This window comes from Ranitomeya variabilis, chromosome 2 (assembly GCF_051348905.1).
Source record: "Ranitomeya variabilis isolate aRanVar5 chromosome 2, aRanVar5.hap1, whole genome shotgun sequence".
Classification (NCBI taxonomy): Eukaryota; Metazoa; Chordata; class Amphibia; order Anura; family Dendrobatidae; genus Ranitomeya; species Ranitomeya variabilis.
Genome location: NC_135233.1, coordinates 191,841,252 through 191,985,430, shown reverse-complemented (window position 1 = coordinate 191,985,430; position 144,179 = coordinate 191,841,252). Strand labels below are relative to the sequence as shown.

General features: G+C 48.3%; 1 protein-coding gene across 1 annotated transcript; it reads right to left on the bottom strand.

The window, feature by feature from the left end:
- Positions 1 to 37,302: 37,302 nt before the first annotated feature.
- On the bottom strand, positions 37,303 to 126,848 carry LOC143804843 (moesin). The gene is made up of 13 exons (XM_077283343.1): positions 126,666 to 126,848; positions 78,158 to 78,241; positions 59,599 to 59,694; positions 54,807 to 55,081; positions 50,891 to 50,974; positions 49,042 to 49,188; positions 45,353 to 45,449; positions 44,901 to 45,064; positions 44,688 to 44,818; positions 43,095 to 43,255; positions 42,461 to 42,553; positions 38,838 to 39,071; positions 37,303 to 38,700 (listed from the first exon to the last, which is right to left on the bottom strand). The coding sequence occupies exons 1-13, from the start codon at positions 126,675 to 126,677 to the stop codon at positions 38,536 to 38,538; spliced, it is 1,743 nt and encodes a 580-aa protein (XP_077139458.1). The 5' UTR covers positions 126,678 to 126,848; the 3' UTR covers positions 37,303 to 38,535.
- Between the last annotated feature and the right edge of the window lie 17,331 nt (positions 126,849 to 144,179).

Genomic DNA, 144,179 nt, shown 5'->3' with positions numbered 1-144,179 from the left:
TTGTTTCTAAATGATTATGAGCTTGTTTTCTTTGCATTATTTCATGTCTGAAAGCACTGGTTTTTTTTTTAAATTTTGACCATTTCTCCTTTGCAGGAGAAAAATACAAAATGTATTGCTTGGAAATTTGGGAGATATGCTGTCATTGTCAGAAGTTTATAGAATAAAAGAATAATTTACATTTTACTCAAAAATATACCTATAAAGAGAAAAATCAAAGAAACTGAACATTTTGCAGTTGTCTCTTAATTTTTGCCAGAGCTGTATTACGTGCAAGTCTCTGCGGCTGCATCATTTGCGGCTCTTACCTAGCCTGAACACATGTGGGAATTCTGTAACTAACAGGCAATCCCCACATGAGTTCAGGCTGTCCAACAGCCGCAGGGACTCAAACATAATATACAAGCACTACAAGATACTCGGAGAACACCCAAGCGTAAGGCTATGTGCACACGTTACGGAATGGGGTGCAGAATTTTCTGCACAAAATCCGCATCTCCTGGCAGAATCCGCAGGTGCAGATTTGCCACGGATTTTATGCTGATTTTGTGCGGTTTTTATGCGGAATTGATGCGGATTTTACCACTGCTGACTTCTATAATGGAAGGGTGCAGAAACGCTGCAGATAAGCACAAAAGAAGTGACATGCACTTTTAAATCCGCAGTGTTTCCGAGCTGATTTTTCCGCACAGCTTTTTTTTTTTCACATTGATTTACATTGTACACAGTGCGGATCTGCAGCGTTTCTGCGCGGAAAAATCCGCTGCGGATCTGCACTAAATCCGCATCGTGTGCACATCGTGTGTCCGCATGTTCGCCCTTCACTAATTCTCAGCAATGTGTGGCCTCCACGTGCCTGTATGTCCTCCATACAATACCTACGTATGCTCCTGATTAGGTGGCGGATGGTCTCCAGAGGGATCTCCTGCCAGACCTAAAAACCTTAAACCATTAGTCAACTCTTGGTCAGTTTGTGGTGCGATGTGGCGTTGGTGGATGGAACGAGACATGATGTCCAAGATGTGCTCGATTGTTTTCAGGTCTGGGGAATGGGCAGGCCAGTCCATAACTTCAATGCCTTCATCATACAGGAACTGTGGGCACACTTCAGCCACATGAGAACTAGCATAGTAATGCATCAGAAGGAACTCAAGGCCCAGGGCACCAGCATATGGTCTCACAATGGCTCTGAGGATCTCATCCTGGTACTTTATGTTAGGCAGGGTACCTATCCACACCATTACTGACCCACTGCCAAACCGGTCATGCTGGAGGATAAGAACCAAAAAAAGGTGAACCTCCCAGCAATATATTTAAAGTAATAAATTTCTCCTTCGTCTCATTGGGGGACACAGGAGTGTGGGTGTATGCTACTGCCGCCAGTAGGCTGACACGAAGTAGACAAAAAAAATTAGCTCCTCCTCCGCAGTATACACCCTGACACTGACCCAGACAGATCCAGTTTATGCTTAGTGTCCGTAGGAGGCACATCTCTGGGATAATTATTTTTTTTGCCTTTATTTATGAAGATGAGACGGGCGACGGACCCTTTTGAAGGGGTCTGATCTTCTCAAACCAACAACGGGCGAGCAAGTGGAGTGTCGCCTCCATGTATCCTCTCCCGCGACGTGGGACCTTTTGCCGGACTAATCCCTGACCACCCTAAGGTAACGAAACCCTAGGTTGTACAGACATACATGGTCTGTCCGTGCAGCCTCCACTTCATCACCAATGCGCTGACAGCGGTGATTAACCCCCTGAAGGGCTGACGGAGTTAGGGTGCCTGCACCGTCTTTCCTAAATATATGTATATGTATAATATATATATATATCTGACCCAGGACCGGTTTTAGGCAAAGTGGGGCCCTAGGCAAAGTTTAAAATGGGGCCCCAAATGCTAAAATATTGCACATCATGCAGAAGCATTTTGGTTGTTTTTACATGCGCTGATCTGAGGCCGTAAATGAGTGTGATCGACAATACTGAAGTTGTTGGACGCTTGTCTCCCGGCCTCTTTCCACCATCTGAGAAAGAATGAAGGGGACATAACGATCACTAATAGATCACTAACAGATCATCATTTTATCAGCAGCACATCTACAGTTTACACCGGCGAGAATAATGATTTTTATTCCGGCAAAAACAATCCAATCACCCAATGAATATGCAGCATTTTGCTTGTTTAGTATAATTCACCCCATAGTCCTCCATATTTTATAATGTGCACCACAGTCCTCCATATTGTAAAATGCACACCCCATAGTCCTCCATATAATATAATGTGCCCCATAGTCCTCCCTATAGTATAATACACTCCTCATAGTCCTCCATATATTAAAATATACTCCTCAGTCCTCCATATAGCATAATACACTCCTCACAGTGCTCCATATAGTATAATGCACCGCCATAGTCATCCATGTAGTACAATTCACTTCCCATAGTATAATGCACCCCATAGTTCTTCATATAGTATAACGTATTCCCCATAGTCCTCGATACAGTATAATTCAGCCCACATGTAGTATAATGCATCCACCACCCCACAGAGTATAAGGCAGCCACCCCAGAGTATAATGTAACCTCCCCATAGAATATAATGCAGCCCCTCATATAGTATGATGCAATCACCCCTCATAGAATATAAATATAATACAGCCCCCCACCAGGGGCGGATTATCAGAGGGTCAATATGGGCGGTAGCCCAGGGCCCAGTGGTGTGGGGGGGCCCTGGGCTACCGCACAGATTGACCGGCCCTCTGATAATCCACCCGAGTGTGACTGTCACTGTGAATGCATTTATGTGCCCCCGTCCCCCGGACCCGGTGGGCAGAGAGAGGGGGCCCGCATCGGGCCCCTTCTCATCTGCTCACCGGGCCCTTACCGACGCTGCGGCGGTTTCCTATTGACGTGCGGGCGCGTGCCCGCACGTCAATAGTTAACAACAGCCGCCAGCAAACTGGAGGCTGGCAGCTAAAGTCGGCCGCAGCGCACACATCGCCGGCGTCTGACGTCATTGTCAGTCGCCGGCGAGTGTGTTCTGCTGGAGGGAGCTCGCCGCCTGGACCGCTGGTCAGGTGAGGAGACTTTTTTTTTTGTTTTGTTTTTTTTGATAACCTAACGGTGGACACACTGGGGGCAATGCTGGAGGACACACTGGGGCAATGCTGGAGACACTGGGGCAGATTGCTGGACACACTGGGGCAGATTGCTGGAGACACTGGGGCAGATTGCTGGACACACTGGGGGCCAATGCTGGAGACACTGGGGCAGATTGCTGGACACACTGGGGGCCAATGCTGGAGACACTGGGGCAGATTGCTGGACACACTGGGGGCAATGCTGGAGACACTGGGGCAGATTGCTGGACACACTGGGGGCAATGCTGGAGACACTGGGGCAGATTGCTGGACACACTGGGGGCAATGCTGGAGACACTGGGGCAGATTGCTGGACACACTGGGGGCAATGCTGGAGACACTGGGGGCAATGCTGGAGACACTGGGGAAGATTGCTGGACACACTGGGGGCAATGCTGGAGACACTGGGGAAGATTGCTGGACACACTGGGGGCAATGCTGGAGACACTGGGGCAGATTGCTGGAGACACTGGGGCAGATTGCTGGAGACACTGGGGCAGATTGCTGGAGACACTGGGGCAGATTGCTGGAGACACTGGGGCAGATTGCTGGAGACACTGGGGCAGATTGCTGGACACACTGGGGGCAATGCTGGAAACACTGGGGCAGATTGCAGGAGACACTGGGGCAATGCTGGAGATACTGGGGCAGATTGCTGGAGACATTGGGACAATGCTGGAGAGGCCCCCACAGAATATAATGTAGCCCCGAACAAGATATAATACAGCCCACCTCCCCATAGAATATAATGTAGCCCCATCAAAGGGTATGATGCAATCATCCCTCATAAAATCTAATAAAGCCCCCCACAGAATATAATGCAACCCCCCATAGTATATAACACAGCCTCCTCCATAAAATATAATGTATAATGTACCCCCCAAAATATATAACAGCCACATAGTATATAACACAGCCTCCCCCATAGAATATAATATACCCCCATAGTATATAGCACAGCCCACACAGTAGTATATAGCACAGCCCACACAGTAGTATACAGCACAGCCCACACAGTAGTGTACAGCACAGCCCACACCGTAGTGTACAGCACAGCCCACACCGTAGTGTACAGCACAGCCCACACAGTAGTGTACAGCACAGCCCACACCGTAGTGTACAGCACAGCCCACACAGTAGTGTACAGCACAGCCCACACAGTAGTGTACAGCACAGCCCACACAGTAGTGTACAGCACAGCCCACACAGTAGTGTACAGCACAGCCCACACAGTAGTGTACAGCACAGCCCACACAGTAGTGTACAGCACAGCCCACACAGTAGTGTACAGCACAGCCCACACAGTAGTGTACAGCACAGCCCACACAGTAGTGTACAGCACAGCCCACACAGTAGTGTACAGCACAGCCCACACAGTAGTGTACAGCACAGCCCACACAGTAGTGTACAGCACAGCCCACACAGTAGTGTACAGCACAGCCCACACAGTAGTGTACAGCACAGCCCACACAGTAGTGCACAGCACAGCCCACACAGTAGTGCACAGCACAGGCCACACAGTAGTGCACAGCACAGGCCACACAGTAGTGTACAGCACAGGCCACACAGTAGTGTACAGCACAGGCCACACAATAGTGTACAGCACAGGCCACACAGTAGTGTACAGCACAGGCCACACAGTAGTGTACAGCACAGGCCACACAGTAGTGTACAGCACAGGCCACACAGTAGTGTACAGCACAGGCCACACAGTAGTGTACAGCACAGGCCACACAGTAGTGTACAGCACAGGCCACACAGTAGTGTATAGCACAGGCCACACAGTAGTGTATAGCGCAGCACACACAGTAGTGTATAGCACTGCCCACACAGTAGTGTATAGCACTGCCCACACAGTAGTGTATAGCACTGCCCACACAGTAGTGTATAGCACTGCCCAGTGTATAGCACAGCCCACACAGTAGTGTATAGCACAGCCCACACAGTAGTATACAGTACTTCTCACACAGTAGTATACAGTACTGCTCACACAGTAGTATACAGCACTGCCCACACAGTAGTATACAGCACTGCCCACAGTAGTATACAGCACTGCCCACAGTAGTATACAGCACTGCCCACACAGTAGTATACAGCACTGCCCACACAGTAGTATACAGCACTGCCCCCACAGTAGTATACAGCACTGCCCCCACAGTAGTATACAGCACTGCCCCCACATTAGTATACAGCACTGCCCCCACATTAGTATACAGCTCTGCCCACACAGTAGTATACAGCACTGCCCACACAGTAGTATACAGCACTGCCCACAGTAGTATACAGCACTGCCCACACAGTAGTATACAGCACTGCCCACATCCCCCTTCCCTCCCCGCACAGTCCAGTATAAAAAAACAAAAAAAACACAAGCTCCTTACCTCTCCCCGAGCCCGTGCTGCTCCCGTGTCGGCGGCTGCCGCCGCACTGCCTGGCACGCAGTGAGTGCGCGATGACGTGCACCCGCTGTGTCAGAGGCAGAGCGGGGAATGATGGGAGAGGGAGCGTCAGGTGAGGCACTCTCCTCCATCATTGCTTTGAACTGTACCGGCAGACACCGGTATAGTTCAATGCAGACACCGGTATAGTTCAATGCGGCGGGGGAGTCAGCGCTGGCAGCAGGCAGGCCCCCCTGCCTCACAGGGGCCCCATAGCGGCTGCGTGACTTGCCGCTAGCTGGGGTCCCCTGGAGGAGCGGGGGCCCCAGGCAGTTGCCTGGTCTGCCTGCCCCTAACGCCGGCCCTGCTCTGACCTCAGGATTTGTCGAGAGGCTGGGGGGGCTCCTGCTTCATCGCGCGGCTCATTTCGGCTGGTGCAGCAGTGCCATACTGCAGGGAGACTCCGGGGCCGCTTTCTGGATACCTCCTTCCTCGGCGTGCGCTGCTTATTTTCAGCCCCGGCGTCCAAGGCCGCGGGCGGAAGTCCCGACCCTGTCGGCCACGTGTACTTCCGGGTTTAGACCCCGGCTTCGGCCTGTTGCAGGCTGGTTACTGTAGTCCTCGGTTTCTAAGGCCTTTTTCACACATCAGTGGCTCCGGTACGTGTGGTGACAGTTTTCTCAGGTACCGGAGACACTGACTCACATAGACACATTAAAATAAATGTGTCTCTGCACATGTCAGCGTGTTTTCATGGACCGTTGTCATGATTCTCAATGGCGAGAGAACATAGCCCAGCATATATGAAAACTAGCTCTTGGAAGATGGAAACTATACTGACCATGAACTAAACCTGCCGCACAACTAGAAGTGGCCGGGTAGCATGCCTACGTTTTTTTATCCCTAGATGCCCAGCGCCAGCCGGAGGACTACCTAATCCTAGCAGAGGAAAATACAGTCCTGGCTCACCTCTAGAGGAATTTTCCCAAAAGGCAGACAGAGGCCCCCACATATATTGGCGGTGATTTAAGATGAAATGACAAACGTAGTATGAAAATAGGTTTAGCAAAATCGAGGTCCGCTTACTAGATAGCAGGAAGACAGAAAGGGCACTTTCATGGTCAGCAGAAAACCCTATCAAAACACCATCCAGAAATTACTTTAAGACTCTAGCATTAACTCATAACACCAGAGTGGCAATTTCCGATCACAAGAGCTTTCCAGACACAGTAACGAAACAGCAGCTGTGAACAGGAACAAAATGCAAAAACACACAAGGACAAAAGTCCAACTTAGCTGGGAGTTGTCTGGTAGCAGGAACATGCACAGAAAGGCTTCTGATTACATTGTTGACCGGCATGAAACTGACAGAGGAGCAAGGTTATATAGCGACTCCCACATCCTGATAGGAGCAGGTGAACAGAGGGGATGATGCACACAAGTTCAATTCCACAAGTGGCCACCGGGGGAGCCCAGAATCCAATTTCACAACAGTACCCCCCCCTCAAGGAGGGGGCACCGAACCCTCACCAGAACCACCAGGGCGATCAGGATGAGCCCTATGAAAGGCACGGACAAGATCGGAGGCATGAACATCAGAGGCAGTGACCCAAGAATTATCCTCCTGACCGTATCCCTTCCATTTGACCAGATACTGGAGTTTCCGTCTGGAAACACGAGAGTCTAAGATCTTTTCCACAACGTACTCCAACTCACCCTCAACCAACACCGGAGCAGGAGGCTCAACGGAAGGCACAACCGGTACCTCATACCTGCGCAACAATGACCGATGAAAAACATTATGAATTGAAAAGGATGCAGGGAGGTCCAAACGGAAGGACACAGGGTTAAGAATCTCCAATATCTTGTACGGGCCGATGAACCGAGGCTTAAACTTAGGAGAAGAAACCCTCATAGGGACAAAACGAGAAGACAACCACACCAAGTCCCCAACACAAAGCCGAGGACCAACACGACGACGGCGGTTGGCAAAAAGCTGAGTCTTCTCCTGGGACAACTTCAAATTGTCCACCACCTGCCCCCAAATCTGATGCAACCTCTCCACCACAGCATCCACTCCAGGACAATCCGAAGATTCCACTTGACCGGAGGAAAATCGAGGATGAAACCCCGAATTACAGAAAAACGGGGACACCAAGGTGGCAGAGCTGGCCCGATTATTGAGGGCGAACTCCGCCAAAGGCAAAAAAGCAACCCAATCATCCTGATCCGCAGACACAAAACACCTCAAATATGTCTCCAAGGTCTGATTAGTCCGCTCGGTCTGGCCATTAGTCTGAGGATGGAAAGCAGACGAAAAAGACAAATCTATGCCCATCCTAGCACAGAATGCCCGCCAAAATCTAGACACGAATTGGGTCCCTCTGTCAGAAACGATATTCTCCGGAATACCATGCAAACGAACAACATTTTGAAAAAACAGAGGAACCAACTCGGAAGAAGAAGGCAACTTAGGCAAGGGAACCAGATGGACCATCTTAGAGAAACGGTCACACACCACCCAGATGACAGACATCTTCCGAGAAACAGGCAGATCCGAAATAAAATCCACCGAGATGTGCGTCCAAGGCCTCTTCGGGTTAGGCAAGGGTAACAACAATCCACTAGCCCGAGAACAACAAGGCTTGGCCCGAGCACAAACGTCACAAGACTGCACAAAGCCTCGCACATCTCGTGACAGGGAAGGCCACCAGAAGGACCTTGCCACCAAATCCCTGGTACCAAAGATTCCAGGATGACCTGCCAACGCAGAAGAATGAACCTCAGAGATGACTCTACTGGTCCAATCATCAGGAACAAACAGTCTACCAGGTGGGCAACGATCAGGTCTATCCGCCTGAAACTCCTGCAAAGCCCGCCGCAGGTCTGGAGAAACGGCAGACAATATCACTCCATCTTTAAGGATACCTGTGGGCTCAGAATTACCAGGGGAGTCAGGCTCAAAACTCCTAGAAAGGGCATCCGCCTTAACATTCTTAGAACCCGGTAGGTACGACACCACAAAATTAAACCGAGAGAAAAACAACGACCAGCGCGCCTGTCTAGGATTCAGGCGCCTGGCAGACTCAAGGTAAATTAAATTTTTGTGGTCAGTCAATACCACCACCTGATGTCTGGCCCCCTCAAGCCAGTGACGCGACTCCTCAAAAGCCCACTTCATGGCCAAAAGCTCCCGATTCCCAATATCATAATTCCGCTCGGCGGGCGAAAATTTACGGGAAAAAAAAGCACAAGGTCTCATCACGGAGCAGTCGGAACTTCTCTGCGACAACACCGCCCCAGCTCCGATTTCAGAAGCGTCGACCTCAACCTGAAAAGGAAGAGCAACATCAGGCTGACGCAACACTGGGGCGGAAGAAAAGCGACGCCTGAGCTCCCGAAAGGCCTCCACAGCATCAGGGGACCAATCAGCAACATCAGCACCCTTCTTAGTCAAATCAGTCAATGGTTTAACAACATCAGAAAAACCAGCAATAAATCGACGATAAAAGTTAGCAAAGCCCAAAAATTTCTGAAGACTCTTAAGAGAAGAGGGTTGCGTCCAATCACGAATAGCCTGAACCTTGACAGGATCCATCTCGATGGAAGAGGGGGAAAAAATGTATCCCAAGAAGGAAATCTTTTGAACCCCAAAAACACACTTAGAACCCTTCACAAACAAGGAATTAGACCGCAAAACCTGAAAAACCCTCCTGACCTGCTGGACATGAGAGTCCCAGTCATCCGAAAAAATCAGAATATCATCCAGATACACAATCATAAATTTATCCAAATAATCGCGGAAAATGTCATGCATAAAGGACTGGAAGACTGAAGGGGCATTTGAAAGACCAAAAGGCATCACCAAATACTCAAAATGGCCCTCGGGCGTATTAAATGCGGTTTTCCACTCATCCCCCTGCTTGATTCGCACCAAATTATACGCCCCACGGAGATCAATCTTAGAGAACCACTTGGCCCCCTTTATACGAGCAAACAAATCAGTAAGCAGTGGTAACGGATATTGATATTTAACCGTGATTTTATTCAAAAGTCGATAATCAATACACGGCCTCAAAGAGCCATCTTTCTTAGACACAAAGAAAAACCCGGCTCCTAAGGGAGATGACGAAGGACGAATATGTCCCTTTTCCAAGGACTCCTTTATATATTCTCGCATAGCAGCGTGTTCAGGCACAGACAGATTAAATAAACGACCCTTAGGGTATTTACTACCCGGAATCAAGTCTATGGCACAATCGCACTCCCGGTGCGGAGGTAGTGAACCAAGCTTGGGTTCTTCAAAAACGTCATGAAAGTCAGACAAGAAATCAGGAATCTCAGAGGGAATAGATGATGAAATGGAAACCAAAGGTACGTCCCCATGAGTTCCTTTACATCCCCAGCTTAACACAGACATAGCTTTCCAGTCGAGGACTGGGTTATGAGATTGCAGCCATGGCAATCCCAGCACCAAAACATCATGTAGATTATACAGCACCAGAAAGCGAATAACCTCCTGGTGATCCGGATTAACACGCATAGTCACTTGTGTCCAGTATTGTGGTTTATTACTAGCCAATGGGGTGGAGTCAATCCCTTTCAGAGGTATCGGAGCCTCCAATGGCTCCAAATCATACCCGCAGCGTTTGGCAAAGGACCAATCCATAAGACTCAAAGCAGCGCCAGAGTCGACATAGGCGTCCGCGGTAATAGATGACAAAGAACAAATCAGGGTCACAGATAGAATAAACTTAGACTGTAAAGTGCTAATTGAAACAGACTTGTCAGGCTTCTTAGTACGCTTAAAGCATGCTGATATAACATGAGTAGAATCACCACAATAGAAGCACAACCCATTTTTTCGTCTAAAATTCTGCCGCTCGCTTCTGGACAGAATTCTATCACATTGCATATTTTCTGGCGTTTTCTCAGTAGTCACCGCCAAATGGTGCACAGGTTTGCGCTCCCGCAGACGCCTATCGATCTGAATAGCCATCGTCATGGACTCATTCAGACCCGCAGGCACAGGGAACCCCACCATAACATCCTTAATGGCATCAGAGAGACCTTCTCTGAAAATCGCCGCCAGGGCGCACTCATTCCACTGAGTAAGCACAGACCATTTGCGGAATTTTTGGCAGTATATTTCAGCTTCATCTTGCCCCTGAGACAAGGACATCAAGGCCTTTTCCGCCTGAAGCTCTAAATGAGGTTCCTCATAAAGCAACCCCAAGGCCAGAAAAAACGCATCCACATTGAGCAACACAGGATCCCCTGGTGCCAATGCAAAAGCCCAGTCTTGAGGGTCGCCCCGGAGCAAGGAAATTACAATCCTGACCTGCTGTGCAGGGTCTCCGGCAGAGCGAGACTTCAGGGACAAAAACAATTTGCAATTATTTTTAAAATTTTGAAAGTGAGATCTATTCCCCGAGAAGAATTCAGGCAAAGGAATTCTAGGCTCAGACATAGGTGCATGAACAACAAAATCTTGCAAATTTTGTACCTTTGTGGCGAGATTATTCAAACCTGTAGCTACACTCTGAAGATCCATTTCAAACAGGTGAACACAGAGCCATTCAAGGATTAGAAGGAGAGAAAGAGAGGAAGGCTGCAGTATAGGCAGACTAGCAAGTGATTCAATTAAGAGCACACTCAGAACTAGAGAAAAAAAAAAAATTGTAGCAGACTTCTTTTTTCTCTCCTTTCTCAGCCAGTAATTTAACCCTTTTTTTGGCCGGTTAAACTGTCATGATTCTCAATGGCGAGAGAACATAGCCCAGCATATATGAGAACTAGCTCTTGGAAGATGGAAACTATACTGACCATGAACTAAACCTGCCGCACAACTAGAAGTGGCCGGGTAGCATGCCTACGTTTTTTTATCCCTAGATGCCCAGCGCCAGCCGGAGGACTACCTAATCCTAGCAGAGGAAAATACAGTCCTGGCTCACCTCTAGAGGAATTTTCCCAAAAGGCAGACAGAGGCCCCCACATATATTGGCGGTGATTTAAGATGAAATGACAAACGTAGTATGAAAATAGGTTTAGCAAAATCGAGGTCCGCTTACTAGATAGCAGGAAGACAGAAAGGGCACTTTCATGGTCAGCAGAAAACCCTATCAAAACACCATCCAGAAATTACTTTAAGACTCTAGCATTAACTCATAACACCAGAGTGGCAATTTCCGATCACAAGAGCTTTCCAGACACAGTAACGAAACAGCAGCTGTGAACAGGAACAAAATGCAAAAACACACAAGGACAAAAGTCCAACTTAGCTGGGAGTTGTCTGGTAGCAGGAACATGCACAGAAAGGCTTCTGATTACATTGTTGACCGGCATGAAACTGACAGAGGAGCAAGGTTATATAGCGACTCCCACATCCTGATAGGAGCAGGTGAACAGAGGGGATGATGCACACAAGTTAAATTCCACAAGTGGCCACCGGGGGAGCCCAGAATCCAATTTCACAACAGACCGTGTGTCCGTTTGAAAAACACGGAGACATGTCAGTGTTCGTGGGAGCGCACGGATCACACGGACCCATTAAAGTCAATGGGTGCGTGTCAACACATACCGCACACGGATGCCGTCCGTGTGCCGACTGAGGACTGCAGGAGACAGCGCTAGAGTTAAGCGCTGGTCCCCCCTGCGTGTGGTGCTGAAGCCGGTTTTCATTCCTTCTCCCCAGCAGCGTTCGCTGGAGAGAAGGAATGAAAAATCTAGTTTTTTTTATTTTTTTTGTGTTTAAAATAAAGTTCCTGGTCACCTCCCGCCTCCCACCCCCTGTGCGCCCGCCCGCTGGCATTAAAATACTCACCCAGCTCCCGCGATGCTTCCTCTCAGCGCCGCAGCTTGTCCTGTGTGAGCGGTCACGGGGTACCGCTCATTACAGTGATGAATATGCGGCTCCACCTCCCATAGGGGAACGCTGCTGGGCAGAACGAATGAATACCGGCTTCAGCACCACATGCAGGGGGGACAGCGCTTAACTCTAGCGCTGTCTCCTGCACGGACCGTGTGGTCCTCAGTCGGCACACGGGCGGCACACGGCTGCCGCACGTGTGCAACACTGATGTGCCACGTGAGCACACAGACACAGATAACTCCGGTACCAGAATTATCTGGACGTGTGAGACTGGCCTAAGGCTGCGGACGGAAGTCCCGCCCATGTCGGCCACGTCTACTTCCGGGTGCGCGTCCCTTCTCTCTGGATGAGATCAGGGAACAAAATATAGTTCCTGGCTTCGGCCTATAGCGGGCTGTAGGCTGGTAACTCCTCCCCCTTTTCGGGGACACATAAGGGGGATAGCACTGAAGCACGGTTCAGTGACAGGCTCCACGGGACGCACAGGGACACAGGACTGGAGTAAGTGCTACTCCTCCCAGCCTGACAGCGGCATTATTTTTGATCCAGTAACTTATTTAAGGGTGCGGATTATAGCAGCAGCAGAGTCATCATGTCCAGAAAGACTAAGACTCATACGGTTTTATATACCTCATGTGCTACCCGTCGGTCTACTTTTCCGCGTGCCCAGAGTAACCGTTTCTGTGAGGCCTGCGATTCCGAACGCGCTCAGGAGCACCCCCTGCGACCCTGTCCAGTGTGTCTGTACCTGAGACTGCAGTATCGCCCCTTGAATGGGTCACGTCCTTAACGCAATCTATGGAGTCCCTAACAAAGGCGATCGAGTCCCTTCAAACCCCAGCGGGGGTCAGGGACAGAGGTTCGTCTGTCTTGGAAAGGTCCTCCGGTTCTCAGGATCCTCTGGCCTGCAGGGGCCGTGCTCCCTCTAGGCAGACGCGGGGGAAACGAACCCACACAGCGTCTCCCGGTCTGTCGGGTGCATCAGCATCTTTGAGTTCCGTGTCTCATTCTCCCTCACCTGTGGAAACGAGTGAACATGGTTCGGACTATGACTCCGAAGGGTCTCTTGATTTAGAAGCCCCTGATTATCAGGAATCAGTAGACAGTCTCATTGAGGCCGTTAACCAAACTTTGGGAGTAGAGGACGTAGCCACCTTGTCTTCGGGTCATAAGCTGTCTTAAGAAATTCAAGCAACCTCATAAGGTGTTTTCTACTCATCCTGAGCTTGAGGATTTAGTCCAACGCCACATGGAGCGACAGGACAGACGTTTTTCAGGCCAGAAGGCTCTAGGTGCAAGGTACCCTTTCACACCTGAGCTACATAAAAGGTGGGCAGAATCCCCTTCTGTGGATCCCCGTGTCCCGCTTGGCCTCTAACACGTTATCTCTGCCCAATGGTTCCTCTATTAAAGATCTGACTGATCGGCTCATAGAAAGCCTAGCTCGTTCTGTGTTTGAGGCCTCAGGTTCAGCCCTCACGCCATCTTTTGCGGCGACCTGGGTAGCCAAAGCCATGATATCTTGGTCAGAATCTGTAACTAAGGCTCTTCAGGATAGGGATTTGCCAGTGGAGGTGACGGAGACGTCATATCAGATAGCTTTTGCCGGAACCTACCTGATTAATGCGTCCTTGGATGCGGCAAATTCTGCAGCATTGGCAGCCGCAAATGCTATTTCTATCAGAAGAGCTCTATGGTTTAGAACTTGGCAGGCGGACTCCACTTCAAAGAAATCCTTTACAACTCTGCCTTATCAGAGTGGCCGACTATTTGGCGCAAAATTGGATCAGCTTATATCTGATACCACAGGAGGAAAGAGCAATTTCCTTCCACAACAAAAGTTTAAACAGCCATTTCATCGCCAATTTCAGGGAAGGTTTAAATCCTTTCGTAACGCTAGGTGGACCGCAGTGTGAAGCTCAGTCGCTCCAAGTCGATCTAACCAAGACAGAGAGCATCAGGTCTAAGACAGAGCCAACCCATTGGCAAGGATGCGATCCCAACTACCAAGATCAAGGGGATCTAGGTACCATCGGTTTTCGGCCAAATGACTGGAGGCAGTCTCAGGTAATTTCCAACAGAGTAGGCAGTCGCCTGCTCCTGTTTCATCAGTCCTGGCTCTCTGTCGTTCACGACAGATGGGTAAGAGAACTGGTGGTCTCAGGGTACAAAATAGAGTTTATCACTCTTCCTCCAAGCCGGTTCTTTCCGTCCAGTCTTCCCAGTTCAAAATCCCGCTTACAAGCATTGTTCAAGGCTGTCGAATCTCTTCAGCTCAACGGGGTCATTGTTCCCGTTCTGAAGGAAGAAAGGTTTCAGGGGTTCTATTCCAATCTGTTCATAGTTCCCAAAAAGGATGGGGCTGTAAGACCCATTCTGGACCTAAAATGTTTAAACAAATTTGTCAGCATTCAACACTTCCAAATGGAGTCTCTCCGCTGAGTCATTGCGGCTATGGAAAAGAGAGAATTCCTAGCTTCCATAGATATTCAAGATGCTTATCTGCACGTCCCCATATTTCCTTCACATCAAAGATTTTTACGTTTTTCCATAGGCGAACTGCACTTCCAATTCACAGCTTTGCCTTTCGGGCTCGTCACCGCTCCCAGGGTGTTCACAAAGGTAATGGCAACAGTTGTATCCATCCTGCATTCTCGGGGCATAGTCATCCTGCCATATTTAGATGACCTTTTGGTCAAGGGATCGATTTTTTGGGTATGCAAAGAAAATGTCAGCATCACTCTGGATACTCTGTCCCGCTTAGGATGGCTGGTGAATCTGAAAAAGTCATCTCTAGTACCATCTTGGAAAATCTGTTTTCTAGGGATGCTTTTCGACACCTCTCGGGGTTTGACCGTCCTTCCCCAGGACAAGGTTCTGAGCCTCCGGCAAGAAGTGAAAGTTCTTCGGCAGCCAGGCCCCCACACAATCCGCTTTTGCATGAGTGTCTTAGGAAGGATGGTGGGTGCTATAGAAGCAGTGCCATTCGCACAACTCCATCTTCGTCCACTCCAACATGCACTTTTCACAGCCTGGCACAAGAGCCCATTTTCACTCAATCTCAAGTGTCATCTGTCACCCCGGGTCAGACAATCTCTAATATGGTGGACAATGAGTTCCTCTCTGCAGCAGGGGAAGGCTTTTCCTCCAGCCCATTGGCTGGTAGTCACTACAGACGCCAGTCTACTCGGTTGGGGAGCAGTGTTTTGCCAACACAGGCCAAGGACGCTGGTCCTCAAGGGAGTCATCTTTCCCGATCAATCTGTTGGAGATAAGGGAGATTTGGCTGGCACTGCAGCACTTTCATCACTTTCTGGCATGTCGCCCGGTCCAGATTCAATTGGACAATGCCACGGCTAACATCCATCTTCTCTCTTCACACAGGTATACACTCCCTCTGCTTGCTGTCTCCTGCAATACATTCAAACGGTGTAACTTCCTACCTCTGATAGCTGTCTCATCTGCTGCAATAGACTCTAATGGTATACACTCCCTGTCAGTCATCTGCCACTCTAGCATCTAGCAACATATTTTAATGTGCCTGCATAATGATTGGTATAATTCATTTGTTGCATTGTACGTTTTACTCACTGTTTGATGTATACCCATGACTGTGGTCATTCTACATATTATCTTGGTGAAGGTGTTATAGCATATAGATGTTGCCAGCCACAATGTGTTTGATCATTTAATCACCCCCTGGTGTGCTGGCCCCAGCTGCCAAATTATCCCCACCCTGGTGCCACAATCCATCTCTTCTGACCCAGCAGTCTGGAGTATAAATTTAGAAACATCCTAAAGGTACCTTCACACAGAACGATATCGTTAAGGATTTCGTTGTAACGTCACGCTTTTGGTGACGTAGCAACGATCCCGCTAACGATCTCGTTATAGTGTGACAGCGACCAACGATCAGGCCCCTGCTGGGAGATCGTTGGTCGTAGGGAATGATCAGGACCTTTATTTGGTCACTGATCACCCGCTGTCATCGCTGGATCGGCGTGTGTGACGCCGATCCAGCGATGTGTTCACTTGTAACCAGGGTAAATATCGGGTTACTAAGCGCAGGGCCGCACTTAGTAACCCGATATTTACCCTGGTTACCATTGTAAAAGTTAAAAAAAAACCAGTACATACTCACATTCCAATGTCTGTCACGTCCCCCGCCATCAGCTTCCCGCACTGACTGTCAGCGCCGGCCGTAAAGTAGAGCACAGCGGTGACGTCACCGCTGTGCTCTGCTTTACGGCCGGCGCCGACACAGTCAGTGCGGGAAGCTGACGGCGGGGGACGTGACAGACATCGGAATGTGAGTATGTAGTGTTTTTTTTTTTTTTTTTTTTTTTTTTAACTTTTACAATGGTAACCAGGGTAAATATCGGGTTACTAAGCGCGGCCCTGCGCTAAGTAACCCGATGTTTACCCTGGTTACCCGGGTGCTGCAGGGGGACTTCGGCATCGTTGAAGACAGTTTCAACTATGCCGAAGTCGTTCCCCTGATCGTTGGTCGCTGGAGAGAGCTGTCTGTGACAGCTCCCCAGCGACCACACAATGACTTACCAACGATCACGGCCAGGTCGTATCGCTGGTCGTGATCGTTGGTAATTCGTTTAGTGTAACGGTACCTTTAGGGGTGCACGCAAGCGTCCCAGAAGGAAAGCGTCATGAAGATCAGCGTCGTGATACAGCAGTTATTTCATGGCAGTTAGTCAGGGCAGGAGTCAGGTAACCTACACTTTGTTCTCCCTTTTATCCATGTGTTTTATTCCGATCCTCCTATGTTCTCTTGCAATCCACATTCACCGCCCAATCCCCCCTCCACCACGACTCATATACATCAGCTCCTCTCTCCTTCCCTCTCCCATGCACTTCTCACCTTCCTGAAAAACCTCAGCCCATCTTGCCCAAACACACTGGACAAAAAAAACTTCATACACTTCCAAAACCTACTTGCTTTTTATCTTCCTACTCCTACTGATTTCGGGGGACATCTCCCCCAACCCTGGTCCCCCATACCCAACCGCTACCCTACCTCATATCAAAACCGTACTAACCTTATTAATATTACTTGCACTCCCTCATCTCTCTCTTTCAATTGTGCCCTTTGGAATCCACGGTCTGTATGTAACAAGCTTCCTTTCCTGCACAACTACTTTCTGAACAACTCTCTGAATCTGTTGGCCATCACTGAAACCTGGATCCAGGACTCTGACACTGTCTCCCCTGCTGTCATTTTCCATGGTGGCTTACAATTCTCCCATTCCCCAAGACCCACAAACAGTCCTGGTGGTGGAGTCGGCATACTCTTGTCCCCACAATGCAATTCCAGGTTATACCCCCAGTACCATCACTCTCATTCCCTTCTTTTGAGGTCCACACCATCAGGCTCTTTCGTCCCCTCTCCCTCAGAGTAGCGGTCATATACCGGCCCCCAGGCTCACCCACCCACTTCCTGGACCATTTCTCTGCCAGGCTGCCGCACTTCATGTTCTCAGAACTCCCAACCCTTATCCTGGGAGACTTCAACATTCCCATTAACAGCCCCACTTCCACAACTGCATCCCAGCTTCTATCACTAACCACTTCTCTAGGCCTCTCACAGCTCTCAACCTCTGAAACACACAAAGACGGTAACACCCTGCTCTAACCCTCATACACTTTCAGACTCCCTACACTCATCGTTGTCCCCAATCTCTTCTTTTTCCTGTCCTGATCTGGCTGTACATCACTACAACAACACTATTAGAAGCACCCTTGACCAACTAGCCCCTCTCACCCTCAGAACCTCCAAACACAGAGTGAAACAGCCCTGGCTCACATCGCAAACCCGATTCCTCCAGCGATGCTCTAGGCGTGCTGAACGTTTATGGAGGAAAACACGCACACCAGAAGACTTCATACACTTCAAATTTATGTTAAGGACCTATAACTCTGCCCTTCACCTCGCCAAACAGTCCTACTACACCACCCTGATCTTCTCACTATCCAACAACGCCAAGAAACTTTTTAACACCTTTCACTCCCTCCTCAGGCCAAAAGCACAAGAACCTATCAGACATTTGTGCTGATGATCTGGCTTCCCACTTTATAGAGAAAATAGACAATATCTGTCAGGAAATCCACTCCCAGACACCAAGTGCAATGACTCCCATCCCTCCCTGCATCTCCCCTGGCTCTCCACATTCGATCCCATCACAGAAGTCTCCAAGCTCCTCTCTTCTTCTCGTCCGACTACATGCACTACCGACCCCATTCCCTCATCTCCTCCAATCTCTCTCTCCAGTAGTCACAACTCACCTAACTACAATCTTTAATCTCTCCCTCTCCTCTGGCATTTTCCCCTCCTCCTTCAAACACTATCATTACTCCATTACTAAAAAAACCACCCTCGACCCATCGTTGCACAAACAACTACAGACCGGTCTCCAATCTCCCCTTCATCTCAAAACTCTTGGAGCGCCTGATCTACTCCCGCCTTACCCGTTACCTCTCCACTCATTCCCTCCTAGACCCTTCACAGTCCGGTTTCCGCCACCTACATTCGACAGAAACTGCAATCATCAAGGTGACCAATGACCTTCTGACAGCAAAATGTAACGGTGACCACTTTCTGCTCATTCTCCTCGACCTTTCTGCAGCTTTTGACACTGTTGACCACCCTCTCCTACTCTCTAGGCTCCAGTCTCTAGGCATTAAGGCCACTGCTCTCTCCTGGTTCTCCTCCTACCTTTCTGACCGCTCCTTCAGTGTTCTGTTCTCTGGCTCCACTTCATCTCCTCTTCCTCTCACTGTTGGGGTACCTCAGGGCTCAGTCCTTAGCCCCCTTCTCTTCTCCCTCTACACAGCCCCAATTGGACAGACCATCAGCAGATTTGGCTTTCAGTACCATCTTTATGCTGATGACAACTATACACGTCATTCCCTGACCTTACCCCCGCTGTACTACAGAACGCCACTGTCTGTATGCAGTCTCCAACATCATGTCTGCTCTCTATCTGAAACTCAACCTCTCCAAAACTGAACTTCTTCTGCTCCCGCCTTCTACTAACCTCCCTAAATCTGACATTTCCCTCTCCGTGGGTGGCACCATAACACCCCAGCAGCAGGCACGCTGTCTGGGTGTTATGTTTGACTCCGATCTCTCCACCTCCCACATACATTCTCTTGCCCGCTCGTGCCGCTTACACCTAAAGAACATCTCTAGAATCCGCCCTTTTCTCACCATGGAGACAAAAAAAACCCCTCACTGTCACCCTAATCCACTCCCGCCTGGACTACTGCAATGCTCTATTAATTGGCCTCCCCCTTACTCGACTTTCCCCTGTCCAGTCTATCCTTAATGCAGCAGCCAGGGTTGTCTATCTAGCTAATCGTTACTCAGATGCATCCGCTCTTCGCCAGTCATTACACTGGCTGCCCATTCATTACAGGATACAATTCAAAGCACTTGTTCTCACCCACAAAGCTCTCCACAGTGCGGCACCCCCTTACATCTCCTCCCTCATTTCTGTCCATCGGCCTAGCCGACCGCTGCGATCTGCAATGACTTTTGACTAACCTCTGCACTAATCCGTACCTCCCACTCCCGACTCCAAGACTTCTCCCGTGCTGCGCCAATCCTCTGGAATGCTCTACCCCAAGATATTAGGACCATCTACAACTTGCATAGTTTTAGGCGCTCGCTCAAAACACGTTTGTTCATAGCGGCCTACCACGTTAACTAATCAAAGTCATTTTATGTTTGAGTGTGTGTAGCTCATTCACTATCTCCATCCACCCCCCACCCCCTGAAAATGGCTGGACCATCATTGTAAATACATACCGTATATACTCGAGTATAAGCCGAGATTTTCAGCCCAAATTGTTGGGCTGAAAGTGCCCCTCGGCTTATACTCGAGTCACTGTCGGCGGTGGGGTCGGCGGGTGAGGGGGAGAGAGCGTGTCGCAAACTCACCTAGTCCCGGCGCTCCCCCTAAGTTACCTGTCCGCGTTCCACCCGCCGGGCGCCGCTCTGTCTTCGCGTCCTCTTGTTCTGACTGTTCAGGTCAGAGGGCGCGATGACGCATATAGTGTGCGCGCCGCCCTCTGCCTGATCAGTCAGTGCTGAGAGACGCCGGGACGAGACGCTGAGAAGCTGCAAGCAAGAGAGGTGAGTATGTGTTTTTTTTTTTTTTATTGCAGCAGCAGCAGCAATGGCACAGCTTTATGTGGAGTATCTATGGGGCAAAGGTGCAGAGCATTGTATATGGCACAGCTATCTATGGGGCCATAATCAAAGGTGCAGAGCATTGTATATGGCACAGCTATCTATGGGGCCATAATCAAAGGTGCAGAGCATTGTATATGGCACAGCTATCTATGGGGCCATAATCAAAGGTGCAGAGCATTGTATATGGCACAGCTATCTATGGTGCCATAACCAAAGGTGCAGAGCATTGTATATGGCACAGCTATCTATGGGGCCATAATCAAAGGTGCAGAGCATTGTATATGGCACAGATATCTATGGGGCCATAATCAAAGGTACAGAGCATTGTATATGGCACAGCTTTCTATGGGGCCATAATCAAAGGTGCAGAGCATTGTATATGGCACAGCTTTCTATGGGGCCATAATCAAAGGTGCAGAGCATTTTATATGGCACAGCTTTCTATGGAGCATCTATGGGGCCATAATCAAAGGTGCAGAGCATTGTATATGGCACAGCTTTCTATGGAGCAACTATGGGGCCATAATGAACTGTGCAGAGCATTATATATGGGGCAGCTTTATGTGGAGCATCTATGGGGCCATAATGAACAGTATGGAGCATCTATTTTTAATTTTGAAATTAACTGGTAGCTGCTGCATTTTCCACCCTAGGCTTATACTCGAGTTAATACGTTTTCCCAGTTTTTTGTGGCAAAATTAGGGGGGTCGGCTTATACTCGGGTCAGCTTATACTCGAGTATATACGGTAATTGTAAATACACACCTGTACTTTGTATCTCCCCCACCTCATTGTAGATTGTAAGCTCTCACGAGCAGGGTCATCTTATTTTGCTTTATTATTGTATTGTTAACGTTGTTACCCATGACTGTTGTGTTTGAAACTGTTAAACTGTAAAGCGCTGCAGAATATGTTGGCGCTATATAAATAAAGATTATTATTATTACACTATATTGCAAAATCACAATTGTCATTCAAAAGTAAAAATCGTCCCCAAAAACAAAAAAAAAAACAAGCCTCAGGGTTAACTGGACTGAAAACTAAAAAAAAAAAAGTTATGTCTTTTGGAAGAAGGAAAAAAAAACGGCCCTGGGGTGGAGGAATAAATGAATAATTGTAGTACTGCAGCGTAAACTTACTGCGCTTGTAAAGAGCTCAGGGAGCTTGAGCGCGTTGTTTTGATAGGATGTCACTAGAACCACAAGACAGATCTCTACCCTCCTACATGAGAATTTCTTCCTACAACCAGCTATGACTGGGATATAATGAAGGGGAAGGATCTAAGAACCACAGCAGCTCAGCCACAAAGCACAGACCAGGTAGTTATAGAGCACAGTCCCCGAGTGCTGAGGTGCGTAAATGACGATGCTCTGCAAACTCAATAACTACAGCATTTAAATCCTTCCCTGGGACAGGGAACATCAGCATAAAAGCTGATGGGAGGGAGCTTCAGGGCATGGTTTTTCATTGCAGAGCAGCTGCATGCAGCCTTCCATCACCAAGCACAATCCTGAGCATCAGATAGAGTAGTGTAAAACCACCACTGGACTCTGATGAAGTGGAAACTTGTCTGAATGCTGGGTCTGGATTTGGCAAATGCCAGGAGAACGTCACCTGCATGACTGCATTGTGCCAACTTGTAATATTTGGTGGAGAAGGGCTAATGCCAGGGGGTTGTGTTTCAGGGGTCGACCTGGGCCCTGTGTAAGGAAAAATGATAATTACTTACTGGTAATTTGATTTTCCAGAACCATGACAGCACCGTACGTGAGAGATAGCATCCGCCCCCAGGAACAGGAAACCTGCAGCAGAGATAAAAGAATAGGGCGACCCCTCTCTCCTCAGTTTTTTTCAGAGTATGGAAGATGACCGCTTTGTTAGTACACACTTGTATATTATATTCATTTTGTATAGCTCCTTTATTAGTTTCTATATACAGTTGTGGCTAAAAGTATTGACACCCCTGCAATTCTGTCATATAATACTCAGTTTCTTCCTGAAAATGATTGCAATCACAAATTCTTTGGTATTATCTTCATTTAATTTGTCTTAAATGAAAAAACACAAAAGAGAATGAGGCCAAAAGCAAAACATTGATCATTTCACACAAAACTCCAAAAATGGGCCAGACAAAAGTATTGGCACCCTCAGCCTAATACTTGGTTGCACAACCTTTAGCCAAAATAACTGCGACCAACCGCTTCCTGTAACCATCAATGAGTTTCTTACAATGCTCTGCTGGAATTTTAGACCATTCTTCTTTGGCAAACTGCTCCAGGTCCCTGATATTTGAAGGGTGCCTTCTCCAAACTGCCATTTTTAGATCTCTCCACAGGTGTTCTATGGGATTCAGGTCTGGACTCATTGCTGGCCACCTTAGAAGTCTCCAGTGCTTTCTCTCAAACCATTTTCTAGTGCTTTTTTGAAGTGTGTTTTGGGTCATTGTCCTGCTGGAAGACCCATGACCTCTGAGGGAGACCCAGCTTTCTCACACTGGGCCCTACATTATGCTGCAAAATTTGTTGGTAGTCTTCAGACTTCATAATGCCATGCACACGGTCAAGCAGTCCAGTGCCAGAGGCAGCAAAGCAACCCCAAAACATCAGGGAACCTCCGCCATGTTTGACTGTAGAGACCGTGTTCTTTTCTTTGAATGCCTCTTTTTTTCTCCTGTAAACTCTATGTTGATGCCTTTGCCCAAAAAGCTCTACTTTAGTCTCATCTGACCAGAGAACATTATTCTAAAACGTTTTAGGCTTTTTCAGGTAAGTTTTGGCAAACTCCAGCCTAGCTTTTTTATGTCTCAGGGTAAGAAGTGGGGTCTTCCTGAGTCTCATACCATACAGTCCCTTTTCATTCAGACGCCGACGGATAGTACGGGTTGACACTGTTGTACCCTCGGACTGCAGGGCAGCTTGAACTTGTTTGGATGTTAGTCGAGGTTCTTTATCCAACATCCGCACAATTTTGCGTTGTAATCTCTTGTCAATTTTTCTTTTCTGTCCACATCTAGGCAGGTTAGCCACAGTGCGATGGGCTTTAAACTTCTTGATGACACTGCGCACGGTAGACACAGGAACATTCAGGTCTTTGGAGATGGATTTGTAGCCTTGAGATTGCTCATGCTTCCTCACAATTTGGTTTCTCAAGTCCTCAGACAGTTCTTTGGTCTTCTTTCTTTTCTCCATGCTCAATGTGGTACACACAAGGACACAGGACAGAGGTTGAGTCAACTTTAATCCATGTCAACTGGCTGCAAGTGTGATTTAGTTATTGCCAACACCTGTTAGGTGCCACAGGTAAGTTACAGGTGCTGTTAATTACCGTATATACTCGAGTATAAGCCGAGATTTTCAGCCCAAATTTTTGGGCTGAAAGTGCCCCTCTCGGCTTATACTCGAGTCACGGTCGGCGGGTGAGGGGGAGAGGGCGCTGAGGCATACTTACCTGCTTCCGGGGCTCCTGGCGCTCCCCCTGCCCGTCCCACGGTCTCCGGGTGCCGCAGCTCTTCCCCTGTTCAGCGGTCACGTGGGACCGCTCATCAGAGAAATGAATATGGACTCCACTCCCATAGGGGTGGAGCCGCCTATTCATTTCTCTAATCAGCGGTGCTGGTGACCGCTGACAGAGGAAGAGGCTGCGGCACCGAAGACCAGCTGTCCGGGGGAAGGAGCGGGACGCCGGGAGCAGGTAAGTATGTCATATTTACCTGTCCGCGTTCCCCACGCCGGGCGCCGCTCTGTCTTCCCAGCGTCTCTCTCTCCGCACTGACTGTGCAGGTCAGAGGGCGCGATGACGCATATAGTGTGCGCGCGCCGCCCTCTGCCTGATCAGTCAGTGCAAAGAGACGCCGGGACGGGACGCTGAGGAGCTGCAAGCAAGAGAGGTGAGTATGTGTTTTATTATTTTTATTGCAGCAGCAGCAGCACAGCTTTCTATGGCACATCCTATGGGGCAATAATGAACGGTGCAGAGCACTATATGGTACAGCTATCGGGCAATAATAAACGGTGCAGAGCACTCTATGGCACAGCTTTCTATGGCACATCCTATGGGGCAATAATGAACGGTGCAGAGCACTATATGGCACAGCTATGGGGACAATTATGAACGGTGCAGAGCACTATATGGCACAGCTATCGGGCAATAATGAACGGTGCGGAGCACTATATGGCACACCTATGGGGGCAATAATGAACGGTGCAGAGCCCTATATGGCACAGCTATGGGGAAATAATGAACGGCGCAGAGCACTATATGGCACAGCTATGGGGAAATAATGAACGGTGCAGAGCACTATATGGCACAGCTTTCTATGGTACAGCTATGGGGCAATAATGAATGGTGCAGAGCACTATATGGCACAGCTATGGGGCCATAATGAACGGTATGGAGCATCTATTTTTATTTTTGAAATTCACCGGTAGCTGCTGCATTTTCCACCCTAGGCTTATACTCGAGTCAATAAGTTTTCCCAGTTTTTTGTGGCAAAATTAGGGGGGTCGGCTTATACTCGAGTATATACGGTACACAAATTAGAGAAGCATCACATGATTTTTCGAACAGTGCCAATACTTTTGTCCACCCCCTTATTTAGGTTTGGTGTGGAATTATATCCAATTTGGCTTTAGGACAATTCTTTTTGTGTTTTTTTCATTTTAAGACAAATTAAATGAAGATAATAGCAAATAATTTGTGTTTGCAATCATTTTAAGGAAGAAACTGAGTATTATCTGACAGAATTGCAGGGGTGTCAATACTTTTGGCCACAACGGTACATATATACACATATATCCTTTATATATATTTTGACTCATGTATTAAAGGTTTTTTTTTTTTTTGTGAATCACACATCCATCATCAAGATAGGGCGGGAATTAATGCGGTGCGGTCATGGTTCTGGAAAATCAAATTACCAGTAAGTAATTTTTTCCCTTCACCATGACAGCACCGTACGTGAGAGGAAGAAATAGAAGGATTCCTAGGGTGGGACAACAGCAGATAGAACCTTTCTCCCGAAAGACAAGTTTGATAGACCTAAGTCTAGCCTATAATGTCGGAAGAAGGTGGAGGGTGAAGACCATACTGCCGCTCTACAAATCTGTTTCACCGAAGGGTTTGCCCTTTCCGCCCAGGATGTGGCAACAGCACGCGTGGAATTTGGCCAGAAGAGGAATATGAAAGTGAAATAGCCGTACGCAACCACCGTGCAATAGTTGCTTTTGAGGCCTTTTTTCCCATTTGTCCCCTGGAAGGCGACAAAAAGGGCTGATGACTGACGCCAAGATTTTGTAGCTTCTATGTATTGAAGCAGGCAGCGTCTGACATCAAGACAATGGAAGGTTTGTTTTCCCTGGGATTTTGGTTGAGGACAAAATGAGGGCAAAATTATTTCCTGGTCTCTATGAAATTTTGAGTTGACCTTTGGAAGGAAGGCCGGGTCAGTTTTAATAACCACTTTATCATCCTGAAAGGTAGGCTTTTATTGAAATGGAAGCAAGAGGCTCAAAGGGGGAAACAGGGCATTTAAAACTAAATTTAGATCCCAGGGAGCCACCTTAGGTAATAATTTTGAGGGTCTGGATGTAAAAGGAGGCTTGGATGAACCTATAGACCCAAGGGTGATCAGCAAGTTTTTGATCAAACCGCGCACCCAGGGCGGAGACTTGCACCTTTAAAGGTGCTAGTAGTAAGCCCCCTCTCTAACCCTTTTTGAAGAAATTCTAGAATTTCTTTTACCGGAATTTCTTGGCTCGATTCAGACAATTGTCGCCCCGAGAATTCCAGGAATTTCTGCCAGATTTTCTGGTATTTTTCTAATGTGACCTTTTTTCTCCTAGCGATGTGGTTACTAAAGGGTTTGAGAATCCTTTTGCTAACAGGAGCCCCCTCAAGTTCCAGGTGGTGAGATGTAGCCTGTGTACTTGGGCCAAAAGGGCGCTACAAGGATTACTCGTGCCTTGTCTTCCCGAATTTTCTTGAGGACTGTCGGGATTAACAGTATCGGGGGAAATGCATATGCTATATGAAAGTTCCATCGGTACATAAGCGCTTCCACCCCCTCCGGGTTTTCCCTTGGGTTCAGAGAATAGAACTTTTTCACCTTCCGATTTTCTTTTGTGGCAAATAAGTTTATTTCTGGAATGCCCCAGCTGGCACAGATTTTTCCAAATATTCCCTGTTTCAGGGACCACTCTCCTTGGTGTAATATGTGACGGCTTAAGAATTCGGCTATTTGATTCTCTGACCCTCTTAAGTATGTTCCTGCTAAGGAAAGAAGGTTGTTCTCGGCCCGTATGAACAGTTGGCCTTTGCCATAAGGGATGCTGATCTTGTGCCCCCTTGCCGATTTATGAAAGCTATCGCTGTGTTGTTGTCGGACAACAATACCACATGTCTTCCTCATATCCTTTCTCCTATGTGTGGAAGTGCTTCCCTCACCGCCGTCAGTTCTTTTAGATTTGAAGATGCTGCTCTCATTGAGGCCTCCCATTGACCTTGTAGGACCTGATCCTCCAGGTGTGCTCCCCACCTCCATGGGCTCGCATCGGTAGTTAGGATTAATGGATTCCACACTGACCAAGGCACTGCTTTGCTTAAATTTTCCACTCTCAGCCACCATCCTAATGAGTTTTGAATTCTTGAAGATAGAAAAATTTTCCGATTCAGGTTGTATGGATTCTTCGTTTGCTCGGCTTGTATCCGCCATTGTAATTCTCTCGTGTGGCTTTGTGCCCACCGGGTCGCCGGAATTGTTGCCGTTAGGACACCTAAGAGCGACATTGCATTCCGCAGTGAAATGGGCTGTCCTAGTTGGAACAGTTGCATCTTCTGTTGAATAGCTTGGATTTTCCTCTGTGGGAGGATACACTCCTGTAGTTTGAGCTGGGATCAGTTTTGATTTCTTTAGGTTTATAATCCAGCCTAGTTTGGTCAGTACCTCCAGTACTCTTGCGACTGCTTTTTCGCCATTTTCTTTGCTGTTTGCTACTACCAAAAAATCGTCCACATAGGGTACTAGTATTAGGTCTTCCTTTCTGATGAAAGATGCTACTTCGGAAATGATTTTTGTAAATATACGGGGAGCTATAGTTACCCCGAAGGGAAGGCATTGATATTGCAGATGGGTGGGAACTTTTGCAATGTTTACCACTAGTCTTAGGTATTGTTGGTGTTGGCCAGCAATTGGCACATGGTAGTAAGCATCTGTTAGATCTATTACTGCCATGTAACAGTCCGGGTCGAGAACTTTTATTGCCGTTCTTAGAGTCTCAATTTTGAAACTCTCCACCTGAATATAGCGGTTTAGTGCTTTCAAGTTGAAAATTGTTCTTAGCGAGCCGTCTGGCTTTGGCGTAAGGAACACGGTGCTGTAGAAACCTTTCCCTAAGTCCTGGTGGGGTACCCTTATCAGGACTCCTTTTTGCATGAGGAGATGAATATCTCTCTAGTGTGGCCTGATTTTTTCCCGCCACCTGGGTCATTATCATGCGATTCGGTGGGGGGCTGGAGAATTTGAACCTTAGGCCTTCCGATACTAAGCTGATTACCCAATGAGACGCTGGTAATGCTGCCCAGTGACGGACAAACCATCGGAGTCTTCCCCCAACTGGGATCCTGGCGTCATTGATGTTTGGGGTCAGGTTTGGGGAGAGGCTTATTAAAGAGGAATCCTCTCTCTTTCCAAGGTCTGCCCCGTACCGACCTATCGTCTGAACGGCCACGGCCTCCTCTGTATCCGTACCCACAAAAGGATGAACGAGAGGTCTCCCATCGGCGCCTAGGAAAGGAAGGAGGAGGGAAAACGTTTTTTTCTTATCCGATGCTTTTTCTAGAATCTCATCCAAGGTTTTACCAAACAGATATTGTCCTTCACAGGGTACTCCACAGAGTTTAACTTTAGATTGGAAGTCAGCCGTCCAATTTTTCAGCCATAATGCTCTACGTCCTGAATTGGATAAAGCACATATACGGGCAGCACCTCTGACAGAATCAAAGCATCCACTAGGAATCTTGCTGCGCCCTGTAGAGAGGGTAATGCTTCAAGTAGTCTCTCTCTCGGGCATTTGTTTTTAATCTGGACACTCAGTTCCTCCAACCACTTAACCATAGCACGTGCTGTGCAAGTGGCGGCCACCCCGGGTTTAAACGACCATGTCGCTGCCTCCCAAGCAGACTTCAGGAAAGCATCCGCTTTCTTGTCAAGGGGATCTTTTAGGGCTCCCATATCCTCAAATGGTAACGCTACTCCCTTAGGGTATGTGCACACGTTGCGGATTTCTTGCAGAAAATTCCTGAAGAAAACCGGAAATTTTCTGCAAGAAATCCGCATTTTTTTTTTTGCGTTTTTTTCGCGTTTTTTTAGCATTCTGCAAGCGTAATTAGCTTGCAGAATGCTAAAGTTTTCCCTGCGATCTGTTTTCTGTAGCATCGCTTGGAAAACTGACTGACAGGTTGGTCACACTTGTCAAACATAGCGTTTGACAAGTGTGACCAACTTTTTACTATAGATGCAGCTTATGCAGCATCTATAGTAAAAGATAGAATGTTTAAAAATAATAAAAAAAATAAAAAAATGCTTATACTCACCCAGACATCTCACCGGCGTCCGTTCCGTATAGCTGGTCTGTGCGCACAGGACCTCCCGTGACGTCACGGTCACGTGAGCGGTCACATGACCGCTCACGACCAATCACAGGACAGTGACGTCATTCGGCGAGGTCCTTCAGCGCACACCAGGTACAGAAACCGAACGGCAGCGTGCGAGGAGGCGGCAAGACATCGAGGGTGAGTATAGGACTGTTTATTTTATTTCTTATTTTTTGACCACTTATATGGTGCCCAGTGCGTGGAGGAGAGTCTCCTCTCCTCCACCCTGGGTACCAACCGCATATAATCTGCTTACTTCCCGCATGGTGTGCACAGCCCCGTGCGGGAAGTAAGCAGATCAATGGACCCCTAGGTGTGCGGAATCCCCGCAATTCCGCATTTTTAATGAACATGTTGCTTTTTTTCCGCTATGCGATTTTTTCGCGGAAAAAATCGCAACATTTGCACCAAAAATGCGGAATACCCTGTAAATAATAGGAGGCTTATGTAAGCGTTTTTATCACGTTTTTATAGCGAAAAAACGCGAAAAAAACGCTAACAATCCTGAACGTGTGCACATGGCCTTAGAGGTACTAGCAATGGCTGCATCCAATTTAGGAGCCTTTTCCCACTTTTCACAGACCTCTTCATCAAAGGGATATTTGCGCTTCAATGCCTGAGGGATAGATATCTTTTTATTGGGTTTTTTCCATTCCCTTTTGATTAAATTTAAGATATCATGGAAAGGAAAAAAAAATATGCTTTTTCCCCTCCAAATTGCTCAACATAGTGTCCTGGATTGACCGCGGCTCTTTAGGGGTTTCTACCCCCATGGTCGCCCTAACAAGTTTAAGCAGTTTCCCGATATCTTCAGATTGAAAATAGAATTATTCTTACCGTTAATTCGGTTTCTAGGAACCTTCCACGACGGCATATGGAGGTTGCCTCTTTGCCCTAATGGGGAACAGGAAATGGAGAGGTTAAAAGGCCCTCCCACCTCCCTCTCACCAGTGACTTATAACTGAAAACCATAGCACCGGTTTACCTTGAATCCCAGATTTAAATCCAGGAGTATAGGGAGGGAACTAGCGCCGTCGTGGAAGGTTCCTAGAAACCGAATTAACGGTAAGAATAATTCTATTTTCTCTAGTCACCTTCCACGACGGCATATGGAGGAATACCAACTGATTGGCGCTAGGGAGGGACAACGGCCTGGAGTACTTTCCGGCCGAAGGCTAAATCCTTGTTGGGCATTACATCCAATCTGTAATGCCTGGAGAAAGTATGCAATGAAGACCATGTGGCTGCCCTGCAGATTTGCTCTGCTGATGCACCTGCTCTTTCTGCCCAGGAGACTGAGGTTGATCTAGTCGAATGAGCCTTGATTCCCACTGGAGGAGTTTTGTCTTGAGCAAGGTATGCCTCTGCTATTGCTTTCTTTATCCAGTTGGCAATAGTACTTTTGGCTACCTTTTTTCCCTTATTTTGTCCTGATGGATGGATAAATAGATTGTGGTCAATTCTGTAAGAACTGGTTTGTTCTAAGTAAAACAATACAGTGCGCCTGACATCCAGCATATGGAATCTCTCTTCTTTGGAATTTGCAGGATTTTGGCAAAAAGAAGGTAGAATAATTTCCTGGGAGCGGTGGAAGTCCGATACGACCTTTGGAAGAAAGGAAGGGTCTAGGCGCAGTACTATAGAGTCATCTCGAATGGTTAGGTATGGTTCTCTTATTGAGAGAGCTTGTAATTCTCCCACTCTCCTTGCTGATGTAATAGCCACTAGAAAAATTGTTTTGTAGATTAGGTTTTTCTGGGAGCAGGAGGATAATGGTTCGAAGGGGGGACCTGTGAGCCCCTGTAATACTAGGTTGAGATCCCACAGTGGTACTGTTATTTGCTTCTTAGGGTTCATTCTAGAAGCCGATATCATGAATCTCTTGATCCAGCGATGATTTGCCAGATCTTGATCAAATATTGAACTGAGGGCGGACACCTGGACTTTTAAGGTGCTAGGCCTGAGGCCTATTTCTAAGCCCTTTTGCAAAAAGTCTAGAATTTTTGAAATATTCGGGTTGAAGGGATCCGGCACCTCAGGGAGACAAAAGGATGAGAATTTCTTCCAGATTTTATTATATATTGCAATGGTTACAGGTTTCCTAGATTTTTGAAGTGTGGAAACCACTGCTTCTGATAGTCCTCTGGCTCTTAATATTTGGGCTTCAGTAGCCATGCCGCCAGATTCCACTTGTGGGCATCTAGGAGATGGATTGGTCCTTGAGAAAGAAGGTCTTCTTCTATCGGAAAGTGGAGCGGCCCATCCACCTGAAGGTCCACTATCAGGTTGTACCAACTCCTCTTGGGCCACAGCGGAGCTACCAATATGGTAGGCGTTTGTTCTTCTCGCACTTTCTGTAAGACTTTCGCCAGTATTGGGATTGGTGGAAACGCATAAGCCAGCCGGAAATTCCACTTCTGGACCAGTGCATCCACTCCTTTGGAGCCGTCCCTGGGGTTCAGAGAGAAGAATGCTTCGACTTTCGCATTTCGGCTGGATGCAAAGAGGTCGATTTCTGGGAGACCCCATTTGTTCACCAGCATCTCGAAGCTTCGGTTGCTCAGGCACCATTCCCCCGGATGTATGTCTTGGCGACTTAGATAGTCTGCCTGAATGTTGGACGAGCCTTTCAGGTGAACCGCTGTCAGAGATAAGAGATGTCTTTCTGCCCAGGAGCATATCCGGGCAGATATATTCTTCAGGCAATTGTTTTTTGAACTGCCCTGATGTCTGATGTGGGCCACCGTGGTCACATTGTCCGAATATATCCGAACGTGATGTCCCTTGATCAGATGACCTCCTACTAGTAGGGCTTCTTCTACAGCCTTTAGCTCTCTGTAGTTGGAAGATTTCTTGCTTGTTGACTGGTCCCAGAGACCTTGGAAAGGGGTGTGATTTATCATGGCCCCCCAGCCTCTCTAGCTGGCGTCTGTTGTTACTGTGGTCAGTGGGACTTGCGTCCAGCTGACCCCTTTTTGTAAATTTTTTGGGGACATCCACCATGCCAGGGAGGCTTTGACACGGCCCGACGTGTACAGTCTTTTGTTCAAAGAACTGGGATGGCCATCCCAATTCTGCAGGATATGTGCCTGAAGAATTCTGGAATGGGCCTGGGCCCATGGTACCGATTGAATGCAGGCTGTCATCGAGCCTACAAGAGACATGCCTTCTCTGATTGTAGGGGATCTGGTGTCCCTGAACGTTTTGACCTTTGATAAAAGGGTTTGACGGTGTTCCACTGGGAGGAAGGACATTTGTCTTGCAGAGTCCAGGAGAACTCCCAGGAATTTCCTGCATTTGGAGGGTCGTAGGTGTGATTTTTCCAGATTCGGCACCCATCCAAGAGATGTCAGGATTTCAAGAGTCTTGGATACATGAGACTCCAGGGCCTGTTTGGAAGGAGCTATTAACAGAAGGTCGTCTAGGTACGGCACTATACAGACGCCTTGCTTCCGGATAAAGGAGACTACCTCCCCCATTATTTTGGAAAATACCCTTGGAGCCGAGGAAATTCCAAATGGGAGGACGTTGAATTGATAGTGCTCTATCAGACGCCCTCTCTGTACAGCAAATTTGAGATATTGGCGATGTCTTTGGTGAATGGGGATGTGAAAGTAGGCATCTTTCAGATCGAGAGTGGCCATGAAGGAGTGTGGACCTATCAAGGGGATGGCATTCTTCACTGATTCCATCTTGAATCTTCGGTACTTTATATGCCGATTGAGATTCTTTAGATTTATAATGACACGGGACTCGCCCGATGGCTTGGGAACCAGGAATAAGCGAGAGTAGTGGCCTCGATCCCTCTCCGATTCCGGTATCTGGGATATCGCACCTGACATCTTTAGGGCTCTGAGACCGGACGCCAATTTTGACTGATCTTTCAGGGAAGGTAGGGAGGTGACTTTTAGACCCCGTGGGGGGGAGGAAATGAATTCTATTAGGAGACCCTCTTTGATGACATTGAGGATCCAGGGGCAAGAGGTGATGTTTTGCCACTGGGAGTAAAAATTTGAAAGTCTCCCCCCCACTGGATCGAAGTCACCGTTTCTCCTGTTGAGACTGCTGCTGCTGTTGTTGAGGGATGAGGATGTTTCTCCCCCCTCCCTTCGGGTAACTCCACCTCCCGGACTTGCCTTTCCCTCTCTGAGAGGTTTGGGCCTGAAAGGGACGAAAAAACTTCTTTTTGGGGGTTTTTTGTTCTGGGAGGGCTTTCTTTTTATCGGTTGCTTTCTCCAAGATGTCATCGAGAGAAGGCCCGAAGACGTAGTTACCTTTAAATGGTATGGCGCATAACTTGGCTTTGGAGGTGATATCACCAGACCACATTTTTAACCACAGCGCCCTTCTGGCCGAGTTAGTCTGTACTAACGACCTTGCAGCAATTTTGATAGTTTCCATCGAAGAATCTGCTAGGAAACCCGTGGCTCTAAGGAGACTAGGAAGGGAGTCTAATAATTCAGCTCTTGAAGTGCCCTGGGATATGTGAGACTCCAGTTCACCTATCCAGCGGAATAGAGCTCTAGCCACGCATGTTGATGCGATATTAGCTTTGAGGGCTACCGAGGAGGTCTCCCATGATTTCTTTAATAGACTCTCTATCTTCCTGTCCATCGGATCCTTTAATTGTGACGAGTCTTCGAATGGAAGAGCCGTTCTTTTAGCCACTCTTGCCACCTGAGAGTCAACTTTAGGGACATCCCATTTGGTCATTTCGCCTTCTAAGGGGAATCTACGCTTCATCTCGGATGGAGTACTGAGGCGTTTTTCAGGTAATTCCCACTCTTGGTCAATCATATCAGAAATATTCTGGTGGATTGGAAACCCCACCCGTTTACCCTTAGTTATGCCACCAAACATCTGGTCCTGTATGGACTGGGGTTCTGGCTCCTCCTCCAGCCCCATAGTACTGCGTACTGCGGCTACTAAGTCCTCAATCCAGTCTGAAGAAAAGAGATATTTTCTGGCCTCAGATGTAATAGAGGATGCAGATTCCTCCTGACGACCTGAGGATGAGGCATAAGAGAGGTCTGACTCAGATTCAGAATACTCTTCCTGGATCTTCCTTTTTTTGGCTGGAGAGGGTGGTGGAGGGGGTGGCGGAGGGGGTGGAGGGGTAAAGGCTGCTAGGGAGGATTGCACCTCTTGCTTGACCAGGGACCGGATTTCCTCTAGTAAAGAAGGTTGCTCTGCCCTGACAACTTTGTCAGTACAGGTCCTGCAGAGTTTTTTCTCCCATGAAGGTGGCAGCTTAATATTACAGATGGCACACTTCTTTTTAACAGTAGTTTTGGGGGTAGACCTTTCTCCCTGCAATGAGAGGGGAGAGAGAGTGACCAAGGATACCCCAAAGTTACTATCTAAGGACCCCTGTCCCTGCGGCACTTACTGTGGCAGGGGCAGCGCTGGGCTCTGCAAGCGCAGGGCAGGTACTGCTCTCCATGATAGGAACGGTCTTACCTGCGACGTTTTCTGGCAGGTTTTATACGCAGCGGTATGCACCTGCCCCCAGCGATGTGGATACACCTCTTCCCCTCCATGGTCCAGCGTGGAGGACGCCGTCCTGCACGAGACACCGCCGGCGGAAGTGCCTCCAGGGAGCGCAGAAAGGACCGGAAGTGACGCGCGCGATCACTTCCGGGTTGCCAGCAGCATGTTGGAGGGGAAGGAGACCGGAGAGCTCCAGGAGGACTCCGGTCAGGAAACACTAGCCTGCTTTGCCCTCACGGGGGCGCGGGAAGGCTAGGCACAGGTCCCGAGGACACCGCAGCGCGGCGCGACGGGAGCAGCATAGGCGGGGAGGTAAGATACGACCCCATGCTGCCCGGTTACACACAAGCCGACGCTTGTTAGATGCAGCAGTCACCGGCCACCACTGCATACGAAAGTAAACCTCTCCTGTCCCATGGGGAACAGGAAAGACACTGGTGAGAGGGAGGTGGGAGGGCCTTTTAACCTCTCCATTTCCTGTTCCCCATTAGGGCAAAGAGGCAACCTCCATATGCCGTCGTGGAAGGTGACTAGAGAAAATAAGGGTGGCCATACTCCTCATCCGAGGAGTCCAGATCTGAGGCATCGGAAGGGGTTAATTCTTCCGGTTCTTCTACTGAATCTATATCAGACTCTTGTACACTTGTTGGGGGAGGGGGAGGCGGGACTCCTTTTGTATGGTGTTTTAACTGTTCTTTAACAGTTGTTTTAACTTCCTCTCGTATAATCAATTTCATATTTTGTAACAGGGAAGAAGACTCTTCTGCCACCGTTTTATCAGTACCGGGCTGGCAGATTTTCTTGCTGTACAGCCTAGGGAGTGTTTCTTTGCATAGCGCACAAACCCTATTCTTCTGTTTGGCGGTAGCTTTCCTTACCTAAAAGACATAGTGTAAAGGACATCAGAATGTGTGATTCGCCTTACAAAGGCACGCACCCCTCCAGGACCCTGGGTACCCCGGTAGCTTGTGCCTCCTCACTCATCCTGGGTGCAGGCACCGCTGGCGTGTCAGGATCCACTGGCTCAGCCATTTCAGCAGGCAGTTCCGCTTTCACTTTCCCCTTATATGGTGGGAGGGTGTGCGCGCCTCTGGAGCAACTTCCGCCCGGAAGTGTCCAGCACACCTGCTCCCCCGGAGTGTGACGTCACTCCCGTGCGACCGGAAGTCGTCACCTTCCACTTCGGCGCCAGTGAAGGACACGCCCCTTTTTTTCCCGGACCAGCCTCCTGCCCAGAGCAGACGCCGGGGAGTCCAGCGGGGGATGAGGCGCGGCACGCAGCAGCCCTTGCCCTGACAGCACCGTATGAGATGCCGCCGAGTACGGCCGCCCCCGCCGCGGACCTCAGCCTCCGGACTGGCAATCATCAGAGGGAGATCCCTCTGGAGGTAAGAGCTTTGCCGCAGGCATTCACCTGCAGGAACATGTAACCAGAACTGAGGAGAGAGGGGCCGCCCCATTCTTTTATCTCTGCTGCAGGTTTCCTGTTCCTGGGGGCGGATGCCATCTCTCACGTACGGTGCTGTCATGGTGAAGGGAAAATCCTAATTACCAGGACATGGTTCTTTGTGAAACCTCATAACTTGCAGTGCAAGGAATATTTAGACAAAGAGCTACAGCAGCCCCTTAGCCCCCATTTGTTATGCACCTGTCCTGACTAGGCTTCCTTCCCCATGGCTGCTGCCATTTGCTGTGCTCCACGTTGCATTTACAAGTTGCCTGGCATGTCTCTGCCTTTTAAGGCCTAGTTTCTTAGTATTGAGACTACAGTTCAACTGATGTTTGGAGTGATCCACCATCCAATGTACAATCATCTTGTAATTCTCCTGCGTTAATCTGGATTAACCCATCGTGTGCAGTAACCCCAACTCCTAATATTCTGCACTCATCCTTAGGCTACTTTAACACTAGCATCATTTTGCCTACATCGCAATGCGTCATTTAGGAGAAAAAACGCATCCTGCAAAGTTGTCTGCAGGATGCATTTTTTTCCCCATAGACTTACATTAGCGACACATTGCGACGTATGGCCACACGTCGCATCTGTCGTGCGAAGGAAGCGTCATGTTTTGGCGGACCGTCGGCACAAAAAAAGTTCCATGTAACGTTTTTTTGTGCGTCGAGTCTGCCATTTTCGACCACGCATGCGCGGCCGAAAGTGCGCCCCCTCCTCCCCGGAACTCACAATGGGCAGCGGATGCGTTGTAAAACTGCATCCGCTGCCCATGTTGTGCTAAATTTAGCACACTGTATGTCGGGCCGACGGCCCATACCGACGGACTAGTCTGAAAGTAGCCTTATTTCCCTCTGGTTTGTCCTCCTGACCATGTGGTTTCTAGAGTGCCCAAGTCCATACTCTCCCATAGACCCTCCAGCCTGCTACACTGACGCCTTGGGTCTGTGCGCCCGCCCTGACCTCCATTTCTGTGGTCCCAGAGGTCAGACCCCCAACCTAGCGCCATATGATAACACTTTATAAGACGCGATCCAATCACTGTGATTATGGGGTGCCGAGATACCGTGCACATTTGACAAGATACTCAGAATAATACGAAAAGAGACTGGTTAGATTGAAATTACTGTATTTTATTGGCACCGGAAGAACAGAACGAGTTCAGATAACAAAGTGGAATCCAAAATTACAAAACAGATTTTCAACAGGGAACCTGCACTAGTTTAGTAAAGAAAGACTAGAAAATGTTCCTATATGCTGTTATAACCCCCATCAATATAAATTACAGCAATAGACTATATTTTAGAAAAAAAAAAAATATTAACACTTCTCATGGGTAAATTCCCATACAGCCAAGAATGACGGGGTTAACAAGCAAATTATCGGTCATATAAACCCCCCCCCAGAGATGGGTCATTAATACTGAGCGCTCAGAGATTGTACAATACAGTATACAGGACGGTCTCGTTCCCGGAGGAAGCTCCACTTGTCCCGTTGAAATTGACTAAACTGTGCATAGCTAGAAAAATACTTATAATATCAGAATAAAATATATAATACTGGTAGGAGTGGAATGGGAAGAAGGGGAGGGGATGGCAGCAGGAAACTGTAACCACCAAGGGGAAACCAATGCAGAAACTATCAGCAGCGGGAATGCTAGAACGTCATGGAAATCACAGGTTTATTGGGGTCTGAAGACCACGAAGCAGAGATGTGGTTCATACCTTGGCTACACAGGGCAGAGACGGAGCGACGTGTAAGAACTACACAATCGGAGGCACAATTGGTCATGAAATCCCTAAGGCAGATGTCCCCTATGTAACATCAGTTATTGGCTTTCCACAATAAATAACTAGGAATGATCCCGGGAACTATGGAGGCTTTTCTCTAACTTGTTCCGATCCTCATATACCATTATGGGCAGCAGAAGGGAATGTACTGCGGTCAATGCCGAGTGATGGGACGGCACCGCTCCACGTAACCAGTGCAAGACAATGACAACAGCAGGTTTAAAATTTGGTCTAAAGAAACAACAACAACAACAAAAAATAGAAGTAAAGGCACAAAGCTCCATTGTTAACTATGGCAGAAGCTTGTTAGGTAGAGACACTCTGGATAATAATACTTTCACAAATGCTGGAGAAATAGAGCTTTTTTCTGAGGCCGGCTGCTCCGTATCCTGGGGACGAGCAAGGCCCTTCCTGTATAAGAGGAAGACGGCAGATACTACAGGCCTATGATTGTATGCGGCAAACCCTGACTCAAAGTGGTACAGCAGTTCCAGCTTAGCCATTGAAAGGAAGGAGACCATCGTGGGAAATGAAGAAGATAACAATATACGGGCGTTACATAGACTCAAACTCATCTATACGCTGCTTGGTGTTGCCCTGGCGGATCTGACGCAGCGTCTTGTACTTGTCTCTTCCAGCGCGCACATTTTCAGCATGCAGAAGATCATTGGCAGTCTTCTTGGTGTCATCTCGGGCTTTTTCTAGCTCTGAGCTTAATAGCTGCAAGAATATTAGAAAGGGTACAGCAATTATGCCTAGAAGAGGACACTTCATCCAACCCACTCACACGTAACGGCAAGCTTTAGTATTTTAGGGTCCCGTGCCCCAACAGAGACCCCCATATAAAAGCACATTACCTGGAGATGTTTCTGGACCCTTTCATTCTTCTCTGCCTCTGTGGTCCGGTCTTCCTCACTCCGGTCCTTGATTGTGGCTTCTGATTTCAGTTCGGCGCTGGCCTCTGCCCCGTTCTCATCTTGGTCATCGTCGTGTTCATTTTCGGCGAGTGTCGGCTCCTGTACATGAGGAGTGCTCATCACATTCTTCAGTTCCTCCTTGGTCTTCTCCAAGTCGATTTGCACTGCCTGGGCCTGTAGAGGTTGATTAAGTAATACTCCAATAAGATGCATGCAGGACAGTCTTGTCACCTAATAATTCCCTCTAATATCAAGCATGATTCGCAATCAGACCACAGCGAGATGCATAGGTGATGGTTTCTACGGGGCCATGTGTACTGCGGAAACACTCATCCAATGAAGCGTGTGATCTCCACTGTAGAGAAACAGTGTCGCGTGTCCCAGGGCTCCTTCCCTGCCCCTAACCATAGGGGCGTCCTAGCTCACCCTGTTTCCCGGATTACTTCTGATGGTGAAGACGCCGGGGTCACGTACCTTGCCTTAGCTCCTGAATCCACCCTCTGTCTGTACCCTTCCCCCACCAAGGAAAGAGGGGAGTAGTATTGTACCATAATACACCAACCAGACTACAAAGGTAATACGAACAGGGGTAACGAAAAATACCAAACATACAAATATACACACACACATATAACAGAAGAATCCACCAGAGAGTGGAGGATGGGGTAAAACCAAAGTGGGAGAAAGGAGGGGAATTATTACACACCCAAAACCTAGCAACAGTCACCAATAAACCCACCAACTGCCTACACTATTAACCACCAACAACCTCCAGCCATGCAGCACAAACTAACTCTGGCAATGAATACTAGCCAGGGCCCAGATTATATAAGAGATAGGAGTGGCTAACCATGCACAGCTCAGTGCCTTAACGCAGGAAAGCTTCTCAACTGAGCAGATTAACCCCTGCACTGCTAAAAGAAACCTGCAGCGTTTAATAAACATATGAAGTGCTTCTAATCCATGCAGGAGTAGGAGACGCTGCGGTCTTCTGGCTTCTCTGTTGCGGTAAACCCGTAACAATCACAAGTAGTATTAAGGCTGGTTTCACACTTGCGTTTTGATCTGCAGCGTTTTTACCGAAAAAAACACATGCGTTTTTTTTCCCTATGTTTAACATTAAAAACGCATGCGTTTTTTTTGTACGCGTTTAACGACGCATGCGTTTTTTTGGTGCATGCGTTCTTTTGCAGAAATGCAACATGTAGTAATTTTCAGAGGCGTTTTTTTGCCGCAAAAAAACGCATTCGTTCATTTGCGTTTGATTTGCGTCAAAAAATACATTGATGTCTATGGAAACGCATGCGTTTTTGCGTACATGCGTTTGCTTGCGTTTTAAACGAATGCGTTTTTATAGAAAAAAACAAGAATACACCCTGATAAGCCACCCCCCACCATCAGGGTGATAAAGGGATCCTAACCCTAACCCTAACCTTAACCCTACCCCTAACCCTAGGGATCCAAACCTTAACCCTAACCTTAACCCTACCCCTAAGCCTAGGGATCCAAACCCTAACCCTAACCTTAACCCAACCCCTAACCCTAACAATATGACAGTGAATACTCTCCGAGTTTATATTTTTAGTACTCTATAGCAATACCGTATATCTTGGGGTGTCCACATTGAACAAAGCTTTTTATTAGAAGAATGTCCTGGTCTCCAGGTCAACATAATAGCCAATCCCTATGGTTCCCTAGGGTTAGTGTTTGGATCCCTAGGGTTAGGGTTTGGATCCCTTTATCACCTTGATGGTGGGGGGTGGCTTATCAGTGACCTGGTGACCAGGACATTCTTCTAATAAAATGCTACCCCTAACCCTAGGGATCCAAACTCTAACCCTACCCCTAACACTAACCCTAACCCTACCCCTAACCCTAGGGATCCTAACCCTAGCTAATTCTATTAACCCCTTCCCGACATCGGACGTACTATACCGTCCGATGTCGGGTCCCCTGCTTTGATGTGCGCTCCGGCGGTGAGCGCACATCAAAGTCGCGACATGTCAGCTGTTTTTTACAGCTGACATGTGCGCGCAATAGCGGCGGGTGAAATCGCGATCACCCGCCGCTATTAACTAGTTAAATGCCGCTGTCAAATGCAGACAGCGGCATTTAACTACCGCATCCGGCCGGGCGGCCGGAAACGAGCGCATCGCCGACCCCCGTCACATGATCGGGGGTCGGCGATGCTTGGATATTGTAACCATAGAGGTCCTTGAGACCTCTATGGTTACTGATCGCCGGTGGCTGTGAGCGCCACCCTGTGGTCGGCGCTCACAGCACACCTGCATTTTAGCTACATAACAGCGATCTGATGATCGCTGTTATGTAGCAGAGCCGATCGGGCTGTGCCTGCTTCTAGCCTCCCATGGAGGCTACTGAAGCATGGTAAAAGTAAAAAAAAAAAAGGAAAAAAAAAATGTGAAAAAAATAAAAAAAATATAAAAGTTTAAATCACCCCCCTTTCGCCCCAATCAAAATAAATCAATAAAAAAAATAATCAAACCTACACATATTTGGTATCGCCGCGTTCAGAATCGCCTGATCTATCAATAAAAAAAAAAGCATTAACCTGATCGCAAAATGGCGTAACGAGAAAAAAAATCGAAACGCCAGAATTACGTTTTTTTGGTCGCCGCGATTTGCATTAAAATGCAATAACGGGCGATCAAAAGAACGTATCTGCACCGAATTGGTATCATTAAAAACGCCAGCTCGGCACGCAAAAAATAAGCCCCCAACCGACCCCAGATCATGAAAAATGGAGACGCTACGAGTATCGGAAAATGGCGCAATTTTATTGATTTATTTTTTTGCAAAGTTTGGAATTTTTTTTCACCACTTAGGTGAAAAATAACCTAGTCATGTTAGGTGTCTATGAACTCGTACTGACCGGGAGAATCATAATGGCAGGTCAGTTTTAGCATTTAGTGAACCTAGCAAAAAAAACAAACAAAAAACCAGTGTGGGATTGCACTTTTTTTGCAATTTCACCGCACTTGGAATTTTTTTCCCGTTTTCTAGTACATGCCATGGTAAAACCAATGGTGTCATTCAAAAGTACAACTCGTCCCGCAAAAAATAAGCCCTCACATGGCCAAATTGACGGAAAAATAAAAAAGTTATGGCTCTGGGAAGGAGGGGAGTGAAAAACGAAAACGGAAAAACGAAAAATCCCACGGTCATGAAGGGGTTAATAGTGGGTTTTCTAGTTGATTTTGATGATTGGCAGCTGTCATACACTTCTCAGCATGCGTTTCAAAAACGCAAGAAAAAACGCATGTAAATGCGTCAAAACGCCGCGTTTTTTTTTTTTACTGCATGCAAAAACGCATGCGTCTAAAAAACGCAGCGTTTGCACACGTTTTTTCGCCACCTGCGGTTTTTTTTTTTGTTTTTTTTTATACAAACGCTGCAGATCAAAACGCAAGTGTGAAACCAGCCTAAGAGAGGTTTTCAATATCGGCCAGTATTGTCCTGCAGTTATACATGAGCCCCCATTGTCTGGCACCATAAGATGACTGATCAATGCCATTATTAGATGGTATAAAGGCAGGCAGTACCTTATGCTGCCATTCGTCTGCTTCATTTTCCTTCTTCTTACGGGCAAGTTCCAGTTGGCCAATTGTACTGGTCAGCTCAGCGAGCTCTGCGGCCTACAAAGAGAAACAACAAGTTTACACAAAATCGGAGTATCCCAATAGTTTAGTGGTGTAATAAACATGTAATTGTGTTGTATTTTTCAGCAAGTAAACAATCCCCCTAAAATGACAGATAGAAGAAGCATCAGCTTTGTCCACATGAGCATGAAAAATCAAAAACAAAAAAAATTAAATCAGAAAAAATGTGACAATTCTTTTCCCAATTGTCATCTGTATGGCCTTCCCTTTCATAAATAAGCCATCAATATACTTTACAAGGCCAAAGAGTTAATGATGGCATTGTATGCATAAAAAGGAGATGCTGTACGGTGGATCCGATTTTCTTGTGGCGCACCCTTGGATGTGAATGGACGAGTCATGCAGTTATTATTTTCACACTCAGATTTAGTACGTGAAATAAAACAGAAGGACGCTCATCTGAACGGCCTAGCAGAACAACATTGATCCTAGTTGGAAAATCAGCTGCATATGTGACACGTGTCCTAGCAGACCGTGCACGTCTGACCCCCAAACCCAAGGTCCACTTATCACCCACCAGCTGCTCCTGGTTCTTCATCTGGTCCTGAGATTCCTTCAGTAGGGCTTCCTTAGCTTCCTCCGCAGCCTGGCGCTCTCTGGCGAGTCTCTCCGCCTCTTCTTGGGACTTTCTACGCTCCTCGTCCAATTCCAAAGCTTTTCGGGTCTGTTCCTCCAATTCTGTGCAAGAAAATGAAAATGTTTGGATTTCAATGATAAGAAAATATCTTTATTGTTTAAGATATTAAAACATAAAACGTGAAATCTCAGTTACATCCCTCTCTTACAAGCTTCTATTAGGTCTCATGCCATTTCCCAGATTGTCTACTGTTGATTTTTACATTGTCGATTTGGTGCTTCTTTAAATGCAGAAAATATCAACCAAAAACAACTACATTAAGCTTGAAATGAGAGAAGAAGTACTCTATGCAGAGCACTCCTGGGAAGGGTGGGGGCGCTATGTGTTTATACTCCCAAAACTACATTCATATGTGACCTTTCACATTTGCTTTATCTGCAGTCAGAAAAACGGAGCACAAAGGATGTATCGAATATTCGGGCTCCATTTACCCACATTTGTGTCCCGCCACAAATAAGATTAACGTTGACAGATAGAAGGTACAAGTGTAAGAGTTAATCAGGCTGTAACTCCACACAAGGACTTCAGGATTGGAGAGTGACTGTCAATTCATCCCCCCCCCTCTAAATCAACAGTACATGTGAAAATAAGAAATTCTGTAATATATCTTATCAGAGAAATATACTTCTCTCTCCACCTGGACTGATCAGTGATTCCCAAAAAGTTCAATTCTTGGGTAAAATGTGTGTTCAGAGAACAGATATTCCACAGATTAGTGTGATGGAGATGACAGTTGGTACTCAAACTTCTGGGGCTTGCAGTAGGATGCCAGTGTCTCCAGCTCGTCCCACGTCAGGAGAACTTGCAGCAGAATATGTCTGCTTCTAGCTCCTCCCACCTCAGAAGAACTTGCAGCAGAAAAAGTCTCTCTCCAGCTCCTCCCACCTCAGGAGAACTTGCAGCAGAATATGTCTGCTTCTAGCTCCTCTCACCTCAGGAGAACTTGCAGCAGAAAAGGTCTCTCTCCAGCTCCTCCCACCTCAGGAGAACTTGCAGCAGAATGTGTGTCTCCAGCCCCTCCTATCTCGGGAGAACTTGCAGCAGAATGTCTGTCTCCAGCCCCTCCTACCTCAGGAGAATGTGCAGCAGAATGTGTGTCTCCAGCTCCTCCTACCTCAGGAGAACTTGCAGCAGAATGTGTGTCTCCAGCTCCTCCTACCTCAAGAGAACTTGCAGCAGAATGTCTATTGGCCTCCAGCTCCTCCATAGGAATTTAAAAGCACCAACTGATCTATATCACAGTAATGTGAAAATCTCGCTTTACTGAATACAGATTTTACGTGAAAATGGAGAACTAACGATGACGTACAAGAGAGAGGAACAGATTTTTCTGATAACCTGTATTACAAGGTTTCATATTCTCATATGAACTACTGATTTATGAAGTAAAAATTACAATGAGTTACCCTTTAACTTGCGTAAAACCCCAGCAATCAATATTAGCACATTTATTTATATCATTCGCAGTCTCACCCTCTTGGGCTTTCCTAGTCTGCTCCTCGATCTGTTTTAACCTTTCCATCAGTTCTTCCTTCTCACGCTCAATCTTTTCCTTCTCCTTCTCAGCCAGCTCTCGCTTTTTCTTCTCATTTTCCAAAAGGGCTCTGCGTGATTGAAAAGAGTTAACCAAAATTCTGAGAGAAAAAAAAGAAATGCTGGCGCTGGTGAGGTAAATGTCAGCGATACCTCTCCATCTGCTTCTGGTGCTTCTCTTCTCTTGCTTGGGCTTTCATCTGCTGGACTTCGATGGTGTCCGGCTTCCTGCGGCGCATGTACAATTCATGATTGCCCATGCACAGGGCCAAGATTCGCTTATTGATCCGTAATCGGGGGGCATAGAATACAAAGTCCTAAAACATGAAAATAGGCAAGTCAACTACCCCCCACAGGCAATGTTCTTCACAAGTCACAGCTTGCCCATAAGAGGGCGCGAGAGTCAAATACTGGACGAGATGGGGCAGCTCTGCCAACATTAGACTAATGATGGGATAACGGCTCAGGCACAAGGCATTGCTGTTCTGTAAGAACCTATAACAATTAGTAATCGAAACTTCAACTCAAAAAGGTATCGTGTTGGGGTGACTGATCGTCGCGGCCTGCGAGACATGAAGACTACGCGCCCAACCACATATACTCACTGGAGCCTTCTTATCGATAGGTTTGATCACAAACTTCTTGTCATTAAATGAAATGTTTCTGATCTCACTCCATGGAAACCCAATCTTGGGGGTCAACCTGAAAAAGGAATGTGGTAACTTTACTTATTGTGCAATACGGTTAAAACCACAACAAGGCTTTATTAATTGATTAGATCAGATGTGCGCCGATACACGAACGCTAGAACTGGGAAACAAATGGAAGCCCCAGGGAATCTACACTCAGATGTTATGTCAGAACATATTCTCACTGAAGTGTTCACCAGCCTCGTGGGGGCTTACATCTACTAAAGGGGTCAGAAAACCTCTCCATATATTACATTCCCCAGTGTAAGGCAAGACGAGCAGATCCTCTGCTCCTGCACTGGGTCATTCCAGGCTCGGGTAACAACGGTGCAGACCTCACATGGACCACAGTGAGCGGCCCCCTGAGGGAAGTGCGAGAACTGCAGACAATCCAGAGTGACACGAAGACACGCACGTGGCAGAAAAATGGCAATTGACACTGAATGGCGCCAGGGCAGAAGGTGCATATAGGGTATTTTTCTTTCACATTAGATAAGACCATATTTAATGAGGCTGCCCGAGTGGTGGACAACTCCTGTAACTCATGCACCTTGTATGGGAAAATCCAGTGGCAGGTTCTCCTTGAACCTGACTGCAAAAAAAAAAAAAAAAAAAAAAAAAAGCCCAACTCTATAGAGTGGATGGGCTAATCTGCCTCCCCAGCTGCCAGATACGGGCTAGGTGGTCCAGAAGTGTGTGATCCCACTGTCCTGCCCTTAGCCCACCACTTAAGTGATATGAGAAACAAGGAGGCCAGTGGGAGAGGAGTGGGAAGTGAGGTGGCAGAAAGGCTGGTGTTACAGGGTGGGAGGTGGAGGCGAAAACAGGCAATTACCCAGGTTCCCCCAGCAGTAGCAGAGTAGAGGGGTCAGCTAACCCCGGCCCACCCACATAGTCCCATGGGCAGTGACCGCCATTATTATACCAGGATCCAAGTAGTATCGTTTCCCCTTGCGGAGAGTGACATGATAAGCATGTCAAGGTGAGGAGACTTAGAGCCGCAATGCTCCTCTGGGAAGTATGCAAATTGTCTCTTCAGAGAGTAAGAGGACTAGAACTCTAGTGCCACCTATTGGATGTAGCAATCCTAACAGTCAATGTCGACCCTTTAACGAGCCTTGTCACATGACTTAGGATAATGGCCAAACCAGAATCTCAATTTGCAGACACTGTTTCGGGGTACTGCCCCTCGTTAGTGCAGAGTGGAGATCTGGTTTGGCTGATTGAGAGGCGTCTGACCGGGATCCAAGAAGTATCGTTTCTCCTTGCGGAGAGTGACATGTTAATAGTATAGTTGGATAGTATCCAACGATATTTCTGGTTTGGCTATTATCCTAAGTCTTGTGACAAGGCTCAATAAAGGGTCGGCATTGACTGTTAGGATTTCTACTTCCAATAGGTGGCACTAGAGTTCTAGTCCTCTTCCTCTCTGAAGAGACAATTTGCATAATTATACCAGCAAACTCTGCGGCAGAGCAGAACGATACGGTCATCCTGCTTTTCCGCTCTGCATTCTGTAAGCTGCAGGTTGCTTCATGCCTGTAGGGTGCAGAACGTCGGAAGCGCACATAGGACGTCAGCATCCCGCTGCAGGGGGCATGTCACCGTATAGCTCTGCCAGCGCTCAGATGGTGGACTGAGTTATCATACCGTATATAGTGAGCTGTGGGGCCATCATACCGTATATAGGGAGCTGTGGGGCCATCATACCGTATATAGGGAGCTGTGGGGCCATCATACCGTATATAGAGAGCTGTGGGGCCAACATACCGTATATAGGGAGCTGTGGTATATAGGTAGCTGGGGGGCCAACACTATATAGGGAGCTGGGGGCAAACATACTGTTTCTCCTTCAACCACTCGAGTGTTGCTTAAGGCTACGTTCACATTTGCGTTGTTGGGAGCAGCGTCGTCGACGGATACCGACGCATGCGTCATGCGCCCCTATCTTTAACATGGGGGGCGCATGGACATGCGCCGGTATGCGTTGCAATGCGTTTTAAGACGCATGCGTCATATTGACGCACAATACAGGGCGCAGAGGACGCTACTTGTAGCGCTTTCCCTGCGCCGAAATTCCTGATCTTTACTATCTTATGACAACGCATGTGTCGCAAAATGCTGCGTTGTGTACATGCGTTGTTTGTTGCGTCGCCAACGCTGCACCCAACAACGCAAATGTGAACGTAGCCTTAGCAGTATGCTTTGGGTCATTGTCTTGCTGGAAGATGAACAATCCCTGTCCCTGCTGCCGCAAAACATCCCACAGCATGAAGCTGCCACCATGTTTCACTGTGGGGATGGTATTCTTGGGGTGATGAGAAGTGTTTGTTTGGTGCTGGCATAGCGTTTACCTTGGTGGCCAAAGTTAATTCTTTGTCTCATCTGACCACAGCACCTTTCTCTATACATTTGGGGAGTCTCTCACATGTGTGATGACAAACTAAAAATAAGCCTTAGAATTTGTGTAGTGAAGGCTTTTTTCTGCCCACTCTTCCATAAAGGCCACCTCTATGGAGTATCTGGCTTATTGTGGTCATATGGAGAGATACTCCAGTCTCTGCTTAGGAACTCTGCGGCTCCTTCAGGGTTACCTTTTGGTCCCTGTACTGCCTCTCTGATTAATGCCCTCGCTGACTGGGTTGAGAGTTTTGGCGGACAGGCCTCTCTTGGCAGGTTTCTTGTGGTACCATGTTCTTTCCATGTGATAATAGATTTGATGGTGCTCCAGGGATCAGAGATTTGGATTTTTTTCTTTTATATATACACAACACAACCCTGACTTGATCTTTTCAACAACTTTGTCCTCGACGGTGGTGTTTGGAGATCTCCTTGGTCTTCGTGGTGCAGTTTGGAGATCTCCTTGGTCTTCGTGGTGGTGTTTGGAGATCTCCTTGGTCTAAGTGGTGGTGTTTGGAGATCTCCTTGGTCTTCATGGTATTTCGTTAGTGGTGCTTCCTGTTAATGGTGTTGCAGCCTCTGTGGCCTTTCAGCAATGTGTATACGGACTGACGTGTGACATTTAGATTGCACACAGGGGAGCGTCCTGTCACTAAGCATGGGACTTATGGAGGAAATTGCTTGCACAAGACATTTTTAGGGGCTTCACGGCAAAAAGGGGTGAATACATATGCACATGCCAATGTTTAGCTATTTAATCCCATACATTTAATTTCTACCTATATTTCTCTCACTTCACCAACTTAGACTATTTAGTGCTGATGCATCACAGACAAAATCGGATTACAAAAATATTTACACACCGGTTGTAATGCAAGAAAATACGTAAAAAGCCAAAGGGGTGGATACTTTTGCAAGCCACTGTAGGTGAATATATGTAAATTGGGCGAAACACAAAAATATAAACTGAAGGAAACAAATCTCTGTTATACGGTAGAAGTATTGGGGAAGTGCCACTGCACTGTGGCGCCCTCTGCTGGGACTGCATGCGAAGCACAACTATAAAAAGCTGCTATTAGGAGAAACCCCCTCAGTAGTTTCTCACCAACAGCCGTGCAATTGTATTCCTGGCTCATGGTCACTGCACAAGAGAAACATTGGGTACGCCATATTTTTCATGCTATTGACACCTTATAATACATTACCTGTCATTTTGCTCATAGATATTAAGTCCCAATGCGTCCACTCCAAGCCAAAGTTCAGAGCCCTTTTTATTCTTGATGCCAAAGTAGTTAACCCCGTACATTTCCAAATCCTGGGCGATTTTAAGGTACTCTAGAATGGCATCCTCTCTGAAAATCAGAACACCACCTTATTACAATGGGCAATAAATGAGACAGCATCCGTAATGAAAGTACAGAGAGCGACTCAGGGAAGGAAGCACAGCAACATCAGGAATGAGACCTCACCCTACTCCATCAGTGATCACAGTACAGAGGGAAGGAGGCACAGCAAAGGTGGACCAGGAGTGAGACCTCACCCTGCTCCATCAGTGATCACATAACATGGGGCAAATCAAGGAAGGAAGAACAGCAACATGGACCAGGAATGAGACCTCAACCTGCTCCATCAGTGATCACAGTACAGAGGGAAGGATGCACAGCAAAGGTGGACCAGGAGTGAGACCTCACCCTGCTCCATCAATGATCACACTACAGGGGGAAGAAAGCACAGCAACATGGACCAGGAGTGAGACCTCACCCTGCTCCATCAGTGATCACATAACATGGGGCGAATCAAGGAAGGAAGAACAGCAACATGGACCAGGAATGAGACCTCAACCTGCTCCATCAGTGATCACAGTACAGAGGGAAGGAAGCACAGCAACGTGGAGCAGGAGTGAGCCCTCACCTTTCTCCATCAGTTGATCACACAACATGGGGCGACTCAGGGAGGGAGGGAGGGGAGGGAAGGGAGGAAGGACTAACAGCAACATGATCAGGAATGAGACCTCACCCTGCTCCATCAGTAATCACAGTACAGAGGGAAGGAAGCACAGCAACGTGGACCAGGAGTGAGACCTCACCCTGCTCCATCAGTGATCACAGAACATGGGGCAACTCAAGGAAGGAAGAACAGCAACATGAATCAGGAATGAGAGCTCAACCTGTTCCATCAGTGATCACAGTACAGGGGGCGACTCAGGTAAGGAAGCACAGCAATGTGGATCAGGAATGAGATCTCACCCTGCACCATAAGTGATCACAGTACAGAAGGAAGGAAGCACATCAACTTGGACCAGGAGTGAGCCCTCACCTTTCTTCATCAGTTGATCACACAACATGGGGCGACTCAGGGAGGGAGGAAGGAAGGAAAGAAGGAAGAACGAACGAACAGCAACATGGATCAGGAATAAGACCTCACCCTGCTCCATCAGTGATCACAGTACAGAGGGAAGGAAGCACAGCAACGTGGACCAGGAGTGAGACCTCACTTTTCTCCATCAGTGATCACAGTACAGGGGGCGACTCAAGTAAGGAAGCACAGCAATGTGGATCAGGAATGAGATCTCACCCTGCACCAGTGATGACAGTATAGGGGGTGACTCAGGGAAGGAAGCACAGCAACGTGGATCAGGAATGAGACCTCAGCCTGCACCGCTGCTGCTCTTTCTGTGCACTGGCTGTAGCGTTGACATCGCCACAACAAATCACATCACACATCAGCCAATCACTATGCTCAGTGGCTCTCCTGAAATCATGAGCCACTGAATTCAATAATTGGCTGCAGTCCTGATGAGCCTTGCATTGAATACACAGAAATTGGAACAAGGTGGAGGCAGAGTACAGAGTGTTTTACGAGTATGCATCCTTTAGGAATTAAACTCTGTTGTATAGTGGAAAAACTTACACATCAACCAGTCGAACAGGTTTGAAAAGCCAGACCACCAAATGATTCTAATAAGCCAAACATACACCCCCATAGACCCCCCCAGAGTGAGGCGATGAGCTCATAGCAGCCTTCTGCCAGATGCCCTGCCCACTGGACTGTTACCTTAGCATGCCCCTGTGCTCCTCGTGCCAGACATGGATCCTGTCCTCCCACTGGTCTTTAGAGAGTTTGTGCTGCTCCAGAACTCTAGTCAGAGAAAGCAGAGAATGGTTACACACTATGTGGCTCCTAGTAACTGATTTACTTGCAAATTATTATTTCTGAAAATTAATTGAATCGAGGCAAACATCTCAGCCACGGTCATACTGACATTACCCAGAGTACAGCCATGATGTCACTCTAGTATGCAACATTAGCACCACCTAATGGTGACAAATGCACACAACAGTACTGATTCTATGTGTGCGGTATGTACGTACCATGCTGTATGTGCTGCAAAAAGAATGTGTGCGTACCGTGCTGTATGTGCTGTGAGAAGAATGTGTGCGGTGTGTATGTACCGTGCTGTAAGAAGATTGCGTGCGGTGTGTATGTACCACGCTGTATGTGCTGTAAGAAGATTGCGTGCAGTGTGTATGTACCACGCTGTATGTGCTGTAAGAAGAATGGGTGCGGTGTGTATGTACCGTGCTGTAAGAAGAATGTGTGCGGTGTGTATGTACCACGCTGTAAGAAGAATGTGTGCGTACCATGCTGTATGTGCTGTAATAAGAATGTGTGCGTACCATGCTGTAAGAAGAATGTGTGCGGTGTGTACGTACCGTGGTGTATGTGCTGTAAGAACAATGTGTGGGGTGTGTATGTACCGTGCTGTAAGAAGAATGTGTGAGGTGTGTATGTACCGTGCTGTATGTGCTGTAAGAAGAATGTGTGTGGTGTGTACGTACCATGCTGTATGTGCTGTAAGAAGAATGTGAGCGGTGTGTACGTACCACGCAGTATGTGCTGTAAGTCTACGTTCACATTAGCATTCGGCGCCGCAGCGTCACCGCATACGTCATGCGCCCCTATATTTAACATGGGGGCGCATGGACATGCGTTGTGCTGCGTTTTGCGACGCATGGCCGCAAGCGTTGGGCGCAGAGAACGCAACAAGTTGCATTTTTTTTGCGTCCAACTTTCGGCCAAAAAGGACGCATGCGTTGCAAAACGCAGCGTTTTAGCGTGCGTTTTGTTGCGGTTTTGCGTTGCATCGCCGACACTGCGGCGCACAACGCAAATGTGAACGTAGCCGAAGAAGAATGTGTGCGGTGTGTACGTACCATGCTGTATGTGCTGTAATAAGAATGTGTGTGGTGGGTACGTACCACACTGTATGTGCTGTAAGAAGAATGTGTGCGATGTGTGCGTACCATGCTGCATGTGCTGTAAGAACAATGTGTGTGTTGTGTATGTACCACGCTGTATGTGCTGTAAATGTGTGCGTACCATGCTGTATGTGCTGTAAGAAGAATGTGTGCGTACCATGCTGTAAGAAGAATGTGTGTGGTGTGTACGTACCACGCTGTATGTGCTGTAAGGCTACGTTCACATTTGTGTTGTGCAGCGTCGGCGACGCAACGCACAACGCAAATGTAAACGCATGCACAACGCAGCGTTTTGTGACGCATGCGTCCACTTTTGCATGGTTTTTGGCGCAGAAAAAACTGCATCATGCAGCGTCCTCTGCTCCCTGATGCATGCACCACAGTGACGCATGCATCACAAAACGCAAGTGCAAGGCATGTCCATGCGCCCCCCATGTTAAATATAGGGGCGCATGACGCATGCGTCGCCGCGGCTGCGCCTGACGCAACGCTAATGTGAACGTAGCCTAAGAAGAATGCGTGCGGTGTGTACGTACCGTGCTGTAAGAATGTGTGCGGTGTGTGTGTACCATGCTGTATGTGCTGTAAGAAGAATGTGCGCGGTGTGTAAGTACCACGCTGTATGTGCTGTAAGAAGAATGTGTGCGGTGTGTACGTACCATGCTGTATGTGCTGTAAGAAGAATGTGTGCGGTGTGTACGTACCACGCTGTATGTGCTGTAAGAATGTGTGCGGTGTGTACGTACCATGCTGTATATGCTGTATGTGCTCTAAGAAGAATGTGTGCGGTGTGTAAGTACCACGCTGTATGTGCTGTAAGAAGAATGTGTGCGGTGTGTACGTACCATGCTGTATGTGCTGTAAGAAGAATGTCTGCGGTGTGTACGTACCACGCTGTATGTGCTGTAAGAATGTGTGCGGTGTGTACGTACCATGCTGTATATGCTGTATGTGCTCTAAGAAGAATGTGTGCTGTGTGTATGTACCATGCTGTAAGAAGAATGTGTGTGTTGTGTACGTACCATGCTGTATGTGCTGTAAAAAAAAAAAAAAAAAAAAAAAAAAATCAACAAAAAAATGGTTTATGTGGTGAACATTGTGCATCTCCAGTGTTGATACAGAGGATTGACTGCAGCCCTTTATCAGAGCGATGCCTCAGTACAGCAGGAATACTGGGCATTCCCATATTTAGCATTGATGGCGTACCCATGTAATCAGGAGTGGTGATAAGTACAGTGGTGACGTGTTTTCATGCTTTTCCTCTGACTATTCCATTCCTGGTTTTGGCTACAAATAATGCAGTAAGATACGGACTAAATACTGAAGGTGTGAATACGGCGCAGAATACCGCAGAATATCAATTCTTTCAGCGTTTTCGATTCATTGAATCAAATGAATAAAACCTGCATGAAATACGTGGATAATGTGTTTCCGGCCATCACTTTTACATCTGGAAAAAATGCTGCAAAAAAGTCCCGTGTGACCATAACATGTGGAACACTACAGGAAGGAGCCAACACACCATGTGCTTGGCTCCCAGACTGGGGCTGCGTCTGCCGGCGCTCACTGCAGCCCATCAGCAGCCGGGTGACCGCACTATGAAGGCTGAAGTCCATCCGTGGCCCCTGACGGTCCGCTGTGGCTGCAGATAACCGGCGCTTGCGGACCAACTTCAGTCTTCATTGTCCTGTCCAGCACAGTTTGGTCTAACAGAAGGCTGCAGCCAAAAGGCTGACGATCGGCTGCAGCATGCATGCACAGCACGTGAGGGACAACAGACACCGCGCAGAGATCACTGGGAAAGCAACAGTGACCCAGGAGCATACAGGGGGTTTTATTTTACTTGAAACACTAACATTTCAGAAGGGGTCTTCTGGTAGTGGACCCCCTATTTCATGGGGAATTGTAGTCCTTTAACTAGCTCTGGGCTGAGAACTATTTCTTCTGTATATGACATGGCTCAGCGTCAAGGAGAAGCTTCACAGCACTATTACACAGCGAGCCGAAAGCGGAAATCACCATTACATCCCATCTTCTGATCTCAGCGGGTGCAATGTACAGCGGGCAGGACATGTGTTCCCTTCGATTCAGTGGGAGCATCAGGACCTTGTCCCCAACCAGTCACTGCCATGGCTTAAAAGATGCAAAAGAAGCCTGATGAAATAATCGTTATTCTTAAAGATGACTTGTCACTTTTTTAAAAATCCCTGAGTTTGCCGCCGTTTTCCATTTTACGCTGCGTCGCTCCATTGTCGAGATATTCACATTTGTATCTTTTGGAGCGCAGTTTGTGAAATCTCTGCTTATAGTACAAACTGCGCTTCTTCAGAGTCTTCTCTAGCGGTGTGTGCGGCCATCTACATTTAGACACTGCCAATCACAGTAATGGGGAGGAAGGGTTGAAAGCGCACCCCTCCCCCCGCGCACCCCTCCCCCCCCCCAGAGAAGACCATGAATAAATGCCAATGTAAAATTGCAAAGAAGAGATTTCACATATTGCTCTTCAGAAGAAACAATGGGAATATCTCTGCAATGGAGCGACGCAGCACAAAATGGAAAAGGGCATCAGAATCAGGGGAGCTCAGGGAGTTTTACAAGGTTCCGTATTTAACTCAAATATTTTGAGCTAGTGACAGGTCCTCTTCAAGTGGAATGCCCAATCTTGCTTATGATTACATTGGAAAGGTGTTAGAAATTTAGAGTATCCTTACCTCTGAGGAAGCAGCTTGTCTTGGGATAAATAGCCTGGTTTTTGGACATCCTTGTTGAAGTCCCCATACTTGGCCTGCACGGCATATGAAGCCAGCAGCACTGCAGTCTCCGGAGGACAGTAAATGTCGTCGTTCAGAATGCCTTCTTTAACTTGGAGAAAGAAGAGTCGCTGCGTGATATCTTGGATTAATTCCTCAGAAACGTCTTCGGGGTAGAATTTGGCACGAAACTTGAAAAGCAATGGACTATCTTTCCGTACATCCTGAGCAGTGACCTGACGAAGAACCAGGGTTACAATTTAGAAGGTGACATAAAGAGCACGACTTGTACTTTGCAATACTTTTAACCCCTTCCCGACCTTTGACGCCACGTAGGCGTCATGAAAACCCGTGCCAATCCGACCCATGACGCCTATGTGGCGTCATGGAATGATCGCGTCCCTGCAGATCGGGTGAAAGGGTTAACTCCAATTTCACCCGATCTGCAGGAACAGGGGGAGTGGTACTTCAGCCCAGGGGGGGTGGCTTCACCCCCCCGTGGTTACGATCGCTTTGATTGGCTGTTGAAAGTGAAACTGCCAATCAGAGCGATTTGTAATATTTCACCTAAAAAACTGGTGAAATATTACAATCCAGCCATGGCCGATGCTGCAATATCATCGGCCATGGCTGGAAAACCTAATCTGTCCCCCCCCACACCCACCGATCTCCTCCCCAGTCCTCCGTTATGTGGTCCGCCCCCCTAAGTCGTCCTGTCCGCTCCCCCGTCCTCCTGCCCGCTCCCCCCATGCTCCGATGCCACCCCCCCATCCTCCGATCCACCCCCCCATGCTCAGACCCCCCCCCCCTCATACTTACCGAGCCTCCGGGCGTCCGTGCGTCTTCTCCAAGGGCGCCGCCATCTTCCAAAATGGCGGGCGCATGCGCAGTGCGCCCGCCGAATCTGCCGGCCGGCAGATACGTTCCAGGTATATTTTGATCACTGCGATATAACCTATCACAGTGATCAAAATAAAAAAAAAAATAGTAAATGACCCCCCCCCCTTTATCACCCCCATAGGTACGGACAATAATTAAAAAAAAAAAAAGGAAAATATATTTTTTTCTTTTTCCACTAGGGTTAGGGTTAGAACTAGTGTTAGGGTTAGAACTAGGGTTAGGGTTAGGGCACGTGCACACAGTGCGGATTTGGCTGCGGATCCGCAGCGGATTGGCCGCGGATCCGCAGCGGATCGGCCGCTGCGAATTCGTAGCAGATCGGCCGCTGCGAATTCGTAGCAGTTTTCAATCAGGTTTACATTACCATGTACACCTATGGAAAACAAAATCCGCTGTGCCCATGGTGCGGAAAATACAGCGTTTTACACCTGTTCCTCAATAGGAATCCGCAGGTGAAATCTGCACAAAAAAAAACACTGGAAATCCGCTGTAAATCCGCAGGTAAAACGCAGTGCCTTTTACCTGCGGATTTTTAAAAAATGGTGCGGAAAAATCTCACACGAATCCGCAACGTGGGCACATAGATTTAGGGTTGGAATTAGGGCTAGGGTTGGAAATAGGGTTAAGATTAGGCTTGTTGTTAGGGTTACGGATAGGGTTAGAGGTGTGTTGGGGTTACAGTTGTGGTTAGGGTTGGGATTAGGGTAAGGGTTGGGATTAGGGTTAGGGTTGGGATTAGGGTTACGGGTGTGTTGGGGTTAGGGTTGTGATTAGGTTTATGGCTACAGTTGGGATTAGGGTTAGGGGTGTGTTGGGGTTAGTGTTGAAGTTAGAATTGAGGGGTTTCCACTGTTTAGGCACATCAGGGGTCTCCAAACGCAACATGGCGCCACCACTGATTCCAGCCAATCTTGCACTCAAAAAGTTAAATGGTGCTCCCTCCCTTCCAAGCCCCGACGTGCGCCCAAACAGTGGTTTACCCCCACATATGGGGTACAAGCGTACTCAGGACAAACTGGGCAACAACTATTGGGGTCCAATTTCTCCTGTTACCCTTGCAAAAATAAAAAAATGACTTGCTAAAACATAATTTTTGAGGAAAGAACAATTATTTTTTATTTTCACGGCTCTGCGTTGTAAACTTCTGTGAAGCACTTGGGGTTTGAAAGTGCTCACCACACATCTAGATAAGTTCCTTGGGGGGGTCTAGTTTCCAAAATGGGGTCACTTGTGGGGTGTTTCTACTGTTTAGGCACATCAGGGGCTCTGCAAAAGTAACATGATGCCCGCAGACCATTCCATCAAAGTCTGCATTCCAAATCGTCACTACTTCCCTTCCGAGCCCCGGCATGTGCCCAAACAGTGGTTTACCCCCACATATGGGGTATCAGTGTACTCAGGAGAAACTGGACAACAACTTTTGGGGTCAAATTTCTCCTGTTACCCTTGGGAAAATTAAAAAATTCTGGGCTAAAAAAATATTTTTGAGGAAAGAAAACCATTTATTATTTTCACGGCTCTACGTTATAAACTTCTGTGAAGCACTTGGGGGTTCAAAGTGCTCACCACACATCTAGATTAGTTCCATGGGAGGTCTAGTTTCCAAAATGGGGTCAATTGTGCAGGAGCTCCAATGTTTAGGCACACAGGGGCTCTCCAAACGCTACATGGTGTCCGCTAATGATTGAAGCTAATTTTCCATTCAAAAAGCCAAATGGCGTGCCTTCCCTTCCGAGCCCTGCCCCCAAACAGTGGTTTACCCCCACATATGGGGTATCATCGTACTCAGGACAAACTGGACAACAACATTTGGGGTCCAATTTCTCCTATTACCCTTGGGAAAATAAAAAATTCCGGGCTAAAAATCATTTTTGAGGAAAGAAAAATAATTTTTTATTTTCATGGCTCTGCGTTATAAACTTCTGTGAAGCACTTGGGGGTTCAAAGTACTCACCACACATCTAGATTAGTTCCTTGCGGGGTCTAGTTTCCAAAATGGGGTCACTTGTAGGGGAGCTCCAATGTTTAGGCACACAGGGGCTCTCCAAACGCGACATGGTGTCCGCTAACGATTGGAGCCAATTTTTCATTCAAAAAGTCAAATGGTGCTCCTTCCCTTCCGAGCCCTTCCGTGCGCCCAAACAGTGGTTTACCCACACATATGAGGTATCAGCGTACTCAGGACAAATTGCACAACAACGTTCGTGGTCTAGTTTCTCCTTTTACCCTTGGGAAAATAACAAAATTGTTGCTAAAAGATAATTTTTGGGACTAAAAAGTTAAATGTTCATTTTTTCCTTCCATGTTGCTTCTGCTGCTGTGAAACACCTGAAGGGTTAATAAACTTCTTGAATGTGGTTTTGAGCACCTTGAGGGGTGCAGTTTTTAGAATGGTGTCACTTTTGGGTATTTTCTGCCATATAGAACCCTCAAACTGACTTCAAATGTGAGGTGGTCCCTAAAAAAAATGGTTTTGTAAATTTTGTTGTAAAAATTAGAAATCACTGGTCAAATTTTAACCCTTATAACTTCCTAGCAAAAAAAAAAAAATTGTTTCCAAAATTGTGCTGATGTAAAGTAGACATGTGGGAAATGTTATTTATTAGCTATTTTGTGTCACATAACTCTCTGGTTTAACAGAATAAAAATTCAAAATGTGAAAATTGAGAAATTTTCAAAATTTTCGCCAAATTTCAGTTTTTTTTCACAAATAAACTCAGAAATTATCGACCTAAATTTACCACTAACATGAAGCCGAATATGTCACGAAAAAACAATCTCAGAATTGCTAGGATCCGTTGAAGCGTTCCTGAGTTATTACCTCATAAAGGGACACTGGTCAGAATTGCAAAAAATGGCCAGGTCATTAAGGTCAAAATAGGCTGGGTCATGAAGGGGTTAAGTCACTATTCCTCATTTTTTTCTTCTTGTGATATTCACTGACATTTTATTTGTTAAATTCATCCAAAGTATACATGTGAACATGAATTTTGCACAAAATAAAAAAATTGCATATGTAAAATCACTTCAGGAAGGGGACAGCACTTAGATTGCACCAAATTTGGAGACTTTATAAAAAGTTGTCATTGATGAACCTGAACATGGGGGGAAAAAAACAAAACAAAACACTGGTGGACACAAACTAGATTAAAAAAAAAAGTACAATTTATAAAAAGAGGCAAAAAAACAAAACAAAAAACAACCAACAAAAACTTGATAAAACAAAAAGTGTAACTGCAGTAATGAATCGAGCCCCAAGTGTCTGTTGAATTCAAGATAAAAGGCAGCAAGTAAACTGGTAGAAAGCGCCTGTGAGAGGGAATCTGTCACCAGGTTTTTGCCATCTAATCTGAGAGCAGCATATTGTAGGGCCAGAGACCCTGATTCCACTGATGTGTCACTTACTGGGCTGCTTGCTGTAGTTTTGATAATCTCCTGCTGACAAAACTGTAGTGTTAAAACTAGAGGACTAGTAAACCTGCTGCCATGTCGTCCTCCATATTCACAAACTCTGGATAACTCCACCCACACCACAGATTGGCTGCTTTGTGTGTACACAGTGCATAGGCAGAAACCTTATACAGAGCTCAGCATTCAGAGAACTGCTAGATCTGCAGCTGATAAAACAGATTTTATGAGAACTGCAGCAAGCAGCCCAGTAAGTGACATCACTGGAGTCAGGGTTCCTGTCGCGACATCATGCTGCTCTCAGATGATAGGAAAAACCTGCTGAGTGATTTCCTTTACAAAGGGCGTGGAGCACTGGAGGCTGACCTGAAATGACACCCAAGGCCACACACAGAGGAGAACGCTACAAAGTGTAACCAGAAGAACAGAACAGCTGAAGTGTTACCTTTTTGTTGAGCTTTAGCCATGTGGAGAAGCCCTTTGTGTCCTGGTACTGGAGCCCAAAGAACCAAACCTCACGAAGGCCAATGGTTTTCACAACCTAAGGAGAAGATAGAAAAAGATGTTCATGAAATCAGGTTTGTGTTTGTGCTGTACAGACTGCCGGACGTGCGAGCGAGTCCTGTGTTGTATAATGAGCGCATGTCACTAATAACCGATTACTCCTGGTACGGACGGGTATTAGGTGACATTCCTGCAAGACAGACCGGAGACCGTGCTACAGAAGCTAGAGAAATGTAACAAATCATTCATAGAATTCCAGGAGAAAGGAGACGAGCCACATAATGCAGATTCAATGAAAACATGCTACTGTATCTTTAAAGATGACCTGTCACTTGTGTTTGACACCTTGTAACAATCCCCGTGCTTCCCCGATTCTGATGTTTTTTTATTTTGCGCTGCGTCGCTCCATTGCAGAGATATTCACATTTGTTGCATTTAGAGCTCAGTATGTGAAATCTTGGCTTGTGGTGCAATTATGCATTTCTCTACAGTCTTCTCTGGCGATGTACGCTTTCACCCCTCCTTACCAGATGCTGCCAATCACAGCTTGGCAGTGTCTGAAACTACTAGATTACTGCCGAGAAGTGATTACCAACATGTTGGGGGAAAAAAAAAAAATGTCCAGTTGCAATACGAGCAGAGATTTCACATACTGCACTCCAAAAGCAACAAATGACATTATCTCTGCAATGGAGCGACGCAGAGCAAAATGGAAAACAGCGGCAGAATCAGGGGGTCTCGTGGATTATCACAATGTATTTAAGTCCTTTGTAAATGGAAAATAGTATCCGTGAACAGTTAGTCTATGAGCTTCACTACATTTATATTTGTAAAATTATTTTAATACCGGGATGATAAATAACTTCTCTGTACCAAGAAACAGAGCAAGCCCCCAAATAATCCCAGCATAGCCCCGTGACAACACCATACAACTGCACAAAGCTCATGTGGTAAAAAAAGAACAGAGGCAACGCTGCAGCCGATCACCGTGCACACAACGCAGTGATGCAGACTACGGCCACTCATGTCAGACATCAGTCCGTTCCTGGTAGACAGAGATTAAATCGCAGTCCGATTCCTGATAAACCTTCCACAATGAATGTCTGATGCAATAATCTTATAAAGTGCACCGCAGGGAGCGAGCAGTCAGTAACCACAAGCTGCGGTTCCATGCTGTGAATAACTGTCGGTGGTCCGGCCGCTCAGAAAACAACGCATGTAATGGAAAGAAACAATCTAAGATAAAACCGCTATCAGTCTGCTGTCAGCAGTGCGACAGACAGCAGCTGAGAGCAAGCGCTCCACCACCGGGAAAACCTCCTGCGGGACAATAATGATGGCCCGTACCATGGTGGACCCTCAAATTACCAGCAACTGTCCAGGCCGGACCCCAAGCCCGGGGTGTATGTGGGATTTGTTGTATTTCAGCCATAGGAGAAAACTGGAAATAACGTTGGCACACTTTCTAGGTGACCTAGGGGCCCTTAGACGGCTTGTAAATGAGCGCCCATTCAGGATTCCTCAACACTGGCGCTGCTCACACTGGTCTGGAGGGCACGTGTTGGAGAAGTAGAGCACCTCGCCACAAGTCTTACTGGTGTGGGGGGCGAGATCCCAGGAGCGGGGCACAAACGAATACCACAAAAGTAACATTACTGGGCAACTCCACAATGTGCAAACAATGTGGGACACTTTTTGAAGCGATTCACTTGCAGAATTGCTTTGATGAATTGGGGCCTAAATCTTATTAAAAGAAAAAGTTTCCAATCTTAAAAAAATGATAGATCTTAATTTTTAAATGCATTTTTAAAAGAATCTTGTTATCGTATTCATGTGGCCCACACCAAAGGCAGCAGGAATCTAATCCTGGCAGCGAGACTGCACAATTGCTCTGCAGATCCGGCCGGGGAGGACAACAGTCCGGCACCACACCCGGCTGACTATTCCCAGCGCTGCTGCCGGTGATTGACAGGTTCCGTGTGTGTGTGTGTGTGTGTGTGTGTGTGTGTGTGTGTGTGTGTGTGTGTGTGTGTGTGTGTGTCACAAGAGAAAACGATCACCGGCAGCAGCGCAGGAAGAGTCACCCGGGCAGCATCACACGGATCTAGAACTTGTGTTTTCTCTGCAATGCTGGAGTATTACAGGCAGACATCCCCGGCTGCGGCTTGTGAAGCATGAACCCGGAAATAATTCTATGGACCCTTTACACCGGTGTCCACAGCACATTCCCGACTGACTATGGCGGACGTACTGCCGACTCAATATTTCAGCAGAAAAGATACAGTCTGGTTATTTCTCAATTATAATGGATACATTTAAAATCATTACAAAAAGATATAATTAAGGAATAAAGAATTATTATTGCTAATTGTTTGCACGCTGCCCATTGCTTTGCATGGGGGCGATGGTTGTATAGAACTGGACATCAATCAACTGAGAGGAGCCAAAACACAAAGATAGTTTAAAGAATTAAAAAACCTCTGTGCCAGTGAGCTCACCGAGATCTGCAGTTAACTCCTTCTGCAGCCAGCAGCAGAACCTGTAATACAGAGGCTACGTATGGCAGCAAAAAACAAAGTCCCCGAAAACATTGTATGAGGAGGTCAACAAGTCACAGGGTCAATACCAATCAATGAGCTGCTTGGAGCCCACACCGACGGAGCCCACACCGACGGAGCACATCAGAGCATTGATTTTGGCACACCCCATTCTGAAATATACCCTAAACTTGGCAAAACCCCACATTCTGCCACACCATGCTCGCCCGGCCAGGTCACTACCAGTACTACATCTCTGGTGACTTTCTCGTGTGCCGCTGCGCTCAGCACCATCACACCCAGTCCGGAGCTCTATAGATTGTGTGAACCACAGAGTCTACACAGCGAGGACTCGAGTTTGCAGGAAATTTGAGACATTCGTGGGGACAGCCGGGGCCATCACTTTGGGGCAAAGTATCCCAAATTCCCCCCATGCACCCATACTACAGCCACGTGCACGGGCCGCAGGAACAGCAACTCCGCTTCATCAAGGATCAGCTTGGGTTCAGGGTTTCGACAAAGTTATAAACCCAGAATAAATGGAGAAATACAAAACCTTGCGATAAACCGGCCACGCAGACTCGTCCTCTGTCCCCGAGATCGGTTTTGTAGGTCAGAGGAAATAAATGATCCGGCCACGTGGCAGCAGATCACCACGAGGGACAACTGCAGCCCGGCCATGACACCCAGCTGACCGGAGAATAAGACTGACCGGGCCCCCTCCTCAGTGACCTAACCAGGGGGCCGAGGATCAGCAGACTGTCCGCAGCTTACTTATTGCAGAGTGGCCACAGTGTGTGTGTGTGTGTGTGTGTGTGTGTGTGTGTGTGTGTGTGTGTGTGTGTGTGTGTGTGTGTGTGTGTGTGTGTCCGGCAGAGCGGCCGAAGAGGGGGCAGACGGGCAGAGCAGCCAAAGAAAGGGGGGCGGGAAACACACTGGCAGAGCAGCCAAACAAAGGAGGGGGGGAGCACACGGGCAGAGCAGCCGAAGAGGATGGGGGACACTGGCACAGCGGCGGACACACATGCAGAGCGGCCTGGGGGGGGGTTGGTTGGACACAGGCAGAGCAGCCAGAGGGTGAGGGGGGGGGGGGGGCACACAGGTAGAGCGACTGAGGAGGCGAGGAAACAGGCACAGCGGCCGAAGAGGGGTGGTTCGACTCATGGGCAGAGCAACCGGGGAGTGGGGGGAGACACGGGCACAGCGGCCGGAGAAGGGAGGAAAAGGGCACATGGCATACCATGTGGGGACTCGGCCTCTTAGGGTATGTGCACACGTTGCGGTTTTCACTGCGGATTTTCACGCGGTTTCTTCTGCGGATTTTCAACTGCACTTTCCTATTGGTGCAGGTTGAAAACCACTGCGGAATCCGCAGAAAGCAGTGACATGCTACTTCTTTTTTTCCGCAGCGAATCCGCGCTGAATTTTCCGCAGCATGTGCACTGCGGATTTTGTTTTCCGTAGGTTAACATTGTACTGTACACCGCATGGAAAACTGCTGCGGATCCGCAGCGTCAAATCCGCTGTGGATCCACAGCAAAAACCGCAGCGTGTGCACATAGCCTTACTCCTGGACATAGTAACATAGCCTGAGACTTCCAGCACACGGCATACCATGCGGGGACTCGGCCTCTTACTACTGGACATAGTAACATAGCCTGAGACTTCCAGCACACGGCATACCATGCGGGGACTCGGCCTCTTACTCCTGGACATAGTAACATAGCCTGAGACTTCCAGCACACGGCATACCATGCGGGGACTCAGCCTCTTACTCCTGGACATAGTAACATAGCCTGAGACTTCCAGCACACGGCATACCATGCGGGGACTCGGCCTCTTACTACTGGACATAGTAACATAGCCTGAGACTTCCAGCACACGGCATACCATGCGGGGACTCGGCCTCTAACTCCTGGACATAGTAACATAGCCTGAGACTTCCAGCACACGGCATACCATGCGGGGACTCAGCCTCTTACTCCTGGACATAGTAACATAGCCTGAGACTTCCAGCACACGGCATACCATGCGGGGACTCAGCCTCTTACTCCTGGACATAGTAACATAGCCTGAGACTTCCAGCACACGGCATACCATGCGGGGACTCGGCCTCTTACTACTGGACATAGTAACATAGCCTGAGACTTCCAGCACACGGCATACCATGCGGGGACTCGGCCTCTAACTCCTGGACATAGTAACATTGCCTGAGACTTCCAGCACACGGTATACCATGCGGGGACTCTGCCTCTTACTACTGGACATAGTAACATAGTCTGAGACTTCCAGCACACGGTATACCATGCGGGGACTCTGCCTCTTACTACTGGACATAGTAACATAGCCTGAGACTTCCAGCACACGGCATACCATGCGGGGACTCGGCCTCTAACTCCTGGACATAGTAACATAGCCTGAGACTTCCAGCACACGGCATACCATGCGGGGACTCAGCCTCTTACTCCTGGACATAGTAACATAGCCTGAGACTTCCAGCACACGGCATACCATGCGGGGACTCAGCCTCTTACTCCTGGACATAGTAACATAGCCTGAGACTTCCAGCACACGGCATACCATGCGGGGACTCGGCCTCTTACTACTGGACATAGTAACATAGCCTGAGACTTCCAGCACACGGCATACCATGCGGGGACTCGGCCTCTAACTCCTGGACATAGTAACATTGCCTGAGACTTCCAGCACACGGTATACCATGCGGGGACTCTGCCTCTTACTACTGGACATAGTAACATAGTCTGAGACTTCCAGCACACGGTATACCATGCGGGGACTCTGCCTCTTACTACTGGATATAGTAACATAGTCTGAGACTTCCAGCACACGGCATACCATGTGGGGACTCGGCCTCTTGCTACTGGACATAGTAACATAGCCTGAGACTTCCAGCACACGGCATACCATGCGGGGACTCTGCCTCTTACTCCTGGACATAGTAACATTGCCTGAGACTTCCAGCACACGGCATACCATGCGGGGACTCGGCCTCTTACTACTGGACATAGTAACATAGCCTGAGACTTCCAGCACACGGCATACCATATGGGGACTCGGCCTCTTACTACTGGACATAGTAACATAGCCTGAGACTTCCAGCACACGGCATACCATGCGGGGACTCGGCCTCTTACTCCTGGACATAGTAACATAGCCTGAGACTTCCAGCACACGGCATACCATGCGGGGACTCGGCCTCTTACTCCTGGACATAGTAACATTGCCTGAGACTTCCAGCACACGGCATACCATGCGGGGACTCGGCCTCTTACTACTGGACATAGTAACATAGCCTGAGACTTCCAGCACACGGCATACCATGCGGGGACTCGGCCTCTAACTCCTGGACATAGTAACATAGCCTGAGACTTCCAGCACACGGCATACCATGCGGGGACTCGGCCTCTTACTCCTGGACATAGTAACATAGCCTGAGACTTCCAGCACACGGCATACCATGCGGGGACTCGGCCTCTTACTCCTGGACATAGTAACATTGCCTGAGACTTCCAGCACACGGCATACCATGCGGGGACTCGGCCTCTTACTACTGGACATAGTAACATAGTCTGAGACTTCCAGCACACGGCATACCATGCGGGGACTCTGCCTCTTACTCCTGGACATAGTAACATTGCCTGAGACTTCCAGCACACGGCATACCATGCGGGGACTCGGCCTCTTACTACTGGACATAGTAACATAGTCTGAGACTTCCAGCACACGGCATACCATGCGGGGACTCGGCCTCTTACTCCTGGACATAGTAACATTGCCTGAGACTTCCAGCACACGGCATACCATGCGGGGACTCGGCCTCTTACTACTGGACATAGTAACATAGTCTGAGACTTCCAGCACACGGCATACCATGCGGGGACTCGGCCTCTTACTACTGGACATAGTAACATAGTCTGAGACTTCCAGCACACGGCATACCATGCGGGGACTCGGCCTCTTACTACTGGACATAGTAACATAGTCTGAGACTTCCAGCACACGGCATACCATGCGGGGACTCGGCCTCTTACTACTGGACATAGTAACATAGTCTGAGACTTCCAGCACACGGCATACCATGCGGGGACTCGGCCTCTTACTCCTGGACATAGTAACATAGCCTGAGACTTCCAGCACACGGCATACCATGCGGGGACTCGGCCTCTTACTACTGGACATAGTAACATAGTCTGAGACTTCCAGCACACGGCATACCATGCGGGGACTCGGCCTCTTACTCCTGGACATAGTAACAGTCTGAGACTTCCAGCACACGGCATACCATGCGGGGACTCAGCCTCTTACTACTGGACATAGCCTAACAGAGAGGGGAAAAACTATGTGCATACAATGCAGATTTAATGGTCGAATTGGCAGAAAATGCAAGTCAGAATTTGCGCTTTTTTAGTGGTTTTTGTGTGGATTTCTTCCTTTTTTTTTACCCCTGCAGATTTCTATTATGGAATGGGTGCAAAAACGCAGCAGATTTTTGCCATTGATTTACATTGTACTGTTAATCACTTGTGGATCTGCAGTGAAATGTGCAACGTGTGCACATACCCTTATAGGTCTAGGCGCCCGTGTTACTGTTTCACCTCCTGGATCAGGTGGCCATCTTATCTTTTATCTTGTTTCTTCGTGCAGGTTTTAAGCTCGCTTATTATTGAAATCAAAGGGCCAGGTTCATCATTCATCAAGGAATCTAATATTGGGAATCTCAAAAGTGTTTTCTGTACACATTGGGAACAGCATGATGTAGGGGCAGAGACCCCGATTCCAGCAATGTGTCACTTACTGGGCTGTCTGCTGCAGTTTTCTTAAAATCCCTGTTTTCTCTGCTGCACAACTAGCAGTACTTCTCTGAATGCTGAGCTTGGCATAACTCCGCCCAAACCACTGATTGGCATCTTTCTGCCTATGCACATTACACACAGAAAACAGCCAGAGGTGGAGGCGGGGTTAGACAGAGCTCATAAATATGGAGAAATACAGGCAGTAGATTTACTAGTCCTCTAGTGATAAAATCAGTTTTTATAAGCAGGAGATTATCAAAACTACAGCAAGCTGCTGAGCAAGCGACATTGCTGGAATCAGAGTCTCTGACTCTACATCATGCTGCTCTCAGATTAGGTGGCAAAACCTGGAGACATTTTCTTTAAATTGAGGGTACTGATAACTCATTTCCTGTGACTTCAGGCACATTTTCAGTGTAAGAGGTCATGTGTATAGCTGAGAAATAACACTACTTCAGGCCAAACGACTTGCATCATTGTCCCCTCTGTAGGCCCTTTAATTCTAAGTTTATTCTGATTTAGTGGGAGGAGAAGGGCGGCTATATGTAGGACACAGATTCTTGCACTTCTTTCTTTTTAGCACCTGCTCACAAGTAGCAGAAGCAGCATTGAGGTGAGTCCAGCAGTACTGACTCGTGTGACTGTGAATCCAGCTCTGGGATAAGCTGAATCTGTCAGTATGTGCAGGATGATCTGCTGTGGTGTCTGTCTCTGCTTGTTTCCTCACTCTGCTCCTCACTAGTCCTTCTTGCCCCTTTCCATACAGCATTATAGGAGGTGTGCTCCGACGCCTTATTGTGCTGTAGGTCCATCTTGCTTTAACCAAGATAGATTTGAGCCGTTTTTCAGGAAGCAGAACGGAAGCAAAGAAGCCACATTCTCTGATCAGGTGCACAGTTGCTTGTAACAATGACTTCTGCAGTTTGCTGAAATGTCTGTGCCCATATAATCTATTTACAAGAAATCTCCCCACGCAGGAGCCGCACAGCAGCTGCAGGGTTTGCACTGTGAACTCTCGTGAATGGGAAGCCAGGGCCCACCGGAGGATTCTCCGGTTCTCTGGTGGGCCAGTCCACGAACTCATCTGGGTTTCCCATTAAATTATGGTAAAGTCGCTTAGGCCGTTTGCCATCATTCCTGCACAACGTCCCCTGCCGGAGGAAGTCTAGGAGCGCTCCCAAATCCCCATCCTCCGCTTCTGTACTGGGTGTACGGCGATGCACTGGGGGCATCTATGGAGGATAACATCGTTCTGAAATTTAGGATCCCATAAAACTTACATGGAAGAAGTGATCATTCTGCAATTGCAGGACAGGCGCAGGGACGTCTATTTTAAGAAGAAGGCGGCCATTAGGAGGTCTAATCTACAGCCGCCAGGCAGACAGAATTAGAAACCCTCACAACCCCACCCAGACTGAAGCACACGGGGAATTTGGCAGTCAGAACTCCTGCTAAGGGAACAGTTAATAAGTCCCATTCTTCATCCCGTCTGCCAGGAGGCAACACCCAGTCCTTCCCGGCCGTCCTACAGGCTGCATCCAGTGCTGGAGGCCGCACAGAGCTACGTACGTCAGCCGTGGAAATCAGCTTCTGTTTGGGCAGAAATCTGTCTCAGAACGACAATTACTAGAAGGAAAAAAGTGAGTCTGCTTTACTGTGAAAACATACAGATCTGGCTGTATAGAATGGCACTGAACCTGCCAGAAATTCTCCATAATCCACTAGTATGTCCTAAAAGTGAGGAAGCAGGAGGACGGCGTGTATCGGGGACACGTCAACCAGCGAGATCAACGCCATAGTCAGATTCAGCCCAAGGATACACACACACCGCGTCTGGGGGCAACAACGCCATACCGTCAGATCCAACCCAGGGACACATGCACACCGCGTCTGGGGGCAAAAACGCCATACAGTCAGATCCAACCCAGGGACACGCACACCGCGTCTGGGGGCAACAACGCCATACCATCACATACAACCCAGGGATACACGCACACCGCGTGTGGGGGCAACAACGCCATACCGTCAGATTCAACCCAGGGATACACACACCGCGTCTGGGGGCAACAACGCCATACCATCATATTCAACCCAGGGATACATGCACACCGCGTCTGGGGGCAACAACGCCATATCGTCAGATTCAACCCAGGGATACACACACACCGCGTCTGGGGCAACAACGCCATACTGTCACATACAACTCAGGGATACACACACACACCGCGGGGCAACAACATGATACCATCACATACAACCCAGGTTTACACACACACACACACACACACACACACACACACCGCGTCTGGGGGCAACAACGCCATACCGTCAGATTCAACCCAGGGACACACACATTGCGTCTGGGGCAAATGATAGTGTTCAGCAAGAAGAAAATTATCACAAAGAAAACAAAGAATAATAATGTTTTAATAGTCTCCATGGGAGAAGCTGCGATCATCAGATCTGCTAAAAACAGGCGATGATGATCAGATCACCTGTGTGTGGTAGAAATGCTCACCACCAGGCGGCGCTCATAGCAATCTGGCTATGACAACCATAGAGGTCTGCTGGAGAGCTCTGGTTGTCATAACGACCCATCGGTGACCCATAATCATGTGACGGGGTCACCGATGTGTAGGTTTAGTGACACGCTTCCGGCGTGATCACATTAAATGCTGCTGTTAGAGACTGACAGCCACATTTAACGAGTTAACCACCAAAGGCTGTTCCGGGAACATGTCAGTTGTTCAAAACAGCTGACATGTGCCAGTAAAGATGTGGGCTCAGCGCCAGAGACCACATCAAAGGGAGGGACACGACATGTGACATACTAGAACGGCGCATGTCGCAAAGGGGTTAAACACATGAATTTCATAGAATTGTACACTGGGGAATGAAAATGAAAAGTTACATTTTTTGCACTAAAATGTTGCTTTAATCCCAGGTTTCTAATTGTCAAAAGGGCTAATAGGAGAAGATGGACCACAAAATGTGTTACACAATTTCTCCTGAGTTCACAATACCCCATATGTGGTCAAAAACTAGTTTTGAGGCGCAGTGCAAAGCTCAGAAGGGAAGAGGCGCCATGTTGGAGTTCAGATTTTGCTGGAATGGTTGAAGGTGCCATGTCACATTGGCAGAGCCCCTGAGGGGCCAGAACAGCAGAACTCCCCCATAAGTGACCCCATGTTACAATATGCACTCCACAATGAATTCATCTGGTGGTGCAGTGATCATACTGACACCACATGGGCCTCACAGGATTTTATACCATTGAACGGTGAACAGATTTTCCATTTTCACAAGAGGAAATAACAAACTGACCACATCTCTCATGTGACCAAGCAGTACCCCATATATGGCAGTACAATACTGCTTGGCCACACTGAGGCTTGGGATGGAAGGAGCGCTGTTTGACTCGTTTGCGGACTCCATATACAGAGCACTTACCGTATATACTTGAGTATAAGCCGAGATTTTCAGCCCATTTTTTAGGCTAAAAGTGCCCCTCTTGGCTTATACTCGAGTCATTGTCCCAGGGGGCCGCGGGGAAGGGGGAATGGCAGGAGTGGCGGCTGTTACATCATACTCACCTCCTCCCAGCCCGGTCTCTGCACGTCCCTGCTTCTCCGATGGTCTCTGGCGCCCACAGCTCTTCCTCTGTTCAGCGGTCACGTGGTACCGCTCATTAAAGTGATGAATATGGATGCGTCCACTCCCATAGGTGTAGAGTGCATATTCATTACTTTAATGAGCGGTACCAGTGACCACTGAACACAAGAACAAGATGTCGACGCGTGCCGGAGTCCATTGAAGAAGCAGGGACTTGCCGAGACTGCGCCAGGATGGGGTGAGTATGAAAGGGGAGGGCGAGCCATGCAATATTCACCTGTCCCCGTTCCACCGCCGAGCTGTGTCTTCCGCGTCCTCAGGCTGTGACATTCAGGTCAGAGGGCATGATGACGTGTTTGGTGCGTGCCCTCTGCCTGAACAGTCACCGCGGCGGGCGGTGGTGGAACAGGGACAGGTGAATATCTCAAGTGATGGGGGCCTTAGCCAGCGGTGACTCTGGCACCTGGCCCATATAGCGCGCCGGTGTCCCCGCCTGTTCAGGGCACTTGGCGCCCAGCGATGAGAGGGGAGTATGTAATTTGTTTTTTTTAATCGCAGCAGCAGCATATTGGGCATATTATGCTATGAAGCTTCTTATGGGGCCATCATTAACCTTTGTGCAGCATTATATGAAGCACATTTTTGTATGGAGCATCTTATGGGGCCATCATTAACCTTTGTGCAGCATTATATGGGGTATATTTTAATATGGAGCATCTTATAGGGCCATTATTAACCTTTGTGCAGCATTATATGAAGCACATTTTTGTATGGAGCATCTTATGGGGCCCATCATGAACTGTATGGAGCATTACATGGGGCTCCTGCTTCAATATGGATATTCAAAAACACTTAACCTACTGATGTCTCAATTAATTCTACTTTTATTGGTAAAATTTTTATTTTTGAAATTTACCAGTAGCTGCTGAATTTCCCACCCTAGGCTTATACTCGAGTTAATAAGTTTTCCCAGTGTTTTGTGGCAAAATTATTGGTCTCAGCTTATACTCGGGTCGGCTTATACTCGAGTATATATGGTAATTGCCCAAGGAGCAGAATCCCCCCTCAGCTGACTTCAATTTGGAAGCTATACCCCTCTGGGAATTTATCTACAGGTGTAGTGATTATGACTATGGGCGTTTTCCATAAATAGGCAGCAGTGGATATTGCCGAGTAAATTGCAAACTGCCATAGTAGTGACCAGTATGTTGTAGTACCCGTACATTGTGGCCAGCTAGTTCTTCTGGAAACATGCACTTGTAAATTAAGTGGGATCTGTTCACTATGTTCATGCCAAACGTGTGGACGCTAACTGTGGTCTAGGCACACGGGCTCAGGGAGGGGGCATTCGGACTTCAGAGCAAGGGGTTTTGCTGGATTTCTTTGGGGGAGTCCTAGCGCTTTTCTAGAGACTTTGTACTACCAGTAACATGTAAGCCCCCTATATTTCTGTTAGCAGATGACGGATCTGAATGGAGACTTGTTTTTTTGTGCGTTCTCCGCTGAGCACTTACATCTAGGTTTTCATCTACATTTACAAGATATGCGATTCAGATGAAACCCTCGAGGGATCCACTCACTATAATGAGTTACTCTGGACTCTGTCTGGCCTCTGTTCAGCAGTGTCTTTTTCAGAAGTGCACAAAACTGTGGCTGACGGCACTTTTATGCAGTCCTAAAAAGAGACTCTGCCGGATCACAGGTCAGACGGCGCCCACAGTGCCTCCATCTGCCTCATTATAGGGAATCTTCCGTCGGGGGATCTGTCTGAATCACTTATTTCAGAGATTTACATGGAAACTCCAGGAGTAAGGGCTCAATGGTCGGACATTATTTAGCCAACACATTGGTCAGGCATTAACCCCTCAGTGACGGAGCTATTTTTGTGACTAGGCCAAATTTTTTTAAAAATCTGACCAGTGTCACTTTGTGGTAATAACTCTGAAACACTTCAGTGTATACTACCGAGTTTTAGATGGTTTTATTGGGACATTATTTACTTCACATTAGTGGTACATTTTGGTATATATAATTGCCGTATATTTATGAAAATATAAAAAGTTTGAAAATTTCGCAATTTTCAAACTTAATTTTTATGCCTTTACACCAGATATTCATGAACCATTTTGTGTGATATTACTAACATTTCCCGCATGTCTACTTTACATCATAAAAAGTTTTGAAACAATTTGTTTTGTAAGTTGGAAGGGTTCAAAGTTGATCAGCAGAATCTCACTTTTTTTTTTTTTTTTTTTTTTTTTTTTAGGGGTCACATCACTTTAGAAGTGACTGACGGGCCTATATGACAAAAATACCCCAAAGTGACACCATTCTAAAAACTGAACCCCTCAAGATGCTCTTAACCCTTCAGGGGCTTCACAGGAATTAATGGAATGTGGAAGGATAAATAAAGTACGCTGATACCCCATATGTGTGAGAAAAGTACTGTTTGGGAACACGGCGGGGCTCAGAAGGGAAAGAGCCATTTGAGTTTTTGAATGCAAAAATAGCTGGAATCTCAAGCAGACACCATGTCGTGTGCCTAGACAGTGGAAAGCCCCACAAGTGACCCCATTTGGGAAACTGCACCATTTAAGGATTTTATCTAGGGGTATAGTGAGCATTTTGAACCCACAAGCGCGACACAATTTGATAACGTTAGGTCATCATATTGAAAGTTCTCATTTTGGAAACTACATCCCTCAAGGATTTTATCCAGGGGTATAGTGAGGACTTTGAACACAAAAGGTACTACACAGAATTTGATAACATTAGGTGGTCATATTGACTGTGTCATCATTAGTGCTGAGTGTCAGTGCTCGCTACTCCAGGTTCTCAGACATGCAGATTATCGCGGGTGCTCGATAGAGATGCTCAAGTCTCCGTCCCGCATGTTTAGCAGCTGTTAGATAGCCCAAAAAACATGCAGGATTGCACGGGTATGACAGTCAACTCCAGTATTGTTTTTTTTTTTTTTTTTTTTTATTATCTAACAGCCACTAAACACATGGGGCAGAGACTCGAGAATCTCACTCGAACATCCATGATACTTGATGCCTAGCCAATCATACAATGCAAACTTGAGTAGCGAGAACTTCAGTTTAACACTACTCAGTTTTGTTTTTTTTTTTTAACTTTTGAAAAAAAAAACCCAAGCCCATCCGCAACCCCAATCCTAAACCCAACCCCATAACCCGAAGACCAACTCCAACTGCAAAAATGGAAAGAAATAAAAATTCTAAAATAATAAAAAAAAATTATGTCACCCCCCCCCCCCCCATGTGTCATCACAATTATTGGCTTTTGATCACTGTGATAAGGTGATCAAAATGAACTAATAGAAGAAATACTTCTGCTGTTGCTGGCTGCCCGCCAGCAGATCTTGGGGGTCAGGGACATCATTTCTCTCTACTGACAGGTAGATTATGTCAGAAGAGAGACATTAGTTTTAATAGCTGGCACAGTTTTTTTTTTTTTTGTTTGTGATCCACTGAGTAACAGAATGGATTGTGTTCTCCAGGGTCTCCGCTACCCCCAGTAGCGGAGATACTGGATATTTTCAGACTCTTAGGAGAGCTACACCTTTATTTCTGATCACCACTTTAAAACTGCGATGAGGGAATAAGGCCCCTTTGCAGCCGTCATTCTATTGCATATTGGCGGTTGTTAGGGGTTAAGTTGGTTGGCCATTGTCTACTATCACACATTGGTAGGGCAGTGAGTTGGTCGGGCATTGTTTACCATCACACATTGGAGGGCATGGAGTTGGTCGGGCATTGTTTACTATCACACATTGGTAGAGCAGTGAGTTGGTCGGGCATTGTTTACCATCACACATTGGAGGGCATGGAGTTGGTCGGGCACTGTTTACTATCACACATTGGTAGAGCAGTGAGTTGGTCGGGGAATTCCTTACTATCACACATTGGTAGAGCAGTGAGTTGGTCGGGCATTGTTTACCATCACACATTGGAGGGCATGGAGTTGGTCGGGCATTGTTTACTATCACACATTGGTAGAGCAGTGAGTTGGTCGGGCATTGTTTACCATCACACATTGGAGGGCATGGAGTTGGTCGGGCACTGTTTACTATCACACATTGGTAGAGCAGTGAGTTGGTCGGGGAATTCCTTACTATCACACATTGGTAGAGCAGTGAGTTGGTCGGGCATTGTTTACCATCACACATTGGAGGGCATGGAGTTGGTCGGGCATTGTTTACCATCACACATTGGAGGGCATGGAGTTGGTCGGGCACTGTTTACTATCACACATTGGTAGAGCAGTGAGTTGGTCGGGGAATTCCTTACTATCACACATTGGTAGAGCAGTGAGTTGGTCGGGCATTGTTTACCATCACACATTGGAGGGCATGGAGTTGGTCGGGCATTGTTTACTATCACACATTGGTAGAGCAGTGAGTTGGTCGGGCATTGTTTACCATCACACATTGGAGGGCATGGAGTTGGTCGGGCACTGTTTACTATCACACATTGGTAGAGCAGTGAGTTGGTCGGGCATTGTTTACCATCACACATTGGAGGGCATGGAGTTGGTCGGGCATTGTTTACTATCACACATTGGTAGAGCAGTGAGTTGGTCGGGCATTGTTTACCATCACCCATTGGCAGGGCATTGAGTTGGTCGGGCATTGTTTACTATCACAAATTGGTAGAGCAGTGAGTTGGTCGGGCATGGTTTACCATCACCCATTGGCAGGACATTGAGTTGGTCGGGCATTGTTTACTATCACAAATTGGTAGAGCAGTGAGTTGGTTGGGCATTGTTTACTATCACACATTGGCAGGGCATGGAGTTGGTCGGGCATTGTTTACTATCACACATGGGCAGGGCTGTGAGTTGGTCGGGCATTGTTTACCTTCACACATCGGTAGAGCAGTGAGTTGGTCGGGCATTGTTTACCATCACACATTGGAGGGCATGGAGTTGGTCGGGCATTGTTTACTATCACACATTGGTAGAGCAGTGAGTTGGTCGGGCATTGTTTACCATCACCCATTGGCAGGGCATTGAGTTGGTCGGGCATTGTTTACTATCACAAATTGGTAGAGCAGTGAGTTGGTCGGGCATTGTTTACCATCACCCATTGGCAGGGCATTGAGTTGGTCGGGCATTGTTTACTATCACAAATTGGTAGAGCAGTGAGTTGGTCGGGCATTGTTTACCATCACCCATTGGCAGGGCATTGAGTTGGTCGGGCATTGTTTACTATCACAAATTGGTAGAGCAGTGAGTTGGTCGGGCATTGTTTACTATCACACATTGGCAGGGCATGGAGTTGGTCGGGCATTGTTTACTATCACACATGGGCAGGGCTGTGAGTTGGTCGGGCATTGTTTACCTTCACACATTGGTAGAGCAGTGAGTTGGTCGGGCATTGTTTACCATCACACATTGGAGGGCATGGAGTTGGTCGGGCATTGTTTACTATCACACATTGGTAGAGCAGTGAGTTGGTCGGGCATTGTTTACCATCACCCATTGGCAGGGCATTGAGTTGGTCGGGCATTGTTTACTATCACAAATTGGTAGAGCAGTGAGTTGGTCGGGCATTGTTTACCATCACCCATTGGCAGGGCATTTGAGTTGGTCGGGCATTGTTTACCTTCACACATTGGTAGAGCAGTGAGTTGGTCGGGCATTGTTTACTTTCACACATGGGCAGGGCTGTGAGTTGGTCAGGCATTGTTTACTATCACACATTAGTAGGGCATTTAGTTGGTCGGCATTGTACACTTGCACACATTAGTAGGGCATCGAGTTGGTTGGGCATTGTTTACTATCACACATTGGCAGGGCATGGAGTTGGTCGGGCATGGTTTACCATCACACATTGGCAGGGCATTGAGTTGGTCGGGCTTTCTTTTCTTTAACACCACTAAATTAAACTGTACTAATATGGACACTGCGCTCTTAGGGTACTGTCACACTCTGCAACTTTCCAACGATCACGACCAGCGATACGACCTGGCCGTGATCGTTGGAAAGTCGTTGTGTGGTCGCTGGGGAGCTGTCACACAGACCGCTCTCCAGCGACCAACGATGCCGAGGTCCCGGGTAACCAGGGTAAACATCGGGTTACTAAGCGCAGGGCCGCGCTTAGTAACCCGATGTTTACCCTGGTTACCAGCGTAAAAGTAAAAAAAAACAAACAGTACATACTCACATTCCGGTGTCCTTCAGGTCCCTTGCCGTCTGCTTCCCGCTCTGACTGAGTGCCGCCGTAAAGTGAAAGCAGATCACAGCTGTGACGTCACCGCTGTGCTCTGTACTGCCTTACGGCCGGGAGTCAGTCAGAGCGGGAAGCAGACGGCAAGGGACCTGAAGGACACCGGAATGTGAGTATGTACGGTTTGTTTGTTTTTTTACTTTTACGCTGGTAACCACGGTAAACATCGGGTTACTAAGCGCGGCCCTGCGCTTAGTAACCCGATGTTTACCCTGGTTACAAGCGAACGCATCGCTGGATCGCTGTCACACATAACGATCCAGCGTTGACAGCGGGAGATCCAGCGACGAAAGAAAGTTCCAAACGATCTGCTACGACGTACGATTCTCAGCAGGGTCCCTGATCGCAGTAGCGTGTCAGACACTGCGATATCGTATGGATATCGCTGGAACGTCACGGATCGTACCGTCGTAGCGATCAAAGTGCCACTGTGTGACAGTACCCTTATGAGGGACACAAGATATTATGGTTTCAACTTGAGGGGGGGGAAAAAAAAAAAAAAAATCTCAAAAATAAATGGGTTTCAAATCCTGTTCTGTCTGTGTTTTCGTCAATAAGTGCTGCAAAAACTGATGTCAATGTTGTTTTTGCACTCATTGCTTTCTATGGGTAAAAAACGCTGAAAGAAGTGACCAGCTGCAGTTTTCCAATTCAGTCAGGAAAATAAAAACAAAAAAGCAACGTGTGAACACAGCCTTTTGTTAGGTGAAAGCACGATCAAATATTTCTATTTATTAAGTTTTATTGGCCAAAAAAATTCTGAATAAAACCTCATCACCACTTTGTGACATCAGCGGAGCTGGACTTTGCATGACATGCTGTAGTTTTTAATTGCAGCATTTTGGAGTACATATAACATGATGATCGCTTGTTATTCTAATTTTTGGAGCGAGCTGCTCTGATTAAAAAAAAAAAAAAATCATCATGTGAAGCTTTGTGTTTTTTCATGAACTCATATGGACTTTTTTGTTCCGAATAGCCACTATTTTTCAGACAGTTGCCACTAAATAATTTGGCCAAATTGCCCTTTTCTCCAGAAATGTTTTATGTCTTCACATACATGCATTGGTGGCAGCAAAGCAGAGCTTAGAGATCCTGAAAAATGCAGCAAGAAAATGCTTTCTGTCTGCATCTTTTTTACTGCTAAAAGATCACGCTTTGGCTGCAGAAAAAAAAAAAGTTGTAAAAAAATCAACGTGTGAACACAGCCTTATGGTTACCTTATTACTATGCAATAAATCTCTCCTAATCATCGGGGACACTCAGTGACGATCAGACCTTACTTACTTGATCAAAGAGTTGTTTTCCAGTGGTGTTGGGCTGGATGGCGAACTCCAGCTCTGCATCCATCGTGGTCACGCGTACACTGATCTGCAAGACACAAGTTAGCTCAGGATTAGCCGGTGAGTGGACGTTTCCTTTGAAAGTTCTCTATTGAGCTTTATGTACATATCTAATACTATATCACAGAGGAGTACACCCCAGAATGGACAATATTGGGTACATTCCACTAAATCATGGAAAGTAGGTTTTTCATTCCGTTCCTACAGATATAAAAGCTCCTGTCCCTCGTCGGAGTCTGCCATTACCAACATTTGTTAATGAATGTCAGCCATAATCATCGACATTAACAGAAATAAACATGTGAAATACATCACTCTGTAATGACTCTATATAATAGGAGTTTCACTTTTTGTATTGAGGAACTGAAATAAATGAGCTGTTTGATGATCTTCTAATGTAGTGAGAAGCACCTGTACTTGAACATCTGGCATCTAATGGACGAGTCTGCTTTTGTGGACTACCTTGTGCTGGAGGAGAGATACAAGATTCAAGATTCAAAGAAGCTTTATTGGCAGGACCAAATACACATCAGTTTTGCCAAAGCAAGTGTATAAAGGCAATAGGGATAGGGACTGTGGGGATGTTGGGTAGGAGCTGTAGGGGAGGTGGATGGGGGCAGATCCAGGGTGGGGGCTATAGTCCCTGGCATAGGGGAGGTGGATGTTGTTCTGAGGCTGGTCAACGTCTCTTAATGTCAGTGAAGGGAGACCTTCATGTTTAAGCATTTTGGATAACTTTAGCTTCCAACTTTATGAAAACAGTTTGGGGGGCTGGGTGGGCCTTTTCTTCATTGCAGCAAGACTGGGTCCCAGTGACAAAGCAAGGTCCTTCAATGCATGGTTGGGCGAGTGTGGCGTAAAATCCTGACCTCAACCCCATCAAACACCTTTGTGATGAGCGGGCACAGAGATTGTGACCCTCTCCCCGGCCCTCTGGTACAACATCAGTGTCTGACCTCACATATGTTCAGCACCACTAAAATCTTATAGAAAGCCTCCAGAGAGGGGAGGAAGCAGTTACAGAAAACCAACGCTATACTAAGGTCTATGGACCTCGGATGGGAGGTCATAAAAGCTCTTGTAGGTGTCACAACATCACAATACTTTGGTCCATTTAGTATGTTAAATCTTATTTAAATCCAATTTAATTTAAAGCAAAAAAGACATAAGACGATCCACGTTCCAGCATTGGACGAAGCAGCCATGTCCCACCTTCCAATGTGTCCACAAAGCAGCCATGTCCCACGTTACAATGTGTCCACAAAGCAGCCATGTCCCACGTTACAATGTGTCCACAAAGCAGCCATGTCTCACCTTCCAATGTGTCCACAAAGCAGCCATGTCCCACGTTACAATGTGTCCACAAAGCAGCCATGTCCCACGTTACAATGTGTCCACAAAGCAGCCATGTCCCACGTTACAATGTGTCCAAAAAGCAGCCATGTCCCACGTTACAATGTGTCCACAAAGCAGCCATGTCCCACCTTACAATGTGTCTCTCAGACCTTCTGCTCCAGGAGTGTGACAATCAGGGGAGTTCACAGGATGTAGCACCGACTGATCGACCCAACAAACTCCTAGGCTTATCAGATGTTCGGCTGGGTGCACACGATGCAGAACTAGCCACGCTTTGAACGTAGTGAACGTTGGCGGCAGCCAAAGTGCTGCCATCTATTGAACGCAGGTGAATCCTCTGACCACTACATTCTATGGGTGACATTTATCTTGCGGAGACCAGCGTCTAAGAGAAATTGAAGTACTATGGTCTGGAAAGATGCGCCGCATGTCCGTGTCCACGGGTGATCCGCGGGCGTCTGTGCACACATAGTGGGCACGGAGTTTCTTGAAATCCCACCCACTACACTAACATCTGGCCGCTGCGGGTTGGACGGTGCATAGGTACACAGCGTCCAACACGCAGCAACTCCGGATCGTGTGCACACAGCCTTATAGGTGCAGAAAGCTGAACTATCGGTTCTAGACTCCTCCGCATTGATAATGCAACACAGGACAAGTCATGGAGTTATGGAAATCGCAGGATCGACGAACATCACATTGTGCTACAAGTCAGACGACAGGTGTCCATTGACCTCAATCCACCGCTCTTAAAGGCTAAAAGGGTGCAGAGCAAGACCGTAATGGAGGTCTATCCTCCACAGCAATGAGCAATAGTTTTGACTTGAACGCAATGACAGATTGGTCTGGAGACCACATGGACAACGCATGAAAAAACCTTTGCGAGGTAATGGGAGCGTGTTCCAGGCCGCACATTGCTGGTATATATGAAGCCACCTGCACTGCCTAGGCGAGCTACCATTGCCTGCAGCGGATCCAGTCTGGTCCCCCATCGAGTGCATCGGGAACATCATTGGTCGCCAACTGCAAAGGAGCTGCCAACTGTGGATTCTGATGATTCCCCCAGTGCACTCCGCATGGAAAGCATTGATAACCAAGGCTGTAAGCGTTTGGATATTTGCACACGGGGCTCATACTACCCTCAAAAAGGGTAATATCTCAGTAACATGAGCACCCATCTTGTGATTTTCATCATTGCACAACTTCCCAGTCTTTGTGTTGTAGTTTCTATGTTCAGGAGTTTATGTCTAGCACATGAGACTAGCGATCTCCGGAATCTGACCTCCACTAATGAAAAATTCTGGCTCGTCTCTATGGCAAAAGTTCTGTGAAAGGAGTTACACTTTAAATAGCTCTTGATACAGATATATGGCACTTATCTTGGAAGATAATACATTAAGGTATGTGCACAGGATACTGTAATAAGCCAAAAAAGGAAGATAATGCACAGCAATGTAAGAGCAATATTGCTGAGCTCATGCTCAGTCTTTTATCTCCTTTAAGCACTTTGGGGGGCGGACACCATGAAGCAGTGAAGAAAAAAGCAGCATGTACAATCTAGAGACAGCTTCATTTGGAAACACTATATAGTTGAAAGTATATGAAAAAGATGGCTGTGACGGAGCTGCCATAAAAGAACGATGGCAAAAACGCCAACACGGCCTCTTCAGGAGAAAGGCCTCAACTTTTACCTGAAGCGCCATCGCTTTGGAAAACCTAGGCGGATGAGGCTCCGGATGGATGCAGGCCATGGCGCCAGCAGGCCAGGGCACATCACTCAATCTTCGATGCTCACATTAAAGAGGTAAACAGGGAGATAGAGTAATGGAGATAATGGACATGTTAGCATACAATATGAAGCCAACATTCATAGTGGCTATTGTAATCCTGACCGTACCTACTATTGAATGTGCTGGTGGATCTGCTCCTCAGTGTCCTCCTCCTTCCCTTCTGGGACATTACATCATAGATGACACGGCGTGGCATTCTCATGGCTTCTAGTAAACCAGCCCTCCCAATCGCATCTCCTTCCATGTAGCCTGAGGACTGGTGGGCACAGCGAGCCCCTGCCAGGCTACAGTTATTTTATCTGAGCTCTTTCTGCCCTTCTCCTCCCATTCCACTCTGGATCCATGCCTTCTAATTTTAGGCTTCTTTATTCCACAGTCTTCGCTTCCCACCTTCCTGGACATGCCATAAAAAAGCTGCAAATATAGGCAGGGGCAGAGACAATGAGCTCACACAGAAGGACTGTGGTAGCTTGGCAGGGGTTGGCCATTTCCAGGGTCTTAGACTGCATGGAAGGAGATGTGATCACGTGACATTCCAGGAGGGCTTGGGAGCACGGGGTCGATCGACCCTCACATTCAATACTAGGCAGTGTCAGGATTAGAAGTGACACTGCGAATGCTAGCTTTATAGTTTATATGAAGGCATGTCCATTAACACTGTCTCCCCGCAGAAGCCCTTTCAAAATGGATGGAGTGGAGGTACAAATGATCGACCTCTGCTGCATTCAGCCGGGGCTCTTCAGAGCATCAAATATATTGGGATTGGTGGGGGCCATTGTTGTTGGCCCCTCAGACGTTGGAAAGTTATCACTTACCATGTTTACAGAGAATCAGTCAGTAGGATGATCAGCCCCAATCTGTCTATATGGGCACGTAGCTCACGATAAAACTACATTAGGTTCCAGTGAGCAATGTCGGGGCCATAGACGGAAAGTGGAAAGCACATCATTTCACCACATGTCAGGTACGGCCAGGTGCACCACGCAAGATATTAGGCTGATAAGTTGAATGAATCAGAAGAGCTGTCCAAGAGCCAAGGAGAGCTACAGAAAGACATCAGCAGGTACAAGTGCTTCAAAGAAAACTAAAGTAATGCACGCAACTTCCATGGCCTGCACGCACGCTCACCACGCAACCTCTATGCAGGCTCTGCACGCAACGTCCGTGGCCTGAACGCACGCTCACCACGCAACGTCCGTGGCCTGAACGCACGCTCACCACGCAACGTCCGTGGCCTGAACGCACACCACGCAACCTTCGTGGCCTGAACGCACACCACGCAACCTCCGCGGCCTGCACGCAACCTCCATGGCCTGCACGCACGCTCAGCACGCAACCTCCATGGCCTGCACGCACGCTCAGCACGCAACCTCCATGGCCTGCACGCACGCTCAGCACGCAACCTCCATGGCCTGCACGCACGCTCACCACGCAACCTCCATGGCCTGCATGCACGCTCACCACGCAAGACTCCACTGCTGAACAAAATGTATGTTCAAGTGCATTTAAAGTTTGCACAACAACCTTTAGACAAGTCTATAAAATACCGGTAATGGGAGAATATAGTTTGGTCAGAGGAGACAAAAATTAAACGCAATGGATGCCATAATACACACCGTGTTTGGAGGCCAAAAGGCACTGAATATCACCCCCACAAAACAGCATACCAACAGTGAAGTTTGAAGGTGGGAACAGCACGGTGTGACTTTCAGCTTATGGCACTGGCAAATTCATGTAATTGAAGGATGAATGGACAAGTGTGCTGAGACATTCTTAATAAAAATCTGCTGTCATCTACCAGGATGATGAACATGAAACAAGGGTGGACATTTCAGCAAGACCATGATTTCAAACACATGGCCAAGGAGACTCAATTGGTTTCAGAGAGAAATAAAATAAAGCTGCTGGAATGGCCGAGCCGATCACCGGACCTGAATCCAATAGGAAATGTATGAAAAGAACTAAAGCTCAGTCACAGAAGGATGTGGAGTGTGTTTGTGTGGAAGAATAGGCCAAAATCACACCTGAGCAATGCCTGCGACTAGTTTCCCCATACAGGAGGAGCCTTGAAGCTTCATCACCAACAAAGGCTTTTGCACGAAGTATTAAGTAAATTTCAGTGAGTGTGTAATACTTTTTCCCGGTGTCATTTCTCATTATTACACAATTTATGGATACCTATGGTGAGGTCTTTGCCTGTGTGGATTGGATGGGTTGTTACCGCCATCTGATTAGAATTTCATGTCAATTGCACCTTTAGAAATATATTTACTTAGAAAATTGGCGACGAGTTCATTACTTATTTCACCCTCTGAATAGATTAAATAATAAAAAAAAAATAGAAAAATAAAAAGTCCAAAATCCCCAAACTGCTTGAGGCTGTGTAGCAGTGTAATGGAGCCCATCCCCTCCTCCACCTGCAGCAGAGTGTGGGGAAGCCTGGTACAGCCGGCGGCAGCTACATTCCTGAGGCCTCTCCAGCACCGGCGGACGGCTCCGCTCCCCACACCAGCCAACTCACAAGCATATCATGGAGATTACGCCATGAATCTGCGAAGAATGCCGAGAATCCGCCCTCCGTGGAACACTGGAATTCCACTTACATTTTATGAATAGAAAAAAGGTTTCCAACAGATGTTGGATTTACAGAAGGTGACAACACATATGGCGACCCCGATGGGCACTAATCAGTGTAAGCCTGCAGGCCCGCAGACATACGGTGACCCCGATGGGCACTAATCAGTGTCAGCCAGCAGGCCCGCAGACATACGGCCACCCCGATGGGCACTAATCAGTGTCAGCCAGCAGGCATACGGCCACCCCGATGGGCACTAATCAGTGTCAGCCAGCAGGCCCGCAGACATACGGCGACCCCCCCGATGGGCACTAATCAGTGTCAGCCAGCCGGCCCGCAGACATATGGCCAGCCCGATAGGCACTAATCAGTGTCACCCAGCAGGCCCGCAAACCCACGGCGACCCCAATGGGCACTAATCAGTGTCAGCCAGCCGGCCCGCAGACATACGGCAACCCCGATGGGCACTAATCAGTGTCAGCCAGCCGGCCCGCAGACATACGGCAACCCCGATGGGCACTAATCAGCGTCAGCCAGCAGGCCCGCAGACATACGGCGACCCCGATGGGCACTAATCAGTGTCCGCCAGCCAGCCCGCAGACATACGGCCACCCCGATGGGCACTAATCAGTGTCAGCCAGCAGGCCTGCAGAACACAAGGGGAAAAGCGCACCAAAATGCCTACCCATTAATGGGGTCTAAGGGGAAATGTTTCTCCTTATGGAGAGTGACATACCAGCTGGCTTGTCAAGGTAAGGAGGCTTATTTGCCGTACAATGCTCCTCTGTGAAATTAAATATGCAAATTGCCTCTTCTGAGAAAAAGAGGACTTAACTCTATAGCGCCACCTGTTGGAAGTAGCGATCCTACAAGTCACAATCAACCCTTTAACGAGTCGTGCAATATGACTTAGGATAAAAGCCAAATCAGTATCTCATTTCGCAGACAGTATTTTGGGCTGTTGGCCCTCGTCAGTGCGAAGCATGAGAACGGATTTGGCTAGGTGAGAGGCTCTGGACTGGGGTCTAAGAGGTAACGTTTCTCCTTATGGAGAGTGACATACCAGCTGGCTTGTCAAGGTAAGGCTACGTTCACATTTGCGTTGTGCGGCGCAGCGTCGGCGACGCAACGCAAAACGCAGCGTTTTGTGAAGCATGTGTTCATTTTTTGCATGATTTTTGGCGCAGAAAAAACTGCATCATGCAGCGTCCTCTGTGCCCTGACAGTTGCGCCAAAATGACGCATGCATCACAAAACGCAAGACAACGCATGTCCATGCGCCCCCCCCATGTTAAATATAGGGGCGCATGACGCATGCGTCGCCGCGGCTGCGCCGCACAACGCTAATGTGAACGTAGCCTAAGGAGGCTTATCCGTCCTACAGACAGGGCCCTAACAAACTACCCAAACTAACATACAGGAGCAGGTGCTGTATTGCGGATACACAGGGTCTTGTGGTGTGTTGTGACGGTGCAGGCGCCACACCGGGAGCAAGGGCAAGGAAACAGGAGCAGCCTGTCAGTCAGGAGGTGGCCGAGGAAAAGGGAGAAGGACAGGGGGGCTGTAAGTGCATTGTCCCCCCCGCTACACTTGCAACCTTTCTACATGACGGGTAAAGATTTAGTCACCACATTAGTTTGGGATGTAAAGGGATGTAAAATCCTACTGTTCCCTTTAAAGCATAAAATCGATATTGGCAGTTCACAAATGAGTAAATTAGTTGATCCCCTAAAAATCCCTTTTAATCACGCTTGATCCTGTATTAGGCATAAGATGGGTTGTCTGGTCAAGTTATACTGATGAGCGATCCTCAGTCAGTGGAACAGATGCATGCCGCACTGTCACTAAGTGTCATGTTACCGTGTGACACTGATCTTCACGCCGTACAGTCACCATGTTGCCCCTCAATTACTGGATCCAATGCCAGGTTTATGGGGAGAGGGAAAGGGAGTCCATAATACCGAAGTAGTCAGTCCTCTAGTTGTAGGAGACGTCCTGCTCAGAAGCATTCACAGAAAGGAAAGAGTGAACGGGATAAATCACGGCTGAGGACGGGGATGACGGGACAGAGGCTCCACTATCACACGACTGCTCCATGTTACTTACAGACATGACGAGATGCGGCCGCTCCGATCCCGCAGCGCTGGGACTTATTCTTCGCTCCTCCGGTCAGAGGCAACTTCTAGGTCACATGAAAAGGCTTGTAATACTTCAGCAGATTACAAGTGTAATTAACCCCGGCCTCCTCCCCATGACGGTCCTTCACACCGCGAGAAAACCACAATCTCAGCAGCCCATTATAGAGTGCAGGGAACCAACAGCATCGGATGATGGAGCCGAGACTGACGAGCAGAGCATCGCATCACCCCTCACAAGGCAGACCCCCCCGGCCTCACGCCCACGTTGACCAGACCCCCCCCACCTCACGCCATGGCAAACAGATCCCCGGCCTCACAACTGTGGTGGGGGTCCCCCGGTCTCACCCCCACGGTGGTCAGACCCCCCCACCTCACGCCGTGGCAGACAGATCCCCGGCCTCACGACCGTGGCGGACAGACCCCCGGGCCTCACCCCCACGGTGGACAGACCCCCCCCCCCCACCTCACGCCGTGGCAGACAGACCCCCGGCCTCACGACCACGGTGGACAGACCCCCCAGCCTCACCCCCACGGTGGACAGACCCCCCAGCCTCACAACCGTGGCAAACAGACCCCCGGCCTCACGCCCACGGTGGACAGACCCCCCAGCATCACCCCCACGGTGGACAGACCCCCCCAGCCTCAGCCCCACAGTGGACAGACCCCCGGCCTCACGCCCGTGGCAGACAGATCCCCCCACCTCACGCCATGGCAAACAGATCCCTGGCCTCACGACCGTGACGGAGAGACCCCCGATTTCACCCCCACGGTGGCCAGACCCCACCCCCCCACCGTGGCAGACAGATCTCCGGCCTCACCCCCACAGTGGACAGACCCCCCCAGCCTCACGCCCACGGTGGACAGACCCCCCCAGCCTCAGCCCCACGGTGGACAGACCCCCCCAGCCTCAGCCCCACGGTGGACAGACCCCCCCAGCCTCAGCCCCACGGTGGACAGACCCCCCCCCCCCCCCCAGCCCCATGGTGGACAGACCGCGATAAGAGACACAAAGTTGATGGGACGGTGTCACCTTCAGTGACAGAATACAATCCTTGGTTATGAGCCATACATAAGACACAGTTATACACTTTTTTTTTTTTTTTTTTAAACCATGGCGGCCGAGATAAAATCCTTTCCAGGCACAGCAGTTGGCAACTCAGCGCTCTGCATTAATGTTTGTGCCACCACATCTGAGATAATTTTTGTAACCTAAAGGGAATCTGTCAGCAGGTGTTTGCTCCCCCATCTGAGAGCAGCGAGATGTAATAGCAGAGCCCATGATTCCAGTGATGTGTCACTTACTGGGCACATCACAGTTCTCTGCTGCAGATCTAGCCGAACTGGGTACAATCCCACCTACATCACTGATTGGCTGCTGTGTACAGGAAGAAATCAGTGCTGGGAGCAGAGTTATATAGAGCTCATGAATATGGGGGACTATATGCAGCAGGTTTACTAGTCCATGGAATGAATAAAAAAATCACTTATCAATAGATCAAAAAGTACAGCAAGCAGCCCAGTAAGTGACATCGCTGGAATCCGGGTCCATCCTCAGGCTCCTCCAGATAAGGTGCCAGAGATTCTTTTAAAAAAGGACCCATCAGAAGGAATTTCTGCCTAAAACTAAAAATGTACGGCTATGGAGGCCGGCTACTCTGGACACGATGGCCCATGTAAAGCATATTCCCAGCCTCCACGCCTTGCTCCTCAGGTCAGCCCGGTCTCTGCCTGTTATGGTCTGGTGGCCTAGGAGCAGCATGGACGAGCTCTGGAGTAGGTGGCCTCTATACTGACCGCAGACCCTGAACTTAACACCGCAACTAGAAGTAGCCGTGGGATGTTCCTGTCACTCCCTAGACACCTCGTCACAGCCGGAGGACTAATTACCCCTAAAGAAAGAAACAGGAAAACTATCTTGCCTCAGAGAAAATCCCCAAAGGAAAGACAGCCCCCCACAAATATTGACTGTAAGAGGAGAGGGAAATTAAACGCAGACTGAAAACAGAATTTAGCAAAGGAGGCACGCTACCTAGAAAGAAAAGACAGGACAGAGTACTGTGCGGTCAGTATTAAAATACTACAAAAATCCACCACAGAGAATACAAAAATCTCCACACCTAACTAAAGGCATGGAGGGTAACTCTGCAACTCCAGAGCTTCCAGCTTGGCTGAATAAATCCTTACACAGACAAAGCTGGACAAGAAAAAACATAGCAATTCACTGAACTATAAAGTCCACCGCATGTGGACTGCAAAAACAAAGCCAGGACTTATCTTTGATGATTTGGACAATCCCGCAGGACAACTGGCACTCACTAAAAGGGTGAAGCCAGACTAAATAGCCCCGTCCAAAGTGGAAGCACCTGATGACTGCTGTGAAGGACAAACAGCAGCACTACCACTTATAACCACCGGAGGGAGCCCAAGAGCAGAACCCACAACAGAATTCACAACATCTGCTGTCCGCTCGAGCAGGAGTCAGTGCCAATACATGCCATCTGTGGCCCCTCGTAGAGATATCACAAGGTGGACCGATCTGCCAAATACAGGAGACGGGGGAACTAAAGAACGGAGGAACAGCGCCCCGTGGCCCAGTGCTGAACATGTGCAACCTCTGCTCCATTCATTGTCTATGGGACTGCCACGTACAGGGACCACCAGAAATCAGAACTTGATATTGTGGGAATAACCCTTAATGGCTATGATGGGTAATGCTGTCAGTGATAACCCAAGACCTTCACAGGAAACCTTCCACATCCTGCAGAGCCGCGCAGTCACACATTAGAGGAAGGGGGACAGTCACGTGAGGGTGACGAGAGCACTGAGGGCACAGTGATTAGGAAATCGGGAGGGCAGCGAGTCATCAGAACGATCCGGTGAAATAGATTCCCAGATGTGTAGAAAAGGGAAGAGATGTGAATGGTTCACAGAAGTCATCGTTACTTAGAGAAGAACCAGACAAAGTAGAAAACCCCTCAAAATATTAACAAGTTGCCACAAGCCGTCCTTCACCGGTAATACCGACACCAAAGTAATCTGCAAGATACCACTTATAATTGGAGAGGTGATAACAGGAGTTCCCCGCCTCTCCCCAACCACTACTATAGCTGTATGGGTGCAGCTTCATTAATCTGATAAGGTGCTGTACGTGCTTATTAACACCACTGTATGAAGAACTGAGATTTATTCTGCAGCGTCACATACGCTATTTACACATATGAAGCAGGACTAGACCAGAGAGGCATCTCTTCTCCCAGACTAGTCCGGTCTTGCACCTTCTCATCACACCTCCCGGAGCAGGAACGATGGTCTGCATAGTGAAGGAAGGACTAGTCTGGGAGAAGAGACGCTTCTCAGCACTAGTCCTGCCTCATTAGTTAATGCGATGCTGTGGAATAAAACTACATTCTTCAAACACTGCAGCGTTTGTAAGCACATAAAGCACCTAATCTGCACCCATACTACTATAGAAGCAGGTAGGGAGTTAAGGGACCTGACAGGTTTCCATTAACGTATAAACATAGAAAGGTATTTTCAGGATATGAAATCGGTCAAGGTAGAAAAAACTAGTCCATTGTAAGCTTGCTTATTTTTCATGCCATCTGGGATCATTCTACTGCCCTGAAAGCTTTTATCTTACATAGTGTACAGCTTGTTGGCAAGGAGATCAACCAGCAAAACCTGGCCAAGTGTGTACAGGAGCTACATTCTAGAATGAGGAGTTATGTCCAGAGGTACCACAGTCACCTGTCTCCAGCACACTGATTACTAAAAAGCAGTTAGGCTACGTCCACATTTGCGGTGGGCGCCGCAGCGTCGCCGCATGCGTCATGCGCCCCTATATTTAACATGGGGGCGCATGGACATGCGTCGCACTTGCGTCTTGCGCCGCATGCGTCCCTGCAGCGCCCGCGTCCGGGCGCAGAGGACGCAGCAAGTTGCATTTTTGCTGTGTCCAAAATCAATGAAAAAAAGGACGCATGCGGCGCAAAACGCAGCGTTGTGCATGCGTTTTTGTTTGCGTTGTGCGTTGCGGCGCCGACGCAGCGGCGCACAACGCAAATGTGAACGTAGCCTTAGAGAGGTTCTCATCTCCCCCCTCAGGTCTTTATCAGGAGTTGCTCTTATCAGTCTTGCAAAGTCATCAGCCCCACAACTATCAATTTCTAGTATACATTGCTCACTTGAGCCATGTTCTTTTTCAAAATGCCTAGTTATCTCTACATGCAAATATTAAGAGAACACTGTAGATTTTCAAACAAACACACCCCGACAGACCTCTAGACTATGGTAGTAAGGTAAGCTCAGCAGAAGGACACAGGATTGATAAGAGCTCAGTCAGGAGCTGAGAGAGAGGTGAGCAGCTAACGTCTATATAGAACTATAAGGGCTTCAGAGATCTGACTGGGATGTTAAGAGTTAACTCCTCTCCTGGAATGTGACTACTGCACACTCAGCCAGAGTCTGGAGGCTGGGCTCCATGGAAAATCGACTACTAAAAGATAAAGGCTCACACTGCATAAGAATGACAGCAGATAGAATGAAAATAAGCAACTTTGCAATTGACCTGCTTTCCTGTCTATAACTTGAGAATATCCCTTTAATAGGCCCTTTATTACTCGCTGACCTCCTATGAATGAATGCCATCTGTAGCGCTGTATTCTAGTAGGTCTCCAAAAGGAGATTGTACAGTGTTTGGTGTGGGATAATTTCCTCAGTTCCTCCGCACAGACACAGTAAAAACGCAGAAGACAATTTATGCTGAATTACGAAAGCGACAACCACGATCTGTGACACGGGATGATTACAGATAAGGCGAGCATCTCCAGAGCGCGACAACTACGTGAACACCATTTAACCAATTCCATACAGAATTCCTTTACAGATGAACCGACCCTTTCAGTATACACTGCGAAGGCTAGACGTCTTCCCTACGTGAGTGATGACCGCACCTCGCCGTCCACCGCTTGGCCTCATCGATTCTTGACTGTGAACATTAGTTTGTGATCCTCCTTATTCTCACATACACATTACTGCACAACTATAATTTACCGATGAATTATCCAATTCCTCATCAGAAAATCACATTCACATTACATCTTTTTCATCATCCTGAACTAACTGCACCGAGCACAACGGGCTGCACCACCAACACCACAATAGGCAACAGCCAGAACCGGCCAGGACTACTCGCTACAGGATGGCAGCTTTCCTGGAGATCACAGTGATCAGCAGATTACAGGGAAGGTCATCGTTAGTGAAGGAAGGGTCTGTCTGCGCGAAACAACGGCTTCAATATGGAACGGTCGGGAAGAAATGAAAGCGCTGGCAAGAAAGCCGGCAAATCCCGGATCACCATGTGCCTATTTGTAGCGTCCTTCACCGGCACAAACACTTCTGTGTAGTTCAGACTCCTGTCCGCTTCTGATCTGATACTAACAGATAACTGCCATCGAATGATACAGAGACATCAAGCAGAAGGACAAGCAGGCCATTATGGTCAAACAAGGGCTGAGGGCTGCAAACAAGAGGAGACTTGTTTGGGCCAAGTAACAAAAGTGTCGGACATTAATTAACGGAAATCTATATTGAGGTCTGAGGAGTCAAAATGTAATATTTTTAGTAGCAATTGTCATGTGTTTGAGATGCAGAAAAGGCGAGAGGGTCCACAAGGGACGATGTCTACGGTGAAGCATGGAAGGAGCAAAGTGAAGATTTACCGTATTCCAAATTCATGGCACTACCACAGCATTCCACAAGGACATGAAATATGGTATAGTTTGTAAGTGGTCGGACCATCATTTGTGTTCCTACAGGATAAAGATCCAAACCACCAGGCGATGTAAGGACGATGTGACCAAGAAGGTGAGGGATGGAGGCTACGTCAGATGACATGACCTCTACAATCACCCAACCTCAAGCCAGTTGAAACGGTTTGGATTAGGTTGGACTGGAGAGTGAAGGCAAAACATCCAACAATTGGTCAGCACCTCTGGAAATGCCTTCATGAATGTTGGAAAACCATTGTAGTTGACTGATAAAGCTGCTTGAGAGAATGCCAAGGGGGTGTGTAAAGCAGTCATCAGAGTAAAAGGGGGTACTGTGAGGAACCTAAATGTTTCACAGATTTTGGTTTGTTTCACATGTGCTTCTTTACGCCTGGTTTCCATCAGTGTTCTTCTATGTGATGCCTTCAGTCTGAACACACAACTCGTCTAATTATTAATTTTTATTTTCCGGAGAATGGATGTGTGCACAGGAAATGTCAGCATCTGCTACCAATACTAATGGGAATATACCAAGGAAGAGGAAGCGAAACAAGTGACAAACCCCTAAATAAAGAGGAACCTCGAGAAATTCACACCAAACGGTGCAATTTTAACATTTGCTCCTGTAAAGGCTTTTCATACTCAAGCTGCATTCTTCTTCCTGAGTATCCACTGCAGAAGTATCGCCATATACAAGACATACCGTACCAGGGACCATAGATCAGACCTGTACCGCCATATACAGGACATACCGTACCAGGGACCATAGATCAGACCTGTACCGCCATATACAGGACATACCGTACCAGGGACCATAGATCAGACCTGTACCGCCATATACAGGACATACCGTACTGGGGACAATAGATCAGATCTGTACCACCATATACAGCACATACCATACCAGGGACCAGAGATCAGACCTGTACCGCCATATACAAGAAATACCGTACCAGGGACCATAGATCAGACCTGTACCGCCATATACAGGACATACCGTACCAGGGACCATAGATCAGACCTGTACCGCCATATACAGGACATACCGTACCAGGGACCATAGATCAGACCTGTACCGCCATATACAGGCCATACCGTACCGGGGACCATAGATCAGACCTGTACCGCTATATACAGAACATACCGTACCAGGGACCATAGATCAGACCTGTACCGCCATATACAGGACATACCGTATCGGGGACCATAGATCAGACCTGTACCACCATATGCAGGACATACTGTACCGGGGACCATAGATCAGATCTGTACCACCATATACACGACATACCGTACCGGGGACAATAGATCAGACCTGTACCGCCATATACAGGACATACCGTACCGGGGACCATAGATCAGACCTGTACCGGCTCACCTGTACTGCGTTGGTTATGTCTGTATACCAAATGTTGATTTCCAGGTTCAGTGTTAAAATTTTTTATCCAAAAGTAGAAAATTCCAGCATTTATTTAATTACATTTTCTAAATGTAAATCCATGGATCCTTAATGTGATGAAGAGCTATGCCCCAAGCCGTGAGACAGACTGCCGGAGAGCGTGTCACACACGGTGCTCTCATCACATTATGGACCATAAATGCTGGAACCTTACAGAGCTGGAATGTTCTGTTCTTCTGGACGTTCTATGTGGGGTCACACGTATCCACATGCCGAGAGCCCAACACGTGAGCTGGTTACTGGCTCTACACTTTTGTCTTTTGTGGAGAAAGCGTACAAAGAAATAATTAGTTGATTGGTGACATTTTACTTCATTAATATGATCACAGACTAGATGCTTCCAGGAAGGCGGGCAATCAACGTGGTTACAAAGGTTTTGCCAAAGCCAACCACTTGGGGATGTCCCTAGGTGCAGCCATGTTCACTCCTCACAGTATGGGATGTACCTAGGTGCAGCCACGTTCACGTCCTCACAGTATGGGATATACCTAGGTGCAGCCACGTTCACGTCCTCACAGTATGGGAAGTACCTAGGTGCAGCCACGTTCACGTCCTCACAGTATTGGATGTACCTCAAGCTTTAAACATGCCCCCATCACACCTATCCTCAAAAAGCCTTCTCTTGACCCATCCTCTGTATCTAGCTATCGCCCTATATCACTTCTCCCCTATGCCTCCAAACTACTGGAACAACACGTCCATCTTGAACTGTCCTCCCATCTCTCTTCTTGCTCCCTCTTTGACCGCTTACAATCTGGCTTCCGGTCACACCATTCCACTGAAACTGCCCTAACTAAGGTCACCAATGACCTCTTAACCGCCAAGAGCAAGTGACTACTCTGTCCTCCTCCTCGACCTGTCGGCTGCCTTTGACACAGTGGACCATTCCCTATTATTACAGACCCTCTCATCCCTTGGCATCACAGACTTGGCCCTATCCTGGATCTCATCATACCTAACAAACCGGACATTCAGCGTCTCCCACTCACAGACCACCTCCTCACCTCGCCCCCTATCTGTCGGAGTCCCACAAGGTTCAGTCCTAGGGCCCCTGCTCTTCTCCATTTACACCTTTGGCCTGGGACAGCTCATAGAATTTCATGGCTTTCAGTATCATCTCTATGCAGATACACAGATCTACATCTCTGGACCAGATATCACCACCCTACTAACCAGAATCCCTCAATATCTGTCCACTATTTCATCCTTCTTCACCGCTAGATTTCTGAAACTTAACATGGACAAAACAGAATTCATCATCTTTCCCCCATCTCACACGACCCCCCCCAACGAACCTATCCATTACAGTAAATGGCTGCCCACTCTCCCTAGTCCCACAAGCTCGCTGCCTCGGGGTAATCCTTGACGCTGATCTCTCCTTCAAACCACATATCCAAGCCCTTTCCACTTCCTGCCGACTTCAACTAAAAAATATTTCATGAATCCGTACATTCCTCAACCAAGAATCTGCAAAAACCCTAGTCCATGCCCTCATCATCTCTCGCCTTGACTACTGCAACCTCCTGCTCTGTGGCCTCCCCTCTAACACTCTTGCACCCCTCCAATCTATTCTAAACTCTGCTGCCCGACTAATCCACCTGTCCCCCCGCTATTCCCCAGCCTCTCCCCTCTGTCAATCCCTTCACTGGCTCCCCATTGCCCAGAGACTCCAGTACAAAACCCTAACCATGACGTACAAAGCCATCCACAACCTGTCTCCTCCATACATCTGTGACCTCGTCTCCCGGTACTTACCTACACGCAACCTCCGATCCTCACAAGATCTCCTTCTCTACTCCCCTCTTATCTCCTCTTCCCAATCGTATACAAGATTTCGCTCGCGTATCACCCCTACTCTTGAACCCTCTACCACAACACATCAGACTCTCACCTACCATCGAAACCTTCAAAAAGAACCTGAAGACCCACCTCTTCTAGCAAGCCTACAACCTGCAGTAACCACCCATCAACCAAACCGCTGCATGACCAGCTCTACCCTCGCCTACTGTATCCTCACCCATCCCTTGTAGATTGTGAGCCTTCGCGGGCAGGGTCCTCTCTCCTCCTGTACCAGTTATGACTTGTATTGTTTAAGATTATTGTACTTGTTTTTATTATGTATACCCCTCCTCACATGTAAAGCGCCATGGAATAAAAGGCGCTATAACAATAATTATTAATATTATTATTATCAATGTACCTAGGTGCAGCCACGTTCACGCCTCACAGTATGGGATGTACCTAGGTGCAGCCATGTTCACATCCTCATGGTATAGGTTGTACCTAGGTGCAGCCACGTTCACGTCCTCACAGTATGGGATGTACCTAGGTGCAGCCACGTTCACGTCCTCACAGTATGGGTCGTACCTAGGTGCAGACACATTCACGTCCTCACGGTATGGGTTGTACCTAGGTGCAGCCACGTTCATGTCCCTCTGATAAATGGCACGGCCTAAAACCGGACCCTTCCCGTTCGTATGTGTGAGAGCAACAGACAAGGAAAAACGAGATACTACAAATATCAAGTCATTGATACCACTGGGCAGAGATGGAAAGATCCGCCAGTCTTATATTGGACCGGACTTAACTGAACATGTCCTGTCATGTAGAAAGTGGTCTCCAGTCTGCTAACAGGACGTCAGAGCAGATTACCGGATTCATATAGGTTTTTGTGGCAAAAAAAAAGCATTTTATGAATTGCAATCCCCGGTGTCTGCAGGCATCTGAGTCCACTGTGCATTGCTAGTCACTGACAGTCTAATTCATGATGAGTTGTGCCAGGACTTATTCCAGTCATTGACACCGGCACTGCAGAGCATCACCAGTGGTCCCAGCACCGGCCCTGCAGAGCATCACCAGTGGTCCCAGCACCGGCCCTGCAGACCATCATCAGTGGTCCCAACACCGGCCCTGCAGACCATCATCAGTGGTCCCAACACCGGCACTGCAGAGCATCACCAGTGGTCCCAGCACCAGCACTGCAGAGCATCACCAGTGGTCCCAGCACCAGCACTGCAGAGCATCACCAGTGGTCCCAGCACCAGCACTGCAGAGCATCACCAGTGGTCCCAGCACCAGCACTGCAGAGCATCAGTGGTTTCAGCACCAGCACTGCAAAGCATCAGTGGTCCCAACACCGGCCCTACAGAGCATCATCAGTGGTCCAAGCACCGGCCCTGCAGAGCATCATCAGTGTTCCCAGGACTGCGACGTGCCATATGGACGCTCACTGTCCAGCACCAGCCTGCAGAGCATCATCAGTGTCACCATACGGACGCTCACTGTCCAGCACCAGCCTGCAGAGCATCATCAGTGTCACCATACGGACGCTCACTATCCAGCACCAGCCTGCAGAGCATCATCAGTGTCACCATACGGACGCTCACTGTCCAGCACCAGCCTGTAGAGCATCATCAGTGTCACTATACAGACACTCACTGTCCAGCAGCAGCCTGCAGAGCATCATCAGTGTCACCATACGGACGCTCACTGTCCAGCACCAGCCTGCAGAGCATCATCAGTGTCACCATACGGACGCTCACTGTCCAGCACCAGCCTGTAGAGCATCATCAGTGTCACCATACGGACACTCACTGTCCAGCAGCAGCCTGCAGAGCATCATCAGTGTCACCATACGGACGCTCACTGTCCAGCACCAGCCTGCAGAGCATCATCAGTGTCACCATACGGACGCTCACTGTCCAGCACCAGCCTGCAGAGCATCATCAGTGTCACCATACGGACGCTCACTGTCCAGCAGCAGCCTGCAGAGCATCATCAGTGTCACCATACGGACGCTCACTGTCCAGCACCACCCTGTAGAGCATCATCAGTGTCACCATACGGACGCTCACTGTCCAGCAGCAGCCTGCAGAGCATCATCAGTGTCACCATACGGACGCTCACTGTCCAGCACCAGCCTGCAGAGCATCATCAGTGTCACCATACGGACACTCACTGTCCAGCACCAGCCTGTAGAGCATCATCAGTGTCACCATACGGACACTCACTGTCCAGCAGCAGCCTGCAGAGCATCATCAGTGTCACCATACGGACGCTCACTGTCCAGCACCAGCCTGCAGAGCATCATCAGTGTCACCATACGGACACTCACTGTCCAGCAGCAGCCTGCAGAGCATCATCAGTGTCACCATACGGACGCTCACTGTCCAGCACCAGCCTGCAGAGCATCATCAGTGTCACCATACGGAGGCTCACTGTCCAGCACCAGCCTGCAGAGCATCATCAGTGTCACCATACGGACACTCACTGTCCAGCAGCAGCCTGCAGAGCATCAGTGTCACCATACGGAGGCTCACTGTCCAGCACCAGCCTGCAGAGCATCATCAGTGTCACCATACGGACGCTCACTGTCCAGCACCAGCCTGCAGAGCATCATCAGTGTCACCATACGGACGCTCACTGTCCAGCACCAGCCTGCAGAGCATCATCAGTGTCACCATACGGAGGCTCACTGTCCAGCACCAGCCTGCAGAGCATCATCAGTGTCACCATACGGACACTCACTGTCCAGCAGCAGCCTGCAGAGCATCATCAGTGTCACCAAACGGACGCTCACTGTCCAGCACCAGCCTGCAGAGCATCATCAGTGTCACCATACGGACACTCACTGTCCAGCAGCAGCCTGCAGAGCATCAGTGTCACCATACGGACACTCACTGTCCGGCACCAGCCTGTAGAGCATCATCAGTGTCACCATACGGACACTCACTGTCCAGCAGCAGCCTGCAGAGCATCATCAGTGTCACCATACGGACGCTCACTGTCCAGCACCAGCCTGCAGAGCATCATCAGTGTCACCATACGGAGGCTCACTGTCCAGCACCAGCCTGCAGAGCATCATCAGTGTCACCATACGGACGCTCACTGTCCAGCACCAGCCTGCAGAGCATCATCAGTGTCACCATACGGAGGCTCACTGTCCAGCACCAGCCTGCAGAGCATCATCAGTGTCACCATAAAGAGGCTCACTGTCCAGCACCAGCCTGCAGAGCATCAGTGGTGCCAGCACCTCTAGTCTGTCATGGTAAGGAACCTGTGAACAGAGATAAAACACACTACCTGCAAATATGGGGTTAATCCGCAGGTTCGTAGTGTTACTAACCTGCCTGATGCCTGCACATAGCCGACTGCTGTACTGGGTCGGCAGCGGCGCAGGTTCAGTCACCGCTGTGAGTGTAGAGTGCTTTGGCTGTAACCGCGGCCCCAACGTAGAGCAGTCAGGGCCCGGGGGCACAGTTACAGCGCTATACTGAACCTACGCTGTGCCGCCCGTGACTGAAACCAAGACGCTGCAGGAGGAATACATTTCAGTTTTTGCCCGCAGTGTTTGGCTAAGTTTGGGTACCGGGCAGGTTAATAATGATATTAACCATGTTTTTTTTGTTTTTTTTTATGGTGACAGGTTCCCTCTAACTCTGCTGCCCAACTAATCCACCTCTCCCCTCGCTACTCCTCCTCTTCGCCCCTCTGTGAATCCCTTCATTGGCTCCCAATTCGCCAACGTATCCAGTTCAGGCTACTAACACTGACCTACAAGCCGTCCATAATCTCCTCCGCATATCTCCTATCTAATTCCCCGGTATCCTCCAACACAACCTACAGGCCCTCGAGACCTTCTCCTCCTCACTCACACGCTCCTCACCCAATCTCCTCCAAGACTTATTCTCTGGAGTTCTGAGCCCCAACACGTCAGCACTGGGGTCCGGAGCGAGCCCATTGGCACCCCGCAATCAGGTGCCTCTGATGATGACGACCAAGGTGAAGCCCAATAATGGTCTCCCCGCTATGGGGTGTGTCAGACTGTCAGTACGGCAGTCGTGTCGTGATAATTACTGTGAGGACGCAGAAGGGATACGCTTCCAGAATACAGGTGTCCGGACTTTAGAGGGGTGCAATTTTAAACATAGTTTCTCATTTTCAGTTGTAGTGGGGTCCATATACCGTCAATGGAAAAAGCAACCAGCGCGCGGAGCCACGTCAGGCATCTGTGTGTCACATGACATGTGCAATTGGAAAAAACAATCCCAGCATGCACTGGTTTCCGTATTTCGGATGAGGCAAATCGCCCCAGATTTATATTGATCCATTATTATCATGGGTAACGGTTTATCTGAATTGTATGTGGATGGAAAATAGACTCTTCTGGAGGAAAATCGGCCGATCTTTTATCTGCTCGCGTGGCCTCAGTGGGCCCTTATTCCAGTGACTGGCTACGTGATTGCCAATTGGTGGTCACTCATTAGCCTTTATAGACATGCCACCAGCGCACTCCGCGATCAGTAACAGTCAGTGATCTCGGCAGCACATGTCCTGCTGCCACAAGCGACGTGCCGGCGATCTGTAGACCAGCTTAGGAGTCCATCCTCTTTCTCAATTGTTGGGCGACTGGCGCCCTGTTTACCTGGCCAAATGTTGGGATGATCGGACAGTGCAGATACATCCTTAGTACGGTCTGGGGGTAACAAGCAGCCCGGGCTGACTACAGCTGTATCTGACTACACTACAAGCACAGTGTCTGCAGAGGCCCGTGGTATTCGGAGACCCTCATCGCTGGCTCGGGCTGCTGCGCTCAGCCTCTGTGTACAAAGACAGTTTTCTCATGTGCCCACCAGGAATTCAGAGCAAAGGAACTTATTTCCAGTCTACTAAGGACAAAGATCACTCAGTACAAACTACAAAAACAACCAGTGCAGAAAAAAAAAAAAAAAAAAAGATGGTTGTCTATGTGAAGTAAAACGCTGCCCACGGCAATAACGGGAAAATATCTGCTCCCCCTCATTACCAGTGCGTCCCACCGGACACGACATTAGATGCAGACCTCACCGGTGCCTCACAGGCCGCGGCCACACGATTAGTTAACCCTTTAATCAGGCACCTGCTGTAAATACTAGTAACTAAGGCAAGGGAGCCCGCAGGCGCTGAGGAGCAGCACAACGCCCAGCATGTCAGGAATGCATAAAAACCTGCCAACCGCTTTACAATGGGAATCTGTCAGGAAGTTTTTCCCACCTAATCTGAGAGCAGTATAACGTAGGGGCAGAGACCCTGATTACAGCAATGTGTCACTTACTGGGCTTCTTGCTGTACTGTTGATAAAGTCACAGTTTTATCAGCAGGAGATCACCAGAGGACTAGTTAACCTGCTGCCATGTTGTCCTCTATATTCATGAGCTTCGTATAATGCCGCCCCCAGCACTGGTAGGCAGGTTTCTGTTTATGCACAGTGTACACAGAACGCAGCCAATCAGTGGTGTGGGCTAGGCTATAAAGAGCTCAGCATTCAGACAACTGCACTGCAGCAAGCGGCCCAGTAAGTGACATCACTGGAATCAGGGGCTCTGCCCCTACATTATGCTGCTCTCAGATGGGTAGTAAAAACCTGGGGATGGCCACATAATGGAATCTATTACCTCTCTATTTCTTCTATTACCATCTACATTTATCAGTTTTAAGTACTGATAAAGTAAATAGAAACTGAGCTGCAGTACCAAAGGGGCAAACCCTTTAAGACCCGGCCCAGGGCAAACCCTTTAAGACCCGGCCAGGCCAGGCCAAACGTCCAGGAATGCTGCTTTTGTGGAGGGGAGGCAGGATGATACCGCTGGGCATGTTTTCTGCCAATGACAACCAGTCAGTACACCTCATTAGCGCACATGGATGACAGAAGAGGACGCCCTACTCGGCCTCACCCAGTGTGCAGAGGGGGCTGCTACAGGGGGCTGCTACAGGGACTATGTGGCCCTCTATGGCGGGAAAGCAGCACTTTCTATAAATTCCCCCACAGACCCCAAGTAAAGTATGGCGGATGGAAGTAGAAACTCAACTGAGCAGTGAGCTTTGGTGATATTCCCAAGAGAAGACGCCCTGACCAATGGCCGCAAATCCCACCACACAGCAGCCCCCAGCTCCAGGAGCGGAGCGCCAGCAATGGCTGATGGAGGAGTGCTACATTACCAGAGAGCAGGCGCGTTCTCTGCCAGCCACACACACACACACACAATGTACTCAATAACCGGGGAGGGATCCGCATGGCAGAAGTGTGGCCGGAGGACCGCCACAGAAGGGTGACCGGGAGAAGACGCAGGAAGCACCCACCGGGCAGCAAAGGGCAGGATAATGGACAGAACGTGGCGTGTGAGCACTGCTGCAGTGTGAGGGAAGCTTCTAGATTCCAGTTCTGGCAGGAAAACAATCAGTCCCTTCAAGTGAGAAGCAGCTCCAGTGAAGTGAGAGCAGGGAGGCGCCCGCCGAACCTACGGCTTCTCCCGGCAGCCCCCAAACACCAGCAGCTCAGCTGCATCTTCTGTACAGTAACGGGGGGGCTACAATACTTTACCTCACGTCGCAAAGAGCGCACCGCAAAGAGCACGCCTCCCGCTGCAAAGAGCGCACCGCAAAGAGCATGCCTCCCGCTGGAAAGAGCGCGCCACGTGCTGCAAAGCGTACACTGCAAAGAGCGCCCCTCCCGCCACAAAGCGCACCCCTCACGCCGCATTCTGTGCAGTTCCCAATTAGCACTTGTTCCTCCACACACAGATTTCTTAGGAATCGGCTTTTTATTTCGCCTTCTACGGACGTCTCAGAGTTTATTTTAAACCAGTATGTGAAGAGCAGAGGTTTTTCCCACAGAGCGGCCCGTCCAGTCCGCACACTGCCTAATAAGGATGCAGAGGCACAGCGAGGCAGGAAAGGCCGCGCAGCCTACGTCGCCCGACGGAACGCTTTAGTCATGTATTTCCTCTGGAGCTGCGCCAGCTGACGGAAGCAGGAGCTTTACACCAGCAGTGTGCAGTGACGGAGCAGAGCGCTCAGCAATCTGAGGTAGAACGCTTACTGCATTGTGAGCCCCCCGAGGAGGTGCGATACAGGGGCTCTCCAGAGGAGTCATCACCTATCCACAGGACCGGACGGGGGAGCCCAATGGGACCGGAAGGGATCAGGCCACGGTGCAGACTGGAGCGCAGTGTGGTGCCCTGGTGGTAACCCTGGAACGTGTCTACACATCACATGAACAGCACGGCATAACCAGGATAGAAAAATAAAAAAATGTCCGCTCTATCTACACATCACACTGATACTGAACAATTTTTTTTTTTGTGAAACATCAATTCAAAAAGAGAATCCGTCAGCAGGATTTCACCCACAAACTATTTACATGTGCATGTAGGTCTCTGACAGACGATTCCAGCAGTACGCTTACACGACCGGCCCGTTCCTCTATTACAGAAAAATCCGGTTTGAACTGTTATGCAAATGAGGCAGAAAAGCTACATTAGAGCTGAAGCCTGCGTCACTCCGTCTCTATTCCCCACCCAGAGCCGCCTCATCTGCCTGAAGTAACAACAGAGGAGGTCCGTTAAGATGGAGGCGGCACTGGGTGGGGAATAGAGTCGGAGAGACGCAGGCTTCACATCCACCATATCCATCTGCATATCAATTCAATCACACATTTCTTAGTGACGAAGGAACGCAGCGGTCGTGTAGTGCTAGTGACATACAGAATATAATCATTTACATCAACATCTTTCAAACATCCTTCATTCATTTTCTTAGGATGTTAAAAGGTTTTAACATTCAGCGGTCATTTTTTGGTGTTTCAAGGAAATATAGAAAACGTTCTTTTACGGAGGCTACCTGTGGTTTGGGCGGAAAAGCTGCAGACACGCTGAGGACATAGAAACTGTGTGTTAGGGAGGTGCGAATGGGGTTAATGGGGGCTAACCATCCCCATCAGTGGTTCCCAAACTCCAGCCCATGCAGCCCCCCCAACAGAGAACCTGCGGCAAATTTCTGATCCTTATAGGGACAGATTCATCAAGGTGTTTGCACGTTTTCTAGCGTAAAACACCAATCAGTGTGGTAAAATATTTCAGCAACTCAAAATTGTGAAAAATTGTTGCAATTTGGCGTGTTTATACCGGCGCTGGAAAGCTGCCAAAGTGGGCGGAGCCTGGAAGGAAGGGTTGTGGCCAAAATACTAAAATCATCTGCTGACGCCGCTTCTTTGCCCCTGACTAGGAGAACTGTGCCGGCGGTGCGCGGGAGCGGCAGCATGTGGCGGCGGTGCGCGGGAGCGGCAGCATGTGGCGGCGGTGCGCGGGAGCGGCAGCATGTGGCGGCGGTGCGCGGGAGCGGCAGCATGTGGCGGCGGTGCGCGGGAGCGGCAGCATGTGGCGGCGGTGCGCGGGAGCGGCAGCATGTGGCGGCGGTGCGCGGGAGCGGCAGCATGTGGCGGCGGTGCGCGGGAGCGGCAGCATGTGGCGGCGGTGCGCGGGAGCGGCAGCATGTGGCGGCGGTGCGCGGGAGCGGCAGCATGTGGCGGCGGTGCGCGGGAGCGGCAGCATGTGGCGGCGGTGCGCGGGAGCGGCAGCATGTGGCGGCGGTGCGCGGGAGCGGCAGCATGTGGCGGCGGTGCGCGGGAGCGGCAGCATGTGGCGGCGGTGCGCGGGAGCGGCAGCATGTGGCGGCGGTGCGCGGGAGCGGCAGCATGTGGCGGCGGTGCGCGGGAGCGGCAGCATGTGGCGGCGGTGCGCGGGAGCATGTGGCGGCGGTGCGCGGGAGCATGTGGCGGCGGTGCGCGGGAGCATGTGGCGGCGGTGCGCGGGAGCGGCAGCATGTGGCGGCGGTGCGCGGGAGCATGTGGCGGCGGTGCGCGGGAGCGGCAGCATGTGGCGGCGGTGCGCGGGAGCGGCAGCATGTGGCGGCGGTGCGCGGGAGCATGTGGCGGCGGTGCGCGGGAGCGGCAGCATGTGGCGGCGGTGCGCGGGAGCGGCAGCATGTGGCGGCGGTGCGCGGGAGCGGCAGCATGTGGCGGCGGTGCGCGGGAGCGGCAGCATGTGGCGGCGGTGCGCGGGAGCGGCAGCATGTGGCGGCGGTGCGCGGGAGCGGCAGCATGTGGCGGCGCCTTCATTAGAGCTGGAGTACAAAACACCAGTCTTACTGAATCCAGCCATTAACCTGAGCTGTATAAAGGAGGCACTAAGGAGCCTTCATAGCTGCTGTAAAAAAGGGCATTGGTGGTAATTATGGGGTTAAAATGTGCACGTACAAAAAGGAACACTCTGTGTTCTATAGAGGTGGCTGCATGAATCCTCACAGTTCGCAGCGCCGTGATGTGAGGATTTCCAAGTGTGCACATAGCGACACCGTGACTGCAGACTTGTACATAACGCCGGACCCCTGTACACATACAGCGTGTATGGGCGGCCAGGCTCCATGTCACTGTGTCCTAAAGGTTACAACGGCCCAGGATTAAAGCCCAGTCTGCAGCGCTGTAGATTTATGGCGGTTATAGAGCAGCAGATCATATTATTCATCTGTAATCGCTCGCCAATATTAACCATAAGACACACATAGGAGGGAATTCCTCTAATACTTGTGACCTCCAGTGTAACCCTTTCCTGGCCTGCAGCCAGAGACGCGGCTTTGATCTAACACTTCCGATGGCGGAGCAGCGATTATGTAAACACGCGATAATAAAGAGTCAATATTAGGCACATTATCTACTTTTATAAGTAAATACGAAGGTGGCAAAACAAAGATAAATCGACAGCAGAACTAGAAGGCAGCGACTGAAAGCAGAGAATGGCTCCACGAGTCCAGCATCATCCGAACACCGATCCTGAAGTGCGGGGGACCAGATCACAAAACTGCTGAACACCCCAGATAGTGTCCAAAATACACGCCGACGACACAGGCGCCGACGACACAGGCGCCGACGACACAGGCGCCGACGACACAGGCGCCGACGACACAGGCGCCGACGACACAGGCGCCGACGACACAGGCGCCGACGACACAGGCGCCGACGACACAGGCGCCGACGACACAGGCGCCGACGACGGGGGACGGTGAGACATTATGGCGTCCCGTAGGCATTGCTATGGAGCAGTCACACACTGCACACTCTGGACAAGGCTTGTTACAAGATTGAGCGTCTGTGGGAATTTTTGCCAATTTTTCCAGGAATGCATTTGACAGACACGGATGTTGGAGGAGAGGGCCGGGAGCATCATCTCCATTCTGGTTCATCCCAAGTGTTGGATGTAATGGCGGTGGGAGCTCTGAGTGGGTCAATCACGTCATCCCACACTAAACTCGCCCGACCTTGCCCTTATAGACCTCGCCTTGTGCACGGGGCACGGTCATGGGGAACAGGAATCGACCTTCCTCAAAATGTTCCACAATGTCGGAAGTTACAATTGTCCACAACTAGTCGGCCAAGTCTGATCCCTGAGAAACGTGCATAGCATCACCCCTGCTCCAACCTGTACAGCCGGCACAATGCAGCCCGGCAGGTAACGCTCTCCTGGCATTCACCCAGACGGATGCAACAGGTGTCACATGGAGAAGTGCTTGGTAAGTTCTGGGAGCACGTTCCCACTGCTCCAGTGCCCAGTGCTTATACCAATGCATCCCGCAGACGGTAAAGGGAATACACAAGTCACCTCCGCCAACCAATGGGTGTGCTGGTGATTGACGACACCGATCCAATACCTATCAATTGTGCAGTGCATAGACAATGACTTGTTTAGGGAAATGTCCCTTTAAGGAGGACTTGTGAGGTCTGACGCAGCTAGATTACTAAACACTTGTTTCTTAAGCTGGCCATTCACGAGATAGCCGTCAACTGAACTCCTCTCGCACCCAAAATGATCGGCCCCAGAAATTACAATGCCTGGATCCATCACAAGACCCCCAAAAATACATCCATTAGAGTGGTCCAGCTTTGGGGACATTTCAGACAAACGCATCAGTAGAGGCCAGAAATCATTTTTAGAATTGGATTTTATTTAAAAAATAGAACTGCATGGTTTTCCCTCTACAGGCACTGCATTGTGCCGTCCATTGCTGGGTGCAGAATGAGGCAACTGAGGATCTGTCAGTCAGCCCAATATGCCGGTCGGATGAGGAGTCTGGAGCAATTATCTGTCCGAGCTCATTTAGGACCACAGAGCTCAATGTGAAGAAACACAAACAGCCTGGAAAAGCCAAACGGAGCAACACGTTTAAGGCCATGTTCACACGCTGCGGGTTCCTCCCGCAGCGGAATTGAAAATCTGCAGGGCAAAACCGCTGTGGTTATCCCTGCAGATTTATCGCGGTTTGTTCCGCGGTTTCCGCTGCGGGATTACTGCTGTACTATTGATGCTGCATATGCAGCAATATGCAGCATCAATAGTAATGTAAAAAATAATAAAAATTGGCTATACTCACCCTCTGACGTCGCGATCTCCCCGGCGCTGCAAGCGGCTGTGCCGACAAGGACCTTCGTGACGTCACGGTCATGTGACCGCGGCGTCATCACGGTCATGTGACCGCGACGTCACCACAGGTCCTGTTCGGCACAGCAACTGAGACCGGACGGCCGCGGGCAGCGCTGAGAGGTGAGTATAGCTTCATTTTTTATTTTAATTCTTTTTTTTACACTATTTTATGGTTCCCAGGGCCTGGAGGAGAGTCTCCTCTCCTCCACCCCGGGTACCACCCGCACATTATCCGCTTACTTCCCGCAACGTGGGCACAGCCCCATGCGGGAAGTAAGCGGTTCAATGCATTTCTATGGGTGCAGAATCGCAGCGACTCTGCACAAAGAAGTGACATGCTGCGGGTTGTAAACCGCTGCGTTTCTGCGCGGTTTTTCCCGCAGCATGTGCACTGCGGTTTGCGGTTTCCATAGGGTTTACATGTTAATGTAAACGCTATGGAAACTGCTGCGGACCCGCAGCATCAAAATCGCGGCGGTTCCGCGGTAAAAACCGCAGCGTGTGAACATGGCCTAATGGAACACAACTGCATGTGATTTTTAGCCACAAAAAAAAAAAAAAAAGGGAAAATAGGAATGGGAAGGGGTATAACAAATGGTGATATCATTAAACAGGTGATGGGTAGAGATATATATATATCTAATATATAAAGCTGAATGTGTGTGTGTGTGTATGTATGTATGTATGTATGTATGTCCGGGATTGGCATCTGAACCGTAGCAGCTACAGCCACAAAATTTTGCACAGTCACACGTCTGGACCCCGAGAGCGTCATAGGCTATGTTGTGAGGTGAAATTTTAACCCCGCGCTTTCCAATTCACCAAACAATTTTGCCCCTATCTACATAATGGGGAAAAAGTGAAAGGAAAAGTGTTGGAGGCGTCGCAGCTACAGGCACAAAATTTTGCACAGTCACACGTCTGGACCCTGAGAGCGTCAAAGCTATATTGTGAGGTGAAATTTTAACCCCGCGCTTTCCAAGTCACCAAACAATTTTGCCCCTATCTACATAATGGGGAAAAAATGAAAGGAAAAGTGTTGGAGGCAAATTAACAGCTGCCAGATGTGAACAAGGGGGACTTAAAGAATGACAGCGATGGCACCAAAGAGTATATACTGTACAGTTGCTAAGGTGGGGCCCCAACATGGGATAATCACACCACCACGGGGATATGAACACACACACAAAATGCGCCACACACTACCACGTGCTCGAACACATATACCACCCTCAGTGCACATTTCACCACACATACACCAACCTCGCCACATAAAAGTAGAAACACAAAAGTCGCCGCTCAAAACTCGCCACGCGCAAAACTCTCCACATGCAAAACTCGCCACACGTGCAAAACTCGCCACACGCAAAACTTGCACACGCAGAAAAATTGCCACACGCAGAAAAATTGCCACATGCACAAAAGTTGCAACACATGCAAAAGTTGCCTCACACAAAACTTGCACATACTCAAAAGGCACCACACATAAAACTCGCCACGCGCAAAACTCGCCATGCGCAAAACTTGCTGCACACAACTTGCTACACTAACCTGTCACATGCAACTCGACACACAAAAAGTTGCTACACGCATGTCGCCACACAAAACTCATCTCACAAAAGTCCCTACATGCATGTCGCCACACGCAACTCAACACACACAACTTGACACACGAAACTCGCCCTAAAACACACACAAGTCTGGTATCCTTCAAAAATAAAAATCTGATTAATAAGCAGACAAACTACAAGAGCAACAAATGTACCATATAGGAATCCGGCAGCTGTCAGTCACATGACCAGTCTATTATGTGTATGTGTGAGCTAATATATACTGCCAGGGGGTGGGCTTACTGTTGGCTGGGGATTTATCAGGCTGCCATTTTAGCTTACAAATACTGAGGTAAAAATACTGACCAAATAACGTGTGAACGAGGGCTAATACAGGAGGAGATGGCATACAGCTATATACTATATACAGGAGATGACACACAGGTATATACTATTTACAGGGGAGATGACACACAGGTATATACTATATACAGGAGGAGATGACACACAGATATATACTATATACAGGAGAGATGACACACAGGTATATACTATATAGAGGAGGAGATGACATACAGGTACATACTACATACAGGAGGAGATGACATACAGGTATATACTATATACAGGAGGAGATGACACACAGGTATATACTATATACAGGAGCAGATTACCTACAGGTATATAGTATATACAGGAGGAGATGACACAGGTATATGCTATGTATAGGAGGAGATGACATACAGGTATATACTATATACAGGAGATGACACACAGATATATACTATATATAGGTGAGATGACACACAGGTATATACTATATACAGGAGATTACATACAGGTATATCTAATATATAAAGCTGAATGTGTGTATGTATGTATGTGTGTATGTCCGGGATTGGCATCTGTACCGTCGCAGCTACAGCCACAAAATTTTGCACAGTCACACGTCTGGACCCCGAGAGCGTCATAGGCTATGTTGTGAGGTGAAATTTTAACCTCGCGCGTTCCAATTCACCAAACAATTTTGCTCCTATCTACATAATGGGGAAAAAGTGAAGGGAAAAGTGTTGGAGGAAAATTGACAGCTGCCAGATGTGAACAATGAGGACTTAAAGAATGAGAGCGATGGCGACAAAGAGTATATACCGTACAGTTGCTAAGGTGGGGCCCCGACATGGGATACTCACCACACACGGGGATATGAACACAAACACAAAATGCGCCACACACTACCACGTGCTTGAACACATATACCACCCTCAGCACACATTTCACCACACACACACACCAACCTCGCCACATAAAAGTCGAAACACAAAAGTCACCACTCAAAACTCGCTACATGCAAAACTCGCCATATGCAAAACTAGGCTCACGCAAAACTCGCCACACGTGCAAAACTCACCTCATGGAAAACTCACCTCATGCAAAACTTGCACACACAGAAAAATTGCCACATGTACAAAAGTTGCACCACATGCAAAAGTTGCCTCACACAAAACTTGCACATACTCAAAATGCACCACACATAAAACTCGCCACGCGCAAAACTCGCCATGCACAAATCTTGCTGCACACAACTTGCTACACTAACCTGTCACATGCAACTCAACACACAAAATGTTGCTACACGCATGTCGCCACACAAAACTCATCTCACAAAAGTCGCTACATGCATGTCGCCACACGCAACTCAACACACACAACTTGACACATAAAACTCGCCCTAAAACACACACAAGTCTGGTATTGTCCTTCAAAAATAAAAATCTGATTAATAAGCAAACTACAAGAGCAACAAATGTACCATATAGGAAATACGGCAGCTGTCAGTCACATGACCTGTCTATTATGTGTATGTGTGAGCTAATATATACTGCCAGGGGGGAGGGCTTCCTGTTGGCTGGGGATTTATCAGGCTGCCAATAGCAACCAATCACAGCTCAGCTTCTATTTTGCTACAGTTAATTAACCTGAGCTCTGATTGGTTAATATAGGCAACAAAGACATTCTCAGTATAACAAAGCTAATATATGTTGTGAAATGCTTCTATTTGCTTAGTTTTTGCCTTTTAATAATTACATTTCTATCTATTTGTTTTGTGGTTTTTGTGTGCAGAATAAATTTTTGTTAACACATTCTATTTTGCTAACAGCAGTCATTAACCCGGGCGAAGCCGGGTAGTACAGCTAGTATATATATATATATATATATATATATATATATATATATATATATATATATATATATATAATTTATTTGTCAGGGAACAACGTCGTGCGGCTCAATTCAACGTGTGCTGCCAGGTCCTGCAGAGCAGCTCGTATTTACAATCAGATCTGGACCAGGGGAGGGTAAGTAATGCGCAGGTATTTGTTTTTACACTGAGCGGAGACTTCGTACATCAGTTGATGGAAACTGGGGACCCCCTTTAAAAAGTTACAGTTCCCATTGTCAGAAAACCCCTCTAACACCGGTCAGAGCTTGCCCCAGATTCAGGACAGGACATTTTGGGAACATGTGACACGAGCGTGCAACCTTGCAAATCTCCAGTACAAAGTCCCCAGACCGCGCCATACACAACACCCAACTTCTCCAGAAAGTGGAAGTTAAAGATCTGTCATTCACTGAAGCGTTAAACGCTTCACCCAGCAAAACATTAATACCATGAGCGAGGGCACACAGGAGGCTGTCCATGGGGGACAACGTGCTGATCTCCAGGAGTCTGAACCGCAAGGACCCTCAGGCCCAGAGAGTGGAACTCCCAGAGAGGGGTCCCGCACGGTCCCATCTCACGTGGCGCAGGGGACACATGCTCGGTTTACGCTCCAGTCACTGTCGATGGGACTGCTGGAAAGAGCTGAGCGCTGTACTCCGGCAGTCCCATGGGCAAGTAACGAAGTGTAGGCATTAGCGAGCGCACCCCCACTCCAGTCACTATGGGGTCCGGTGCTCGGGTGGGTCCCACAATCCTATACATAGGAGATAATATGTTATAAAAACCCCTTGAAATTTACACTTCTTATGGAACAACAAAGCTTAGATCTATCGGCCCCGCTGGACGCACTAAGCTACTGCTGCATCATCTGCCATAAGTAATGGAGACGGGGACATTACTACCCCACAACATACCAGGGGGGAAGTGACCCAGGGGTCCAGCCAACAGGAGGCTCAGGGAAAGGTCTGACGTCTCCAGCAAGGTGCACCAGATTCATCACACAGCGCGCTCCACTGTGATGAAACCTCACCAAACTCATGTGGCCAATTTAAAGGGGTTTTCTAAAAGTCCCTTATCCCTGGCGCAGTTTTGGCTACTGAGCTTTATTAAATAAAAAAATTAAATAAAAATCAAACTAACTGTGCTTTACTCATCCTCCCCTGGTCTCTGCTGCGACCCCAATGTTACTTTGACGCCTGATTGGCTGGGATGTGTTAAAAAGCCAAGTCTGAACAACAGAGGCTCCATCTATCAATTTACAGGACTTATCATAAGATAAATCTTATAATGTATCCAAAGTATAGGCAATAAGTTGTGGATCACCAGAGGTCAGACCACCAGAATCTAAAGGTACCGTCTCACAGTGGCACTTTGGTCGCTACAACGGCACGATCCGTGACGTTCCAGCGATATAGTTACGATCTCGCTGTGTCTGACACGCTACTGCGATCAGGGACCCCACTGAGAACCGTACGTCGTAGCAGATCGTTTGAAACTTTATTTCGTCGCTGGATCACCCGCTGACATCGCTGCATCGGCGTGTGTGACGCCGATGCAGCGATGTCTTCACTGGTAACCAGGGTAAATATCGGGTTACTAAGCGCAGGGCCGCGCTTAGTAACCCGATGTTTACCCTGGTTACCATTGTAAATGTAAAAAAAAAAAAAAACACATACTCACATTCCGGTGTCTGTTACATCCCCGGGCGTCCACTTCCCTGCACTCCTCCTGCATCCTGTATCAGCGCCGGCCGGCCGTACATCAGAGCACAGCGGTGACGTCACCGCTCTGCTTTACGGCCGCGCTTACACAGGATGCAGGAGGAGTGCAGGGAAGCGGACGCCCGGGGATGTAACAGACACCGGAATGTGAGTATGTGGTTTGTTTTTTTTTACATTTACAATGTTTACCCTGGTTACCATCGGGCCTCGCTTAGTAACCCGATATTTACCCTGGTTACCATTGTAAAAAAAAACAAAAACAAAAAAAAAACAGTACGTACTCACCTTCTGATGTGTGTCAGGTCCCCCGGCATCCGCGCTGCTGCTCAGAGCTTCCTGCACTGAATGTGTCAGTGCCGGCCGTAAAGCAAAGCACAGCGGTGACGTCACCGCTGTGCTGTTAGGGCCGGCGCTTACACAGTGCAGGGAAGCTGAAGGCGAGGGACGCGACAGACACGGCAATGTAAGTATGTAGTGGGTTTTTTTTTTTTTTTTTACATTTACACTGGTAACCAGGGTAAACATCGGGTTACTAAGCGCTGCCCTGCGCTTAGTAACCCGATGTTTACCCTGGTTACCTGGGGACTTCGGCATCGTTGGTCGCTGGAGAGCTGTCTGTGTGACAGCTCTCCAGCGATCGGCATCGTTGTAGATATCGCTGCAGCGTCGCTTAACCCCTTCCCGACCCATGACGCCACATAGGCGTCATGAAAACCCGTGCCAATCCGACCCATGTGGCGTCATGGAATGATCGCGTCCCTGCAGATCGGGTGAAAGGGTTAACTCCTATTTTACCCGATCTGCAGGGAGAGGGGGAGTGGTGCTTCAGCCCAGGGGGGGTGGCTTCACCCCCCCGTGGCTACGATCGCTCTGATTGGCTGTTGAAAGTGAAACTGCCAATCAGAGCGATTTGTAATATTTCACCTAAAAAACAGGTGAAATATTACAATCCAGCCATGGCCGATGCTGCAATATCATCGGCCATGGCTGGAAAACCTGAAGTGACCACCCCCCACCCCACCGATCGCCCCCCCACCGCTCCGTTATGGGGTCTGGTCCCCTCCGTCCTGTGCTCCGCTGCCCCGTGCTCCTGCCCGCTCCCCCGTCCTGCTCTCCGCTCCCCCTGTCCTCCGATCACCCCCCCTGTGCTCAGATCCACCCCCCCACCACCCCTTGATACTTACCGATCCTCCCGGTGTCCGGCCGTCTCCTCGCTGGGCGCCGCCATCTTCCAAAATGGCGGGCGCATGCTCAGTACGCCCGCCGGCCGGCAGATTCCTTACAGGTACATTTTGATCGCTGTGGTAGGTTCTACCACAGCGATCAAAATAAAAAAAATAATAAATAAACCCCCCCCTTTATCACCCCCATAGATAGGGACAATAATAAAATAAAGAAAATATTTTTTTTTTTTTTTCCCACTGTGGTTAGGGTTAGAACTAGGGTTAGGGTTAGAACTAGGGTTAGGGTTACGGGTAGGGTTAGGGTTATGGCATGTGCGGATTTGGCCACGGATCCGCAGCGGATCGGCCGCGGATCCGCAGCGGATCGGCCGCGGATCCGCAGCGGATTGGCCGCTGCGAATTCGTAGCAGTTTTCCATCAGGTTTACAGTACCGTGTACACCTATGGAAAACCAAATCCGCTGTGCCCATGGTGCGGAAAATTCCGTGCAGAAACGCTGCGTTGTATTTTCCACAGCATGTCAATTCTTTGTGCGGATTCCGCAGCGTTTTACACCTGTTCCTCAATAGTAATTCGCAGGTGAAATCCGCACAAAAAAACACTGGAAATCTGCTGTAAATCCGCAGGTAAAACGCAGTGCCTTTTACTTGCAGATTTTTCAAAAGTCGTGCGGAAAAATCTCACACGAATCCGCTATGTGGGCACATACCCTTAGGGTTAGGGTTGGAATTAGGGCTAGGGTTGGAATTAGGGTTACGGGTGTGTTGGGGTTAGGGTTGTGGTTAGGGGTGTGTTGGGGTTAGGGTTGGGATTAGGGTTATGGCTACAGTTGGGATTAGGATTAGGGGTGTGTTGGGGTTAGTGTTGAAGTTAGAAATGAGGGGTTTCCACTGTTAGGGCACATCAGGGGTCTCCAAACGCAACATGGCGCCACCATTGATTCCAGCCAATCTTGCATTCAAAAAGTCAAATGGTGCTCCCTCCCTTCCAAGCCCCGACGTGTGCCCAAACAGTGGTTTACCCCCACATATGGGGTATCACTGTACTCACAACAAACTGGGCAACAAACATTGGGGTCCAATTTCTCCTGTTACCCTTGTGAAAATAAAAAATTGCTTGCCAAAACATCTTTTTTGAGGAAAGAAAAATGATTTTTTATTTTCACGGCTCTGTGTTGTAAACTTCTGTGAAGCACTTGGGGGTTGAATGTGCTCATCACACATCTAGATAAGTTCCTTGGGGGGTCTAGTTTCCAAAATGGGGTCACTTGTGGGGTGTTTCTACTGTTTAGGCACATCAGGGGCTCTGCAAATGCAACGTGACGCCAGCAGACCATTCCATCAAAGTCTGCATTCCAAAACGTCACTACTTCCCTTCCGAGCCCCAGCATGTGCCCAAACAGTGGTTTACCCCCACATATGGGGTATCAGCGTACTCAGGAGAAACTGGACAACAACTTTTGGGGTCCAATTTCTCCTGTTACCCTTGCAAAAATAAAAAATTCTGGGCTAAAAAAATATTTTTGAGGAAAGGAAACACATTTATTATTTTCACGGCTCTGCGTTATAAACTTCTGTGAAGCACTTGGGGGTTCAAAGTGCTCACCACACATCTAGATAAGTTCCTTGGGGGGTCTAGTTTCCAAAATGGAGTCACTTGTGGGGAGTTCCTACTGTTTAGGCACATCAGGGGCTCTGCAAATGCAACGTGACGCCCGCAGAGCATTCCATCAAAGTCTGCATTCCAAAACGTCACTACTTCCCTTCCGAGCCCCGGCATGTGCCCAAACAGTGGTTTACCCCCACATATGGGGTATCACCGTACTCAGGAGAAACTGGACAACAACTTTTGGGGTCCAATTTCTCCTGTTACCCTTGCAAAAATAAAAAATTCTGGGCTAAAAAAATATTTTTGAGGAAAGGAAACACATTTATTATTTTCACGGCTCTGCGTTATAAACTTCTGCGAAGCACTTGGGGGTTCAAAGTGCTCACCACACATCTAGATTAGTTCCTTGGGAGGTCTAGTTTCCAAAATGGGGTCACTTGTTAGGGAGCTCCAATGTTTAGGCACACAGGGGCTCTCCAAACGTGACATGGTGTCCGCTAATGATTGGAGCTAATTTTCCATTCAAAAAGCCAAATGGCGTGCCTTCCCTTCCGAGCCCTGCCGTGTGCCCAAACAGTGGTTTACCCCCACATATGGGGTATCATCGTACTCAGGACAAACTGGACAACAACATTTGGGGTCCAATTTCTCCTATTACCCTTGGAAAATTAAAAAATCCTGGGCTAAAACTCATTTTTGAGGAAAGAAAATTTTTTTTTTTATTTTCACGGCTCTGCGTTATAAACTTCTGTGAAGCACCTGGGGGTTATAAGTGCTCACTATGCATCTAGATAAGTTCCTTGGGGGGTCTAGTTTCCAAAATGGGGTCACGTGTAGGGGAGCTCCAATGTTTAGGCACACAGGGGCTCTCCAAACGCGACATGGTGTTCGCTAATGATTGGAGCTAATTTTCCATTCAAAAAGTCAAATGGCACGCCTCCCCTTCCGAGCCTTGCCGTGCACCCAAACAGTGGTTTACCCCCACATATGAGGTATCAACATACTCAGCAGAAATTGCCCAACAAATTTTAGGATCCATTTTATCCTGTTGCCCATGTGAAAATGAAAAAATTGAGGCTAAAAGAAATTTTGTGTGAAAAAAAAGTACTTTTTAATTTTTACGGATCAATTTGTGAAGCACCTGGGGGTTTAAAGTGCTCACTATGCTTCTAGATAAGTTCCTTGGGGGGTCTACTTTCCAAAATGGGGTCACTTGTGGGAGCGCTCCAATGTTTAGGCACACGGGGGCTCTCCAAACGTGACATGGTCTCTGCTAGCGATGGAGATCATTTTTCATTCAAAAAGTCAAATGGCGCTCCTTCCCTTCCGAGCCTTACCATGTGCCCAAACAGTGGTTTACCCCCACATGTGAGGTATCAGTGTACTCAGGAGAAATTGTCCAACAAATTTTAGGATCCATTTTATCCTGTTGCCCATGTGAAAATGAAAAAATTGAGGCTAAAATAATTTTTTTGTGAAAAAAAAGTACTGTTTAATTTTTACGGATCAATTTGTGAAGCACCTGGGGGTTTAAAGTGCTCACTATGCTTCTAGATAAGTTCCTTGGGGGGTCTAGTATCCAAAATGGGGTCACTTGTGGGGGAGCTCCAATGTTTAGGCACACGGGGGCTCTCCAAACGCGACATGGTGTCCGCTAAAGCTTTGGAGCCAATTTTTCATTCAAAAAGTCAAATGGCGCTCCTTTCCTTCCAAGCCCTGCCGTATGCCCAAACAGTGGTTTACCCCCACATATGAGGTATCAGCGTACTCAGGACAAATTGGACAACATCGTTCGTGGTCCAGTTGTTCCTTTTACCCTTGGGAAAATAAAAAAATTGTTGCTAAAAGATCATTTTTGTGACTAAAAAGTTAAATGTTCATTTTTTCCTTCCATGTTGCTTCTGCTGCTGTGAAACACCTGAAGGGTTAATAAACTTCTTGAATGTGGTTTTGAGCACCTTGAGGGGTGCAGTTTTTAGAATGGTGTCACTTTGGGGTATTTTCAGCCATATAGAACCCTCAAACTGACTTCAAATGTGAGGTGGTCCCTAAAAAAAATGGTTTTGTAAATTTTGTTGTAAAAATGAGAAATCACTGGTCAAATTTTAACCCTTATAACTTCCTAGCAAAAAAAAAATTTGTTTCCAAAATTGTGCTGATGTAAAGTAGACATGTGGGAAATGTTATTTATTAACTATTTTGTGTCACATAACTCTCTGGTTTAACAGAATAAAAATTCAAAATGTGAAAATTGCGAAATTTTCAAAATTTTCGCCAAATTTCCGTTTTTTTCACAAATAAACTCAGAAATTATCGACCTAAATTTACCACTAACATGAAGCCCAATATGTCACGAAAAAACAATCTCAGAATCGCTAGGATCCGTTGAAACGTTCCTGAGTTATTACCTCATAAAGGGACACTGGTCAGAATTGCAAAAAACGGCAAGGTCATTAAGGCCAAAATAGGCTGGGTCATGAAGGGGTTAATGTGACTGACGGTACCTTAAGGGCCGGATCCTCTGCCGTATGGCCACGGTGAAGGAACAAGGACGCCCCATAGAGTCAAAGGGCCGGATCCTCTGCCGTATGGCCGCCCTGGAGGCACAGATTTCTCCATAGAGTCTATGGGTCGTATTATAGGACAAGCAATATGGCTAAAACTTTGCCAAAATATTTAATGACATTCTGTATGAAGAACTAGCAGCAATGTATACATGGCAACTCCGTGCACTACTTTGCTGAGTCGGATCTGAGAGCATCCAGTGCAGACAAGACTCATTTATAATTAGGTTTTGTAAATTGTGGGAGCTTCCATCTTCCTAGGTCTAAAATAACTACAGAACAAGCGCTTGTACAAACACATGTACTACAGTCAGAGCTTTTGCAGGATCAGTTTTTTGTTGTTTTTTTTCAAAATTCACCGATTGTGCCCGACGGCAAAAAACTGATGTTTGAAAGCAGCCTAACTGCATGTACTAGTCAGAGGTACAGAACGAGCACCTGTATAACTGCATGTACTACAGCCAGAGCTACAGAACAAGAACCTGTATAACTGCATGTACTACAGCCAGAGCTACAGAACAAGAACCTGTATAACTGAATGTACTACAGCCAGAGCTACAGAACAAGAACCTGTATAACTGCATGTACTACAGCCAGAGATACAGAACAAGCGTCTGTATAAACATGTTCTACAGTCAGAGCTACGGAACGAGCGCCTGTATAACCGCATGTTCTACAGCCAGAGCTACAGAACGAGCACCTGTATAACTGCATGTACTACAGCCAGAGCTACAGAACGAGCGCCAATATAACTGCATGCACTACAGTCAGAGCTACAGAACGAGCGCCTGTATATCTGCATGTACTACAGAACGAACATCTCTATATAAACATGTACTACAGTCAGAGCTAAGGAACGAGCGCCTGTATAACTGCATGTACTACAGCCAGAGGTACAGAACGAGGGCCTGTATAAATATTTACTACAGTCGGGGCTTTGTGATACATGAATGATAACTTTCCTATGTGAGAATATAACAGGAGCATTGCTGTACAGCCATGCTTGTCTGCACCATCTCTTATCCAGATACATTAGAGGCTCACAGATCACTGATCTGAACCTTTATACGTTCACACAGGACTTTTTTGCTACGTATTTTTGCTGCGTTTTTTTATGCTAATTTTCAGCTGCTTTTTACAGTACCAGCAAAGCCTATGAGATTTCAGAAATCTCATGCACACACATTGGGTTTTTGTTTGATCAGTATTTTCTGCTTTGCTGCGTTTTTTGGACATAGGGCATGTCACTTTCAGCGTTTTTTTACCCATTGACTTGAATGGGTGATGGAAAAACGCTGCAAAAACGCATGTAGCATTATTTGCTGAAGTTTTTTGTGCAGAAAAATCATGGCCAGCAGGAAGTGATCTCACAGCCAAGAGCTTAGGGGTGTGGTTAGTGAGGTGTGAAGAGCCATTGTGAGCCATTGTGAGGTGTGAAGAGCCATTGTGAGGTGTCCTGATTGTGATCTATTGTGAGGGAGTTCCTGGTAGTGAGGTGTTAGCCATGTCTTGGTATAGGAGGATGAGCATTAATGTTTCCCAACTAATCATGGAGGTAATATTTTTTTTAATTTGTGATATATCTATCTATCTATCCGATTGTTTGCAATGGTACACTTTGCGATGCTCATGTGCTGTTATGTACATGTTCATGTGTTCTGCATGTGTATGTTTGTATCTTCCTTGTCATAAATGTTGGCTTCATTTCATCTTGCATTTGGTAATTACTTTTTCATTTATTTTTCCAAGGTGGAAGCAATGCCTGTAATTTGGGATGTAGCTTGCCCAAACTACAGTGATCGTCAAAAAAAGGCCGATGCATGGCATGTAATTCGCCGTAAATTGTTCCCCCGCTGGGATGAAGGCGATGCTAAGCTCCACTGGGGTCACTCAACTTTATTATCATGTACAAATAGACAAAAAAACGCACCAAAACCTCACAAAAAACGCATCTATTATAAGCAGCTGAAAATTGGCATAAAAAACGCAGCAAAAATACGCAGCAAAAAAGTCCTGTGTGAACTTACCCTTAACGGTTCTCTACAGCTCACACTCTGCCGTGAGGCTGGATACAGGCAGTGAGATACAGGCGTGGCAGGATTTACCAGTATTACTCATAGCCACCACTTGACGAGTCACTGGTGAAACCCCCCAGCTCATACTGAACCAAAGCTTACAGAGAAACCGAGAAGGCTACTGGATAAATCTGAACCGAGATCTTTCTGTCCCAGTGATTCATTTCCTTTGTATTTAGTCTACTGCACACAATCATGAGGCTGGCTCTGGTCCACAGCTTCCCTCGTGACGTGTACCCGGCCCACATGAGGGATGCCAGTGTCAGTTTTGGAGAAGAGACCTGCAGCCGCCTGGTGAGGCTTCATGCAATGAGCGACCTGCACAGGATGTGACTCCGGTTTCTCAAGCTTTAGCTAAACTCTTCAACTGCTGAAGAAGTTGGATCATGTCACTGCCCCCACTGCACACGCTGACACTTCCTTCCGCTGAGAGATGGAGTTGGGGAGACAATGCTTTCTATAGCAGGAAGCGATGGCCGCACAAGCAGAACATCTGTCCTTTGTGAAAGAGTTTCATGAACATATCTACAAAATGCAATACATTAAATATCAGAAACTGGGGCCTATGGTGGGAGCCTCTGCCGGGGGTCTATGGCGGGGGCCTCTGCTCAAACTGGGGCAAGTCCCCTGCTGCGGGTGATTGCATTTTGATCAAAGGCCAAACCTTGTTGCAGCTTGAGTGTAAGCATTTTTGGCTAGTTTTCTATTAAGCTTTACACCTGTCAAGTTTGTACATGAGCGTACAGCGTGAAGCTCCACACTGAATAACAGTTAATAGGAAAACTCCATGCAACAAAGTTATCTCCACTACCCGGGAAAAGAAGTGATCCCAGGAAATGCCAGAAGTAGAAAAATAGCGTTTCATCACAGCAGGCCAGAATGACCAGCCAGGGCAGATGTAAGTTATTGGCAGAAAACAATCCAAGGCTATGTTCACACGTTGCACTTTTTCTGAAGGCAAAACCTGCTCTCTTGGCAGTAGAGAAGCTGCTGAGAAAAAGCAGGTTTTTCTGAGCTTTTATTGCCTACATGTGGATAAAGTTTAGTTGCCCAAAAAAGAAAGGATGATGGAACTTGATTAGGTTTTTTTCAACAAAAACTGATACCTGCGTTTTTTGACTTCCCTATTGTTTCCTATGGGTGACAAAAATACTGTATATACTCTGAAAAAAATGCTTAAAGAAGTGACACGCTGCAGTTTAACAAAAACAAAAAAAAAACAGCAATTTTCCAAATAATTCAGGAACATAAAAGCAATGTGTGTGCAGGAGATTTCTGAAATCTCACTTTGCTGGTGCTGTATAGCGCAGATTAAAATTGGCATTAAAAGCACAGCTGAAGCTGAGAGGAGCCTGCAGGTGTGTCATGTATAAGCACAGCTCTGAGATCAGGAGAGCGGACTGTCAGTCATTACATGTCTCACAGTGGTAACTCCACCTTCTATGTAAAACAAGCTCTAGAGGCGGAGTCTCGTGCAGATCTATGCCCCACCCATAGCACTCAACAGATCAGTTACATAAGAGTAAAGTGGATTTCTCTGGGATAAGACATCAGACTGCAGGTATCAAGGTGTCATGTTCTTCATCTTCCTATGACCTGCGTGCCCCTACAGACGGCTCAGGAGGGTTCATCCTACTGACACATTCACTTTAAATCTGTCAGGACACCTTTGGCCCCATCTGTCCTTGCAAAGATTTTTATAAAAATTACAAGTGTGTAAAATAAGTCACTTTTTTTCCTTTGCATAACAGACAGGTATCAAAACTTGCTACTTTCTCCACCAAACAAATACACAAATAACTTAGTGAAACTCCTATTTCTTAGGTCGGCGTCACATTAGTGAGTTTTACGGACGTATGAGCGCAGAAAATACGTCCAGAAAATACGCATTGCACATAGCCCAATGATTCTCTATGGGGCAGCTCCTATCTGCCGTATATTACGCATCCGTAATATACGGCATGTTACGGGCGTAGAAAATCGCAGCATGCTGCATTTGTCAGCGTATTGCGAAAAAAATACGCCAATGAAAGTCTATGGGGGGAGAAAATTACGGATTACACACGGACCATGCGTGTGACTTGCGAGAAATACGGACCGTTCTATAGAAAAGCCTGTAATTCAGTACGGTGTACAGTAAAATCACACTGACAGAATAGAATAGGTAGAATAAATGTGTACACATAGAATAGATTAGATAGATCTTTTCTGAAAAGTTCCCAGGCTCGAGTTCATATGAGTTCATCCAGCAGAGGGCGCATCACCGAGACTCGAGGTAACTACAGTACATTCCCCTGCATTCCATTCATTCACAAAGTCCAGACAGGAGCACAGCTGCATTAGCAGAGCTCCTGGGTGTAAAATGATTTAACCCCTTCAGATGGATTTACAGCGTGGGACAAGACTGAACGACGGAAGGTATGGAATATTGTTGTTTGTTTTGTTTAACTTTATTTCAGGTGACAAGGGTTTTCAGGTGGATTAAGAGTATAATAAAATATTAAAACACCATGTGTCTTTATGTCATTAAAATTTCATTAAAATACTTTTTAATAATGTGTGTGTGTTTTATTAACCATTTCGTACTATTGGATTAATAATGGATAGGTGTCATAATGGACGCCTCTCCATTATTAACCTGGCTTAATGTCACCTTACAATAGCAAGGTGACATTAACCCTTCATTACCCCATATCCCACTGCTACACGGGAGTGGGAAGAGAGAGGCTAAGTGCCAGAATAGGCGCATCTTACAGATGTGCCTTTTCTGGGGTGGCTGGGGGCAGATGTTTTTAGCCAGGGGGGGTCCGATAATTATGGTACCTCCCTAGGCTATTAATATCTGCCCTCTGTCACTGGCTTTCCCACTCTGGCGAAGAAAATTGCGCGGGAGCCCACGCCAATTTTTTCCGGGATTTAACCCTTTAATTTAATAGCTAGAGACCCCAAATTTTACACAGAGACACTTGTTACTGTATGTAAACCATGTCTCATATCATGTCGGGTTTGTGAAGGTGATAGGAAAAGCCGGCAATAGAATTACCAGCTTTCCTGCTATCTAGCGCTGAATTAAATATATATAACTGCATATGTGTTTTTTAGAATATTTGAGCCGATGCATCCATGATATGTCCATTTTGCAAGCCTGCGAGAAAAAAAAAAAAAAGACGCCGTACGGGAGCCATACGGATGACACGAATAAATTTTTCCGTAAAAATCGCATCCTCGCATTGAATACGGAACAGTGTTTTGGGACAATTACTGCGTAAAACACGGACCGTATTGTCCTACGCCTAGTGTGACACCGGCCTTAGGGCTAGTAAATAATGCCGTATGTCTCAAGTGGCTTTTTAATGCATTTCTGAAATCCTTTAGCGTGAAGAATAAACCTCCAGATGCTGTGTTATAAGGGGGGTGAATGGGAAAGTGAAGAACCCAGCATGGACCCAAAGAATGTTTTAAGTAGAAAAATGCAGTGGGGTGATTAAAGGAAACCTCGCAGATGAAAACTACTATGAACCTGCAGATATGGAGAAAATCTGCAGATTTATAGCGGTGTGAACCTGCCCGGTCCCTGCACTCAGAGCCCCACTGCTGGGAGAGAATTTACTTTATTCCTCCCGGCAGCGTTCGGCGCTCAGTCACCGGCACAGACCCAGTGATGCTCGGCGTAGAGAGGCGGCTGTAACTGCGCTCTTATTTCTCACATCCACAGAATCCGTACAGCACGCTGAGGGTGGAATGATCCCAGACATATGGGCGTCTCTTCCAATATTAATGTGTACAGACAGTACCGACCGGGTGCAGACTGTCCCTCCATCCTGCCCCTGAATACACTGCGGCTGGGATAGAGGGCGGATTCACCCAGGGAAGCCGCCTCCTGCCCGACATCCACATTCCTACTTTATATAAGAAGCAGCCAGATCCAGGTGTATGGACGATCGGAGGATCGTCCGCAGGGTGCGCGCATTACCCCCCAGTCCGCAGGGTGCGCGCATTACCCCCCACAGTCCGCAGGGTGCGCGCATTACCCCCCACAGTCCGCAGGGTGCGCGCATTACCCCCCACAGTCCGCAGGGTGCGCGCATTACCCCCCACAGTCCGCAGGGTGCGCGCATTACCCCCCACAGTCCGCAGGGTGCGCGCATTACCCCCCACAGTCCGCAGGGTGCGCGCATTACCCCCCACAGTCCGCAGGGTGCGCGCATTACCCCCCACAGTCCGCAGGGTGCGCGCATTACCCCCCACAGTCCGCAGGGTGCGCGCATTACCCCCCACAGTCCGCAGGGTGCGCGCATTACCCCCCACAGTCCGCAGGGTGCGCGCATTACCCCCCACAGTCCGCAGGGTGCGCGCATTACCCCCCACAGTCCGCAGGGTGCGCGCATTACCCCCCACAGTCCGCAGGGTGCGCGCATTACCCCTGACTCTAGGAGCAAGGAAGCACGGATTCAGCTCCACTAAGGTTACGAGTGGGACTTCTCACTTCATGGAAACAGACGACGGCCTCGCTGAATGGATCTATTCAGTGAATGCTCATGAACATTGGTGGGTGTACAAATGCCATCATTGTCACTGGTAGAAGGCCGAGAACTAGAGAGAAGAAACAGCAAAGCAAGCCATCCTGTAACTCTCAGTACTTTACTACTGGAAGAGACTGGGGAGAAGTAACAAATGGAATTACTGACCTCATCACAAACCCACAGCCATGTATAACAGCGGAGAAGGCCCCCGCCGAGCAGGAACGAGAACACAAGGGGTTAACAGCGGACACTTCCTGCGCTCATACACCCCGCTCATACACCCCGAGTCACACACCCAAGGAAGTTACTTTAACTTCTAGAAAAGAGGGGGAAGTCTCCAGCAGAGTACAGACCACCATCACCACACCCTGCCGTCCTCATGGCAAGCACCGCAGGGACAGGGAGAAAACGTGACTCTACGGGATCAGTCAGGGACTGAAGCCTCCATCAGCATGGCCGACAGCGAGGGGGCAGGTAACATCTACCGCTGCCCCACAGGATCCGTAGTGCACCCACACACGAGGCCGCCGAGGCTTCAGGCTGGGGCTGTAACATGGACCCTAAAAGGTGGTCAAACTACAGCCCCGGACCACCAACTACTATCAGAGGAGATCCGTATACTCTCTGCAAGAACAGAAGATCACGACTCTACGGCCACTACTGTCACATCAGCATGGCAGCACGTGGCGTCCATGTGACTGCGGACGAGAACAGGTGCAGCAGCACGCACTCTCCACCCACCCCAGCACCCACTGTACGACCCCAGCACGCACTCGCCTTCCGGCCCTAGCACGCGCATGCTCCCACCGCATCCAACCCCAGCACGCACTAGCCACCAGACCCCTGCACGCACTCGCATGCACCCACCCTGTCCCACCACAGCACGGACTCGCCACCAGACCCCAGCACGCACTCGCCTTTCCGCCCTAGCACGCACATGCACCCACCGTCCGACCCCAGCACGCGGTCGCCTTCCGGCCCTAATATGCGCATGCTCCCACCACAACCAACCCCAGCACACACTCACCACCCAATCCATCCGATCCCAGCACGGACTCGCCACCAAACCCCAGAACGCACTCGCCTTCCCGCCCTAGCACGTGCATGCACCCACCGCATCCAACCCCAGCACGAACTCGCCTTCCCACCCTAGCACGTGCATGCACCCACCGCGTCCAACCCCAGCACGCACTCACCTTCCCACCCTAGCATATGCATGCACCCACTGTCCAACCCCAGCACGCACTCGCTTTCCCACCCTAGCACGTGCATGCACCCACCGCGTCCAACCCCAGCACAAACTCGCCTTCCCACCCTAGCACGTGCATGCACCCACCGCGTCCATCCCCAGCACGCACTCGCCTTCCCGCCCTAGCACGCGCATGCACCCATCATGTCCAACCCCAGCACGCACTTGTCTTCCGGCCCTAGCACGCGCATGCACCCACCGCATCCAACCCCAGCACGCACTCGCCACCAGACCCCTGCACGCACTCGCATGCACCCACCCTGTCTCACCCCAGCACAGACCCGCCACCAAACCCCAGCATGCGCTCCTCGGGTGGCCGTGATAATGTGTGCATCCATCTTACATATGGAAAATGTATAGAGCTCAGATCTGGACCACAGTCCGCACCAGTCCTGGTTACAGATCAGCACGAAGAATATAGGGCACGACTGCTTGTTACGCAGCGCCCTGTCATCACCTCTGTACAGCGGCCTCCATCCTAGTCATACACTGTACGGATGACCACTTGTACGAAGCATACATACACAGCAGGACTTGGAGCGTCGCCATAGGGCGAGTACACCATCACTGCTATGGGCTGTGTACATTACCGTCGCTATAAGCTGTGTGGAGCACTGTAAGGATGTATCTGGCACTGGGGGGGGGGATGTATCTGGCACTGGGGGGGGGGGATGTATCTGGCACTGGGGGGGGGGGATGTATCTGGCACTGGGGGGGGGATGTATCTGGCACTGGGGGGGGGATGTATCTGGCACTGGGGGGGGATGTATCTGGCACTGGGGGGGGATGTATCTGGCACTGGGGGGGGGATGTATCTGGCACTGGGGGGGATGTATCTGGCACTGGGGGGGGATGTATCTGGCACTGGGGGGGGATGTATCTGGCACTGGGGGGGGATGTATCTGGCACTGGGGGGGGATGTATCTGGCACTGGGGGGGGATGTATCTGGCACTGGGGGGGATGTATCTGGCACTGGGGGGGGATGTATCTGGCACTGGGGGGGGGATGTATCTGGCACTGGGGGGTTTGTATCTGGCACTGGGGGGGGGATGTATCTGGCACTGGGGGGGGGATGTATCTGGCACTGGGGGGGATGTATCTGGCACTGGGGGGGATGTATCTGGCACTGGGGGGGATGTATCTGGCACTGGGGGGGGATGTGTCTGGCACTGGGGGGGGGATGTGTCTGGCACTGGGGGGGGGATGTGTCTGGCACTGGGGGGGGGATGTGTCTGGCACTGGGGGGGATGTATCTGGCACTGGGGAAGATGTGTCTGACAGGAGAGGCGGCCCCCCACGCTCAGCACAGTCCGGCGCTATGTCGCGGTACACTGGGGGGGATGAGAGGAGGGAAACTTTCCCCGGAGCAGTCAGCACTCACAGTTTTTGGCATGGTGGTGGCGGTCTCTCGTGTCACTCGTCCCTAGCGGCAGGTCTCAGCTTCTCTCCATACAGCTCGGGCGGAGGTGCGGGAAGACTGAGCCGGGAGAACGCGCGGCAACAATGAGGAGCGTCTGCTGCTAACGGAACAGCGAAGTGTCTGGTGTAACCACACCCAGGGAAATGAGCGGCACATAGCGGGGCGCAGTGACCCCGCCCCGGACAGCAAGGCCTCGCCCCGGACAGCAAGGCCCCGCCCCGGACAGCCAGGCCCCGCCCCTCACCACCGGCGGGCGCGCTCACACTCGGGACGGGAGTCTCCTCACTCCGCCGCTGTGCTGGTTGCTCAGTGACAGTCACTGCCGGCCGCCCGTGAGGAGACAGCGGAGGAGCAGGGTCCCCGCCACACTGCGCCGTCTCCTCAGGGGCCCCAATGTCCGGCAGTGGGGCGGTGCTGCGGTCACCCTCTGCTGTAACTGAGGCTTTTATCGGGGTTTTCTTCAGCATTTGTGTCACCTCAGGAGTCCGGTTGCCACAATGGCATTGCCTTCCTCCTATGCCACATACAGCACCTTCCTGACTCCAGGCCAGAAGGGGGAGCTCTAAACCCGGATTCAGGGGAGCTTCCCTATAAGTTCTGGTCTGGAGGCGGGGTTAGTGAGTACAGAGAGTGAGACAGTGAAGGCAGAGGAACTGAGGAAGCATGTGAGGCGAGAGACTGGGAGTGCAGCTGTGACTGAGCTCTCCCCAGGATCACCCTGACATCGGAGCCTGTGGTTGCACATGGACTAAAGGCCTAGCAGCTAGAACCGGAGGGCAGGTCTCCTGGACACCTGGAGGCACCACAGCAGGTCAGGAGCCTGGGGCGGCCGGTGAGAAGACAGTAGCCCCGGGGACTAAGCTCTACCTGTGGGGAGCTATACCAACTCTGCTGCAACACTATCAGCCCCAGTGGTCCCATTTAAGCAGCGTCTGCCATCCCTGGCCAAGTACTACAGGTGGCGTCACGAACATTTCCCCATAGACTTTATAGTCCACTACACTTCACTCCCTTTAATTGGGCGCACAGGGCCACGGACCGGGTCTCCGCTTCTCTGACCACCCCTTTAAGTGCCGCCGGACCTGTTACCGAGTACCCCACAGTCCTAGCAGACGCTCCATTTTGGTGTCATAAACAGGATTTTTGAAGCCTGGCATAGCCGGGTACTGTGTGCCAGAGACTTTAATGAGCTTTAAAATTATCGCCGTAACTGCGTCACACAGTGTGTGCCAGTAGAGAGGGGCGTGCCGTTGTGGGGGGAGCCAGAAAAAGCACGGAGCAAAGCCCTGCCTGTTATGATCCCAATGGCAAGGATCTCAGAGATTACAGCAAAAGTCTGCAAACATAAATACCAGCTCATAGGGACGTGGTAACTAGGCTGACCATATACCTGATCCTAGCACAAACACTAACAGTAGCCGGGGAACGTGCCTACGTTGATCCTAGACGTCTCGCGCCAGCCGGAGAACTAACTAACCCTATCAGGGAAAATAAGACCTCTCTTGCCTCCAGAGAAAAGACCCCAAAGTAATACAAGCCCCCAACAAATAATAACGGTGAGGTAAGAAGAAAAGACAAACGTAAGAATGAACTAGATTTTAGCAAAGAGAGGCCCACTGACTAATAGCAGAAAATAGTAAGATGACTTATATGGTCAGCAGAAAACCCTGCAAAATATCCACGCTGAATATCCAAGAACCCCCAAACCGACTAACAGTGAGGGGGGAGAATATCAGCCCCCTAGAGCTTCCAGCAATATCAGGAATCACATATTGTACAAGCTGGACAAAAATATGAACAAAGCAAAATAACAAAAAATAAGAAAGCAGGACTTAGCTTATCTTGCAAAGAACCAGGACCTGAAGACAGGAGCAAACAGAAATGAACTGATTACAACGATGCCAGGCACTGGACTGAGAATCCAGGAAGTTTAAATAACAACACCCCAGGCCTAACGAAGCAGGTGAGTACCAACCTGGTAAAAGACAATCCAAGTGCCAAATCACTAGTGACCACAAGAGGGAGCCAAGAAGTATAGTTCACAACAGTACCCCCCCTTTAAGGAGGGGTCACCGAACCCTCACCAAGACCACCAGGGCGACCAGGATGAGCAGCGTGGAAGGCACGAACCAAATCGGCCGCATGAACATCAGAGGCGGCCACCCAGGAATTATCCTCCTGACCATAGCCCTTCTATTTGACCAAATACTGAAGCCTCCGTCTAGAGAGACGAGAATCCAAGATCTTCTCTACCACGTACTCCAACTCGCCCTCAACCAACACCGGAGCAGGAGGCTCAACAGCGGGAACCACAGGCACAACGTACCGCCGCAACAAAGACCTATGGAACACGTTGTGAATGGCAAACGACACCGGAAGATCCAAACGAAAAGAAACCGGGTTAAGAACTTCCAAAATTTTATAAGGACCAATAAAGCGAGGCTTAAACTTAGGAGAGGAAACCTTCAGAGGGACATACCGAGAAGACAACCAAACCAAATCCCCAACACGAAGTCGGGGGCCCACACCGCGGTGGCGGTTGGCAAAACGCTGAGCCTTCTCCTGTGACAACTTCAAGTTGTCCACCACATGATTCCAAATCCGCTGCAACCTATCCACCACGGAATCCACCCCAGGACAGTCAGAAGACTCAACATGACCCGAGGAGAAACGAGGATGAAAGCCAGAGTTGCAGAAGAATGGCGAAACCAAAGTAGCGGAACTAGCCCGATTATTAAGGGCAAACTCCGCCAATGGCAAGAAGGTCACCCAATCATCCTGGTCCGCAGAAACAAAACATCTCAAATAAGCCTCCAGTGTCTGATTAGTTCGCTCCGTTTGACCATTAGTCTGAGGATGGAAGGCAGATGAAAACGACAAATCAATGCCCATTCTAGCACAAAAAGATCGCCAGAATCTGGACACAAACTGGGACCCTCTGTCGGACACGATATTCTCCGGAATGCCGTGTAAACGAACCACATTCTGAAAAAACAAAGGAACCAGATCAGAAGAGGAAGGCAACTTAGGCAAGGGTACCAAATGGACCATCTTGGAAAAACGATCACACACCACCCAGATGACAGACATTCCCTGAGACACCGGAAGATCAGAAATGAAATCCATGGAAATGTGTGTCCAAGGCCTCTTCGGGACGGGCAAGGGCAGAAGCAACCCGCTAGCACGAGAACAACAAGGCTTAGCCCGAGCACAAGTCCCACAGGACTGCACAAATGACCGCACATCCCGTGACAAGGAAGGCCACCAAAAGGACCTAGCCACCAAATCTCGGGTACCAAAAATTCCCGGATGCCCTGCCAACACCGAGGAATGAACCTCGGAAATGACTTTGCTGGTCCATTTATCAGGAACAAACAGTCTGTCGGGTGGACAAGAGTCAGGTCTACCAGCCTGAAATCTCTGCAACACACGTCGCAAATCAGGAGATATGGCCGACACGATTACTCCCTCTTTAAGAATACCAGCTGGCTCCGAGACTCCAGGAGAGTCAGGCACAAAGCTCCTAGAAAGAGCATCAGCCTTAACATTCTTCGAACCAGGCAGGTACGAGACCACAAAGTCAAAACGAGAGAAAAACAATGACCAACGAGCCTGTCTAGGTTTCAGGCGCTTAGCAGACTCGAGATACATCAGATTTTTGTGATCAGTCAAGACCACCACACGATGCTTAGCACCCTCGAGCCAATGACGCCACTCCTCAAATGCCCACTTCATGGCCAACAACTCCCGATTACCAACATCATAGTTCCGCTCAGCAGGCGAAAACTTCCTAGAGAAAAAGGCACATCGTCTCATCACAGAGCAACCAGAGCCTCTCTGCAACAAAACAGCCCCAGCACCGATCTCAGAAGCATCCACTTCAACCTGAAAGGGAAGTGAGACATCAGGCTGGCACAAAACAGGCGCCGAAGTAAACCGGCGCTTCAGCTCCTGGAAGGCCTCCACGGCTGCAGGGGCCCAATTAGCCACATCAGAACCTTTCTTGGTCATATCCGTCAAAGGTTTAACAACGCTAGAAAAATTAGCGATAAAGCGACGGTAGAAATTAGCAAACCCCAAGAACTTCTGAAGACTCTTAACAGACGTGGGCTGAGTCCAATCATGAATAGCTCGGACCTTGACTGGGTCCATCTCCACAGCAGAAGGGGAGAAAATAAAACCCAAAAAGGAAACCTTCTGCACTCCAAAGAGACACTTTGAGCCCTTCACAAACAAAGCATTATCACGCAAAACCTGAAACACCATCCTGACCTGCTTTACATGAGAATCCCAATCATCCGAGAAAACCAGAATATCATCCAGATAAACAATCATAAATTTATCCAGATACTTCCGGAAGATATCATGCATAAAGGACTGAAACACTGAAGGAGCATTAGAGAGCCCAAAGGGCATCACCACGTATTCAAAATGACCTTTGGGCGTATTGAATGCAGTTTTCCATTCATCTCCCTGCCTAATGCGCACAAGGTTGTACGCACCACGAAGATCTATCTTGGTGAACCACTTGGCACCCTTAATTCGAGCAAACAAGTCTGACAATAGTGGCAAAGGATACTGAAACTTAACAGTGATTTTACTCAGAAGCCGATAGTCTATACAAGGTCTCAAAGACCCGTCCTTCTTGGCCACAAAAAAGAATCCCGCACCAAGAGGGGAAGAGGATGGATGAATATGCCCCTTCTCCAAAGACTCCTTGACATAAGAACGCATCGCGGCATGCTCAGGTACAGACAAATTAAATAATCGTCCCTTAGGAAATTTACTGCCAGGAATCAAATCTATAGCGCAGTCACAGTCCCTATGAGGAGGAAGATCACTGGACCTGGACTCACTGAATACATCCTGATAGTCACACAAATACTCAGGAACCTCTGAAGGAGTAGAAGTAGCAATAGACACCGGCGGAGAATCGCAATGAATTCCCTGACAACCCCAACTCGACACAGACTGTTGTGAATTTACCTTTTGGCTCCCTCTAGTGGCTACTAGTGATTTGACTCTGGGTATGTCATTCATCCCTTGTATGCTCACCTGGGTCGTTAGGTCAGGGGTGTTGCTATATAAGCTCCCTGGACCTTCAGTTCAATGCCTGGCAACGTTGATATCAGAGCTAATCTGTAGTGCTCTTGTCTTCTGATCCTGGTTCCTGTTTGATTAAGCTAAGTCTGCTTTCTTGCTTTTTGCTATTTGTTTTTGTTTGCATTTTTGTCCAGCTTGTATATTATCTGTATCCTGACCTTGCTGGAAGCTCTAGGGTGGCTGGTGTTCTCCCCCCGGGCCGTTAGACGGTTCGGGGGTTCTTGAATCTCCAGCGTGGATTTTTGATAGGGTTTTTGTTGACCATATAAGTTATCTTTCTACATTCTGCTATTAGTAAGTGGGCCTCTCTTTGCTAAACCTAGTTCATCTCTGTGTTTGTCATTTCCTCTTACCTCACCGTTATTATTTGTGGGGGGCTTGTATCCTACTTTTGGGGTCCTTTCTCTGGAGGCAAGAGAGGTCTTTGTTTTCCTCTTCTAGGGGTAGTTAGCTCTCCGGCTGGCGCGAGACATCTAGCGACCAACGTAGGCATGTTCCCCGGCTACTTCTAGTGTTGGCGTTAGGAGTAGATATATGGTTAACCCAGTTACCACTGCCCTATGAGCTGGATTTTTGTACTTCGCAGACTGGCTGATATCTCTGAGACCCTCGCCATTGGGGTCATAACAGTTTGCCAGGCCAGTATTAAATGTTAAATGCATTGCAGAAGCGGGATTATAAGAAAGAAAGTTCTGAGTTTGTTTTTTTTTTTTCTTTTTCTCATTTTTTTTTCTTTTCCCCTTTACCTCTGAGTGGCTTGTGATTGCTGCAGACATGAATGTCCAGACCTTGATTACAAGTGTGGACCAGCTTGCTGCTCGTGTGCAGGGCATACAAGATTGTTACCAGAAATCCTATGTCAGAACCTAAGATACCGATTCCTGAACTGTTTTCCGGAGACCGATTTAAGTTTAGAAATTTCAGGAATAATTGTAAATTGTTTTTGTCCCTGAGACCCTGTTCCTCTGGAGACTCCGCTCAGCAAGTGAAAATTGTTATTTCTTTTTTACGGGGCGACCCTCAGGATTGGGCTTTCTCGCTGGCGCCAGGAGATCCGGCATTGGCTGATATTGATGCGTTTTTTCTGGCGCTCGGTTTGCTTTATGAGGAACCCAATCTTGAGATTCAGGCAGAAAAAGCCTTGCTGGCTATGTCTCAGGGCCAGGACGAGGCTGAAGTGTATTGCCAAAAATTTCGGAAATGGTCCGTGCTGACCCAGTGGAACGAGTGTGCATTGGCTGCAAATTTTAGAAATGGCCTTTCTGAAGCCATTAAGAATGTGATGGTGGGTTTTCCCATTCCCACAGGTCTGAATGATTCCATGGCCCTGGCAATTCAAATTGACCGGCGGTTGCGGGAGCGCAAAACCGCAAATTCCCTCATGGTGTTATCTGAACAGGCACCTGATTTAATGCAATGTGATAGAATCCTGACTAGAAATGAGCGGAAAATTCATAGACGCCAGAATGGCTTGTGTTACTACTGTGGTGATTCTACACATGTTATCTCAGCATGCTCTAAGCGTCCTACTAAGGTTGTTAGTCCTGTCGCCATTGGTAATTTGCAACCTAAGTTTATTCTATCTGTAACTTTGATTTGCTCACTGTCGTCGTATCCTGTCATGGCGTTTGTGGATTCAGGTGCTGCCCTGAGTCTTATGGATCTGTCATTTGCCAAGCGCTGCGGTTTTGTTCTTGAGCCATTAGAAAATCCTATCCCTCTTAGGGGTATTGATGCTACGCCATTGGCAGAAAATAAACCGCAGTTTTGGACACAGGTTACCATGTGCATGACTCCTGAACATCGGGAGGTGATACGTTTTCTTGTTCTGCATAAGATGCATGATTTGGTTGTTTTGGGTTTGCCATGGTTACAGACCCATAATCCAGTCTTGGACTGGAAGGCAATGTCAGTGTCAAGTTGGGGCTGTCATGGAATTCATGGAGATTCCCTGCCCGTGTCTATTGCTACTTCTACGCCTTCGGAAGTTCCGGCGTATTTGTCTGATTATCAGGATGTCTTCAGCGAGTCTAGGTCAAGTGCATTGCCTCCTCATAGGGAATGTGACTGTGCAATAGATTTGATTCCAGGCAGTAAGTTTCCTAAGGGAAGACTGTTTAATCTGTCGGTACCTGAACATACCGCGATGCGTTCATATATCAAGGAGTCTCTGGAGAAGGGGCATGTCCGTCCTTCTTCTTCCCCTCTTGGTGCGGGATTCTTTTTTGTGGCCAAAAAGGACGGATCTTTGAGGCCTTGTATTGACTATCGGCTTTTAAATAAGATCACTGTCAAATTTCAGTATCCTTTGCCGCTGTTGTCAGACTTGTTTGCCCGGATTAAAGGTGCCAAGTGGTTCACCAAGATAGACCTTCGTGGTGCGTACAACCTTGTGCGCATTAAGCAAGGAGATGAATGGAAAACCGCATTCAATACGCCCGAAGGTCATTTTGAGTACTTGGTGATGCCATTTGGGCTCTCTAATGCACCTTCAGTTTTTCAGTCCTTTATGCATGACATCTTCCGGAAGTATCTGGATAGATTTTTGATCGTTTATCTGGATGATATTCTGTTTTTTTCTGATGATTGGGACTCGCATGTGGAGCAGGTCAGGATGGTTTTCAAGATTTTGCGTGAAAATTCTTTGTTTGTTAAAGGCTCAAAGTGTCTCTTTGGTGTACAGAAGGTTCCCTTTTTAGGGTTCATTTTTTCCCCTTCTGCTGTGGAGATGGACCCAGTCAAGGTCCGAGCTATTCATGATTGGACTCAACCCTCGTCAGTTAAGAGTCTTCAGAAGTTCTTGGGTTTTGCTAACTTCTACCGTCGTTTTATCGCTAATTTTTCTAGCGTTGTTAAACCGTTGACGGATATGACCAAGAAAGGCTCTGATGTGGCTAACTGGGCTCCTGCTGCCGTGGAGGCTTTCCAGGAGTTGAAACGCCGGTTTACTTCGGCGCCTGTTTTGTGCCAGCCTGACATCTCACTTCCCTTTCAGGTTGAGGTGGATGCTTCGGAGATTGGGGCAGGGGCCGTTTTGTCGCAGAGAGGCCCTGGTTGCTCTACTATGAGACCTTGTGCCTTTTTCTCTAGGAAGTTTTCGCCGGCAGAGCGAAATTATGATGTGGGCAATCGGGAGTTGTTGGCCATGAAGTGGGCATTTGAGGAGTGGCGTCATTGGCTCGAGGGTGCTAAGCATCGTGTGGTGGTATTGACTGATCACAAAAATCTGATGTATCTCGAGTCTGCTAAACGCCTGAATCCTAGACAGGCCCGCTGGTCATTGTTTTTCTCCCGTTTTGACTTTGTGGTCTCGTATTTACCAGGTTCTAAGAATGTGAAGGCCGATGCTCTGTCTAGGAGCTTTGTGCCTGATGCTCCTGGAGTCGCTGAACCTGTGGGTATTCTTAAGGAAGGAGTTATCTTGTCAGCTATTTCTCCAGATCTGCGACGTGTGTTGCAGAGATTTCAGGCTGGTAGGCCTGACTCTTGTCCACCTGACAGATTGTTTGTGCCTGCTAAATGGACCAACAGAGTCATTTCCGAGGTTCATTCCTCAGTGTTGGCAGGGCACCCGGGAATTTTTGGCACCAGAGATCTGGTGGCCAGGTCCTTTTGGTGGCCTTCCTTGTCAGGGGATGTGCGGTCATTTGTGCAGTCCTGTGGTACTTGTGCTCGAGCTAAGCCTTGCTGTTCACGTGCCAGCGGGTTGCTCTTGCCCTTGCCTGTCCCGAAGAGACCTTGGACACACATCTCTATGGATTTCATTTCGGATCTTCCTGTGTCTCAGGGCATGTCTGTCATCTGGGTGATATGTGATCGTTTCTCCAAGATGGTCCATCTGGTTCCTTTGCCTAAGCTGCCTTCCTCTTCTGATCTGGTTCCTGTGTTCTTCCAGAACGTGGTTCGTTTGCACGGCATTCCTGAGAATATTGTGTCGGACAGAGGATCCCAGTTTGTTTCCAGGTTCTGGCGATCCTTTTGTGGTAGGATGGGCATTGAATTGTCATTTTCGTCCGCTTTTCATCCACAGACTAACGGACAAACGGAACGAACTAATCAGACTCTGGAGGCGTATTTGAGGTGTTTTGTCTCTTCTGATCAGGATGATTGGGTGACCTTCTTGCCGTTGGCTGAATTTGCCCTTAATAATCGGGCTAGTTCTGCCACCTTGGTTTCGCCATTTTTCTGCAACTCCGGTTTCCATCCTCGTTTTTCCTCGGGACATGTGGAGCCTTCTGACTGTCCTGGAGTGGATTCTGTGGTGGATAGGTTGCAGCGGATCTGGAATCATGTGGTGGACAACTTGAAGTTGTCACAGGAGAAGGCTCAGCGTTTTGCCAACCGCCGCCGCGGTGTGGGTCCCCGACTTCGTGTTGGGGATTTGGTATGGCTGTCTTCTCGATTTGTTCCTATGAAGGTCTCCTCTCCCAAATTTAAGCCTCGATTCATTGGTCCTTACAAGATATTGGAGATCCTTAATCCTGTATCCTTTCGCCTGGATCTTCCGGTGTCGTTTGCCATTCACAACGTATTTCATAGGTCCTTGTTGCGGCGGTACGTTGTGCCTGTGGTTCCTTCTGCTGAGCCTCCTGCTCCGGTGTTGGTTGAGGGCGAGTTGGAGTACGTGGTGGAGAAGATCTTAGATTCTCGTCTCTCCAGGCGGAGGCTTCAGTACCTGGTCAAGTGGAAGGGCTATGGTCAGGAGGATAATTCCTGGGTGGTCGCCTCTGATGTGCATGCGGCCGATTTAGTTCGTGCCTTTCACGCCGCTCATCCTGATCGCCCTGGTGGTCTTGGTGAGGGTTCAGTGACCCCTCACTAAGGGGGGGGTACTGTTGTGAATTTACCTTTTGGCTCCCTCTAGTGGCTACTAGTGATTTGACTCTGGGTATGTCATTCATCCCTTGTATGCTCACCTGGGTCGTTAGGTCAGGGGTGTTGCTATATAAGCTCCCTGGACCTTCAGTTCAATGCCTGGCAACGTTGATATCAGAGCTAATCTGTAGTGCTCTTGTCTTCTGATCCTGGTTCCTGTTTGATTAAGCTAAGTCTGCTTTCTTGCTTTTTGCTATTTGTTTTTGTTTGCATTTTTGTCCAGCTTGTATATTATCTGTATCCTGACCTTGCTGGAAGCTCTAGGGTGGCTGGTGTTCTCCCCCCGGGCCGTTAGACGGTTCGGGGGTTCTTGAATCTCCAGCGTGGATTTTTTATAGGGTTTTTGTTGACCATATAAGTTATCTTTCTACATTCTGCTATTAGTAAGTGGGCCTCTCTTTGCTAAACCTAGTTCATCTCTGTGTTTGTCATTTCCTCTTACCTCACCGTTATTATTTGTGGGGGGCTTGTATCCTACTTTTGGGGTCCTTTCTCTGGAGGCAAGAGAGGTCTTTGTTTTCCTCTTCTAGGGGTAGTTAGCTCTCCGGCTCGCGCGAGACATCTAGCGACCAACGTAGGCATGTTCCCCGGCTACTTCTAGTGTTGGCGTTAGGAGTAGATATATGGTTAACCCAGTTACCACTGCCCTATGAGCTGGATTTTTGTACTTCGCAGACTGGCTGATATCTCTGAGACCCTCGCCATTGGGGTCATAACAACAGACATAGCCTTCCAATCCAAAACAGGATTATGGGTCTGTAACCATGGCAAATCACTCATTTTATGCAGAACAAGAAAACGAATCACCTCCCGATGTTCAGGAGTCATGCACATGGTCACTTGTGTCCAAAACTGCGGTTTATTTTCCGCCAGTGGCGTAGCATCAATTCCTCTGAGAGGAATAGGAATTTTTAAAGGCTCCAGGACAAAACCGCAGCGCTTGGCAAACGACAAGTCCATAAGACTCAGGGCAGCACCTGAATCCACACTAGTAATCAAGGTCTGAACATTCATGTCTGCAGCAAAGCTTACAGCCACTCTGAGAAAAAAAGGGGAAGGAAGAAAGAGGAGAAAAAAAAACTCAGAACTCCTTTTCTTTTAATCCCACTTCTGCAATGCATTAACTATTCATGGCCTGGCATACTGTTATGATCCCAATGGCAAGGATCTCAGAGATTACAGCAAAAGTCTGCAAACATAAATACCAGCTCATAGGGACGTGGTAACTAGGCTGACCATATACCTGATCCTAGCACAAACAATAACAGTAGCCGGGGAACGTGCCTACGTTGATCCTAGACGTCTCGCGCCAGCCGGAGAACTAACTAACCCTATCAGGGAAAATAAGACCTCTCTTGCCTCCAGAGAAAAGACCCCAAAGTAATACAAGCCCCCAACAAATAATAACGGTGAGGTAAGAAGAAAAGACAAACGTAAGAATGAACTAGATTTTAGCAAAGAGAGGCCCACTGACTAATAGCAGAAAATAGTAAGATGACTTATATGGTCAGCAAAAAACCCTGCAAAATATCCACGCTGAATATCCAAGAACCCCCAAACCGACTAACGGTGAGGGGGGAGAATATCAGCCCCCTAGAGCTTCCAGCAATATCAGGAATCACATATTGTACAAGCTGGACAAAAATATGAACAAAGCAAAATAACAAAAAATAAGAAAGCAGGACTTAGCTTATCTTGCAAAGAACCAGGACCTGAAGACAGGAGCAAACAGAAATGAACTGATTACAACGATGCCAGGCACTGGACTGAGAATCCAGGAAGTTTAAATAACAACACCCCAGGCCTAACGAAGCAGGTGAGTACCAACCTGGTAAAAGACAATCCAAGTGCCAAATCACTAGTGACCACAAGAGGGAGCCAAGAAGTATAGTTCACAACACCTGCCCGCGCACTGACGTCAGCGGTCAAAGTGAAGCTGGAGCTGTGCTCGATTGTGAGCGAGTGAAAAGCAGGAAGTCGCGACTTGGAGACCAGGAGTTAGCTGCGGATTGAACGCTGCGTACAACCCGCAGTGTCCAGATGTTACAGCATAGTGGAGGGGATTTTATAAAACCCCGTCTCCACTATGCATGTGAACACGCATCCGGCGGCCCTGCGTTTACGGACATGCTGCCCGTCTTTAGAACGCAGCATGTCTGTTTACCTTGTGGCGACGCTCCATCACTGCAAGGTAAAACAGGGCCCTATGTATGGGGTGCGGAGATTCCAGATGTGTGCAATAAACACATCCAGAATCACCGCGCGTACAGAAGGGGGCGGCCCTTTGGCGGAGCGGGTGTCCGCTCCCTCCAAAGCACTGTGAATCCGGACAGTGGACACGCACCCTAAAGGTAAACGGAGCTTGGCTGAGGTTCACTGAGGGGGGAAGAAAATGCCCAACTCGGGTGGAGATTTAGCAGCTACCGCAGCTCTCATAATGCAACATTCAGCAGCGATCGCAGCCGCAGCCCCCATGATACAACCAGACCAAGCGGCAGCCGCAGCCCCAATAATGTCGCCAGACCCAGCGGTGGCCGCAGCCCCCATGGTACAGCCAGACCAAGTGACGGGTGCAGCCTCCATAAACCGACCGGATCCAGCGGCGACCGCAGCCACAGCTCCCATAATGCCGTTATCAATGCCATACATACTGAGAGCAGCCTGTTTACCCCAGTATTTGTGGGAGTCACACACTCTGAACGATTTTAAAGGGAACCTGTCACCTGAATTTGGCGGGACCGGTTTTGGGTCATATGGGCGGGGTTTTTGGGTGTTTGATTCACCCTTTCCTTACCCGCTGGCTGCATGCTGGCCGCAATATTGGATTGAAGGTCCCGCCAAATTCAGGTGACAGGTTCCCTTTAAGGAAAGACTGCAGTTTGTTTGAAGTGTACCCCCTGTCTGAAAATCAAAAGGTCAGCATCCTCACTGGCCAGTTAACTGGTGCAGCTCAGAGGGAGGTAAAGTCCTGGCTGGACACTGATAAAAGAACTGTTCAACAAATCCTGGCCAGGCTGAAGGACACCTGCACTGCAGCAGAGATAAAGATGATATTCTTTGGGTGTAAACAAAGGGTGCAGGACAGTATACGGGACTATGCCCTTAATCTCCAGGAGGCACTGCAGGCCATTAAGCAGGTTGACCCTGACAGTATGCATGATCGGGATAGATTGTTAAAGGAGCAATTTATTGAGGGACTCCTGTCCAGCAGCCACAGGACACAGTTGCACATCTTGTCCCTACAGAACCCTGACCTGGACTTTGACACTTTAAAGATAGTGCCATCCGGGTGCTGAATGAACCAAATTTCAACCGCACAGCGCCCCCTAGGCGCTCAGCAATTATATACCACCATGAGGTGGCATCTTTCCTCAGGCCCCCGTTGAGGCCGACGCGCAGACCCTGGATAATGACCCTGCTGCAGGACTGCGCCTCCAGATCCAACAACTGACCAAAAGTGTGGCTGCACTAGCCAAAACCGTGCAATCCATCTAAGTGTCCCCAAAGCAGAAGATCCAGCTGGCTTCCAGTCCAGATGACGTCCCGTGGCGATGGCAGAAGAGGATCCCACCGACCAGAGGGAGAGACCGCATGACTGCTACAACCAGGACAGACGACCCATTTGTCACCGCTGCAGCAAGGCGGGACACATCGCAAGATTCTGCAAGTTTAATGGGTAAACCATAAGGCAGAGGGCCAACCCCCAGGAGTAGGATGACCAGGCCCACAAAGTTAACGAGCCAGGTACGTCGGAGGACGACCGGTCCTCCCAGTTGTGATTGACGGAATATCGATGAACACTTTACTGGACACTGGCTCTCAGATGACGACTATGCCATATATTCTTTACAAACTGTGCTAGGCTGACTTTGATATTGGTCACAGCCCAGATAGTGATTTAACAATAGTTGCCAGCAATGGTCAACATTTGCCACAAGCGGGGTATAAGGAAGTGACCATTAAGGTAGGGCGAGTAGAGCTGAAAGCCCAAGGTCTGGTAATTGTAGATATTGATCGGCGAGAATGTAACCCAATGATGACCTTAGGTACTAATGTGATAGAAAACTGTCTTGGCTCCGGTGAGCAGCGTGTCTTCCAAAAAGAGATCAAAGTCCTGATGCAGATAACAGGTAGAACTGTCTGGTGGAGAAATCGGCAGGATCAGAGTGAGTGAACCTATCCCCATTGCAATACCCCCATGGAGTGAAATGTTAATCTGGTGTCGAGTCTGTGAAAAAAGCACTATATGATTTCAGATGTATCAAATGATCCTACCAAAGATCTGGGAACATAGCATAAGCAGGAATTATAAAACTTAACTTTTATTGTATTAAAAAGTAAAAATCAAAATGACGTCACCAAAAAAGACTTTTTTAAAATTTTTTTTTTACAATTTAGGGGTAGATGTGAACTGCCCTTGTAAGGGCGGGAGCTTGGGGATTCAGTTTTATTGATAGCCCCTTAGGGATTGACAGGGCATTGTCTCCCGACGCTGTTGTATAATGGACTCTTCCACTCCAGCAAACTTCGGCTCCGCCTTAGGCTACTTTAACACTAGCGTCGTGCACTGCACGTCGCTATGCGTCGTTTTGTAGAAAAAACGCATCCTGCAAAAGTGCTTGCAGGATGCGTTTTTTCTCCATTGACTTGCATTAGCGACGCATTGCCACACGTCGCAACTGTCGTGCGACGGTTGCGTCGGACCGTCGCCACCAAAAAAGTTGCTTGTAACGTTTTTTGCTGCGTCGTTCCCGTCTTTTCCGACCGTGCATGCGCGGCCGGAACTCCGCCCCCGCCTCCCCGCACCTCATAATGGGGCAGCAGATGCATTGAAAAACAGCATCCGCTGCCCCCGTTGTGCGGCGCATTCACTGCTAGCGTCGGTACATCGCAACGACGCAATTCGTCGTGCGTCGTCCGACGCTAGTGTGAAAGTAGCCTTACCTGTCCTCAGCAATTGGTGAGATCATTCCAATATTGATACATTTGTTATCTTACCATTTGACCTTACCCCCTTTTTTCATCTCTCATGATACCTGCTGATATTTATGCAACCAGGGTTACCTATTTATTTGTTTTTGCATCTTGACGAGGGCCAACAGCCCGAAACACCGTGTCTGCGAATTGAGATACTGATTTGGCTTTTATCCTAAGTCATATTGCACGACTCGTTAGAGGGTTGATTGTGACTTGTAGGATCGCTACTTCCCACAGGTGGCGCTATAGAGTTAAGTCCTCTTTTTCTCAGAAGAGGCAATTTGCATATTTAAATTCCCAGAGGAGCATTGTACGGCAAATAAGCCTCCTTACCTTGACAAGCCAGAGATGGTATGTCACTCTCCATAAGGAGAAACGATACCCCTTAGACCCCAGTCCAGAGCCTCTCACCTAGCCAAATCAGTTCTCATGCTTCGCACTGACGAGGGCCAACAGCCCGAAACACCGTGTCTGCGAATTGAGATACTGATTTGGCTTTTATCCTAAGTCATATTGCACGACTCGTTTAAGGGTTGATTGTGACTTGTAGGATCGCTACTTCCAACAGGTGGCGCTATAGAGTTAAGACCTCTTTTCTCAGAAGAGGCAATTTGCATTTTTGCATCTTAGAAGTGTCGTTGCATATATGCATCGCTATTAATAAACTAGATGGTGGCCCGATTCTAACGCATCGGGTATTCTAGAATATGTATGCGAAGTGTATAGCACAGGCCATGTAGTATATTGCGCAGCCACGCAGTACATTGCGCAGCCCACGCAGTACATTGCGCAGCCCACGCAGTACATTGCGCAGCCCACGCAGTACATTGCGCAGCCCACGCAGTACATTGCGCAGCCCACGCAGTACATTGCGCAGCCCACGCAGTACATTGCGCAGCCCACGCAGTACATTGCGCAGCCCACGCAGTACATTGCGCAGCCCACGTTGTACATTGCGCAGCCCACGTTGTACATTGCCCAGCTCACGTTGTATATTGCCCAGCTCACGTATATTGCACAGCCACGTAGTATATTGCACAGCCACGTAGTATATTGCCCAGCCACGTAGTATATAGCACAGCCCATGTAGTATATTGCCCAGCCACGTAGTATATTGCCCAGAACATGTAGTATATTGCCCAGCCACGTAGTGTATATAGCACAGCCCATGTAGCATATTGCCCAGCCCATGTAGCATATTGCCCAGCCCACATAGTATATTGCACAGCCCACGCAGTATATAGCAATGTGGGCATCATATCCCTGTTAAAAAAAAAAGAAATAAAATAAAAAATAGTTATATACTCACCTTCTGGAGCTCCGGATCCAAGCAAAGTGGTTCCCGACGCTGCTCGTGCGCTCCAGTCTCAAGAGTGCATTGCGGTCTCGTGAGATGATGACGTAGCGGTCTCGCGAGACCGCTACGTCATCATCTCACGAGATCGCAGCATGGACCGGTTACCGGAGCGTCGCGAGCAGGAAAGGCCTGTTGTCGATCTGGGGGCCGACGGACGGTGAGTATATAACGATTTTTTATTATTTTTAACATTAGATCGTTTTACTATTCATGCTGCATAGGCAGCCTGAATAGTAAAAAGTTGGTCACACAGGGTTAATAGCGGCGGTAACGGAGTGCATTACACCGCGGCATAACGCGGTCCGTTACCGCTGCCATTAACCCTGTGTGAGGGCAGACTGGAGGGGAGTACGGAGCGGGCACTGACTGCGGGGAGGAAGGAGCGACCATTTTTCCGCCGGACTGTGCCCGTCGCTGATTGGTCATGGCTGTTTTGCCACGACCAATCAACGACTTGGGTTCCATGACAGACAGAGGCCGCAACCAATGAATATCCGTGACAGAAAGAAAGACGGAAGTGACCCTTAGACAATTATATAGTAGATAAGGCACCTTGGGATTGAGTGATAGCACATTGGGCCATTGCAAGTGCTGTCGCTGATTGGTCGAGCCAACCTTTATGACATCATCGTCGCCATGGCAACCATTATGACATCTATGTCAATACTGTGCCTGTAGCTGATTGGTTGAGGCCTGGCGGCCTCGACCACTCAGAGACGCGGGATTTCCATTATGACATCATCGTCGCCATGCTGTGCCCGTCGCTGATTGGACTCAGAGAATCAGAGACGCGGGATTTCCTGGACAGACAGACAGACAGATGGAAAAACCCTTAGACAATTATATATATAGATAAGGCACCTTGGGATTGAGTGATAGCACATTGGGCCATTGCAAGTGCTGTCCTCATTAAGCCCCTAGGAGTACTAACTCAGACATGGTATATTCCTTAAACAGGTTACACCATGTAGTAGTTCTTTTTTTTTAAAAAGTCTTTTTGGGTGACGTCATTTAGATTTTTACTTTTTAATACAATAAAAGTTAAGTTTCATAATCTGGTGTCAAGCAACAAAAGGCCTCAGGGGTCAAGACTACCAGGCCCTAGTAGAACCAGTGTATTCTGATAGTAGGCCCACCATCCTGACAGCCAGAGGGGGGTAGTC

Coding starts and splice junctions, on each gene's coding strand:
- LOC143804843 (XM_077283343.1), bottom strand. Junction 55,082..59,598: donor GGCTAAAGCTCAACAAAAAG/GTAACACTTCAG, acceptor GTTCTTCGTCAG/GTCACTGCTCAGGATGTACG. Junction 44,819..44,900: donor CACCAGAAGCAGATGGAGAG/GTATCGCTGACA, acceptor TCAATCACGCAG/AGCCCTTTTGGAAAATGAGA.